The sequence below is a fragment of the Ostrinia furnacalis genome, unplaced genomic scaffold (genome assembly GCF_004193835.3).
Source record: "Ostrinia furnacalis isolate ACB-3 unplaced genomic scaffold, ASM419383v2 OfSCF4827, whole genome shotgun sequence".
NCBI lineage: Eukaryota > Metazoa > Arthropoda > Insecta > Lepidoptera > Crambidae > Ostrinia > Ostrinia furnacalis.
In genome coordinates this window covers 312227-456405 of record NW_021135066.1, presented here as the reverse complement: position 1 = coordinate 456405, position 144179 = coordinate 312227, and the positions used below count along the sequence as shown (strand labels likewise).

General features: G+C 35.5%; 1 protein-coding gene and 2 long non-coding RNA genes across 4 annotated transcripts; 2 read left to right on the top strand and 1 right to left on the bottom strand.

Moving 5' to 3' along the window:
* The first annotated feature begins 28781 nt into the window (after positions 1-28781).
* LOC114360054 (uncharacterized) lies at positions 28782-91663 on the top strand. The gene is made up of 3 exons (XR_003656477.1): positions 28782-29069; positions 65928-65947; positions 91634-91663. It is a non-coding gene; the product is annotated as an uncharacterized LOC114360054 (long non-coding RNA).
* A 1174-nt stretch (positions 91664-92837) lies between these two features.
* LOC114360063 (uncharacterized) lies at positions 92838-94016 on the top strand. 2 transcript variants are annotated; one of them, XR_003656480.1, is made up of 3 exons: positions 92838-93016; positions 93105-93134; positions 93520-94016. XR_003656480.1 is itself a non-coding variant. In XM_028314616.1 (2 exons), the coding sequence occupies exons 1-2, from the start codon at positions 92981-92983 to the stop codon at positions 94012-94014; spliced, it is 531 nt and encodes a 176-aa protein (XP_028170417.1). In that variant the 5' UTR covers positions 92838-92980; the 3' UTR covers positions 94015-94016. The 2 variants fall into 2 exon arrangements, 1 of the variants encoding a protein (XP_028170417.1); XM_028314616.1 differs by lacking the exon at positions 93105-93134.
* A 28869-nt stretch (positions 94017-122885) lies between these two features.
* On the bottom strand, positions 122886-124576 carry LOC114360062 (uncharacterized). The gene is made up of 2 exons (XR_003656479.1): positions 124373-124576; positions 122886-124086 (listed from the first exon to the last, which is right to left on the bottom strand). It is a non-coding gene; the product is annotated as an uncharacterized LOC114360062 (long non-coding RNA).
* Between the last annotated feature and the right edge of the window lie 19603 nt (positions 124577-144179).

Genomic DNA, 144179 nt, shown 5'->3' with positions numbered 1-144179 from the left:
AAAATTACGGGTCCCCACGCACGGCAAGAACACGTGGCCAGACTTGATTAAGGGTCAAGACTGGAAACCCTTACAAGACCACTACTATGGCCCCTACCACGCCGGGTCCAACCACAGACCCTGCCTCTTGTCCCCTCGGGGAGGACACCCCGTCTGGTAGTTTTAGAGAGGACTACTACCTCGTGACTCCAACCTCAGTGGCCGGAGCCCCCGGCCCCGACTGGGGTTACNAGACCACTGCTATGGCCCCGACCACGCCGGGTCCAACCTCAGACCCTGCCTCTTATCCCCTCGGGGAGGACACCCCATCTGGTAGTTTTAGAGAGGACTACTACCTCGTGACTCCAGCCTCAGTGGCCGGAGCCCCCGGCCCCGACTGGGATTACGGGTTGCCCGACTGGCCCGCCGAGTTGACGAAATCCAGCCGCGCGGTGTGTTTTTTAGAGAGGTTGTCTCCTCACAGCCCTGGCAGAACAAGCCCCCCAGCCCGCAATTGCGGGTTATGGTCTGCTTGTGACCGCATCTCAGTGCCACTCTGCTTATCAGAGAAGTCACCGAGAGCGGACCGTCCGCCCGACAGGCCCGCCGAGTTGACGCAACCTGCCGCGCCGGTGAGGAGTCAGCCATCCGCGTGATATAACACGCGGACGTTGCCCAGGATGCACCACGGGGAGGTCCCTCACCATCGCACCCCGGGTTGCGCCATCCTACTTTAACTTTGACAAACGTCAAACTCCATACAAAAACACCGGTTATAGATGACCCACGCTGAACTGTCCCACCAAACTGAATGACAGGGGGGGCGCTACCATCGTTCAACTACGGTGGTGGTTGTGGTGGTGGTTGGTTACCAACATGGCAAAAATCGGAACCAGCGATCCGGTATTGACGGTGGCGCCCCACTGCAGTGGGGCGCCACCGTCAATCACTGTCAATGTCATGCATAGGACAGTTCAGTATTTTGGAACTATATCGTCATGGTTATGATGAAAGTTAGGTAGTGCAACTCAGTTTTACTCTACTGACTCATTTAGGTATTAGATAGCTATGTTTTATCTTATTTATTCATTAATTACAGTCTATTGGTATTTATCTATTGACAGCAAGCTGTAAATCTGACATGCTAATTTGCAGATCAGGCCAGCGTTATAATGACGCATGTCATGTACTATTCGTGTTATGTCGGCAAATGTTTGCCACCTGTTCAAACACTTGTTAGCCACCTACAGCGTCCAATTACCGACCAATCAAAAACTATTGGCTGATCGGTGGATAGTCGTGGTTACAGTGGCTTGGTGGAATTTGGGCCCCCTTTTGGTAATGTGAACGCATGAAGTTATGGTGAAAGAACGTTTAGACACATTAAGGCTACGTTGCATCATCTTATTTTAACTACTATAACAAACGTCAAAAGTCTGTCAAACTCCATACAAAATACACCGGTTATCGTTATAGTTACGGTTAAAGTTAGATGGTGCAACTCAGCCTAACACTTCAGTGACAAAGATGTTGTCAAACGCGAGTGAAGCCTCTGGAAAATGCTACTTTATTCGTTTGAATACCGAGTAGTATTTTTTTTATACTAAGCTCAATCAAACATCAGATCAGAAGATGGTATCAGAATACAAGGCGAAAAAAGAAACTCGTTCTGTATTATTCTGTTAAATTGCAAACCATAATTGCACCCGCAAGTAATGATGCTTCATATTTGTTCAATTAAACAAACAAATAAAAACTCTCGAAACTCTACAACAGTTCTTCGAATAAACTCGTAATCATCTCTCGATCGTCTCGATGTTTCCGAGAACATCGCAATAATACCTTGTATTACACATTCGGGCAATAAAACTATACCCGATGATAGGGATACGGGGAGTCGTAAAAACTATGGAGAGAGGTAATACAAACACTAAAAGGCTTTGAGTGTATCATTTCCGATCTTTTTTCCATCGGGTCACGCGAGGAGCTACCAGCGAAATAAATTGGATAGCGAATTCGGAGTAATCTTTTTTCTTTTTGTGTTGCGGGCAATCGACGGGAAAGTATGCGCGGTGTGTACCTTTCATAAAAAAATTGGCGAAGCGTAAAGCGGGTTTTGCAACGCGGCCGCGCTCGTGGGAGCCGGGAATTGTTTTAAATTCTATTTCGTTTGAAATCAAGTTATTGTGTGGTTCGAGACGCACAGAATTGAGTTGTTTTGAATCGAATCTGTGGTAAATAAGATTGAGGTTTCGCTTCAAATAAAAGGTTAACTGTAACATTAAAGACCCCCCTTACTAATACAAATTACACGATCGTTTAATAGTGTTTTAATTGTTTTGATTGTCATTTTAAAACAGTGTTCAACAAGCGGTTCGTTCAAATGGTTTACACCATTTATTAGTTTAACTGCAACTTTAAAACGATTATTTGCATTGAATTATTTCCATATATCTTGTTAAACTTGCGTATTAATAGTAGGAGCAGACGACACATATCAAATAAGTTAACAAACATATTATGTTAGTTGTATGTAGGTACCCAAGTAATACGAAAAATAGAAAAAATAATACAGTCTGATGTGCTTCCGTTGTACATATTATTATTTTATGAAGTACTCGTATTATCAAAGATTATTCGCAAAACTAACAGACTTTTGAGATATTCGCTACAATAAGCTTTTCGTAAGCAATCGAAGTCACCTTGACTGATTTATAACAATCAAGAACGAACTAAATAAACAGGCGTACCATAAATTTATTACTACATAACCTTTCTTTATCTCAATGTTCTATATTACGATCATCATTAAGCCCCACGACCTCGTTATCGTGACCCTTCAATTCAAAACTACACTCGAACTACAAACACAGAATTATATGTCATAGGTCGGTGTTAATTAATGTGCCGAGATCGGATCCGTGTTTGTAGGTCAGAGGAACGTCAACAAAGGGGGATGCGCCATGGGGTGCCGAGAACCCCCCTGGGGGAACCCCGGCTATATTTATGGGATTTGATTTTGGATGAATTGGGGGAAATACGCTTCTGTATTAAAACAGGCTGCGAAGATAATGTATGGGAATTGGATGAAGAAAATGCCTAGTTTAGGTACTATTTTTGCATTCTATTCGGTAGTGAGATTTTCGATAGTTTCTTGAATCTATATTCGTGTAAAATTACAGTTCATTGAAGGCTAAAACTAAACAATGGACAATAATAATACGTTTATTTTACTATCATAAACTTACATAACAGAATGCAAACACAAATGCATACAATTGATGCCTTAAGTTTGTGTGAGACTGATGCTTGAGGTATGTAAAATAAACAAAGAGTTGCGGATAAGTTGTCGTCTTTTACAGACACCCGAATGATGGCCGAATCAGCATAACATCAGTAAGGTGATTAATGATGTTTAGATGGCTTCGGCCTTAAATCGAGAGCATGCGGTAGTCTCTCGTGATTTCTCTCTATGATCCCGTAATGTTAAACTATGGTTTCATAATTTCTCTCAGCGTTCCCTTAATCTCAAACTATNCCGTTCCCATGGGCGGGCCAGCTGCTCCCTCTTGGAAATCTATTTAATCTTAGCCTAGAAGCTGGGTAAGACTCCCCCGCCCCTCTCCTCTCCCCAGGTCATAAGCTGGGCATGACTTCCCCCTCGGCCAGAAGTCGGGTATGATTTACCGACCGATAATTCAAAATTACCGATTTGGATAATTCAAAAAGATATATCTTTCTTATGTCTTAAAGATTAACGTAGATACTAGTTTTATTGAATTTTCTACAACAGTACTGATCCTCANCGCACCCCATGACAAGACAACCCTAGCGCGACGGCCGAGCGTGCGAGCGAGAGAGGTATGCAAAGCGAGGTACATACATGAATTTACCTTCTGTTATATTTTGTGGTATTACTGTAGGTAAATGAACGTGCTCAATTTTTTTCAACAAAACTTTTAATTAATTAGAGACCGGAACGAGAAGGAACCTGCTTTTATAGTTGTATTTTTGATCTTTTTTTACCTTCGATTTGTATGAAAATTTTACAATCTGTAGCCAATTGCAGATGATTTAAATTTCGTAACTAAGCTGTACAACTTGATGAGTTTGTTGACCATCCCTTGATTTTAACTACTAGATAGATCTTGCGTCTTATGACGTCAACTACTGAACATTTGCTACCCAGAAATGGTTTTAAAAACATCAAATAGTCCGTTTAAAGGTCCTGTCTCTTTTATCAGGTCGTCAGTCTACCTAGCGTTGCAACTACCGCGCAACGCTGCGCTTTTGTCAAATGGTCTCCATTCAGAACTTATACACTCGAGCGCCGTATTTCTATTCGAAGAATCCTGATTGGTCACGTTCGGTAAAGACTCAAACAGTTCCTTGATTTAGGTGTAGGATACATTAGTTGTCGGGTCGAGCGAGTGGCGCCCTCTCTTATTTCCCTGCGCTAAGAATGACTTTACTTTACGCCAGGAATGAAACTGCCCAGTGGTAAGGATGGTGATGCATTGAGAGCAAGTATTTCGTTAATTTTAAATAACTAATTAAGTTAAGATAATTTCGTGCTTCATACATCAATAAACAGTAACAGTAAATTAATTACATTTTATTAAAATTATTTTAGCAAGTTATGTATNAAAGAAAAATGCAATTTTAAATTTAAAGTTTCCCGCGCGCAAACGTCATTGAGCCGGACCGTGACAGATGATCTATGGTAAAATAAGTAGCTACGTAATTCTATGATGTAGGTAGGTATAACCTCAAAGCGTCTCATATTTGTGAAAAAAACAGTTAATGATATTAAATATAAAATACATACCAAACCATTGTTAATGATACAAGGATAATCTAATTATGATTTAGGAACCGACATTGTGATTAATAACATTAGGTAAATGTCGTTTCTTTCTTGCGGGTATGTAAGAAGTAAAGTTTTGTTACTAAAGATTTTTATTTTGTGTAAATTTATTATAAAGTAAACAACAAATAAAATTCTTTTTTGCAGAGAAACTCAATTTGTGTTTGATTGACTGTGTGTCGTCCAAATCACAGAAATATTGGAATAATTAANCAATATCAGTAACAATGATATTTTTGAAAGGGTTGTGGTTTTACGTTATAACCCTCCTCAATCTTAAAACTTGTTATGGATTCTTTCACTTCGAAGGCGATCATCATCTGCGAGATGATTCACCGCCAAAACCTGATGTAATACCTATTTATGAAGCTACGATGACGCAGCCATTGGACCACTTCGATCCTGCGGAAAATAGAACATGGGAGATGTATTACCACTATTTCAATTATACACATTTTAAACCTGGTGGGCCTCTTGTATTGTACATAGGAGGCAATCACCCCTATTACATTAATCAGATCGACAATTTTGTAATCAAGAATTTTGCAAAAGAAGTTAACGCTACCGTGATGATACCAGAACATAGATTCTACGGTAAAAGTGTTCCTAACGGCGATATGAGTGTAGAGAACTTGGCTTACTTAAGTTCGACGCAAGCTCTTGCCGATTTGAAAAACTTCATAGAATATATAAAGCGTGAAGATCTTTATAAAAATAGCAAAGTCATTGTCATNGGTACTTAGGTTATGCGAGGCATGAAGGGTTTACTGCTCCAGCATCCTTCCTTAACTCTATAATTATTGATAGAGATAATTGTGAAATAAATGTTTTTATTTGAAGAACTACTACCCCCTTATTTAAAAAAAGTTATACCTAGGATGAACTAACATTGGATTAAAATAACATTTCCATACCAAATGACAATTTAAATCAGAGTTCAACTAGGGTGTAACTTTTATTAATAAAGGGGTTGGAGTTTTATTATTTCTTAAGGGTTTTATTATGGGTTGCTAAAGCGAATAAACCCACAAGACCCAATAAGTCCACCCACAAGATGGACCGACGACCTTATAAAGGTAGCGGGAAGGCGCTGTATGCAGGCCGCTACCAACCGGCCATTGTGGAAATCATTGGGGGAAGCCTCTGTTCAACTGGACATCTTATGGCTAAAATGATCATGATGATGATGATGAAAGCGAATAAAGGATTAATAGCTTGGGTAGTTCATCATAGGTATAATCCTTTCCTTTTCAAGGCTTCTTTTAGTTATGTTAATAGATTGTAGTCATAGGACATACTCGTATACATGGATGATTGTGTTATACTTTCATTATAATACTTAGTGGAATTACTGCTTTCAAAACGTGAATTAGAACTGGCCCCATAGCAGACATTTTCCTACATCTAAAGGCCTTTTGACATATATATTGGTTATGGCTATTGGAGCGTCATCCATACATTTGTGCCCATCATCCTTTATCGTCTATCAAAAATACGACTCTATCTCTAATTTTAATTTCAGACATAATTATTTTATCAAGACTAATGAAACTTAAATTATTTTTCTCCGAGTTCAGGTTAAAATGATAATTTATTCAATTACTTTGTTTTGGTTCAGTAGATGTTATTCGAAATTCTATGTTTTTGAAAAGCGTAATAACTTCTAGTTTAAAATAACTGTGAACAAATTGTATGAAAGTTAGTTTTAATTAATTTGCTTGTGTTGTAATGTAGGTTATACAGGGTGTTTGGGATAACACTAGCGATAATTTAAGACGATGTTATGATGTAAATTTTCACTTAATTTTTTATGTGACTCTACATAAAAACTGTTTGTATTTCTTATGTGCCCGTCTTACAGATAAATAAAAAATTGCATTTGTAAGCCAATAATGTGTCATTAAAAAAACACAAAAATGAAAAATAATCACTTGGTTCGGCGGCCTCCACTCCAGAACCTTGCTGCCTTATCGGATGTCAGTTCTGCGTACAATGTGCCCTGCCCATTGACACTTCAGCTTGCTAATCCGTCGGGCTGTGACAACGACTTTAGTTTGTTTATGGCTCTTCTCATTTCTGATTCGATACATTTCTTAATATTATTATGTTCTTATTAAAAAAAAACCTTTGCAAAAACCTGAATAGTAATATTGTATGAATTGCTAATCAGTTCAAGTAGGCTTACTGTTTCAGCCATCATATTAATATTTAGCTATCAGATGGATATAGATAAACCGTGAAAATAATCTGCAAGATAAGATAAACTACTGTTGGATAGTTACGAACTATACGTATTCAATAAGAGTAGGTAGGTACATTTTTGGCAAAGATTCGAATGAAATATATTGAATCAATCGACACGATAAATAAGTTACATTTACACTATAATAATAATATCATAAAGAGAAAAGGTTGTTTGTTTGTATTGAATAGGTTCCGAAACTACTTACTTCACTGATTCGAAAAATTCTTTGATCTTTAGAATCCTACATTAATTTTGATGAACATCTGCGGTACAAAGTTTTCTTATAAAAAAATGTTACTAGTTTTAATATGATTCATACTACCATTGCTTCAAGGCAATAACTTTCTCCGACTATAAGGTGGTTTAAAAACATTTAAAAGCATTATTGTATTTAAACATTACTTAAACCTTAATGCTGATTTTCAAATTCATAATTTATAAGGTATACATTTCCAGGGGTTGGAAGTTTCCTTTTAAGCTTAGATAAGTAGTCTTTCGACTTGCTAAACTTATTCGAAGAATTACTACAAATTCAACGTCTATAAAAACATCCAGACAGGTAGGTATGTAGGCATGAACAAAAACTCAACGGCAAATATTTTCGAATCGCATAATTCCGTTGAAAACGCAAAGGGCCGTCCACGATTGTGTTTCAAGTGCGCCCTCACAATGTAGCCGGACGAGTGGTATCAGGAAATACTCGGCCCCCTTATTGCGGCCCTGACGTGGGTTGTCGCGTGGTTCACTGGACGCCCTGTTGGTTTTTCACCCTGTCTATCAATCTTACTAGGGTATGTACAGAAATAAATGAAATAGGAATAAATGTAGTAGGAAACTAGAAAGTGTGAGGACTTATATCCACGGATATATACCATTTTTGCAGGATTCCGTTTAGTAAGTAGTTCGTTCGTTTCAGCCAAATGACGTCCACTGCTGGATAAAGGCCTCCCCCAAGGATTTCCACAACGACCGATCTTGCGCCGCCCGCATCCAGGCACCTCCCGTGATCCTTACCAGAATAAATCGTCGGTCCACCTAGTGGGGGGCCTGCCCACACTACGTCTTCCGGCTACGGTTCACTATGACGTTCCCACGAACAATTTCAAACACAATTTTCATGAAATTACGAGAAATTATTTTTCAGGAACAAGTAAGTTAACGTTGGATTGACGTAAAGGCACACTTTTGTGGAAAATTGTGGAAAACCTTGGGGGAGGCCTTTAGCCAGCAGTGGACGTCAATTGGCTAAAACGATCGAACGAAAGGCACAGCTGTGTACCTAGCATTACAATATTAGCTCTACGAATAAAGTTAAATGTTGTCGTTACTACAGCGGCGAAAAGAAATAAAATAAATAATGCGACGTAACTAAATTTACATGGAAGACAAGGTTTATGAATGGACGAAGTAAGAGTCCTCGTTTAAAGGCCAAGTTGAATAGACCCTTTAGTCAATAAGTACTACCGCGAGAAAAATCCTCATCTCTATTCAAGTAATACATTCTTGTTGCAAAATAGTAGGTATTACAAACTACATATGATCTCACAGTGTTAACTTCTGTGCCTCGTTCGTTTCAGCCAAATGACGTCCACTGCTGGACAAAGGCCTCCTCCAAGGTTTTCCACAATGCACGGTCCTGCGCTGCCCGCATACAGGCTCTTCCCGCGACCTTTACGAGATCGTCGGTCCACCTAGTAGGAGGCCTGCCCACGCTACGTCTTCCAGCCCGTGGTCGCCACTCGAGAACTTTCTACGAGCTATGTGCCCCGCCCACTGCCACTTGGTAGCAATTCTGCGAGCTATGTCGGTCACTTTGGTTCTCCTGCGGATCTCCTCATTTCTGATTCGATCACGCAGGGAAACTCCAAGCATGGCCCGCTCCATCGCCCTTTGGGTGACCTTGAGCCTTCTTATGAGGCCCATAGTTAGCGACCACGTTTCAGATCCATATATCAACACTGGCAACACACACTGCTCGAAGACTTTTGTCTTGAGACACTGCGGTATTTCGGACGTGAGTATATTGCGTAGCTTCCCGAACGCTGCCCAGCCGAGTTGGATTCGACGATTGCCTACTTCTGGGCCTACTTACCTTCAAATGTCGTCGTCGTCGAACAACGTCTCATGTTTACATCCGCCAACATCTGTTAACTACTCTAAAGTCGCTCCTATAAATAAAAATATTTTTATTTTTCAAGAATTAAACATAGATGGATGTGATTATTCTAACGCAGTACAGAGACGTGTTTGCAAGATAACATTTTGCAGATACGTCGTTGTTCGACGACGACGACGACGACGACGCAATGTAAGACGTAAAAACGTGCCATACAAACATCATAATACATGAAATCCGTATTTAATCTAAACGCGATTTCCCATCCGGTTTCGACTGTAATCACAGAGGGTGTATTATATCGCAAATTGAAAAGGGTAGCGGCCCGAGATACGTGGGACAGAACAGAGAGAACAGCCAGCATAATTCAACTCGTAGGTACACAATAACAGGGTTAGCACAACGAGCCCTGTCATTGTGTACCTACCAGGTATGGCAGGTCAAACAAAAATAATTAATAAAATTGTTTTTGATCCCAAACGAATATTTTTTCTGTCCCTCTTTCTTTAAATACGGGCAATTCCATATTGCATTTCACTTAATGCCGTATACGGAAAGAAAGCTGGAAACTTATAAGCGCTTACCAGCGCTTGACAGCGCTGGTTGCGCAGGAAAATATATTAACGCGCGCCGATAAGCACTGAACAGTGCGACAAGTTTCAACGCGCGCTGGTCAGCGCTGGACGCTGCCATTTAAAATGCCATTCAACTTGCTTCCTTTGTGAACGAACGGACCAGCGTCAAACATCTGTCTGGTTCTGCTAAATAATGGTAACTAGCCAGGTGGATGATACTTCACTTGTTAAACTAAAAAGTGCAGGTTGTTCTTCTTGTGCTATGGTTGCGGTGAAGTGCACTCTCCCGGAAGGGACAGTGATCTAATGTACGTGTATAATATGTCAGTTAACGTGTTTTATTAAATATCCTGCTTTTTAACAGCAGCTTTTTCACTGATTGGTGTGTCTTTACTCTGTTTTATGGTTCGTTCGTTTCAGCCAAATGACGTCCACTGCTGGGCAAAGGCCTCCCCCAAGGTTTTCTACAATGGACGGTTCTGCGCTGCCCGCATCCAGGCTCTTCTCGCGACCTTTACCAGATCGTTGGTCCACCTAGTAGGAGGCCTGCCCACGCTACGTCTTCCAGCCCGTGGTCGCCACTCGAGAACTTTCCTGCCCCAACGGCCATCGTCTCTACGAGCTATGTGCCTCGCCCACTGCCACTTGATTTTTGCAATTCTGCGTGCTATGTCGGTCACTTTGGTTCTCCTGCGGATCTCCTCATTTCTGATTTGATCACGCAGGGAAACTCCGAGAATAGCCCGCTCCATCGCCCTTTGGGTGACCTTGAGTCTTCTTATGATGATTATATGAGATCTGAAACGTGGTTTATGGTAAGTTGAACTTATTGGTAGGAATCGCTTTCATTTTATGCAGGCCGCCGGGCGATGTGAAAATCATTGGGGGAGGCCAATGAGATGAGTGGACGTCCTGTGGCTGAAATGATGATGATGAACGATTACTTTTATTATTTCGAGGTCGGGCGTAGTCTTTCAAATATAAGACCATTTTTATAGAGGTCTGTGAATGTCATATTTAATCAGCTGTGTCATTTACTAATGTGCCTTTTAACTAACCTTTGATAAAAAGTATATAAAATACCTACTTAGAAGTAGAACGAATAAATAATAGATTGACATTTTTGAAGACAGTAATATTTGAGGCTAACTATTTGTTATCAAAATCTCTATTGAACACATCAATTCACATATCAATTCATATTTTATTTTGGTAAAATTGGTTATTTATTTATTTATTTATTTGAATTTCGCAGTAAAGAGCCGCAAGTTAATATTTTCGTTTATAAATCGCTGAAAATATAACCAACTAAATTCACATTCGTATTTAAGTTACATGAAACTTTACTAAAGTTTCGTTTCTATTTGATTTATTATTCATATATTCCATGAAACGTTGATTTTGAGGTTTTGAGTAAGCTCATAATAAAAACTAACGAAAAAATACATTGTGTTTTATAAGATTCTCTTCGATCTCTTCTAAATATACTTGCATTCAACAGAGATTCAATATATTGTTTTAAACTTTCATTGTCACTATCATAATAATTATTACTGACGGGATTGCAACAGTGCCGAAATATCAGAAACTCAAAATTAAGGTACATGGTAGCAATCCCGTCAGAGATTCAATAGTCTAGCCATCGACGGGAATATAACTAGCGACTCTCTAATCACTAGTCCGATGCCGACACGTTGGTCTATTCTCGCCTCACATTCCGTGATTGGCTTCACTAGCGTCCAGCACTGACCGTTCTCAATGACGTACCATGTGTAGCTAGTAACGACCGGCCATTTGCATATACGGGAACGTGCAGGAAAAGTGAGTACATGTCGTGAAGACTGTATAAAGGCCGGTATCTCCACTTGTTGGTGAATAGATTCGTCAGCTTATTAGAAATTTATCTCTCAGATAAATACATAAGCTTTTGGTAATTATACAGGGTGTCACAAAATTAGCACGTCACACTGACACAGGAGGTAGCGGGTCTAAGACGCATCTAACGAGCCTAATATTTTATGTCTATGTGACCTTATTTACCATCAATTCAAATAAGTAGGTTATGTCATGCTCAGTAGGTATTCATTTCAGTTTTATTGGCATCGTTTAGTAAATAGTTTTCCAGCTTTCCACTTCATCCATCAATATTTTCTTTCACAACCCGCATCCGCAAATAATTTCTAAAGAGTCGAGTAATAAAATAAAAAGACTCAAATATACAAAAAAAGCTAATAACACATTCAAAAAGCTTCATTGAGATAATGTTAAACCGTCTGTAGTTTTTATTATATTTCAGGCACTCATAAATATTATTAGTGAAGCTTCAGAAGTAGAGAAAATATTTTTCTTAATGTTTTGATGGAAAGATTTCTATTGGTTTTGGGATTGGAATAATTCAAACGAACGGAATCATTACTTTATTTATTAACCGACTTCAACAAAAAGAGTAGTAAGTACTTACTCGGAAGTTAAATATGAAATTAACATTTAAATATGGGAAACTGGTAATTTTTCTTATTCCTTATCATTCCATTCCACCAGCTCGCACTAAGCGTTTCGATAACTCTTTTATAATGCGAACAGCTAGAGACGAAATCGCTGCCTGCTGCTGACTTTCCCGAACACTATTATCCGGGTCTTTTAAAGGCGAGAGTGAATAGGCACTTACAGGGAAGATATGTGCGATTGCAGTCAAATACTCGTACCTTCCTTGTTCTGCATAAAAAAATCCAAGTTGCTAAACATAGCCCCCCCCCCCCCCATGCTTTCCATGTTGCCCGGTTGGTAGCGGCCTGCGTCCAGCGCCTTCCTGCCACCTTTAAAATGTCGTCGGTCCACCTTGAGGGTGGACATCACACGTCAACGCTGCCCCATCGGCTGTCATTGTTCATTTTTAGACACGAATTTGATGTACAGTCAACGAGCAGCTTTTGTTTGTGTGCACGCGAACTAAATATTGGTCGTATGCTATATGCAAACGAAGTGATTGTTTTCGGTGTATGAAACCGGGTTCATACAATCAAATGGGAATTTGTTTTGCAGATTTTATTTTAAGAGGGCTTGACTTTGGGATGAATGGGTAAAAATAATTGAAAAAAGTAAGGGCTATTGGGGTAGCCCTTGTGATGCTATACCTCTGGGCTTCGGCTACACAATTTTTTGGGACACCCTGTATAATATTACTTAAGCCCATCCTTAAGACTTGAGAGAATTTATTCATAAATTCTGGAAAACTACCAATAATTCTGCTGCTTAGCTAATCAAACCTACTGGTTCAATTATAAAAACTATTTCCAAATAAAGCTTCCCAATTACAAATTCTCACAATTCTAATATCATTTCGAACAACAACCACATTTGCAGCACAAACTTCAAAAATGCTACCTCAAATGCGTGTAAACTTTCCCATATGTGGAACAAACGACAGCACATAAGGCTTTACATTTTTGTTGTAATGTCGACCCTATTGAAAGTACATAAAGTGCTTTATATTAATCTTGACATGCCGTTATTAGCCGTCCTGTTCGGGGCGTAATTTGTGTAGCTCAAAATGTTCAGCTGGGCTGGAATTACGGACCTGGACTATTTACAAAACCACTCTCACTCGCTTGCAAATTAATACTTTACACGTAGTTTTGTGAGAACAGTCAGTTTTGTGTGTCTATCACCGCAAAATTGTGAAATCCGTCAGTTTATAATATAACGCGTGAGATTGTAAACTAAGGCTGGGTTGCACCATCTTACTTTAACTTTGACAAACGTCAAAATCTGTCAAACTCTATGTAAAAACATTGGCTATCGTTAAAGTTACAGTCAAAGTTAGATGGTGCAACTCAGCCTAAGAGTGGGAGGTTAGGTTAGATTGTAACCTATATCTGCGTCAGATTATAATCTCACGCAATTCACAATTATACGGCTCTATTTAAAAAGGTTGAAAAAAAAAAACGAGTCATTCAAGTTAGTTGTACCTAATACCACATAATAATTATGTACTACGTACAGAAGTTTTACTTCGCCAAGGTATTTAAAAAAAATATATGCTCAATGTCATTAATAAAATGGTGTAATTTAGCCTGTCTCAAGAGTCAAGCACCATTTTGTTGACAAACGTCAGTGATCGGCACTGCGCCGAAGCTATAGGGCTGACTTCGGTAAAATGATGTGACGTGAGGTGCCAAACTGCGGAAAATGGCGGAGGAAATACCATGATTTAGCATGAATTATCATGAATAATAATAACTACTTATTTACCTCTCAGTGTCTTAAGGTAACTTAAAAAAGTACATTTTGTGTTTTTATTATTATTTAGGCAGTTAAATACTGCACAGTATTTAGTACACCATTTTCTTTATTTTCTTCTTCTATTTACAAGAATACGCGTGTGTGAGTCAATGTTCGCTCGTATGTGAGGCCTTGTCGAATAGTATCCTGTAGGTGGGCCATCGTGCGTGTTTTGTTTTCGATGTAAACTCGCGGAGATGAACAGGCCTGCTAATACGAGTATTATGATTACCGCAATTTATCAACAAAGCGTAGTCATGAAATTATGATTTTGAAAACAAATCTTTTACAAATTGAAGTATTTCAACTGGAATCATAAGTTTGAAATTATTTGCTAGCCTCACATTCAAGTGGTCTCTATACTTTTTTTTGTAAAATGTTGCGAGAATGCTAATCCAAGAAAATGAGAAATTGAAGTTGTGCTGTCGCTTCTCTTTGCTCTACATTTAAGCCGACAATGGCCTGACTAGTACCGAAATAATTCAACCTAAATTACTATAGTTATTCTGTTAAATTCTTTTACTGCATTGTTAATATATAGAGTGGAAACGATAAGTGATCTCACTCGATTATTTCTAAACTATACAAGATATCAATAAACTAGTTATTTATCCTGAAAGTGCTTCTTGAGCTCTATCAAACGGTATTAATAATGGGTTACAGAATAAACTGGATCTATCCGAAACTTCAATGTTTCCAGCTTCCATACATTTGGTAAAGTCACATTATTTTAAAAACTACATATGATATCGTAAAACTGATTACAGATTCTAAAAGTGCTTCACAAGCTCTATCCAATGGTATCAATAATAGGTTACAGAATAAACTGGATCTAACCAAAAATTCAATGTTTCCTTCTTCCATACATTTAGTACTACCACAGTCATGACACTCATCTCTTGACCATATTATAGCAAGTAAAGCCTAAAACCAATGTTTTTCATTAATAATTTAAAATAAGAATACAATTTACGAGTTTATTTTAAGTATTTATTATTAAATTAAAAAAATTACACTTCTAATATTGTGTGTCTGGCATACATTTAGTATGGAAGCTGGAAACATTGAATTTTCAGATAGATCCAGTTTATTCTGTAACTTATTATTGGTACCGTTTGAAAGAGCTCATTAAGCACTTTCAGGATCAGTAACCAGTTTTTTAATATCTTGTATAGTTAATAAATAATCGAGTGAGATCACTTAACGTTTCCACCCTGTAGATACAGAATTTATATTTCTAAATCCAGATCGTCAGTCCACCTAGTGGAGGAGATGTACGGCCCACGGTCGCCTTAAGGACTTTTCTGCCCCAGCGGCCATCAGCTCTACCGAGCTATATGCCCCGCCCACTGCCACTTGATTTTAGCAATTCTGTGGGCTATGTCGTTAGGTAGACAGATGACCTAACAAAAGTTGCAAGATGACGCTGGATACAGGCCGCTTCCAACCGACCAACCTGGAAATCATTGGGATAGACTTGTGTTCAACAATATTCCTACCTCTCGTTCCCACCGCTGCAACTCCTGTGTAGCCAGGATCTACAGCTTGACTGCCATTAAAAACCTAACCAGCGAAGGTCAAGTTTGACAATAGTCATCCTGTGGCTAAAATGATGATGATAATGCTGCTTAGCAATAAAATAGGTACAATAAAATACAATAATCAAACTATTTTACGTTGCATTCAATCTAACTACACTAAAACAGAACGTTCTAAGATGGATAGAGTTTTAATTAAAATTTATCACACGAACGTTAGTCGTCTCCTGAAATACAGGTTACAGTGGATCTCTAATTTAACACCTAGATCTTTCATTAATTCGACTTACTTTGTCTTACACATAGATTGGTAATGAAACAAAAGTTCTACGTAATAATGTAACAAAATATTCTGGCTATTTAATTAATAATAGTAATAATAGTAATTTGACATCAATTTTCAAATATTTTTTTATACGTCTAGGTAGGTGTGTCAAGATAAATTTCTGAACATGACAACAGCCTGAGCTTCTTTGCCAACCAGTTGCGATGGCTTTTTTTTTCATTGTCATAATTTCAGCCATAGGACGTCCACATTACCTTAATTCACATAAAGTAAGCCAGTATTCATACCTACTGATAATAACAGAACATCATGCAAATAATAATTTTTTTTTTTCATCTAAGAATCTAAGATATTCTATACCAATAGCAAAACGATTTTGGATTTTCGCCAAACTAATGCTAGGTACAATTTGGATTGAAAGGCAGCTAAATTAAGTGATCATTAAATAGAGAACTGCAGTGGAAATGCAAGCTCGTTTGAAGGTGCAGAGCCTGCATTTCATAGGCAATAAAAAATACGGCAATTTGATTTATATTGTAGAGTAATAATAGAGTATTTATTTCCAAAACCAAATAAGTGGTAACTAAATAGGTAGGTACATTGTTTTTTTTTAAACCTACCTAATGCCTGCATTAAAAATACCCAGGGACAAAAAGTGCATCTCGAAAACGTCAGTAAAAATATCAAGATAGCATATTAGGTAGGTAAAATTATTAATTACCCTATTTTAGATCAATATTATTGTCAGTGTTAGAATAGGTACTCATAGCTCTCTTTCATACGCACCAGTACAATTCCAACTTTACACCAGATAAAATGTTGATTATGGATAATTTTTTAAACTCAATAGCCAAAACTATCTTATATCACTCTTGAGAACAAACCAGCTATTCTAATTTATTTGCCTTATGTCTAAAGCTTTTCGTTTTTCAAAGTACCTACTGCAGGTTCCATTATTTTTAACAAATTGTAAGTAGGTACCTACCCTACATTCTTCTTCTGTAAAAGTATCCCATTCGGTGCAATCACAGTAAAGTTTACAGTTTCGTAAGCTCAGCAACTCTACGAGTCTAGGATGAACTTTAGATTTAGAACTTTTTTGTGGAACTTGGCACTTTTGTTCTGAACTGAATCTGGTGTGAGATTTTTCAATTCTATTTCATTGGAGATGGAATTGGTTGGACTTTTTTAAAACTAAGCTTTTTTTAAAAGGTTTTATTGAGATTCATATTTTATTATGAGTAGGTATACAAGGTGGGAACGATAAGTGATCTTACTCGATTATTTCCAAATTATACAAGATATCGAAAAACTGGTTACTGATCCTGAAAGTGCTTCACGACATCTATCAAACGGTATCAATAACAGGTTACAGTGCTCGTGAATAGGGTTGCCAGGTGTCCGGCTTTAGCCGGACATGTTTGACTTTTTACGGACGTGTCCGACCAAATATGCTGCCTGCTGCTGTCTTTCCTGAACACTACAATCCGGACCTTTTCAAGGCGAGAGTGAATAGGCACTTACAGGGCAGATATGTACCATCCTAGACTGCATCTCACTTAACACCAGGTGCGATTTCGGTCAAATAATTTCCGTGGCTTGCATAAAAAAATGTTCTCGTCCGGCATGTCCAGCTTTTGTTAGATTTTTTATGTGGTGGTGTTTTCACCCTGTATATTATGTAAGAATTTTGGTGGCTGACCAATATTAAACAGTTCCTACCTCTGTGTTTTAACCCAGAAGACTTAGGTTCGATTCTCAGTGGAGGTAAAGTTTCTGTTCGTATTAGTTGGACTCTTTTATTACATCCGCCTGGCTAGCTCTACATTATAAGCTATAGAATAAAGAAAAATGTAATATCAACAGTTTTAATTATAATAGGGCAAAGAAAATATTTTCCTTCGTAAATTACTCATTACACTCAAGTTATTACTTTATTGGAAACGATCCATTGTCTATTAGGTAACTATACTCGTATAAAAACTAAATTAGTTATTTAATGAATTTCCTAAATTAATCAATTAATAATTAGTGAAAATAATTAATGAAATGAAACCTCACAGTTGGGATTAGGTCCTGCAGTAAAACATGTTACAGGTTAACCTTAGACAAGATTATATTAAGCACTTCACTAGCGAAGTAGGTAAAAGCTAGCGCGCACTTCTGACTTGTCGCCGTGGCTTTAGATGTATGGAGGCGCGCGCACATAGCGACGTGACAGTCACAGAAACTTTTTTTATATTTTCCATACATCTATAAAGGAGGTGAGAAAAAAGTTACGGCGACAAGTCACCCGTGCGCGCGAGCCCTTACTACATACAAAAAACACTGGAGCGAAGCGATTTCAGAATCACAACTGTCACGCTTCTAACTTTGCCTAGAGGGCATACTTTTTTGCACAAAGTCGTCGTTTTAGCCAAATGACGTCCACTGCTGGACAAAGGCTTCCCCCAAGGTTTTCCACAATGAACGGTTTTGCGCTGCCCGTATCCAGGCTCTTCCGGCGACCTTTACCAGATCGTCGGTCCACCAAGTAGGAGGCCTGACCACGCTACGTAATATTGAAAAAAAAAAAATGTGTTGTTACGCCATGTATTTTTAAAACACAAAGTTCATTGAGACATGTTACCATGTACTATGAAGATCAAAGTGGGCCATAATAAAGTGGCCAGACTTTGTTTAGGCTCGTCGTGAATAACGGCAGTTGGTGAAATGTTTGGACAGTTTTCGGTCTCTACTTTATGATATTGTTCCTAGGCCAAGACTTTATGATGGGCACATTTTTAGCAGTTTGCATAGGTTGGCGGGTTTTGATTTTTCTTTATAGAAAACTAGCTTTTTCCCGCGGCTTCACCCACGTGAAATTTGTGTCACAAATCGGCACAAATTATAGCCTATATGTTATTCTGGATTATAAACAATAATTCTGCAAAGTGTCATCAAAATCCGTTCAGTAGTTTTTGCGTGAAGAGTAACAAACATACAGACATCCAAACTTTCGCATTTATAATATTAGTAGGATTAGTAGGATAGGAAGTAGTACAGTAGTAGGTAAGTAGTCAGTCCCTGAGGTATAGAAGTGACACGGGAGGGTGTTTTTGTGACGTCACATGTCAGTGTCAGCTAGGTATAGTAAGATAATTTGACTCCATAACTACTCCTACAGATTCTTCGAATTAAGTTCGTTGCGGATCCAATGACAGCCTAACTTTCCCCCGGGACAAACTTGACCTTCACTTATTGGCGGTCAAGTGGTAGATCCTGGCTACACAGGAGTTACAACGAGAAGTGGGAATAGTCCAGAGGGCCTAGTGTGAGTTTGACACACTGGTGACATTAAATGCATATAACGGATTGTACAGTGCCCCTAGCGGAAACGTTCAAGAACTAAAATTTTCATACATTTTTTTAACGCGTCCACAGATATTGAGATAGTTTAAAGAAATTATTATTTTACACTTACAGGTACATTTCTTCGTATTAACAACATAGTAGTACATACAAACAATAGGAACCAATACAGAATGCAAATTACGTTTCATACCCACGAGACTGATCGTCTGTCATCGTCAAGGTCTGATGAAATTGCTGCTGTGTCAATTATCTGTCGTGAGTCTGTACTTCTACCTACAGACGAGAGCACATGAGCTATATTTTTGTTACAAAATGAACTCTATTACAACTATATTAGAGGCTACAGTGTTAAGCTTGACGTGCTGTGTCTGAGCTTGTATTAAACTGAGGCATTGCTCACTAAAATGTTGATAAGTATCAACACCTCCAATTTCGTTGTGGGTCTAATGACAGTTGAACTTTCCCCCGGGACAAACTTGGCCTTCACTGATTAGGGTTTTACTGGCAGTCAAGCGGGACTATTAGTAAGTAGCTATGCCAGCAACTACGTACGTGTTAGTTTTTTCGTCTGTTTTTGAAACATTTTCAACAAACGAGATTAGCGCGTTCAACCTAACAATTTTTCTATCTTGGGATAACCGAACAGTGAAGGGGTCGGACTGGCCGACTCGAGACCCGAGGAACGCGGGTTCGAATCCGCCCGCTCGACTGTTGTGATGAGCCCACTCGTAACACAAGCTTATTTAACTTATCACGAGGGGCTAACGGGACTATTAGTAATTTGAGCAATACAAATTGCTAAAAATATTTTTACAAAAATCTCTTAAGCTTTATAAATAAGTAAAAGTATAGTGGCATACACAGATTTGTCCAAATAATGGAAAACAATTTGCAGTAAACTCAATACTCGCTTACAACATTAAACTTCCATCGATTCAGTATGACCTTTTCTATAACATGGGTAACTAAAACCCCATTTATTACTGGACAAACAAACTTGGAAGACTTCCCAACTTGGCATGTGTGACAGAACATTGCTAAGTTCTTGTTTTGGCAGTAACTCCTAATGAAACGGAAAGTTAGTAGCAGTTTTGATAGTTCCACGTCAAAACTAAGGCAAGGTTAGCCAATTTTCCATTTTAGGAAAATAAGGCCTGTTTTCACCATCAATCCCTTATTATTAAGTGACCCCTATGGTAACACATAACAGGAATTTTGTTTTCAAAGGCGTCACTTAAAAATTAGGGATTGATGGTGAAAACGGTCATAAGTGACCTAATGTAAGGATGGGTTTACACCAAAGACGTGTAATATTAACATTGATTTTCCACCAGATATATAAAAATAATGATCTGTAAAAGGCACAATAATGAAATTAAATCAAACTAAACATTACATGACCGACATATCCCGCAGAATTGCCAAAATCATGTGGCAGTGGGCGGGGCACATAGCTCGTAGAGCTGATAGCCGCTGGGGCAAAAATGTTCTCAAGTAGCGACCACGGGCCAGTGTGGGCAGGCCTACCACTAGGTGGATCGACGATCTGGTGACGTTGAAGGTCGTAATCGAAATCCTTGGGGAGGAGGCCTTTGTCCAGCTGTGATCGTCATTTGGCCTGGCTGAAACGAAGAAACACTATGGCTATATGAGGCTGGTATCATTATTTTGCAATAAAACTATACTGTACATGCTTACGAGATAGTTACCTCTATTTTATCTGTGTGAGGGATAACCGAATTACACTTTTATCTAACTGAAAGTTAGAAGAAATTGACCTCCTCCTGATCCTCCGTGGTTGAGGATTCCGGGTGAAGCTCGCTTCCACCTTCGGCCTGATCGTCACTTACCATCAGGTGAGATACTTACAGGCCAAGAGCTTCCTCGTTGTGGATAAAAAAAGGACCATTCTATCCACTTACTATCAGCCACTACGTCACAGTACATCTTTAGTGGATGCGTTGCCTAAGACTGGATACATTTTCTCGTTAGATTTTCTGAGGAAACGTGTTCTTGACCTCGAATCGAGGATTTGTCGATGTTTGATGTTACTCGTAGTACAATAACTAAGGCAATTTTATAACCAAAGTAAATATAAGTATGTGTGATGTTACCAAGTTACAAGGCAAAGATTAAGCTTATTTTAGACTAGGTTTTGCCCGCGGCTTCACCCGCGTGAAATTTCGTTTGTCACAGATCGTCATCAATTATAGCCTATACTTATGTTAATCTGGGTTATAAACAATAATATGTACTGTAAAGTTTCAACAAAATCCGTTCTGTAGTTTTTGCGTGAAAGGTAACAAACATCCAGACATCCAGACATCCAAACTTACGCATCTATAATATTAGTAGGATAGGATGTGCTACTAAGTTACAAAGCAAAGATTAAGCTTATTTAAGATATTCATTAGGGCATCTTAGGTAAGTAGTTCTAACAAATGAAGTAGTCCGTTCAGTTCTACCAATTAGTTTTATTAGGACTAAACGGACGGAAATGTTCGTTTAGTCCTACTAAGGCTGGGTTGCACCATCTTACTTTAACTTTGACTGTCAACAATCTGTAAAACTCTATACAAAAATACTGGTTATCGTTATAGTTAAGGTCAAAGTTAAATGGTGAAAAAACTCAGCCTAACAGTTTTCTTGTAAAATATTTTTAAACTGTTAGAATATACTGAAACTCAGCTTCAATAAATTCAACAGAATTGTTCAATAAATTAGCTAGGCTTTTTATCCAAAAAGAAATAAAAAAGTAAGTAAACAAAAAAAAAGTGTTCCGATACTAAATAAATACAATTTTCCCATTAAATTGTTAGTTCAAAACGTTTCAAATGTTTTTTGTTTCGCTATAAAATGTAGCAACAGTTATATACATGTAAACTGCTATCTCGTATTTAACTTTATAATGTAACAAACAAGGTTTTTGTTGTTTTTATTTCTCACACAGGTTATGAAAAAAAAATTCATTCATTCATTCGTAAAAACAGAAGAAAATCAAGTTGGAAAAGAGCTCGTTCATAAAAAAAACAAACGAACATCGAATCCGAATCCCTTCTATTCTCATTTTAAAACCCCTCAATATGTAAAATCAACGTCAATGTTACAAAACACCATGCGATATGGATATTAAGCTACGGCAGGGATGGCGAACCTTTATGTATTTATTTGACTTTTGTAAATAAATGTAGACCGACGAAATCATAAAGGTGTGACATCATCGCTGGATGCAGGCCGCTACCAACCGGTCAACATGGAAATCATTGGGGGAGGCCTATAATATCGAGCCTTTACCGCCAAATTATCGTAAGCGACACTTTTGTCAAAAAACCGTTTTTTATCGATTCTAGTATTTTAAACCGTAACGGACCCATCCCTGTTGGTGTTTCCCGCAAAAAAAAAACCGTTACAAAGTTACAGCAAGTGCTAAAATTATCGTGAATACACATTTTTTCTAAAACTTAACGTAAGCGACACATGCATTTTATCGCAAGCGACCGCACTTGTTATCGCAAGCGACATTAGCGCTTCAAGTTCTGATGCAATTAGAGATTGCAATCGAATATTCGAATTTTTAATTTCAAATTAGTATTCGAATAGTAAATTAACATGTATTCGAATATTCAAATATTACAAAAATAAACAGAAAAGATAGAAAAAAGACGACTTAGTGTTTGCAAATGCAGTCGGAAGCATCAAATACATATCACCAACTAAAAAAACTAGTCATTGATGTTACCGACTGCATTTGTGAACACTAAGTTGTCTTGTTTCTACCTTTTCTGTTCATTTTTACGTAGTTGTGTTTCTTTCGCTACTTTGATACACATAGTATAAAAGAGGCGATAGAGCGAAACCAAGGTTCCAAATAACTTGAAAGAGACAACTCTATTGATCAAAGTCAGCTGACGATGCTGAAGACGGAGGACGGTAATGTCAACAAAAGCCGAGGTTCTGGGTGAGATCGAAAAGATCTATGGACAGCTATATACCTCCCAACCTATTAATAGCTCAGCAACAGACGCAAGAGATAGGTTAACGCGACACTATACCAAAGACATCCCGTATATCATCCCGTATATATCCCGTATATCAGACATCACGAGATTAGGAAGGCTCTCAAACAGCTAAAGAACAACAAGGCACCAGGTGATGACGGCATAACCTCGGAGCTTTTGAACGCAGGTGGAACACCGAAACTCGTTCAGAGACTCTTTAACTCCGTCTTACTTCAGGGAACAACGCCAGAGGCATGGGATAGAAGCGTGGTGGTGCTCTTCTTGGACTATGAGAAGGCCTTTGATTCGATCGAGACTTAAGCAGTGCTGCAGTCTCTCAGACTATTGGTATATCGAAGTGCTGAAATGCCTGTACAGAAACGCTACCATGTCGGTCCGAGTACAGGAGCAAAGCACAAGGGAGATTCCTCTGCGGCGAGGCGTGAGGTAGGGAGATGTTATATCTCCGAAACCATTGACCTCTGAATTGGAAGACGCTTTCAAGCTCCTTGAATGGAAAGGATTCGGCATAAATACCTATTAATGGCAAATACATCACTCAGCTGCGGTTTGCTGACGATATTGTGGTCATGGCAGAATTGCTTGAAGACCTTGGCACAATGCTCGAACACTTTAATCGAGTCTCCCAACAGGTAGACCTTTGGATGATAATGGACAAAACGAAGCTTGTCCAACGTCCATGTTTCGGTTAGAACTCGATTCTCGAGACTGTTGACTGTTGACAAGTATGTTTACCTCTGACAAACGATTCGGCTAGGAAGATCAAATTTTGAGAAAAAGGTAAAGCGCTGGATACAGGCCGGTGCCAACCGGTCATTGTGAAAGTCATTGGGGGAGGCCTATGTTCAGCAGTGGAAGTCCTATGGCTGAAATTATGATGATGATGAGAATTTTTTAACTGTTTTAAGAACTTTATTGTTAAATAGTTAAAACATAGTTCTTAAAGCAATAAAACCAGCAATAAAAACATTGATATTTTAAGTGCTTTTTATTTTTTGAAAGTATTCGAATAATATTCGAATATCACTGAAAAATTTTTCGAATATTCGAAATAGAAAACAATTGAATATTTGCAATCTCTAGATGCAATAAGTGGTTGAATAAGTGGTGTTAATTGATTTGTACAAGAAGAAATTTCTCATGAATAAATATTTTTTGATTATTATGTGGATATTTCATTTAAAAACCTTTTAAAATGCCTATTTATTTAACAATTATAATTTCTTGGACATAGTAATTTTGATAGGTAATGTTATCGTAAACGCCCGAATATCTATAGACTGTGACAGCAAAAATATTGTATGCGCCATAAATGGCATAAATACTCATTATTTTTGTTTTATTTTCAGTCATATATTTAAATCTCTAAAAATCATTAACGTATGTCATTTTTCTTGTTATTAGCACACTTCTGATTAAAAATATTTAAAAAAAACCTTCTCCTGTAAAATTTGGTTTTTGTCGGTTGCGCTAAAATGGCGGTAAAGGCTCGATATGTTCAGCAATGGACGTCCTATGGCTGAAATGATGATGATGATGATGAGTCGTACCATCAAATATCACCTAATGCCATCAATGAGAGGAAATATTTCAAGTGGCGCCACTGGCGATTGACAGCAGTATGACCTTACTCTAAAGTGGCACTAACTGATGAAGGCAAATACGATAGCCCTTATTCAAAATAAATAACTTAGGCTGAGTTACACCAACTTACTTTAACCGTGTCTATAACAATGACCGGTGTTTTTTGTATGTACTCGCATTTTGTCAGATTTTTGAAGTTTGTTATAGTTTAGGGACCTAGGTTGCACTTAACTATTTTATATTATACTAGCGGCCGCCCGCGACTTCGTACATGTGAATCCTTTCTTATCGGATGCCTACGTCATAACATCTACCTGCATGCCAAATTTCAGCCCCATCCGTCCAGTGGTTTGGGCTGTGCGTTGATAGATCACTATGTAGTCAGTCAGTCAGTCAGTCAGTCAGTCAGTCAGTCAGTCAGTCTGTCAGTCAGTCAGTCAGTCAGTCAGTCAGTCAGTCACCTTTGAGTTATATTATATTTAGAAGATGAATTTTGCGATTAATGGTGTGCCCTAAATATTGTAACGTGTGCCATTGGTTCGCCATCCCTGATCTGCAGCTATTATCACGTGGAAATCAACATTTTATTACCGACGCTAGATTGATGGAGTATGGAACATGAAAAATGGATTGTGGGGACTTTATTAAAAAACGCATTAAAACATGCTTAAGTAAACATTAAGGTTAGATGGTTTGAATAATGACATTATTTCGAGGAAGTTTTTTTTCAAAAGTTTTATTCAGGGTGAAGGTTATAACCCTATCTAAATATGAATGTCTAGTTTATACCCATGACTTTACTCGCATGTATTAGGTTACAGTTTTGGTTTTATAATCCGTAAGCTATTGACTAATACCTCATAAGGTAGCGGGAAGGCGCTGGATGCAGGCCGCCACCAACCGGCCATTTTGTAATCATTGGGGGAGGCCTACGTTCAGCAGTGGACGTGGCTATGGCTGAAAATGATGATGATGATGATGAAGCTATTGACTGTAACAATATAGTATTATGTTTCGTTAGTTAGATAGAAGTAAGATAGCTAGTTCCTCTGTGGTTGACGATTCCAGGAAGCTCGTTTCATCCTTCGGCCTGATCATCACTTTCTATCAGGTGAGATTAAAGCCTAGAGCTTAAAAAAGTCGTATTCTATGACCTTTCTTCAGGAACGCTTATATCCAACGGTGGACTGCCAGTGACTTAAAATGATGATGATGATGATGATGAAACCATTCATATTTAAATCAAAGATGATATAAGTATAGTGCTGGCAGGTGAAATGTTGACAAAATATATTATTGCTTCGATAGACTTGTGGCGAATTTAAAATATTTACTTTGGTAATTACAATGATAGACCGTTTAATTCAAAGTCATTGAAGTAACTGTTCAAGATTGCTGTTCGATGATATTCGCTCGCGAACCGAACATTGTTCTTTCGTTCACAGAACGTTCACTGCTAGTTCGTCGCCCGCGGATTTTGTCCGTACGTAACGTATAGATATGCTAACCTGCTGAAAACTAGATATTTTCAGTCGTCAAAAACAATATGCATATTCAACGAGCATTGTTGTGTTCCCAAAATAAAAAACGAACTATGAAATTCGAGAACTGAAGCGTTCTTTCACTGAAAGAATCCAGATTACAAAACTAGGTCAGTTGTGAATTTTAGAAGTACTTACTTTAGCTACGAAAATATTCGCAGACGAACTGTTTTTGCTCAATATTATTACTATTTTTTTTACTTAATTTGCATATTATTATTTAAAAGAGAACAGTCTCGTCTTTTAATATTAATGCAAACTTGATTTTATAACTTAAAAAGTTATGTATTTTTCAGGAATTCTTGGAAGCTTGCCAAAATTCTGAAAAAACAGGGAAATTGTTCGTATAGTGAGATAATTTAATTTTAAACGACTTGTGTCAGAAAATTATCTTAAGTTTTGTTTTAATAAGAATTTAGATCTAATTACAACTTTAATAAATTCCTTGAATCTTCATTAGAATTTATTACTATCGTAGAATTTCCATAATTTTAAAATAATTATACCTACCTTTTATGTTAATTTATACAGATAATCGCGTACGCAGAATGCAAAAGAAAATCAAAGCTTATTAAAAATCTCTATAATTAAGATTTTTCTTCAGTTTCCAACATGCTCAACTAGTATGCTATTTTTATTACGTATAGAATCTTACTAATATAATATTATAAATGCGAAAGTTTGCATGGATGTCTGGATGTTAACATGTTTGTTACTCTTTCACACAAAAACTACTGAACGGATTTTGATGAAACTTTACAGTATTATTGTTTATAACCCAGAATAACATAGGCTATAATTTATGACGATCAGTGACAAACTAAATTTCACGCGGGTGAATCCGCGTATAATACAGAATGAGGTAATGCGCCCCAAAATCACAGTAAGCACCTACAGATTTAGAACAGAGTAACAGAAACGAGCAGATGGATCACCTGATGGTAAGTGATTACCGTCGCCCATAGACACCCGCAGACCCAGGGGCGTTACAGGTGCGTTGCCGGCCTTTAAGGTGAAGATACGCTCTCCTCTTGAAAGCTTGCAGGTCGTATCCGTCCGGAAACACCGCAGACGACAGTCCATTCCACAGTTTGGTTGTACGGGGCAGGAAGTTTCTAGAGAAACGTACTGTTGTGGACTGCCAACCATCTAAGTGATGGGGGTGGAAGTACTGTCGGGTAGATCGGTGGCGAAAAGTGGCGGCAGGAATAACTTAAAACAAACACAGGCAAAGCCGCGTCCAAAGACAAGCGTCTAATAAATTAAGCACGGCGACCTCTTCATCCACTCCTGCAGAGATCCTAATGAAGATTGATACAATCGATTAGACTCGTTTTCCCTTGGTAATGTTCCAAAACGAACAGACACTTCACCTCTACCTCTACTTTTGTTAATTTATTAAGTTCTGGCGGAAAAACCCGATTTTCTCTATTTCTTATTTAAACGTCAAAATAATTTCAAAGAAACTCATATTTTGACCGCATACACACTTCAAAACAGCAAAACACTGTAAGAACTAACATTAATATTTACTTATTTAGATTTCCATTGGAACAGTCGCCAACACATGCGTCTATACTTGTCGTTATTAAATATATTTTTTTGTAAAATTAACCGTATTACAAGTGCTTGAGATTCCAGTGTTTACCTTGACGTTCTGTCGTCCGTACGACCCGATGTTAGTGAGGACAAACAGTAAACAACATTCAGAATTCCCAAAGTTGTCATGTTTTTAATTTTAAACATAAAACTACGTCATGAATACCGAAATTTTTGAAAAAAAAAAACTTAATGAAATGCTTTTGTAGATCATTGTACATAGTTGATATTTTACACCAATAAAATCAATCGAAAATCTTTTTATGAGATGTCAAACCACAATTTTTCCAAAGGTTTTTTTTCTGCAATAAAGATCGGTGACGTATCTTGTGTGAGTTTTTTCAGCAATAGAGACTTATGACGTCACCAGTCTATTGTAAACATGATCATAAAAAAACTTGTTTTTAAAGATTTTTTTTTCAGGATTGACAATATTTTATTAATTTGGTAAAAACGTTAAATGTGTTTAAATAGTCCTTAATTCTATTATTACTGCGAATCGCTCATAACATTATTTAACACAAAGTTACAAAATTTTTAGCGTTCTCGAATACCCAAACTATAGCTGCATAGAACTAAAAAAAAACAACAATATTCAGGCGATCGTACACAAAGATTTTCTTTTTTCCAATGTCCACGTCCAAATCGAGAGCCGCATTTATCGATTGTCAAATCCGAACCCGCTAGATATAATTAATCGGTATAATCTGATAACTGGCCGAAAATATCAAAATTCGAATTTCGAATACAGGTGCGACGTCCGCGGCGAGTTACGAACTAGAGTAGCGCCAGTAGTGTCGCGGGCATGACGTTGGAAGGACGTCGCGCGTTCCCCGCTTACATATTACGCGCACCGAAAAAAATCGAAAGATAAAATTGAAAAGATTCGCAGTGCCGTGAAGTGAAGTACCAAAACTGTACTTGTTACCTTATCGCAGTGCGTCAATTTTTTTTACTGATAAAGTGGTGTGGCAAAGATTTAATTGATTATAAGTGAATTTATAGAAACAAATTAAGTGTTTTAAGTTTGATGGTTTTTCTATTTCATCTTTGGACCCTTCCATCTTTAGTTTTTCACCTGCAATGTAAGTACCTATTTAACTATTATTTTTATTTTTATCTAATTGCGATGTTAAAAAAGTTTATAACTGCGCGACAGTGTAAGAGCCTTGAATTAAAAGATAATTTATGTTTACATACATATTTGAATATAAGTATTTGTCTAAGGACAATGTTGACTGCCGGAAGCATATTTAAAATCGATTAGAAGGGTATGTTATCACGCATTTTGTAAAATAAAATAAAATAAATTCATCATTAACCCATTTATGAAAATTACGTTCTTCAATAAAGGACTCGTTTTTTTTTCACTTTAAATTTAAACTTATTTAAATTTTTACGAAGGAAAATAAGAACCACAATTTAATTGAAAAACTTAACAGGAAAAGATCATGTCGCATCTTTCAGGAAAATTGCCGATTTCTTTCATAAAAGTTTTCCAACGCGGAAAAAGACATTTCAGTGTAAAAACTTCCACGTAAAAATTATTAAAAAAATTCCTACTATTTACTATACAATATCATTAATCATTCTTGCTTAAATACTTCGATTATCACACAAGCTGCCTATTGCTTTCAAAGTCTTTCATGCGATTTCTGCTTTCATTTATTTCGAAGCGAACACCTTTAATGAAAAAGGAAAATCCTCTTTTTCACAAAGGGCGCTGTATAAAGAAAATTTGAGACAAAAAACTGCTCAGTTTTATCTTTTTTACCGTAATTATGCTACTTAATTTACTTCATGATACCATGATACTGCATTTTTGACTATGAAAGATAAATAATGAATAAAAATTTGAAATATTATTAGTTTACTGTGTCACAAAAATAATAATCTTACAATTTAATTAATATCTTGTTGTCCAAATACGTTACTTTTTTTAAAAAAGATGTACACCATTTTCTTTTCAATAAATTCCTTGATGCCGCTGACATCGATTTTTCATCCTCATCTTCCAAAATTTTCCGGATACACTCTACATTACATTTTTAATCAATATTTTAAAAGTAGGTATATGATTTTATTAAAAATTATCTTAGTTAACTATAGAACATTGCAGGTGTTCCAACGATATAATTACGAGTAACGACGGGCACATCAAGCCTTTTTATTTACATAATTATTTAAGACGTACAATACACACTTTTTTGATAGAAACAAGTCAGACATGACACATTAAGTCTGACACTGGTCATGACCTCAGTAGTTATACCACTTGATTTAAGAAGCTATTCTAACGTGCACCAAACAATTTTTTGCGTGATTTTGCTCATCCTTTCTTAAACTAAGTACGTAATGACGCAAATGGTATGAAAACCTAAACAAATAGCACAGTTTGTATTTGACGTTAGTCGGTATACGTGTATTTACTGAGATTTATGTATTTGTTGTGTACATAGTTTTATTTACCATAGCATTATTCCCATTGTTGAAAAAGTTGGGAAGTGTCGGTTGACTATTCGACCCCAATCGTGTCAACAAAAGAAATAAAGATCTTCACTTTTTATTTTACATTCTACAAAAAACAATTGACAGTGTTTATTTAAAAAGAAAATGTCTTTAGGGTACTTCAACTCGCATTTTAGTTGACTTTACATTGCGATGTTCAATAGTTGCTGAGGTTTTTCCAGTTTATCTTCCGAAATAATTTATCAGTAACATTTTAGATTTCAATTTAATTCTCTTTACAGACTTTTGTTTTTAAATTAATGGTCATTCTTATTTTAAGCCCTATAAATGGATAATTCGGGTAATAAGGGTTCCGTTTTTTCCTTTGGAGGTACGGAACCCTAAAAAGAAAGAAAACTGGCTGTCTTGTATTCAAATCATTAATTTAATCTACATGACGTATCAACAAATAAAATTATAAGCAAAGTAAAACAACTGTGCCAACATTAATCAATTTAATTAACTAAGTACAAGCGAAGAACGAATTTGTTCAGGGGGTCAGATAGTAGCTGCTGATAACAAGTATCTTTCAGATAAATTATAATTTTACGAGTTCACGTTCCAAGGTTTATCAAAGTCAGAGAGTTACATCTTGATACTGGAAATACTGTTTTTTTTTTTCTATTAAGTTTTATACGAAGTCGGTGAACGTAGATTCAAAACATTGTTTTAGTATGTAAAACTAGAAAAACTGTTAATTCATTCGTTGTAATTCTAATGAAATAGTGATTTTTCCAGAAAAATTCGCTATCAATTTTTTTAATTTATTGTTACTATGCAAGTTTTCTATTAAAATTCAACTTTTATCGTAATTTTGTTTCGAAAATAATTGGAATTTGAAAATTTCAAAGTAAATGGTAAAAAATACATGCTAATTAGTCTTGACGTCAATAAAAGTTACTTAATTGAGTTTATATGCTAATACGAGGTCGTAAAAAAGTGACGTCATTACTTTTTTCCATACAAAATCTAAGGTGAATCTTCTTGACAGCTCATAAAAGTGTGTCAATTTAAAAACGGTGACCAAATTGTGACATCACTAGCAGCAAACGAAGTAATCATTGTATCAGTCAACAGAAAGTCACGTAAAAATATAACACATTTAGGTATAATCAAATTAGCACTTAAGCTAGAGACTGACGTTTCCCTAGTAGCTGAAAGCATATCCGACTATACATTTTCCTTGAAAAATAGCTCCTATTACAGTCCCATAGGATGCTACAGTGCAAAGCTTGATGTACCGTCGTTCGTATGTGTCAACAAATAATTGTGATAGATGTGTTTCATGACGAGAAAGATTTACGCTCTTATTCATAAAACGTGTAAAAGTAAAAAGTGGAAAAACCTTTTTGCGTCTCTATGAGTGCACTTGGGCTGATTTGCCATCTTACTTTTACCGTAACTTTATCAATAATCGGTGCTTAATGTGTGGTGTTTGACAGGCTTTTAACGTTTGATAAAGTTAAAATAAGATGGGCGACTAAGGCTAAGTGCCTTAGTTTTGCCATATTTAAACGTTAACCCCTTATACTAAGCAAAATATCAAAATCAAAAATCAAAATCAAAAATATTTATTCAGTTTAGACCACAAGTGGCACATATGCTTGTGTTACCACAATAGTCCAGCGGCGGGGTTCAAACCAGCGATCCTCGGATCTCGATTGAGTCAGTCCGACACCTGTGCCGTTCAGCTATTGTCGCTTATACATTAACAGCGGGTTTTGAGACACATTTACACCTACCCCCTTTTTAATAAAAAGTTACACTTAGGATGAACACAGGACTAAAATGACATTTCCATACTAAATGACAACTCAAGCTAGAGTTAAACCAGGGTGTAACTTTCATTAATAAGGGAGTTACAGTAATTTTGCGTCTTTAGTCATTGCGCACCACGAGTGATGTGCGGTGCGAATTGACCAAGAGCTATTGATTGAATAGGACTTTTCGCACCGTACTAACGAGCTGTGATATATTCCACTTTGAGCACCCGCCTAAGACAAGACGTTATTAAATAAAAGATATTGATGAAAATCACTTCTGGACGGATGGTTTAAGGAATCATTAGTACCATAAGAGTCGATTTGGACTAGGACGATTCACACCGTGTAATACGAATCACACGTGGTCAGAAATGACTAAAGACATGGGTCTTATACTTACAACTAATATACATTTACGATTCGAACTATTCGTAGTGCAAAAATGACTAGACTAGAAGTGCGGGTCTTCTATCGCACGAGCTACTTACAACTATGTTCATTTGAAACCTACCTCAATAACAAACAAGTCAAAAATAATATAAGTACTTACCACATTATACGAGTAGGCACGTGTAGAGTTCCGGTTTTTTTCAAAACAACACATGACTGTGATCGTTATAAATTATTTTTGTTTTTCAACAGAGTATGTTATAAAGCCAGAGTCAGCTCCTGTGGAAAGTGTGTTTCATGATCATCATCATTTCAGTTAAAAAACATCCACTACTAAACAAAGCCCCCCATTGACGATTATCGAATTCAAACGAAGAAACATCAAACAGAGAACGGACAGCAGCGCTCTCTGAAAAACATGAATCTTTTAAACTGCGATCTCCAACCCGCCTGCCAAGCGTGGGGATTATGGCAGAAGCCTCCACTATAGTGAAGGAGGCTCATAGTCCAGCGGTGGACTGTAAAGGGCTGTTGATGATGATGATGATGATGAATTCAAACTATCATTTTAAATTACTTTTAATAACTGTTTGCGTTCAAACATTTAAAAAACTTTCAGAAAAAACATATTATATCTTGTCATCGTTTAATGTGAGCCTAAATATCAATGGTTGATTCTGCCTAAATCCCTTTTATTCAACGATTTGACTTCTGACGTCATTCATTTATTCCATTCCATTTACCCAACTCACAATAAATTTTCTGACGTTAAAATCTCTATTAAAATAAACATCCTCACGTTTCATGCTAATTTATGGTAATTCAGTAAAAACAAACGAAAAACGTGATTTAGTTACAAAAAACTGTCTATGGAATTTTATTTAGGTACTCAATATGTTTAACAAATGCTCAAGTAATCTGCTGTTAACGGCTTTTAAGAGAAATATTTGTGAGTTAAATAACTGTGTAAATTAGTGACGTCATAATTATACTTAATAACAAAAAAATGCTCTTTAATTTATAATTACACGTCATGTTATTTAACTTTAATAATATTAGTAGATGGGACTGCTTTCAGCATTAAAACCAAATGAGAGTGGCACCAGAAACACTGAATCTTCTACCCATTTCAGCACACAACGAAACTTGATATGTTTCTGACATGGTGACATGGTAAATTCCCTCCTATTATACATAGCTATAGAATTTCTAATTGCTCGCACTCGCTCTCAAATCTCGGCCCTACACTGCGAAATTATAGGGAGGCTTAAGCCAAGACGTGCATTTGAGGAAATTATAAGGGGCAGGCTCTGTTAGGGCTCGTACACATTAACACGATGTGACGTCACATCGTGTTAGCCATAGGACGTCCACTACTTAACAGGACTCCCTCAATGATTTCCCCATCCAGGGGTAAAACGGGATCCACGCGTACGAAGTCGCGGGCGGCCGCTAGTTTATTAATAAGGAGAGTAATTTTATAAAGTCGATGGCGTGTGGCGATGGCTCACTGGTCATGTTATCCCATGATACGTCGCATCATGATACGATGCCGCGTCGCGCGTCGTAGCACGATACGATGAAGTATCGTGTTAATGTGTACGAGTCCTTAGTATGAAGTGCAGATTTTCGTTGCAAAACCGCACCTATTCCCACCACATAAGATTAAATTTTATGTCTTAGTACGTACAGTATACAGCCATAGTATTCCTACAGCATATATTTTTGTTAAAATACAACCTAATTACAACTACATAAGATCTAATATCAAGCTTGATGTGCTCTTTGTACATGCTGAAGTGATCGTTATAAAACACAATGGGAAACTTGACGAGTTCAAGTGATTTCACCTTTACTTTCTGTCCGTTGTCCCGTTGTCCTTTCTATAGATCATAATTCCATTGTGAGAATGCATTATGATTTTCAGTAAAATTTCCACTGATAAAGGCCTACCTTTTTATGAATTTAAAGCATGTACTGAAATACCGCGATGGAAATTTTCTTAAAAGATTGATTTCTTAAAAGGCACGAGAGATCTTTCCTTTATGTTTTTATTTAAAGTCCAAATCGTTTTATAACTGCCCAGCTCACATCAATATAAAATACTATTTAGATAGGTACTGTAATCCTTTAAAAAAGCTAGGCTGACAGTATTCAATGACTTTCTTTTCACCACCTTTGTACCGAAGCAGTTCTATTGTACTAAAAAATGTAAAACTGCTTCAAGAAGTCTGTGACTTGCAGAAACGGTGATGGATTATATTTTATTATTTTTAGTATGTTTTTACATATTGATAACTAGCGGCCGCCTGCGACTTCGTACGCGTTGATGCCGCTTTACCCCCTTATGGGTGGAGTTTTGTAAAATCCGTTCTTAGCGGATGTCTGCATCCTATAGTAACCTATCTGTCAAACAAGTTTGTAGGTAAAGTATGGATTCTGAGATCTCGTGATTAACCAGTGAGCGTTATTTTGCGTTTTATACTCTTAGATGTAAGGTACTCATACGAGTAAGTACCTTGGATTAATTTTAGGATAGTTAATGATTGTGGAGGCCTATGTTCAGCAGTGGACTGAATGAAAATGTCCTATGGCTGAAATCATGATGATGATGAATGAATGATATTCATCATCATCATCATAATTTCGATCATAGGACGTCCACCGCTGAACATAGGCCTCCCCCAATGATTTCCACAATGGCCGGTTGGTAGCGGCCTGCATGTAGCGCTTTCCTGCTACCTTTACGAAGTCTAAGGTGGACGACGTAACTACCACAAAATTCCTTTAGTCCGCAATAAGAGGGCTACGCTGGGCTGCCCTATCATGTGCCCTCACATGGCTACAGTAGCCAATCTTGTTAGTAAACGTGCGCGCATCTTATGAATGATATTATTAGTGTGAAAATCATGATTGTAAAAGTCACAAATTCCAAGCTTAGTCGCTATAAAACTACGTATGACCCTAGCCGATCATTGTAGCGATAACGGAAGACTCAATTGGTCTGTTAAGATGCGCTGAATTGGTCGGCAGCTACTAACTGCGTGGGAGTTGCGCGTTTTCATCAATACTATGTCGCCTGACAGACATCGTCAAGGTAAAGACTGGAATCTTAAGTCATTGTAATAAGAACTATGTTGCAACAAAAAATAATTGTCTTATATGCTGTAATATTTTTTCCGACTACGGCGAAGCAAATATGAAATATTAAAGGGACTTCACTATGTAAATAATTGTACGCCCGTATTCACAAACATTACTATGAGGTCTCACAGTGCGCGTGGACGCACAGGGTGACACAAGAACAATCAAAAAGCTCTATTCAACGCTGTGCGTTCGATTTGCTGCTTCACTTCAGCAAGCATCGTTTGTGAATACGGGCGTGAGTCCACAGGGTGGAATTTTGTAATGCCACCTGGAGGGAAAGTGCTCTTAATACTGCAGATAGAAAACTTTACTCAAAGAAAACATTCCTTTCTTTTTGAAAAGAAATAGAACTGCATTCAAAGAAAGAGGAAGTAGGGCCTACACTATTAATCCGATTTTAATGAATAAGGTATCGATTGATTTAATGTTATCGCCCGGGTAACATATTAATGGCAACATTTTATTAAGGCGAATGCAAACTTAAACCTACCGCGTCTCTCTCTCATACTTTTTAGTGGTTTGTCCGTAGTTGGGTTACAGGACTCAAACCACTGAATGTAGGATTGCGCTAAAAGGCAGAAGTTATTAAATACTAGCGACTTCATAGGTACGCGTGGATCCCATTTTACCCCCGTAGGGGTTACATTTTGCAAAATCCCGTCTTAGTGAGCACCTACTTTAGCAAATGAAGTTTCTCTTATCTTATCTTATCTTACGTTCTAAAAGGAACCCCCATGCAAAATTTGAAACTCCTGGCATTTGTAGTTTCTGAGATTTCGTAATGAGTGAGTAAGTGAGTCAGTGACCTTTCGCTTTTATAGATATAGATGACGTAGACATCCCAAAAGAAAGGATTTTCCTAAAATACATCCCCTATGAGATGAAACGAGGGTCCAAAATACGCGAGGAAAGACACGGGCAAAAACAAATACCTTCATTTGGCCTAAATTACGACCGGTGTAATTCTTAAATGAAAAGTTCTGTCTACGAAACCAATTTGGAAACTTCAAACGGCAAATAACATTTGGTCGCAAGTTAAATGAGAAAATATATTGGAATTTGGCTATTTATTGAAAACGTCAAACGGTGAAATTAATGAGATAGAAAATACTGGGGTCACAACCCCGATGTCAGAATTTATGAGCAAAGTATATGTTTAATTTAAGTATAAGACGACTGACGTGGCTCAATACGATAGATATAATATGTTTTCTGAAGCACATATTCTACAGAATCAGAAGAATAATTTGCGTGAACGTTATTATAGCACATTTGGATTATAAAGTTTAGTAACTCAAAGGATTATTAGGATACTTACGTTATCAATGGGTTTTTGAAACAATTTTGTGCAAATTCATATCTAAGCCATAATAAAGTGTTTCTCATGATACGGGACTATTCCCACCTCTCGTTCCCACCGCTGCAACTCCTGTGTAGCCAGGATCAACAACTTGACCGCCAATAAAAACCCAACCAATGAATGTCAAGTTTGCCCCGGAGGAAAGTTACACTGTCGTATATCATTTATTGATATGTTTCTCTTAATGTGATTTCTATCAAATATCTAACCAGACAGATATTATGCAATATCCTTAACCCAAACACAAATGCTTATGTGGGTTTTTGTGGCGGTCAAGCTGTAGATCCTGGCTACACAGGAGTTGCAGTGGTGGGAACGAGAGGTGGGAATAGTCCCGTAAAAAAATACGTATGTTTATTCATACAGACTTCCTCAGAGTATTGCTGAAACTAGCTCTGCCCGGAATGCACAAGACTCATAACTAATAATAGCCTTAAGTTAAGCCAAGGATTACATTCGTGTTACGTGGTATTGTGTCTACAGTGTACATTGTACATATTTTGGGGGCAAACAGTGATTAACTACCGTAGACTACAGACTTTTTTAGCCAATGGTTTGGTCAGTTTCTAATTTGTACGAGGAATCAGCCTGTTACCAAATTAGTGTAATGTGCGTACCTACTTTCATAATCCCACCAAAAACATAAATGTAAAAAAGAAGAGCCAAGTTCAATATTTATGCTTGGCTGTGGGCTTCGACGCAAAAAGAATGGAGATCTAAATGAGTGCCAAGTTCTATGCAAAATCCAAATATGTATTTATAGGAACAAAATAACATTATGAACAAGTATTAAACTCTATTTCTTTGCTTTATTTTTGTTTGTACTGTGCTCGGGAATCGAACCTTTAGCACAGAAGTAGTCCGTTACAAACCACTATACCTAATAGCCGACATATAGCTTTGTTCATACTGATTAACAGCTCGATTAAACCATAGTTATAATAATGAGTATTATTACTTGAAGAATAACAGGAAGTATAAAAACGCAAGTCTATTAAAATTTAAAATTCTTATCTTTCAATCCGTGAATCTTTACTCATGGATTTTCCCATTTGCATCATTATCAAAAGTATCATTATATTTACCAAAAGATAGCACCTCAAGTAAGTAGGTATGCAACTCGAAACAGTATTTAGTATTTTACAAAAGATTTGTTTTCTGATAAAATTGTCTCGATATAATAATATCAGTCATGATGAAGCAGATACTGATGTTTTGATAAGCAAAAACCGAGTAAGTGCACGTTTGATTCGCGTACAGATTCTGTACATTTTCAATATACTCGTAGATGCAATCTTGGAGATACATTAAAATTTGTCCTTATGCTAAACGTATGAATCTAAATATCAATTGGAGAAATTTGTTGATATAAAATTATGTTAGGCTGACTGAAAATTTAATAAATAAATTAACAGTAAATAATAAAAGGTGATATTATAAGAAAATTACGTTTTCTTAAAACTTATACGGAATCCTAAAAACTGACATTGACAAAGAACTTACGAAATGGAGGTCAAATAACAACTCCCTATGCACACATAAAAACTACCCTGTACATTACGAGTATGTAAGTCTACGAAAACAGAGCCACGGGCATAAAAACTCATGAAACTCATTTTATTTTTGCAAGTAGATTTTCAAAAAGCACTTTTACACTACTACCACTACTTCGGTACAATAAATGGGCCAGTGCTGAGAAGAAGCAGCGCAAGAAACTCAGTCACTATAATGGTAGTAAATAAACATAAATCTCATCTGCAATCTAAAATTTATCATTTATTTGTTTTTAATTACAATACAGCATAGTGATACAAACAGATATGACTCACAGTGTGTTATGCGCTTATTATTATGTAAAGAGATATCTCATAATATTGTTTTTGAAATAACATTTATTTTTGTTGAATCTATACTAATATTATAAAGAGGAAAACTTTGTTTGTTTGTTTGGTTGTAATGAATAGGCTCAAAAACTACTGGACCGTTTTTAAAAATTCTTTCACCATTCGAAAACTACATTATCCACGAGTAACATAGGCTAAATTTTTTTTTGGAAAAAATAGGGTTCAGGGGTCCACGCGCGCGAAGCCGCGGGCGGAAAGCTAGTACTGAATAATTGGCTGTAATGGACAGTTTGGCAAACACTTTGGAAAGGTAATTTAGATGTTGTTTGGTTTATGTGTTCTGAGGGTAATACAAACAATGTATGCCTGTAGAACCAGTAGAACCTTATATCTTATGCCATTATTAGGAAATAATATTTGTAAATAATTCCTTTTTGTTATTTTATAAATTACTAGCTAATACCTACGGCTTCAGCTGTGTGAATTTGGGTCTGTCTGTCACATACGAACTGTATCAAATACCGGGATGAAAACTATCCTATGTTTTTCCTTGGTTTTCAAACTATCTCTATACTAAATTTCATTAAAATCGGGTCACTTGCTAAAGCATAAACGGTAGACAAATCAAGATTTATGTGGATTTTGAGCCCGGCGTTTCTAAAATATCGCAAAGTCTAATACCCGATGAGCTTTTAAGGCGATTACATGGCCGAACGACCTTGAGCATTAGAGCGAGACAACGCGCCTCACGCCGCGCGCCCGCGCTTCTGCCCGATACCAAAGTGCGCTCAGAATACAGATGCGAAGCGCTGCCAATTCTAACATAACTGCCTACGGGAATGTTAACTCGATTTTAATTTACGCAGATCGAAAAAAATTGCGATGAATGATTATATTTCAATTAGACATCATTATACTTTAATTAGTACCATAACTATGAAAAATAAACAGTTATTTCCTACTGTAAAGTTTGCAAAAAGGGACATACCTAAGCAGTTTGAAAGTTAGGCTGACGATATTCGTGTGTCTAAGTGAGCTTCTAAACAGTTTTTAAGTGTGTGTACGAGTACCTACCTAAATGTAAATGTCTGTCTGTGCAGGTATTCAAAATATTGGTCAAATATCGGTCAACATTGAATAAAATATTTTTGATCATCGAATACAATTTAAGACTTTACTTTCTCCGTTATTATTTTTTGGTAAAATCGAGAGAAAAATAAGATTTTAGATTTTTGCGTTCCATTTCAACTAAAATAAATAAACACGGATTGAGAGACATTTTTATATGAGTTACATGTCAAGTACGAATACGAATACTGTGTGTCGAGGTAACGCCACTACAATGTAACNAATTTAAATAATCCATTGTAGGTATTTTTTGTTGTCTTGTGATTTCCTATACCTAAGTGCGTTGTTTTATTATTATTACCTACTAATACATAATAAAAAAATACCTATGTATATCTCGAAGTATATAATAAATCTAGAATAAATAGATAATCAGACAAATAAATCTAGAAAAATAGATAATCAGCATCTTGTATACCTATGTATTTAAATTATCTTAAACATTTTATAATACCTATACATATTTAAAATGACGCAGTAAGTACTTAGATCACTTTCATTCAGCCGCCGAACTACTATGAGTACCGAGTGTACCATCTGCGCTATAAATTCTTTATAGAAAAACAAAGAAGCGGAGCGTGCCGATGTGCGACACAGCCTCCCCGTGCGAACGCTAGTGAAAGACTGAGCTCCCGCATTCGCGCGGCCCGCGTGTGGAAATTACAGGGTATTTTGAATGTATGACACGTAATACATTATTTTTGAAAAAAAATGAACAACAATTTTTTAGATAATTAAATTTTCTATCATTTGGTGAAAGAATCATTAAAATCGCTTCAGCCGTTTAGGAGGAGTAGGAAATTTCTTTGGTGAAATTAGAAGAAAGTTAAGAATTTTTTCTGTCAAAACTAATAGTTGTAACAAAAAAAACGAACAACAATTTTTTAGTTTAAGATATTATACATCTCACACATATTTTTTTTTCTTGTTTGGATCATCCATTTAGGAGGAGTAGGGATTCAAAGAGAGGTCTATTTTGCAGTTTTGCCTCACCTATCGCCTTAAAGCTCTTCAATTGCTAAAGCGTAAAATAATTACTCTAACTAGATCTAGGTCGATTATAAATAGAATGGCTACTAAGCTTTAATAACTTTGCCCAAGATAGTAAGTTTGTTTGTTAGAGCTTATTTCAGAATAGAAATAATTTCACAGTTAAAGCTGTTCTTAATTAAATAAATAGGTTTAGTAACTGATAACAGGCTATGGTTATTATTATTTTATTAATACAATATAGTTTAATAAAATATGGATAAAAGTTACGCGGTTTTGCAAACAAAATAAAGAATCTGAATTGACTTTATTTTAAGACTCTTAATACAAAGTTTCATCTTACTAATAAATAAAGAATTTCCCCAATGACTTTTGACTGAATTCCTTTAAAGTAAGGCTTAATATTAAAGTTAATATTATATACCTAAAGTAATCTTTTTGTGATATAATAGATAATTTGTATCAAGTACAAATTACTTTCATGAATGAAATGTACTACCAGTCACAACTCAACAAAGTCTTCAGGAAAAACAGTCTTAACTCAATCTACATTCAAATCTTACATTAACACAGTCTTTACATAAGACTTGTTTATGTCATCAATCAAATATCAATTGGATCTAGATTTAAACCACGCCTTGATAAAATAACAAACCATTCATCAAACATTGATTTACCACAAAAGCAAAGAGCAGAACGAAAGAATAACAATCGGCCATTTTGGAATTTACTTATTCGGATTCTTTTATATTCGAAGGACACTCCGAAAAATAGGAACGACTATTGACGATGTCAAATCAAAAGAAGTATTTATATGGAGGGATGTTGAATGAATTCTTTATGTATTATTATTTAGCACTAGCTGACCCGGCGAACTTCGTACCGCCTTAGCGTAGAGATTTTCTTAATATTTTTTTCCGTAAGAACCATCCTTGGACTTCCACAAACATTTAAAAAAAAGAATTATCGAAATCGGTTCAGCCGTTCACACGTGATGCCGTGACAACGCGAAACGGGTTTCATTTTTATATATATAGATAATCTGTTTTTTTTTTCGTTCTTTACTTAGGGCTTTTCACTATTGAATTTACTAGATGATAAGCGTCGAAAGTCGAATCACAGATCACAGAAACTAAAGGGAGGTGCCAAGGGGGCGTGGCCAGTGTCGCTGCAATATGCCCAAAAACAGTGTACCTACCATGAGTTTACGTTAGGTGTGCTCGCTCGCGAGTACGTCAAAAATCTCTATGAAGATTTTGTTTCTTGAAAGTAGCCGCTAGGGGCGCTGCACAATATGTCATACAATTAATGTCATTTTTTTACGCAGTCGCTAGCGAGCACACCTAACGTAAACTCATGGTAGGTACACAGAACACAATTTTCTCGTGAATGCAATGATGACCGCAGCGACGTAATTATGTAAACAGTTTACATTGCTTGCGTAATACTAAAGATTATTCGAACGTTGAGTACTGATACCGCAGTGGATAATGAGCACATTATTTTGATTACTTTGTGTGTGTGAATTTGTAATGCGACACTGAGTTTCGAACTCAGCGCATTAGTTGGCATCTTTCTATATCTCTAGGTATATGAGTCGAACGGTGAAGGTGTCGGACTTGCCGACTCACTCGATATCCGAGAAAAACTGGTTCGACTGGTGAACCCACTCGTAATACAAGCATTTATAAGCTTAGTACGAGGAGTTAACGGGACTATTAGTAATTTGTATCTATTCATTTCAATCAACGATGGAGCTTAAGTTTTACTAAAGATGTGACTCTATACTGACAAATGATACATTTTATTTATCTCAAAATGGGACGTCCACCCACAAGGTGGACCGACGACCTGATAAAGGTAGCAGGAAGGCGCTGGATGCCGGCCACTACCAACCGTACGATGTGGAAGTCATTGGGGGAGGTCTATGTTCAGCAGATGGACGTCCTATGGCTGAAATGATGATGATGATCTCAAAATAAAAGATAACTTCAAGAGTTTTCATGCCATAAAAGGAAGTAACACAAACTATAAAAAGCAATAAAGCAATAACTGCCAAGTTTTGCTGCCCAACTTAAATCCACATGAGTGGCTGTGGGAGAAACGCCAGTGCTTACCGTAATTAGATAGTTAGGACTGCCTTTTCATACTTATTCTTTTCTATTAGAAAAAAAGTAGTAAATACTTTCTTTTTGCTATTATAAGTTCAGGGGGAATCTTGTAAGCTGAATTAGACCCACTTCCTACGGTTACGTTTTCACCCGCGTGAATCTCTTCTATCGCAGAAAGAACACAGAGTGAATTTGCAATCAGTACCTCTAGCATGGACAACTTTCGTCTTCGAATCGTTTGCGTACTCGATAAAATTCGATACTCAATCTTCGAATTAAACGATAACGAGACAATTTTGATTCTCAAAATAAGTTTCGTGCAACCACATCTCATACTAAGTTCACTTTACGACACGTTCACAAAGGCGGTGTTGTAGTTTTCTTACTAAATCTTTTGATGGCGATTCGAGTTCGCAAACGATTTGAACTCGAAAGTTTTTCGTGCTAGCCGTACTGTATCCAAATTTTTTTAATAAGCTCTACAGAACAATTAAAAATTCCACTTTATCGTAATTATTTCTAAAAACTATCTTTTATTTGGTTCTGGCCTTGGATTTCAGTATATTTCTATACGAAATTTAGTCCAATATAAATCGGTTCTGTACCGCATTTTTTTACCGCTGTATCGCATTTTAATATTAGTAGTACGGATCTATAAGTTTACACAAACCAAAATCTCACTTATTAACAAACTAATTCATAGTGTTAGCTAATGTGTCATCTACATATTTTACAGACTACAGCTACTATTAGTAATAGGCACTACTTTATTACAAAAATGATGTGTAGATACTAAAAAAACTACTTATTTGTCTTGTTAAAAAAATAATTACGCATTTAAAAGGTTTCATTTAAATTACAATTGTAATTAAAAGTATTTTTCCATAACAGGTAGTTAATTGATACTTTATTTTATTTTATTTTATTTTTCTTTATTCAGAAAACCACAGCTCTTTATAATAATAATACAAACAGGTATTTTTGTTCTTACAGCCAATAATGGATTCTATATATTATTGTACACTTACAATAAGTACGGATGTAGCACCTTTAGTAGTGCTTGTGATAGATGCTATTTTCCAACAAAACTTATAGTCTGATACTTATATTGATTGCACATAGAATTAGTTGGTTTATAACGATGGTTCATTGTTCTGAAAGCATAAATAATAATTTAGATTGCCCAAGGACTTCCTTTGATAAGCCTTATCAGAAAGATAATGACAATACTTCAAATGCCACTTTTGAATGATTAAAACTAAATTCCTTGATTATAGCAACAGTAAGAAGTCTGTTGAATATAAACAAGGCTTGTGACACTCAAAAATAATAATAAATAATAGTTATTTCATTTCTCAATGTCCATTGTATTCTAGGACGTTTAATTTAAATAATGAATAAATATTTGGAAATTTTATACGCCATTTTGTCAAGGCCTTGGCCAATAATAAAATATTTATGAACGTTCAAGTTCATTACATTAATATAATACATTTTATTGTCTACGAGTACTCACCTACTTATACATAGTAATATACAGGTAGTATTACTTTTTACATTGAAAACACGGCCAATAAATGATGAAAAAATACTATTTCAGTCACGGGCTCTCCTAAACGATAGAGAGATAATTTTTTAAGATAAGAATGGACTAAGATTGGCTGAAAAATCTATAATAACTGCTTATGTGTGTGCATAGTCGTGACATCACTTTTAACACGGTAAAACCACACGCAGTCACATACTTTACTGGTATCTATTTATGGGCACGTATCAAGAAAGCATTTTTTTACAAATTCTCCCGTTAGCCCCTCGTACTAAGCTAAATATGCTTGTATCACGAGTGAGCTCACCACAATAGTCGTGTGGCGGCGGGGACCGAACCCACGTTCCCCTGATCACTAGTCGGCCAGTCCGACCCCTTCACCGTTCGGGTATCGTGGCTTCTTTTTAAGATAAGTTATTGATATTAATGTAAAAAAAACGATAAAGTTATAAATTATTTGCCTATAGTGTGATCCATTTACATAGAATACTTATGTTCTTAAATCATACTCGTCTAGCTGATAAAACAGTCTGTTAAAGCATAACTCATCAGCCAAGTACTTAGATTGATAAGTCAACCGAAGATAAATATATAAAGTGGTAAATTACCGTCCATAATGGCTACCTATACTCTTCAAGTACAGCAATCTTTACCTTGACATCGACCTTATTCTCAATGACATAAGAGCGACTTTTGTAGTGCTACGGTTACAATTGAGAGGTTGCCTGTACATCAGTGCAATCATCATTGTCATGTAAATTACCTTAAGGAACATTAGTCTACGCACGTCGGGAGTTACTGACTGTGGTATATTTACTTTGATGTCCTCTTTCATCACTTAAGAAAACACGAAACTACAAACTACCTACATCTAAATATGACTCAAAGGTGACTGACTGACTGACTGACTGACATAGTGATCTATCAACGTACAGTCCAAACCACTGGACGCTAGTTAATTTAATAATGCTGGGTTGCACTATCTTTAATTTTAACAAACGTCAAAAGTCTGTCAAACGTCACACAGAAAACACAGAAAACACAGTCCTGACAAGGGTATATATGGGGTATATAAGGGTATATATTATAGTTTCGTTATGTCCGTCTGCCTGACTGTCTGTCCGAGGTTTTGCTTGTTTTTCTTTGTTATAGTTACAGTTAAAGTAAGGTGATGCAATTCAGCCTAATGATTTTATGTAGAACTAGATTCTAGTTTTAGATAGTCTAGTTCTAGCTAGATTACGGTAGAATAGAGTCCATCGTAAGTAATTCTACATATTCGTAGATGTTTTATTTAAAACTTCATCAAAAATATTGGTCAGTACCTATTACAGTCTCAGCAAAAAGATTTTTTTAAAAGAAAATTAATTTTAATTGCAATGCCGATGCAATAACACACATTTTCAAGAACAAATTACAACAATTATATTGTCATTTTAATGCAAATGCCTTGAAGGAAGATTACTAGAATGTCCTATAGAAATGCAAAATTTTCTCGTGACTTTACAAATGGTGTGATTCCTTACGCGCGTAGTTATGAGAAACAATTTACGACCCATTAACTAATAACCTTCTTCTCATAAAGAACAACGTTCGTGTATTGTTTGTTCGTTTCAGCCAAAAGACGACTACGGCTGGATAAACGCCCGTATTCACAAACATTACTATGAGGTCTCACAGTGCGAGTGGACGCACAGGGTGACACGAACCAATCATAGAGCTCCATTGCGTTTTGCTGCTTAAGTGATGATTCACTGCTGCTTACGTGATGTCCGATTTGCTGATGCAAATCGAACACACAGCGTTGAATAGAGCTCTGTGATTGGTTCGTGTGTTACCCTGTGCGTCCACGCGCACTGTGAGACCTCATAGTAGTGTTTGGAAATACAAGCGTAAGACCATTATGTATGTAATGCCATTTGTTTACAAAAACACAATTATCATCATCAAGTAATTTAGTCTACTATAAAAACGTCACGTCACTCTTATTTACCAGAAGCAAATGAAAAAACTAAAGCCATATATTTTACTTAAATTAATAACAAAACTACAAACATACCGATTACGTACAATTAATATTTCACTCCACAAACGGCCGGCTATTAACTATGCTTATTAAAACGTAGTAGCCATTCATTGCTCACCTGCTGAAGTGGGTATTATTATGAAAACGATGATTTATGACCTGGACTGTTCTAGGTAATGCTTTATCTTGATTGTTCATAGTATTACAACAGGGTTTTAGTGATATGAAAAAGTTGTAATAGAAACGTAAAAAAATATTACATTGTCATCCGACTAACACATGCATGCAAAATTCCAACTCAATGAAAAACCTGGTCTGGGAACTGTGTCAATTATAAGTTGCAAGATTTGACGACAGACAGAAAGTAAATAAAAGCTTGTAATATAGGTACTTTATCCTGTTTTGTTGGTTAGGTAGGTACTATTATCGCCTGAACTCCGTTGTTTGAAGTAGGGAAACAGGTACTTAGTGAAAAATGTCAAAACAATTTGTTAATGTTGTTGACAAAACAATATAATATTTTACAATTGACATCACATCTACATATACATATAAGTTAGAAGTAAATAGTAACTAAAACAACATGATAATATGAGAGTTCAGTGTTAAATATTTTGAGTAAGATCAAATTACCGCTATAAATTACCCTGAAACATAACTCTAGATAATATAATACGAGTACCCTTCGTTCATCAAATAAAACATTTGACCCCAGCAAGATTCGAAGCCGCAACCGCAGTTTTAAGACGACCAAAACACCACCCAGATAAAAACTTTCGGTAACTTTATAAATTAATCGAAAATTCAATTTGGATGGATTATTATCCCCAAGTTTGGATCCTTCGGTCTCCGATAAGGATCAAATTAAAAAGAAACAATTAAACTTTCCCCAAACTCATCACGAATGCAAACAATGCATTTCAAAACATAACATAATTAAAACTTATTTAAATAACATACTTTATACTAACACGTAGTCGTGGAAATAAGGTGTATTCGATATACAGGGTAAACGAGAATTACAATAATTAATTATTTACAAAATCAAGCCGCCACGCCATCGTAAAGTTAGCAGGAAGGCGCTGGACGCAGGCCGCTACCAACCGGTCAACATGGAAGCATTGGGGGAGGCCTATGTTCAGCAGTGGACGTCCTATGGCTGAGTAAGATGATGATGATGATGATGATGAAAATCAAGCCGTGGAAATACATAAGGACGTGAAAAATCAAATCATTATTTTTCTTGGCTTTTGCGGTTTGCGTTTAGCCACAATAGTCCAGTCATTACGTACATTCAAAAAAGAAAATGAATTTGCGCTTCTAATTTTTTAATATGTTGTAGGGGATACCTAGAAAAGCTTAACTTGAGATTGTCGACCAAGCTTTCCTAGGAGCTTTCGCCGCCATCTTGGAAAACGCTTAAAATTTGTTTTTCGGCAATAACTCGGCTATCCGATGAGATTCGAAAATTTTTGTAGGACACTTTTTGTAGCTTTCTTTGTGCTCTACAATAACGCCCGAACCATTTTTAGCGTATCATGCATCGTTATCGAGATATCGATCGATAAAGTCAAAAATTTTGGACACAAATTATTTCGGAATAATTAAATAATTAACGTCAGATACGTACAACATAACTTCGAAGGAAAGGTTGCAATCATATTCGACGGTTATCCGACTGATATGACACTCGCTGGAACGAAAACTTCGGAAAGAGTACGACGTTCGAGAAAAAACCAATCGCCGGAGTTCACATTCGATGAGACAACTACTCCAAAAGTTAGCCAGGAGAAGTTTCTCACAAGGGATCAAAACAAGAACCAACTAATACAAATGCTTTGCCGTTACTTAAAAAAAAGTAATTAAAAAGTAATTAAAAGTAATTAAATTTTACTTTTTACTTTTTAATTAATTATTTAATTATTTCGGAATTTTTCATATTTATTAAGACCCAAAGAAAAAAAAAGAAAAAAACAAAAATTGTGTCCAAAATTTTTGACTTTATCGATCGATATCTCGATAACGATGCATGATACGCTAAAAATGGTTCGGGCGTTATTGTAGAGCACAAAGAAAGCTACAAAAAGTGTCCTACAAAAATTTTCGAATCTCATCGGATAGCCGAGTTATTGCCGAAAAACAAATTTTAAGCGTTTTCCAAGATGGCGGCGAAAGCTCCTAGGAAAGCTTGGTCGACAATCTCAAGTTAAGCTTTTCTAGGTATCCCCTACAACATATTAAAAAATTAGAAGCGCAAATTCATTTTCTTTTATTTGCCTTTTTTTCGGACGAAATGACTGGACTACAACGGAAGGTTGAAAGAAAGCTAGAGAAAAAACAAAAGAACAAAATATTTTTGTCGAAAAAAAAGAACGCAGTTTCTCAGTGGCCAGTGTCTCGCGGCCAAGGAAGCGGCTGTGTGCGGCCACGACATAGTTTAATGAGACTCATCGTCATCATTTCAGCCATAGGACGTCCACTTCTGAACATAGTCCTCCCCCAATGATTTCTATGTTGACCGGTTGGTAGCGGCCTGCGTCCAGCGCCTTCCTGCTACCTTTATGATGTCGTCGGTCCACCTTGTGAGTGGAACGTGACACGCTGCCTTTTACGTTTCGTCCTCCCACTATAGACCTCATAAAGAAGCTCTGGAAAAAAACCTCCATTTTCCTCTGATAAATTAGAGAAGGTTGTACCTGAAGTGAATACTAATCAAATCAATATCAAATCAAATCAAATTGTAAGTTGTCTCTTAATATAAGCTTCATTAGAGACTTGATGGCACCATCAAAGAATATTTATTATTATAAAAATCCAGTTTTTCACGCATACAAAAAATCTCGATTGGCAATATATTTTGTTAATGTGCATTCTTTTTTTATCTAGCACTAAATCAGTCTAGACGCATTACAGTCTAGCTAGACTGAAGAGATCTATTCATAGATACGTCTGATGGATGTCTGCCTGGCACTCTCTTTGGGAGTTCAATACTTTTAGAACTTTATTATAACTATAGTTCTTGCAACTCACGAAGGCGAGTGAGCTTTACTTGTGTGTGTAAGTGTACCTGCACATAACTGTCAATGAAAACTTTTGAAAAACGAACAGTAGCGAGCCACCACACATGTAAAGCTCACTCGCCTTCGTGAATTGCAATAACTATATAAGTACACTCGCTAGCGTTCGTTCGTTCCTTCGTCGTTCGTTTCAGTCAAATGACGTCCACTGCTGGACAAAGGCCTCCCCCAAGGATTTCCATAAAGACCGGTCCTGCGCTGCCCGCATCCAGGTTCTTTACCAAATCGGTCATTCAGTTCTTAAGATCGCTCGGAACAAAACATAACGGGGTGATTGCATACTTTTGATCGTAAGTATAGAACAGTCAACAGCACATGAAACTAAACCCTGTCTTAGCTGTAATAGAGGCGAATTTACAACAAAAGTGTAGTCTTTTGTGCTGTCGTTTACGGAAAATGTTGCTAACATGACGGTTAACAACTTCTGTGCAACAACTTCCAAGTTTTTTAAAGTTTCCGCAACAGTTTTTAGTTAGTTACGTAGTTTGATGGTTCAACAATATTCAAGTAAATAAACCGATACGCTATTTAAAATAGCCCAGTTTTAATCATATCGAATGTTTTAGCTACTTTTTGTTGTAGAAATGCCAAAATATAGTTATACTGGCAAAGAATGCCACACAGCATGAAGTGCGCCTTTTGAACCTCGATATTAGTGTGCAATAAAGATATAAATAAATGAATATTTATTGATATAGAGATATAAAAACTCTAAACCAAATAAAAATATAAACATAATTTATTACTCAAAAATAAAAGTGTGTCCGTGAGGCAAAAAGGCGAGGATGCTGGCTTAGAGTTAAGTTTGTGTTAGTTTAAAAAAAAACAGTTTTTTGTAACTAAAAACTTTGAAAACTGATGTCGGTGACCGAAAATCACATAAAGTAACATTGAGTATGTCTGATAGAGACATCTTAAATTAGATTTTGTATCGTCTAGTAATGCTAGTGCAGTTTTGCATCTCAATAATGTTGTTTAAACAAGTTTTTTTTAAATCAACGACAAAATTCTCCACTTCGTTCATTTTGTTGCTGTTTATTATATGAAACTTAATAAAGAAAAAGTTATATTTTTACATTTATTATCTCGACTTTTAGGTTACGTACTCAAAAAGGTACTTACAGTATTATGTTAATTTAGAACCGGATTTTAGTACTTAAAAATCTTTTATGGATATAGGTACCTACTATAGGAATTGGAGTGTTACTACGAAAAAGTTGAATAGGCATTTGAAATAAAAAGTTTTCCTCGAATTAACGTAGGTAAAGTTTTAATAGTGATTTCAATGGGTTTTCTTGCCAATACAAGTAGCCAGAAATCATTCACCCAACTTTATATCAAGATCAGAAATCGGCAACAGACTTGACTAGATAAGATAAAAAAGATTGTATGTTCTTACGCAATCTTTTCACAGATTTGATGATGACTCGATGTTTTCGAGTCGCTGATCAACACTTATGTTTTTGTTTTATGTTAGACTAGCTGTGCCCGCGACTTTGTACGCGTGAAAATAGTTTGAATAATATTTCCCGTTTTTGCAAAATGTTTCTTTACACTCCGCCTCTATTGGATGTAGGTTGATGTTAGATTTGAATTATATGGCCTTTATTTTATAGTTGGATGTTGCCTTTATGAATTAATAAGTGATTTAGGATAATCCCTATGCTTGGCAATTGCCAGCGTTACATAATACTAATCCAGATGCAATATTCACGTTAATTTCACCTTCCTGCTACCTTTATGAGGTCGTCGATCCACCTTATCCACCGAATAGAATCCCTCTAGTCTACACTCTACACTCGTACGTAAGAACGTTACATTATACAGGGTGGAATTTTGTAATGCCACCTGGAGGGAAAGTACTCTTAATACTGTAGATAGAAAATTTTGCTCAAAGAAAACATTCCTTTATTTTTCAAAAGAACTAGAACTGCATTCAAAGATTCCAAAAATTTGGTTGCCACACCCGGGAATCGAACCAACTATTTGTAAAAAAATACACCCTGTATTTTTATTGCATCGATCGTTAGGGTTAAGTATAAGGGTGAAATCTCTCTAACAAACTTGATAAATCAAATGAAAGGAAAACCATGAAATCTTTAATTATTTTAATTATTTACAGAAAATTGTATGGTATGGTAGTGAATTTTCGAAAAAAAAATCGGAAATCTTTGAATGCCGTTCTTTTTCTTTTCAAAAATAAAGGAATGTTTTCTTTGAGTAAATTTTTCTATCTACCGTATTAAGAGTAGGTACTTTCCCTCCAGGTGGCATTACAAAATTCCACCCTGTATAGAATGCTCTAGTCTAAATTATTCACCTTCACGTTACATTACACGTTACATATCTATTCCCGTTACACACGTCTACACGCAGCTTTCGATGTAACTCCGTTATTCTTTTTTTATTATGTTGTTCGGTTTTCATGGGTTATGTAAAAATCCTCATGAAATTCATTGAGGCGCCTAAGCCACCGTAATACGTTTTGTTGAAACTTTTTCAATAAGATCGCTTCGGGTGAATATCAATAAAGTCGCAAATGATAACACTGACATAGTGTTTTAGAAAATGATATGAGTAGGATATTTTTTGTTACTTTTGTCCTTGATTTTGTACGGCGAGAAATGATTTTGATTTAGGATTGTATTATGATGGGGTAATTTTTTTTCTATAAAATAATGTAGGACTAGACACATTGAATAGACAGGGTGATGGTAGGGGATAGATCTTTAACGCCGGTATTCATAAACGATGCTTGCTTAAGTGAAGCAGCAAATCGAACGCACAGCGTTGAATAGAACTCTGTGATTGGTTTGTGTGTCACCCTATGCGTCCACGCGCACTGTGAGACCTCAAAGTAATGTTTGTGAATACGGGCGTAAGATTCGTTCTTTCAGCCAAATGACGTCCACTGCTGGACAAAGGCTTCCCCCAAGGTCTTTAAATTTAAAGTTATTTAAGATTAGTGTAACAAAACAGAGTTTAAAACTCGAAAATCTCAGTAATAAGTGAGGAATGTGGGCTTAATCCTCATTTTTTTCTTCATTTTCTTTATCCTCTAGTAAATTCGAATTCTGCTGTGATACTAAGGCTGTGTTGCACCACCTAACTTTAACGGTAACTTTAACGATAACCGGTGCTTTTTGTACGGAGTTTGACAGATTTTTGACGTTTGTTATAGTTAAATGAAGATGGTGCAACCCAGCCTAAATGACCTTAGGAAGATGATTAATGTGACCAAAAAGGGTTCATTCATGACTCAAATTATTAAAATCGATTGGAAATTCACTCGATTATGTTTTGCCTCAATATGTTTTATTATACACCGTGATAAACACCAGGAGCGCATTATAATGACTTATTGCTTTATTGCAAACAAAGCATCGCGTTTGGTAAATAACAGGTGCCTCTAAAGTAAACTATGCACTTATAATATTCCTTTGTGTGTGACCTATCGTTAAGTCTATATTTTCCAGTTGCAATATACATATCTATACTTCTATACTAATATCTATACTATCTATACTAATATTATAAATGCGAAAGTAACTCTGTCTGTCTGTCTTGTTTTCACGCCTAAACCACTGAACCTGTTTTGATGAAATTGGGCATAGAGATAGTTTGAGTCCCGGGAAAGGACAAAGGATAGTCTGTTTTTATTCCGGTTTTTGAAACAGGGACGCTCGCGATAAAGTTTTTCTGTGACAGACAAAATTCCACGCGGGCGAAGCCGCGGGCGGAAAGCTACTTAAAATATAATGTGTGTATCTGGGGGCACGGCAGTGCCCCCACCAAGTCGAGCAAAAAAGCGGCACGGCCGTACCATCCTTTTCTCGAAGCAATTCAGGCCATTTTCGACTGCCTGTAACTTCGTTGTGGATAAAACTAGAAGGCTGAATTTTCATTAGCTATGCAGGCATTGTAAAGACACGGTATATTTAAAATTTCATTCAATTTGAACCAGTAGTTTAAGAATTATAACGGGTCAAAGTTACTTAATTTTGTCACTCACTGACTCACTGACTCACCGATCATCAAAACTCTAAGGCACTTCTAGCAGACCTAGAAGCTTCAAATTTGGAATATAAGTAGTGTTTGGTGTATGAATCAAGGAAAAACTAAAATATTTGGGGGCACGGTAGTGCAACCGCCAAGTCGAGTAAAATTTTTCAATTTCGGTCCAGTTTTCTAGATACATAACTGCTGTCTACAAAATACAAAAAGAAATGAGATCCCATCAAAAACAATACTTGTCAAAAAAACCAAGTCTCGCAACTCAGTTGTTCTACGGTAAAAAGTTGTGAGATCCATGTAATACCAAGTCCAGGCCAGGAAATCTTTAACGTTTTACATAAATATATTGACTTGGCCATCGCATGAAAACACGTGTAAATTAAATTATTTAGTGCGATGGCCAAGTCAATAATTTATGTAAAACGTTAAAGATTTCCTGGCCTGGACTTGGTATTACATGGATCTCACAACTTTTTACCGTAGAACAACTGAGTTGGGAGACTTGGTTTTTTTGACAAGTATTGTTTTTGATGGGATAGTATAGTTTTATTGAGGCCTGATTACAATCAGTTGTACAAAGTTGTTCAAAATGAGGAATTACAAATTGTGTTTTTTTTTTTCAATAGAACCAAAAAAGTCTCAAAGCAGTGATTATTGAAATCTAAATTCATACTCAAGTATCATTTCATACGGGCTTTACCTTTCATGTACCAACTGATAAAAAATTATGAAAGAAATAGGTATTACCCGCATTTTTATCATAGTAACAAGTCATAGAGATTTAGTTGAAGTTTTATTTATTATCATAATGATTTTATCTTTAGGTAGGCATACTTTATCTTCAACCTAAGATAAGTACCGCGATTAAATTATCCAAAACAAAATGAAATATGCCTACGCAGAGCGTTAAATCACATAGCATGGTTGGTTATGCTTTGTGAATACGGATGTTATATTATTATGGTTAACATCCGTATTCACAAACATTACTATGAGTTCTCACAGTGTCCCAAAAACCTATTCATAAATAAACAATACTTGAGTGGCGGAGTGACACTCACCCGTATTCACAAACGATACTTGCTTAAGTGAAGCAGCAAATCGAACGCACAGCGTTAAATATAGCTATGTCATTGGTTCGTGTGTGGCCCTGTGCGTCCACGCGCACTGTCAGACCTTATAGTAATGTTTGTGAATACGGGCGACAGAGCTCTATTCGACGCTTTGCGTTCGACTTCGCATAGCATTGCTGCTTCACCTAAACAAGCATCGTATGTGAATACGGGTGTAAGTCTTGACAAAAAATCTTCGAATTTGCCCCAAATTCGTAAATGAAGACTTTTATTCATCCTCCTACATTTGGTAAGTGAAAGAATGCCCATAATAATCTGGCATTGTTGCCAATAATCAAAAATCAATCAAAATCAAAAATATTTATTCAGTTTAGACCACAAGTGGCACTTATGAACGTCAATAGAAAATTAAAAAAAAAAGTAAAGGTAGCCCTTATGGGGCACTTTACATGTCTCCTTATCTTTTGGGCCCTACCAGTAATAGAAATACAATAGAAAGTTACTTCAGCATTGCCCGAAAGTTAATATAAGCCGCGTGGAGGAAAATAAAAAGGAATGTAGGTAAGATACCGCAATTTAGGCAAAAAATATAAGTCTGAACCCGAATGACCTTTGCGTGCCATTTTTCGAATCGACATCCTGTGTTAATTTGTTTTGGTTACTAATTTGACTGGCAAATTCTTGATTCTTGACCTACAAATACTTTACTTGAGATTAATTACTTGAGATCATACATTTTTTTTTAAAGAAAAATTGTTTAAACCCTAAAATGTAATGAATGATAAAAAAAAAATATTAAACTAATCCTTTATCAATTTAAAATTGTTCATCCGAATAAGCATTCCAAAAGGGTGCGTCATACGATGTCGCAATAATTAAATTTTATTTAAAAAAGTACAAAAAAATAATTAACTTTATCACTTGATTCAGTTGAGTAAGAAAGTGTAAAAGAAAGCCTCGCTAGTCTGATCTTCGAGTTCATTTAGCAATTACTTTAATTAATGGGCACTTTTTATTTCAAGTTCTACGTCATTAATTAAAATCAATTCGTTAAGATGCTAAAGAAATAATTGAGATAATTAAATTTCTTGTTTATTTTATTATTTTCTTAATATTTAGAGACGTTCACTGATTTGGTGTTAGATAAATAGCCATTTTGTAGATAAACTGTTCCTTTGTTTAAAAAAAACAAGACGTAAAACTACTTGGTGTTAGAATTTTTAAAAGAAAAATCTATTAAAATAAATTATTGCGAATTATTTTTAAAATGTCACCTTTACAGTTCTGCTTAGCAAAAACATTTGTGTAAACTTATGACGTCAGAGATTCTTTCAAAGACAAAATGGTTGATGCTTGTAACTACTTAATTGTTTTTCATTTGTTATTTGTTGAAAGGAAGTAATTTTTTACTGCTATTTGTATAAAGGAAATATACTTTTTACGGTCACTGTAATTACGTAGTGTTGCTAAAAAATAAGAAAATTGCGGCTATTGTATCGATGAAAAGAATCGAGAATGTCGACTGTCGATGAAACACTTGGTTACAGAAAACTCTTCAATTATCTGCTGCGTCACGCGTTATCAATGGTGTCTTTATTGCGTAAATGATAAGCACGTGTTGCAGTTTGGCCTAATTTTTAAGGAGTTTTTGGTGTATTATACAAGGAACCTTGGGATTAGACTTTATGAAATAAAACTCTATATTATTTATAATGCCAAAGATGATCATTTAAAATACAGATGAGACAAATTATGGTTTCGATTCTTCCATAGATTTTGTAGAGTTTAAGAAACTCACTTAATGTTTATTTCAAAGCAACTAAAAATCGAATTTCGCTTACAATTAAATACTTATAGGGGGTATCAGGGAATTCAGTATTTTAGAGAATTTTTTTGCTTAATGGTGTCATCTACCTAATGAACAAGAAATTAGGTACTCCCTTTATCTCTCTCTCAGTATTTTTTTGACAAGTCACTGTAAGCGTAATTTAGAACTAGAATAGTTTTAATTTACATAAAATAATTATTTTGCAATACTTAAATGCGAAATGATTGCTTTATGTAAATTACAACTCATTGTCAAAGGTCGATTTAATACGTCTATCGATAAAAACTATAGTAAACATCCATCACTAGCGTGCATAATGACACAAACTACAATATCTCAATAAATGATAATGATTGGGGCGTGGCATGAATGTTAATAATGATAAGGTCTTGTATTAATTTGTTTGATATTTTTTTGTTTTAATAAAACTACTTAAATAATCAGTCTGATTACAATGTCTCGGTAAACGGACTTATTCAAGGTTAAATTTTTATGTTCCATGTTCATAGGCATGCTTTTATTTAAACAGAGACTGGAACATAGAGAATTATTGTGAATTGCAAACGATGCAAATGACATTAAAATGCATGACAGATTGTACAGCGCCCCTAGCGGTTACTTTCAAGAACTAAAATCTTCATAGATTTTTTGACGCACTCGCTAGCGAGAAAATCTTAAACAAAGTGAGTAAACTCATGGTAAGCACACTGATAGTTTTTCACAGTGCGAGACACACGGTTCGCCTTGGTATAATTTTACTTGAAAATGTTTTGGTAGGATTAACATTTTCTATAAATCTGAAAAGAAAAAAATTCTGATGACAACACATCAGACAATTTTTTTGTTGCAAATTCGCTCTTAATACAATTACATAAGATTCCACAGTGTTAACGTTGTCATCGTACTTTAACCCCAAAATTATGAATCGACAGTGGTAAACAAGGACGATTTTATGGGCGTCGCAATAAAATACAACGATAAAAAAAATATTCCTTTCTTATCAATACTATAAAAGGATGGATTAGTATTATCAGAAAAATCAATGATATTTGTTTATGTTCTTTATAATAATAAGAAGAAAATTTACGTGAGGCGTAGTTAATATCAAAGTTATATGAACATTATTTTTAATATTTCACGAGGGTTTCGATCATCCCACGCCCGCACCAATAAAATCTCCATTATTGCAAAAACTAATAATGTTGAGTACTCATATCGCTCGATTGAGAAATATTTGATTCCCAAACAAACTTTCATATATTATTGAAAACTTTTACTTTCAATACAATCTATTTTTTCAATTCAACAGAATTGGTTCAATCGTTTAGGCGTAAAAGATAGACAGTTGTATTATTATTAGATAACTATCTGCTCTTTACAACATCAGTTGACATTAGAATAATATTTTTGGCATTTTTCATTTATGTCGGTGTAGTGGTTCGAACGGACTATATTCCGGAGGTTGCGGGTTCGATTCCCGCACAGTACAAACATTTGTGTGCATGAACATATTTGTTTGTAATGGACTGGGTGTTTTCTATGTATAATATGTATGTATTTAAAAAAAAGTATTTAAGTATGTTTATATCGGTTGTATAGTACCCATAGAACAAGCTTTGCTTAGTTTGGGACTAGAAGCGCAGTGTAAAATGTCCCAGGATATTTATTATTATTATTTATTTATTATTATTTTTGGCTTTTGTATTTTTTTTTAATAAAAAAAAATTGTCAAATGACGTCTTCCATCTTCTTAGTCATTACCTACATCGTGATAGAGTGGTCGTAGTCATTCGAGTTGTGATTTATCGTGCCTTACCATCTCGCCATCTTGAAGAACTCATAACCTCTGATCGTTAAAAGTAAACCCTAAGTTTGTTTTACGACTTAAATCTCTTAGAGACATCAGTCGCCATTACCAAAAGTGTTCTAGAAACCTGGAACCAGCTCGTAGTAAATTTTAATAACAAGTACTAAAACATTCTGGTGACCTCTGGCGGAGTGTGCTAGTGATGGGATGTCTAGCCTTTTCGGTATTTTTATGTGAATTGTACTCTATATTTTAGGACTAATTTAGGTCTTTTTTGATATGCCATTTTGTGTATACTCTCAATATTACATTGAACTTTATGTGTGGAATGGAACGTAACGTCTTCAGAATTATTTTTCACCGATAGAATTTTTATTGTATTTAAGTCTTATTACTTATTATTGCACAAGGATTCATCGGTTATTAGATAATATTACGCTCAGAATTAAATAAAATGTTATATTATTATTTTTATATCAGTTTCTTTATTTTGCTCTTTGCCGCACTCATACACTTAATTCATTCGCACGGACGACCACAAATCAAAGTATACATTGAGGCATTTTTATTAAGTAGATTTAATAAGCATTTTTTAAATTAAAATGTAGACTGTTGTGGACTGCGCCTGTTCCTATTTGTGAAACGAACCCAAATTTTTGGGTTCGGACTAAAAATACCCTCGTCCCAACCCTAGGTTATGCTCGCCGTAAATTTTTATTAGAGTCAATTTACTATGAGCAGTGGAGGGTTGGTTCGCGCGCACAACTCCTTATTAGTTGGGGCTAGTTTTGGCCTAAATTGATATGTTTACGATCATTTTTCCACGAAAATAACATCAAGGGGTTCATGCAAACTTTATGGTTAGATTTTACAATGGGTTATTAGGATTTTCATTGCATTTATGAATGCCGGTTTACTCCCTTAGGGGTGTAGTTTCGTAAAATCCTTTCTTAGCGGATGTCTACGTCATAACATCTACCTGCATGCCAAATTTCAGCTAGATCCGTCCAGTGGTTTGGGCTGTGCGTTGATAGATCACTATGTCAGTCAGTCAGTCACCTTTGAGTTTAATATAATATTATATACCTAGATAGATGTGCGATTGTGGTCAAATACCTGCCTTGTTATGCATAAAAAAATGATATTTCAACATTTCCTATAACCTGCTCTAAGATTGTAAATTTTACGGTATCCTAATGGAACATAAGACTAAATTGACTAAATTGTTCAATTATCTCATCTCAATCAATGCTGGACTAATCATTGCAATATATAAGCCAATGAGCCATCGTTGTTTCTTAAAAACTTAAAACTACTTACAAACTATTTATTCTGTCAAGATTACAAAGGAACTAGACAACATCATAGAAAAAACTTAATTGAATTAAAATAAAATCATGGGAAGCAGCCATTAATTATTTGAATGGCCGTCTCTATATTTTGGCTTAAATGGATTAAGTACTGACGTTTATAAGGTAATCGTTCTCTCTCGACCAGGTGGTTCCTGATTTCCATATTAAACATGCATTATTCATGGTTTGTAGGCAAATTGAATTCTTACAAAACAGTTTTTGAGGTGTTAGGACCGCGTTCACACACAAGAAACTGACGAACCTTTGACGTCATTTTTTCATCACAATTTTAGTCACACAATAAAATTGACAAAGTAATCAATTGTTGATTTCAAACCTAGACGAATTCGAATCAGGGGGCCGCCAAGTCGAGCACGAAGCAAACACTGCCGTACCATCCTTTCCTGGATCCATTTCGCCGCATTTTTAGGCCCCTATTTGAGAACCTCTAGATAAGACCAGAACGCAGAAATTTTCGTCACCCAGTAAGCTAATTAAATTAATTTAAAGTTACTTGTTGATTATTTTTATTTATTAATAAGTAACTTTAAATTCAGGGTAAGCATTAGTGTCCTTTATACCCCTCGACTGCGTGATGCGGATTTTTTTTAATGCATAACAAGACAGGTATTTGACCGTGATTGAACCTGGTGTTAAGTGAGATGCAGTCTAGGATGGTACATAATAACTGCCCTGTAAATGCCTATTCACTCTCGCCTTGAAAAGTCCGGATTAACCCATTATAGACTGAGTTTTCTTAAAGTGTCAGATTTTTGTTTTTTTGAAATATGTTCATAATTATGGTCTACATAATGCTATACAAGCATTAAAAAATTGATCGGACCTGTAATCTAGAAAAAAAATGCTGGTACCATATGGTACCGCTAGCCTCTTACCGTGTCAGTCGGTAAAACATAACTTTATCATGGACTTTATAAAAATAGGGTAAATTATATATTTTATTATTATTATTATATGTATTAATATACAAGCAAATAACAGAAGTGATATTAAATGTAAAAAAAACTGTATATTGGGTAAGGAATATTCATTTTTATCTTTGAATATTCAAAAATTTGGAATGGAGCTTGGCATTGCACGCTGCACTTAGCCCCACGTAACATTTCCTATACTCTAATATTGTTCGAGAGTTGCAATTATCTCGAGTTCGTTCTATAAATATCTGCTTCGTTTGGGGACCTTCATCGTCCTCCAAAACTGCCAATGTTTCGTGTAAGTTACATCTAAAATAAATAAAAACCCATGGTTTTGTAAAGTATAGGAAACTATTTTACTTTATCTTCCTGTATACCTTATATACCATTGAATATATCACATACTTCCTAATAAATACAGTAAAAACTAAAAATCATAAAATAATTAAAAAGACACGGTAAGCGGCTAGCGGTACCGTACGGTACCAGTAATTTTGACATACAATATTTCCCATTATTATTACCTATCGACGTAATTTTACACCATTTCATAATAAGAGCACTTATGGAGAATATAAGATTGTAACAAAATTAGTATTTCACTATCACACAAAAAAAATATGATCACTTACTTAAATGGTGCGTCAATTTTTAAGAGAAAATTTTGATGCGCTCACTTCGATCATCAATTACACACAACTGAAAAGAACAACTGTCAATTTTTATTCCTAGAAGCATAGACCACATCTATTGGCTACGACTTGCATCAATCAGAGCATTGCATCTTTTCACGTGTTAATGTATAGAGCCAAATTAAAGCACACAGAAAAGTGGTACCATATGGGACCGCTAGTCTATAATGGGTTAAAGTGTAGTGTTTAAAATAAGTTATGTCATTGTCTTGAAATTGTTAGGTATTGTATCTTATACCGATTTTATTAGGTACTAAATTCTCACAAACAAAACAAACGTGTGGCTTCAACATTAGACCTTATAACAACCTTATTTGGTTACCAAATGACCTTTGCTTGATTTGTTACAAATAATGGGCTCGAATCCGGTTTTTCCACTTTTTCTTAATTAATCATCAACATACTATTAAATTATCTCTTTCCTTCCTTATTTGTACAAAATAGACAAGGCCATGCGTATTGTTATAATGAATGATTAGCATTGTGTTTTTGGACATTTTAACAGGAACTTCTGTGTATTATAGTTACTATAAATACATGTACCACCCACCTTAAGGGCCAATATTATTGCAAAAGGTAAGTAGTGTATCGACATCACTTCTTGTATTGCTTATTTTAAAGGATAACGATGTTTTACCAACTCTTTCAGATGTCGATGTTTATTAAAAATCATGGATACCATATGGATGGTTATCATACAAAAAATTACGAACTATATTTTTAATTCTTCTGTGGCAATACAGGGTGATTTTTGTATCAGTATCCAAATTTATAGGAGAGTCTCAGAATTAAAGAAAACAAAAATTTTTTTTCATATTTAATTATTTTTATTCGCTGCGCGCGGTTTCAAAATTGACTCACGTGGATAATTTGCTTCGTTCATAGAAAAATACATACACACACAGTTAACTGTAAGGCTTAATAGACATTATGGTGAGCGTGAATAAGCAATAACCTTTAAAACTTAAGATATGGGCACCCGCGAATTATACTTTCAATATTTTTTTTTGCGAAAAATACCACGATTAAAAATAATTAAGATTAACTTGTATTGTTAAATTGTTCTAAAGAGCTTATTAAAAAAAATTGGATACTGATAACAAAGTCACCCTGTATATTTCTATTAAAACGGTTTTTCAGTTTTGTCCTTGAACCGGTATTAGCCACAGTTTAGAGGTTAACATGTAAATAACAAATAGGTAGGTACTAATTTAGTAGCAAATAATTATGTAAGTACTGTTTTTTTCCATCAGACTGTCCGTTGTCTCCGGATGTTTTTGTTAAGTGAAATGGAAAATTTCGCCACATTTTGCCGGATATTATGATTTATTCATGTTCAATAATTTATATCGACAGTGTTGATAAGAAAACAAAACTACTCATTCATGTCTTTTGAGATAAAAATGTAAGTATGTCTAGTACAATTTTTTGGTTGTGTCGTGACCAAAACTAAAAGAAAAGAATATTTTAAATCGACTTTACCGACAATTGAAAATAGGTAATATTCTCCTCATCATTTCAGCGACAGGACATAAGCCTCCAATGATTTCCATATATCGCCCGGTTGGTAGCGGCCTGCATCCATGCATGCGGATTAACAAGCTAAAGTAGGTTATATTACGCTCTATAATGCCCTGAGCCAATATAAAATTATTCAAAACATTTTTTTTTATATTGTAAGCCGAAAACAAGATAATTTTTTTGCATCACACCGCACGTGCATTGATATACATGTTTTATTTGTAATTAATTCATTAACCTAAAGATAGCTCTTGATCCCTCAATTCAAGCTATCAGTAGAGGTCACAATCTATCAAATTATTATAAATGTACAATGGTAATTTATTACTGTATCTTGTTTCTAAGAGGATTGTAAACACCATTTAGTTTGAATTTTTATCAGTGCTGACCTTAAGTTTTGTTTCGTTGACACTTTTATATTATTTGGATAGGTTATAAATATTTTTTAATTACTTTACATTAGAAGAGAGACATGCCAAGAGCTTCCTCGTTGTGGATAAAAGAATAGATACTACTTTGAAAAAAAGAATTATAATACAGCATGTGCTGTCAACTACTTGATTAGACGATCCCTAATTGAGGCGCAAATAGTGAGGCTGCACCATCTTACTTTAATTTTGACAAACGTAAAAAATCTGTCAAACTCCATACACAAAACACCGGTTACTCGTATCATCATAGTTACGGTCGAAGTTAGCTGGTGCAATTTTACTGAAAACAAACAATTGAAGTATTTGTTTTCAGTAAAAAGGACATCACAGGCTTAAATCAATCAAAGATTAATTTTTGGTCGTGAAAAATGCATAAGCCAAATATAGTTATTGCAACCGAAATAAGAATCTTTTTCAGGTCTAATCTATCTTTATTTCAAAACTCATTGCTTGCTTTCCCATTCATAAAATTGGTTTGGACTCTAAACTTAACGGACAGACGAATCGGAAATTGTAGCTAATGGCCACATCCCATCCAATATTCAACATCAAAATAGACATGAGAACTGACCCACATGCATCGGTACACCCCACAGTAAAATTAAAACAGCCTACTTATTCATTGATTCAATTAACGCAAATGTCTGTTAAGATATTTTTTGCTGCCTTTTAATTTTAATCTACTTTGTTTTTACCAATAGAATTCAAAAAAGTTTTAATGATCTCAGACATTAGAGAAATAAACCTTCTCTAAAAAGAGTTTGTTGGAGCTTAGGTTATAGTTTGTAGATTCTTGAAAATAGGGGCCTTTTCAATAAGAAGCCATTCTTCGGTGAACATTGGGGTTTTACTTCGGTTTAAACAATATTATAGGTACATTACAAAAATTAAAGCCTTTCTTGTTGGCGGTAAAAAAATGGAAGCGACGCTTTCGTTGGCGGTCGTCGCATAGACCAAAAATTCTCTCGGCTCCATAGACCTCTTTCTATGGAGCATGCTTGATTATAATAGGGGGCGCTAGCGTCGCCGGTGGTGGCGCTGATGTAGCAGCGCGAACAGAGTTGATTATTGTCATTTATGCTCAGATGAAATGCTGTTGCTATAGAAGAGAGAATTTTAAATTTTCTTCTGGTTCGTCATAATTGTCGGCCTTCTCGACGTTATTGACAAAGTGACAATGACACGGACCGTGTGCAGAGTTCATTTCATAGAAATATAGTTGTACTTGTAACTGCTACAAATGTAATGGCTGATCTTATTTGTACACAATGTTGCCGTAACTAATCGATGCCGAAGATTTGACCTCGAATAATCATCGATGCAATTTTAATGCACAATCGATTCCCAGTCGATTTTATTTATAAACCGAGTGAAAAATTACAGGCGTAAGACATGTTGACAGGTTGATCGTTTCATGTTCATTTTGAAATTATTTTTGGCTGTAACTTTCATGAAAATGTAAAATGAATCATGAAAATATAAAATGAAAGACAAAATGCTATTAAAACTTTCAAATGGGTGTACATTTCTCCTCACTAATAAAATTTACATGCGCGTTGAGCACTAGTTTAAAGCGACATTTAGTTAGTATGAAAACTCATTTTAAACTAGTGTTCAACATGCAGTTAACTTTTATTAGCCACTTTAGCGACCACGGGCAGAAACACTTGCATAGATTCAGGATCAAGCCTGTGATTGGTTGATATTGTAAAAATTTAGAACAAATTTGGAACAAAACATGGTACAACACCGCGGTCCGAAGCACTCGTGGGCGAAACGCCTGAAGACTTTTGTCAAATTAAAAACATTTGACGAAATGGGTCCTTGAATTTCACCCCCGCGATATTAAGTACGTTAGACGAGAGGTAAAGCTTTAAGGTCTTATGTAGTTACATTAGGGGTGATTTTGCAACAAAAATGAATGGTTTGATATGTTGTCTGTATTCGTAAATGTCCATCTGGTAAATGCGTCGGTGTAAAATTTTATGAAATGTAATTCCAAGGCAGCTTCCCGACCCGTGGCCATTTTAAATAATATGTTTGCGAAACCGCTATGAGATACAGTCGTTTACACAACACTAGGGAAGCGTTCTACAAAAATACAAAGAAAGAAGGAAAATAACAGAGAAAAAAAAAGTAAGTTGTAAACAGTTGATTTTTAGGTAAATAACAAGGAAAGAAAACAAAACAATACTGCAAAATAAAACCACGGTTGCAATTTTATTTTGTTTTTATTTATTACTAGTCTAAAAAGTTATTTCGAACTAAACTGCGTTTAACCTCTTTGTCACTTTGTTTCATCATCATTTCAGCGATACGACGTCCATTGCTGGAATCTAGTCCTTATTTACGATTTTCAGATAAACAAAATATTGATGAAACCTTTTTCTATCTTTTCAGATTGCTGTACTGGAGAAAATGTAAGTACTTACCTCTAAAATACTTGCTAAGGGTAAAAACTCATTAAGAATTAACAACCTTCTATATCCACATTAAATCCATGGATTTAACAGAAACGCGAAAGCTATTTCATAACCTCTTGAACCTTTCAGACGCGAATAAATAAGCAGCCGAAGGGTTAAAAGGATTTTGGGCTTAGACAAAATTTTAAATATCTCAAATTCCAGACTGTGGCTTTGTATCGAGCCCTTCGGATTTGGAGTTTCGATCTTGGAAGTTGCGTTGTATAAATTACGGTGAGCGCTAAATTGGCAGCCTCCCACACCTTTACGATCAAGCTATAGCTGATGGATATCCAGTAGTCTCACTTAGGACAACTTAGAGATTTTGTATAGGAATTAGGAACGTAATGTTGTCGTCGAACGTTAAACTCCGTCATTTATCGATGAGGTGATAGAATTGGTTGTGTGTAAAAGATAAGACACACAAAATGACATAATCTCCATCTCATGCATCAATAAATTGTTATGCCCTTCAGAAGTTGAAAACGTATTGAACAGAACTAAAAAAAGTATTTTATTAACATGTAATAAAATTGTACATTTAAACGTCATGGAGGTCTTAAATCATTGACTAAATAGAAATTCATGATCTTCAAGTCTTGTACTTTTTATAAAAGGGAAAACTAAAAAAATAATATTGTTACACATTAAAAATATAGCAATGTCAACTATCGTATCAAATGACCACATAATGACATGATGTGACTTGTTGCATCGATGTGGATACAGCAATTATTTGTGACCACAGAGGTTAATCTCTGCAATTAAAATAACCAGCAACATTGAATGCAACAATAAAACAGATGTGGGAAACCACAAAGCCATTTCTACATAGCCTACAATTTTGTGACATAAATTAAAAGAATAAGAATAAAATGGAAATTTCAGACGACAAAATGGATATCAGTGTTGACATCGGATGATCGGACTGCCAATCCCCGTATTCAAAGTACGGGGTACTGTTATACATACCATACCGACAAAGTTACAGACGTGACAGTTGTTATTACGGAAACGCTTTGTTTCGGCGCTTTTTTTTTAGGTTCATTAGTTACTTTGCTCCGTAAATTTAGAAATTAAAACTCACGAATATTACTTGTCTAAACACTCTGGAAACAACACAAATTACGAAGTAAATATTATTATGTCCAGGAATAATGTCTAGAGCCAACAAAACAAAATTACAGAAGTTTTAGTCTGAGTTGCACCACCTAATTTTAACCGAAACTATAACGATAACCGGTGTTTTATGTATGAAATTTGACAGAATTTTGATGTTAGCTAAAGTACGATGGTGCAACGCAGCCTTACTGCTTTTACCTCTACTATGGTATTATCTGACACAGCATAAGAAAAACAGTTTGTGAAATGGCCCAAAACTGATCCATGATTTATTAATAGGGCATAAAATCGAAACGAAGGTCGAAATAGGTAACAAACAGGCCAAATAAAGGCATTGTCGATTTGAAATTTGTCCTTCATGCCGAGAAAACTAAACAATGCGGTAAGCATTGTACATCGAGAGTGGTTTAGAACTTTAACGGAAACTTAATAGTTGATAAAATATGTAGTTTCGGCGATCATTACACAAGTGTTTCAAGTATTTAACAGTAGCTCTAAACTGTAACTGCTCATAGTTGAAAGATAGAGCCTGCCTGACAAACAAAATTAAATATTACTCAATTTCAAACAAAATTAAATATTAGTCAAATAATCATGCTTGATGTGATCTTTTCCACTTCGGAAAACAATAGGGATGTTTCCTGGGTCAAAAAGCAAGAGTTTTAATTAGTCCGTCAGTTAACTTATCAAAAAATACTCTACACGTATTTTTCACTTTTTCAAACTAATGAAAATTTAAAGAGATAAAGCGCGCCAAAGTTCATAAGAAGAGGCCCGTGACGTCAACGCGTGCATAAAAGTGCCGCACGTTGTGACGTCGTGCGGAACTTCAACGCACCATAACTATGTAATTATTTGTTAGATTGAAAAATAAAAATATAGGTATGCGTCCAATATTTTTTGATATTAAACATTACGGACTAAAAAAGTTTTTTTAGGAAACTAGCCTATTACAGTGACTTCCTGCAGACACGTTATTCTTAGGCCCGATTCGATCAAACTTTTATCCGAGAATAACTCCTGGTATAACTGGCACATTGATAATGTCAGTCATAGGAAATATGTCAAAACTGACGATTTAGACGATTATCACACTGCACCGCGCTCCGACGCGTTGTCAGTGTTGTGCCGCGCGTGTTTTCTATACAAACTGAGGTACTTGCACACAATGATTAAATCTGTCGTCCCGCGTACCGCGGCGGAGCGCGGCGCAGTGTGATAATCGCCTTATTCTGAGATTAATGTTTACTCTTGTTTGGTCGAATCCACTCTTAGTCGGTCAATAGTTTGGTCGACGTCTAATTTGTGTGAGAAAACGGTGTTATGCGCATACTTACATACAAAATGTGCTATGAAAAGGTCTATGCTCGATGTTTTTTTAGAGTAGGCGCACACCGTTGATTTTTCGTCGGCCGATAGTTTAGTCGGGCAGTTGATCAGTATGGGCATGTATGGGAGTGCGCACAGCCGATTCGATTTGGCTGATTCTTCATACAATTTAAAATCGGGCACTACTATCGGCCAACTAAAAATCAACGGTGTGCGCCTACTCTTACGAAATCGAATTAGAATGTTCTCCAAACTACCTATCTATCAACAAAATGAGGACTCTAGTCTGCGGGCTATCTAAAAGAAATCCAAAGCATTTCTTTCCAAAAAAGAAGATTTTATTTTGTTTGAAGAGATTCCTTGAGCTGTTTGTTCTTCAGATACTATGATACGGTGAAACTTTAAAGCGGGTGGTAAAAGCTCTACATTTTGAAGCTTCCTCGCGTTTAGTGTGAAATCGAAACGCTTGTAATGCTTGCGTTTCGCGTGTGCAACTATTTGTATTGCTTGTTTTAGAATTCTTACGGACGTTATTAAACGTTTACTTGGTTATAACCTAGGTTATTATTGTGGCCACAGCAACACACACAACATTTTGAGCTTTCTGCTTTTAGTATAAAGTTCAAAATGATTAAACGCGTGCTGTGTAAAGCTGAGTTTGCGTTATAATAAAAAATCTGAGAATGTTGTTTTTAAGAATCCTTAGCAATGAGAAGCGAGATCTATTAAAATAATTTCAATACTCTATATTTTGTAATTAAATCAAAAGTAGGTATTTTGATTTACTTATTACGATCTATTATTCGTGTTACTAAGCGAGTAAAACACTATCAGAATGTAATCAATAAAGATAAGATTTTCCAGTGACTTTTCATATTTATTATTTTATAAATATGTACAGGAGACTTGTAAAAGCAATAGTGATTAATCTGTCAAATAAGTTAATTGGCCATTAAGGACTTTATCAGGAACCGACGGAAGAAGCCCTATCAGATTATGACTATAAGGTATAGATTATTATTTAACCTAAAAACTTGAACCCTTCAAATGGAAATCTCTTGCAGTGACTGAGACGTGAAGTCCTTCCTTCAAGTTTTAATGGCCTTCCAACTCATTGTTCACTCACTCTTTGCCAGACACTCGAAAGACAACCTTATTATTATCAACATAAGACAGCTTGAATATACATAATATCCAGCTGCTTATGGCTATACGCAACGCAATTTTCAACTTTATCGTCCTACAATTATGACTGTGGTTATACCAAGTTGCTTTAATAAAACAAAGATCGAAGGAGTTTCTTCTTAACCCTAAAATAATGTTGTCACAACATTAAGGCTGATTTGCACTACCTAACTTTGACCGTAACTATAACGATAACCGGTGTATTTTGTACGGAGTTTGACAGATTTTTGACGTTTGTCAAAGTTAAAGTAAGATGGTGCAACTGAGCCTAAGATTTTTAAGATTTCGAAAGATAAACAGCGTAGGTATCATAAAAAGATTGTGATTTGTGGGAAAAACCCCCAGATTGTATTTTCTTATCGATAAATTATGAAGGTTATTAAAATTTGAACGTTCATCGTCGTCATTTCAGCCACTGATTGCCAGATTGACCGGTTGTTAGCCTGCATCCAGCACCTACCTGCTACCTTTATAAGTTCGTCTGTCCACCTTGTGAGTGGACGTCTCATGCTACGCTTTCCGGTACGTGGCCTCCACTCCTGAAAATTGCTGCCCCATCTGTCGTCGGTTCTGGGTACTATGTGCCCTCCCCGTTGCAACTTTAGCTTGCTAATCCATCGGGCTATATCAGCGACTTTACATTATGCGTTATAAATGAGTAATTAACTTACTTCCTATTAGTATTTTATTTTGTAAAATCACTACTTTTCTTCAATAGCAAAGCCCTTTCAATATTTTCAATAATTAAAACAATAAACGCAATAATTTGAAAACGTATTGGCTCATATCCTAATTTCCATGAAGTAATGTTATCATATCTTTTGACAATACGCCGCTACCGTTGCTCATAATTGATACCGATAAAATAACTGATAACGTTGGCGACATATTAATTAATGTCAAAATTACTACCTTATCAGTCCTACGAGTCGAGTGTTGAATCGATATAAATGGAAGATTCGGGAGTTATATGTGTCAGATTCTTTTTAAATAGACAATTGCGCATCTGTGATATCGGTTTTCATTTGTTTTCATGGACCATTAATGAAGGTTAGGTACCTTCTGTCACTAAGCGTACTGGCTCTGGATAATTATGTCATTCACCTATAAAATTACATACCTAATGGCTATAGGTGGTTAACTCAGTCAGTGCACGGAAGGTGACGAGACAGAGCATACAAATTTGAAGTCTCGCTGACGTTTCATCATCATCATCATCATCATGTCAGCCATAGGACGTCCACTGCTGAACATATGCTCCCCTAATGCTTTCCACGTTGAGCGATTGGTAGCGGCCTGCATCCAGCGCTTCCCTGCTACCTTTACGATGTCGTCGGTCCACCTTGTAGGTGGACGTCCCACGCTGCGCCTTCCGGTACGCGGCCTCCATTCCAGAACCTTGCTGGCCTACAGTTCTGCGCACTATGTGCCCTGCCCAATGCCACTTCAGCTTGCTAATCCGTCGGGCTATGTCAGCGACTTTAGTTCGTTCGCTGTCGTTTAACATCAACAAAAACACCACCCCGTGCTGCTCCCATACCTCAGGCACTAACTGAGTTATGCGCTAGACCTACCACCACTAATGTTGAAATTATGAAATACCTACCTACGAGTATTCTAAACGAAGATTTTGTGAGCTTTGTGTCCAATTGGAGTTTCTCTAAAATTAAACAATTGCGCATCTGTGATAGCGACTGTCATTTGTTTTTAAGAATCGTTAAAGGCGCTCATTCACTTGGAGCATTAACGTGTAATGATTCAAGACTCAATGTTGAACATACGAGTAATGTTTACACATAAAGCTCACAATCGCATCTTACATTGTTACGTTTCACGAGTGCTTCAGGTGAATGGTTGCCTTAACACTCAAATGACGCAGTGAAACGTCGGAGAATGTTTGACGCCTGTTTCACAAACATTACTATGAGGTCTGACAGTACACGTGGAAGCACAGGGTGACACACGAACCAATCACAGAGCTCTATTCAACGCTGTGCGTTCAATTTGCTGCTTCACTTAAGCAAGCATCGTTTGTGAATACGGGCGTGAGAGTTGATGCTCTAGTGATAGGTGTTCACGAGAATAATCTTTGGGGCTTTATTTTCATATCCTTGAAGCATCCTCATAGGATGTAACACTGCATAGCCCTTTGCTATTGTCAGTTCGTGCAAATAGCAATTTTGTCCCATTTCTCTGTATTTTATTTATCTAAGGAAAGCGGGGAAATATATGACGCACACTCCCATAGAATGAAGCGTATTTTATATCTAACTTAACTTAGAACCATAGAACTCGAGTGTAATGGTCTCAACTTACCTTTACAGGACAGGAGTACCTACATTGGGTGACTTTTATGGGACGTCTAATGGCCAATCAGATTACTCAGCTCATGTTTCAAGGGTCGTCGTACCAGCTATACTCGGAGAACATGTTTTGACATCCCTACAAACATTACTATGAGGTCTCACAATTACTTGAGTGGCGAAGTGACAAGCACATACCAATCACAGAGCTCTATTCAACGCTGTTCATTACTTCGCATAGCGTTGCTGCTTCACTTGCAAGCATCGTTTGTGAGTATCAGCCTACTTAATATCTGCCGTCCAGTGAAGTTTTTTAGAGTAAATTGGCCAGCGTAAGTGGTAAAGCTATTATTTTCATTATAAATACAAATCCACCCAATATCCTCATACGTACGCTCTGACATTCTAGGAATCTAGACTAACAATACACGCCTTCATACAGAATCTAAGGCTGGGTTGCACCATCTTACTTTAACTTTGACAAACGTCAAAAATCTGTCAAACTCCATACAAAATACACCGATTATCGTCATAGTTACGGTCAAAGTTAGGTGGTGCCTAAATCTCTAAAAGCGAAAGGCTCGAAATCTCAGAAACTACAGGTGCTAGGAGTCTCAAATTTTGCATGGGGGTTCCTTTTAGAACGTAGGTGCTCACTCAGACGGGATTTTGCAAAATTCAAACTCTAAGGGGGTAAAACTGGATCCACGCGTACGAAGTCGCGGGCGGCCGCTAGTTCTCTTATAAGCTTCTGTTAGCATGCATAACAACATCACCCCACGACACGCATGATTAGTGTGGATCCAGCTTTAATGGCTACAGCTTTGATTAACACCTTGACCTTAGCGTAGCCACGACACGACACTATTAATTTTCTATTGTGTTTGCGAACAGTTTGAAATTAAGCGAAAACTCACAATATGAATCACTGTTCGGTGTAAACTAACACTGTGGTATCTTATGTAGCTGTATTACGGGCGATTTTGCAATAAAAATGTTTAGTTTGATGTGCTCTTGTCTGCTGTACAACGGAATAAGGCATAATATCTGCATGCAGTGTGGCGTATCGTTTTTACTGCCCTGTCAAAACAAAAAAGCGGTCAAGTTCCAGTTGTATTTAACTGAATAGGGTTCCGTACGCTTCTAGAACTATATTTTAGGTACACCGGTACTTTCGTTAGGTTTATTTTAAAACTTACACGACGTGTGCCGTTTTGGTCTGTAGAAAAAGTATGTCTATTTTAGATTATGACTCGATTGATCATACATAAGCCCACCATCACCATACATAGACAGCTTAAAGCAGCTAAAATCGACAGCTTCAAACTGCAACTGATTAGCAATCTACAGCATTCTACGTAAACACATAATATAGGATGTTAGGTAAAGGAGTTTATATATTTTTTTATTTTCATGCAATATAAATTTATAAAATCAGATTTGTATGAAAATTAAAATGATGATATCCATTTTCTGACTTCACCATACCATTTATATGCACAATATGTTAACATGGGCTAGTGTTTACCTAACACCCTGTATACGGAACCGCTCGAGCAGATGTATCACTGGCCAACTGCTCGAGCTGTCCGTGTAGGTATGGCCTTATAAGGAGTCAATTTTTCCAAAGCTTATACAGAACTCCAAAAATACCATACAATTTACTTTTAGTTGTTTACCTAATAATAATAACGAATATAAGGAGAAACTTTTCCTCGTGGAAAATTTTGGCCGTAAATTGCCCAGTTTTAGCGTTGTTTATTATTTATGTAAATATTATAACTATTACCGATACGAAAAAAATACGCATTGCTTTGTGGTTTGCTGGCTGAACTATGAAGCCAGATGGTTTCGGGTTCATATCTTGATGCTAATACTTTAGATATAATTTCTAGAAGCATAATTGCAACGCCAAAATGACGCACAATGATTGCGTCACGAGTTTGGATCAATTTATGGAGCCTGTTAAGAACATGTCTCATTATTTTTTTCCCTACCAAAGCGAATCGAGACAACATTTAGCAAATGCTGAAAAGAACTATTAAAATAGAGATACACCCGAAACCTAGCTGTGACTGTCTAGTACCTACTAATGTAACATAGTGCATAGTGAAACGATTCTGATAGGTACGTCAAGTGGCAAAAATCTGAACTAACAATCCAGTAGTTAGTAGCGCCCACCTATCAATGTCTTCAATGTTGTTCAACTGTGTAAATAATGTCGAGTCTTCCAGTGACTTGGCTCACTTTTAGCTAGATCCATGGGCCAAGTCGCTGATTTTAATTTTTAAATAGATTTTCTGTCAGTGACTGGGCCCACCTTCAATGTTTTATTAAGAAATTAAACACCAGATCAACAAAAATCTACTCTAGAATTTTAGAGGTGGGCCCAGTCACTGAAAGAAAAACTATTTAAAAATTCAAAACTTGGCCCGTGGACCAAGCTAAAAGTGGACCAAGTTGTTGGGAGACTCAAAATATTGCGTTGAGATCCGTTGCGTCTCTATTTTAGGTAAAATTGAACACGAAAGTTAAAATCAGAGAAGAACTAGTTCAGCCCGATCCTTCAACCTCGATCATCAATTTTTAACTCAATCTGAAGTAGATTCGGAAACTTTGCTTGTATTTTATTCAACAAGTGGGCATTTCTTGTCCTATATTCGGCAAAACCTGTACTGAATATTGGATGGGCCCCTTAACTTAGGACGGACTTCAGACCTTGGTTGAATTTATAATGAGACCTTTCAACGAAATGGGACAGCGCGGTCGTATGGTGCGAGGTATAATCTTCGGAGGTTTACGTAATTGGATGCTGTCCAGTAGCTCTACTATGAGTTTACATTAAAAGTAATCGCTAGCTAGTGCTTCTTAAAATGTATAATGATTTTATTTTAATTCTTGAAAGTAACCACTAGGGACGCTGTACAATCTGTCTTAATACTTTCAAACTCAAGAGTAAGACAAAGTTGCACCACCTAATTTAAACCGTAACTATGACGATAACCGATTTTGTATTGAGCTTGACAGATTTTTGACGTTTGTCAAAGTTAAAGTAAGATGGTGCAGCAACCCAGCCTAAGCATAATAATTTGTATAGAAATTAGGACTTCATGGTTGTTGTTACATTTGATTCAAGATACGGTAAGGTAGGTACAGGTAGATTTGCTAGTACTTCTAGATAATCTAAGTTATTTGCAATTATGGTTCAAAACAAATCAAGGAAAGTAGTGAAATTCATAGAATAATTTGAGGACCTGTAAAAAAATTTTTAAGTCATCAACAACTGCATAAATTCGTTTTGTTATAACAGCAGCAACCCAAGCTGAAAACAATTTGTTTGTTCGGTTTATCTATAAATTAATCTATAGCGAATGTATCCTAGGAGTAATTACAATTGACGTCATCGTGTACGTGGAATCAGTAATGTTGTGTTTTGTCATTTGTCATTGTCACAGAAAATGTTGGCATGATCAATTTTTGGACTGGTAACTGTAAATTGATTTTTTCACAACTGTTTGACTGTGGTGCATTTCAATGTGACCATTTCAGTGACCTCATTGTAGTATCAACTCTTTACAAGACACGTTAATCCAGTTTTGAATCCAAAATTCGAAAGGATTGGTATATTGCGGGACACTGCAAAAGGGATGTTCGTGTGAACTTTATTAAAACACGTATACTACTGAGCGCATTGGGGGGCCTATGTTCAGCAGTGGACGTCCTATGGCAGAGATGATGATGATGATGATAATGATGATGATGAAATACTACTAAAGGGGATCCTGCAAAAAACAGTTTCTGCAAAAAAGCCCTTTCACATTGTTACTGCTCGGTGTATTTCGGTAACCTCAACGTAGTCTGAACTCTTCAATAACTGGAACTGTTTAGGAAAACGCAACCAAAAACAACTTGACAGTTCTTGGAAGATGACCATCAGGTCTAGTCCTTATTACAGAGAAATAAGGTCATTTATCTGAAGTGTGTGTGAACAGAGTTTTTTCCTTATATACAGATGACAACACAAGCTAAACACTGTAGGATCTTACGCAATTGTAATAGGTTCGGTTTTACCATGAAAATGTATAATCTAATGTGCTGATGACCATGCAATTGTCTAAAGTATGCCATGACAGGAACTTCGGAATAAGCGCGGTGTGACGAACACACAATTCACATTACCAAGATTATAAATGATCGCAAAATGAGTTAACGTTTTTAATCCGTGCACAGCATTATCTCGTTCACACATTGGATGTGTCCAACCTTGGATCCAAATTGGAGTATGAGCCAAGTATTGGAGCCAAGTGTGGCCACATGTTGGCTCCAACACCTCTCTCATTAACACTTCTAAGGCGTCTTATGAATGAATTAAAATTCACCCAAAACAAATTTAGTTTATCAAGTTTTAATTGAGTTTTGAGAGTTGTTTTGTTACACGAGCCCTAAAGTATGGCATTATATTAATGTTTGGACATTTTAGCCTTTGGCAGACCACTCCTGGACGTATATGACGTAATGGAGGAATGCCATAAAGTACAATATCCTTCTTTTTGCATCCAGCTCCTACTAGCTATCTCCTTGAGCTCGTCAGTCTAATGAGCAGGTGGGCGAACTATGCTGCTATGCCCAGACGTGGTCTCCATTCGAGAACCGAAGTAATCTACCTTTTGCCAATAGCCTGTGGCATCATCATTTCAGCCATAGGACGTCCACTGCTGAACATAGGTCTCCCCCAATATTTACCATGTTGATCGATTGGTAGCGGCCTGCGTCCAGCGCCTTCCTGCTACCTTTAGGATGTCGTCGGTCCACCTTGCGGGTGGACGCCCAACGCTGCGTATTCCGGTACGCGGCCTCCATTCCAGAATCTTGCTGTCCCATCGGCCGTCAGTTCTGCGTACTATGTCCCCTGCCCATTGCCAATCCGTCGGGCTATTAAATAAAATTTCTTTAAAACGACGCAAAAATTATGTGCATGCTCCATAAATGAGCTTTGACGTACCTTAGCAAAATTCTGAAAACCTAACTGCCAAGCTTTGCAAGCGGATCATTTGTCACCAAACAATTATAAAAGTATAAACAAAACTTTAGTCGTTATAACTTTGAACCCTTTTCTTTGAGACTGAAGTGCGAAAGTTGAAGAAGACACGGTAGGCTTGATGCATACTAAGGGTGCATATAAATTAGTAAGAAAGACAAAAAGAAACGTTTAATAACATGGACACAAAGACAAAAAGATTCATAAAAACATAACAGTAACACATAAAAACATAATAAAATAAAAAAGCGTGTAGGTACTTTTAGCAATATTTAACAATGATCATTGCAATGGTACCCAGTGTATTTGGACTCTGCATATCCGTGATCTACGGTGCGTTAGAAATTAATGGGCCGGTGGTATTGCTGCCACGTCATCCTCAGAATAATTGACAACCAACGTAGAAGAATATTCTTGGACCAGAGCGTTCTTTTGAAACGTGCTCTGTCATGATCATTTCAGCCACAGGATATCCACTGCTGAACATAGTCCTCCCCTAATGATTACCAGATTGGCTGGTTAGTAGCGGCCTACATCTCGCGCCTTCCTGCACCCTTTAAGAAGTCAGCTGTCCACCTAGTGAGTAGACGTTTTACACTGTGTTTGCCAATTTCTATGTCCAACTGTGAATTTCGAGAAGATGAAAGAGAATCCATTCATAGCAGTCACATTGGGCAGCTAATGAAGAAATTATGTTGCATCATTCAGTAAAAAGCATTATGAGTCTACTGCCTCACTTTTATTGCCAAAACCTTACGACAAAAGCAAACAATATTTCTTTCGCTCATAACTTCAATGTTTGACTTATAGTTTTGGGGTCGTTTTTCCTTTCATAACCTAAAAGAACTAACTGCCTTTACCTAAATGTCAACCAATGACAATGTTGTTCAGCTTCATTATTGCCCAACTTTCTTTGTAAAAACTAGCTTAGTTATGTTTAAAGTTTTGCTCAATTATCATCATCATCATTTCAGCCATAGGACGTCCACTGCTGAACATAGGCTCAATGCATCATCATAGTTTTTAAACTCTCTTACGCATAAAAACTAAAACAATTTACTGCGACATAAAATGTTTACTACTTAAATCATTACTATTTGAACTAACATACTTAAAATATAACAATCTATTATCACATGAAAATAACATAAACGTATTAATAAAACATAATCCAAGTAGTTATGCGCTACTTTTATAGCTGAAATAAACATGATATCCATAATGGAATAAAGCGTAGAATGACCGCATGTATTTTCTTATCCACAACGAGGAGGGGCAGAAAGGTTCTGGAATGGAGGCCGCGTACCGGAAAACGCAGCGTAGGACGTCCACCTACAAGGTGGACCGACGACATCGTAAAGGTAGCAGGGAAGCGCTGGACGCAGGCCGCTACCAATCGATCAACATGGAAAGCATTGGGGGAGGCCTATGTTCAGCAGTGGACGTCCTGTGGCTGAAATGATGATCCACAACGAGGAAGCTCTTGGCCTGTATCCTGTATCTCACCTGATGGTAGGTGACGATCAGGTCGAAGGTGGAAGCGAGCTTCACCCGGAATCCTCAACCACGGAGGAACTGGTTAGCTTACCTCTAACTGCCGGAACACAATAATGCTGTTAAAATTGTTGTTTGTTGTTAAATTTGTCGCAAATCAGTTGAAAAATACGACAGACGTTCTTGTTACTCTTGTACTAAGAGCTGAGGCTGAGCTGTCACTAAGAAGACTTGAAAAAATCGTGTTTAAAGCTCATTAAAGAAAGTGATTTTTCCTATTCACTTATTTTTCTCTATCGTTTGTTCGTTTCAGCCAAATGTCGTCCACTACTGTAGTCGTACATAGGCCTCCCCCAACGATTTCCAAAACGACCGGTCCTGCGCCGCCCACATCCTGGCACCTCCCGCGATCTTCCCAGGTCGTCGGTCCATCTAGTGGGGGGCCTGCCCACACTACATCTTCCGGCCCGTGGCCGTATTTTTCAATTTTTCAAAATATTTTCTTCTGTAAAGTATTTTTTCTTTTTTTTTATCCACAACGAGAAAGCTCTTGGCCTGTATCTCACCTGATGGTAAGTGACGATCAGGCCGAAGGTGGAAGCGAACTTCACCCGGAATCCTCAACCACAGAAGAACTGGCTCTAACTGCCGGAACACAACAATGCTGTTAACAATGGCAAATAGACAAAGTAAGGCGTGAACTTACTATCTCAATTTCTATTGGAAAATGATAACCCTAACGATGGGTTTTGCTAACAATTTTAACGATGCGATAAAATGTTACTGGTGTTACTCTTTGACATACGTAAAGAAGCTGTTACGATGTGGGTCACGTTTTATAATTCCGAGTTAGTTTTCGAGGGTAATTATAACTCTGTTGTGTACGTTCTCTGGGTATTAAAATAAAAGCAGCTTTGCCCGGTTTAATTTAGGTGTGTCACAGAAATAAATACTTAAAGCGCTTGGCTCTAAAAGGGTTAAAAATCGAGAGAAACACTATCCTATGTTTATCTCTGGGTACTATACTTACTAACTATGTATACTATTAAACTATGAATGTCCTAAATGTGTCTTGCTGTTGGTGTAGTTAGGGTGATTGCTATAGTAATTAGCCTATACATTGTTATTGGTATATTGGATTGTTAATAAGTAAGAGAAAAAAATATTTACTACATTGGACTGCGTATTGCTCAGAAAAAATATTTATCTCTTTTCCTCTCTTAATAACTTCCATTAGGCTTGTTTCTTTTTATTTTAGGCAAGTTGGTCAAAACCTATGTATTGGCTTATTACTATAGCGATCACCCTACCTTTATTAATAAATAAATAAATAAATAACTTTCATTTAAAGTATAAATAGTAAGTACGAGATAACGAATGTTTAATCACAATTAGATACTAGTGTATTATATTATGTAGGCACAGATAGATATTAGCAGTAACTGTACAGAAAGTTGGAGATCAGGCTTAAATTAAATAGTAAAGATCTTAACTTCCAGAAATGGACTGCCGATGGCAGAGAAATCACGTAATAAAAAGATGATATAAAACTTATTTCAAAAATTATCTTCATCAGCTGATTCTACATCAAATCTGTTTATAATCAAAGGTCAATCTACTCGTACAACAACGATAAACGATTTCGTAATAACCAGCAAAGCCGGAAGATTCACTCGGTAGCTAGTCTTTGACCTTTGACCTTGACTTGGGCAAACGTCAGTATTATTTACCACAATAAAGCATGGTGTACAGTAGGATATGAACTGTCACTTGAATAATAGTATTTCTTATTCTATGGGTGTTCTGCTGTATATTATCCTACGTGTGTGTGATTTTTAATATGATTGACACGACGCCTAAAACTCGATTCAAATATAACAACCAGAGATTAAACATTGTCCATGGTTTTTATTTTGAAATTCAACAAATCCCATCAATTTCTTCTAGATTTTTCATCAACTGGAACGATGGTTTTTTGTAGCCTTGCCTGTTTAACCTTCTAAATGTTGGTATTTTACTCCATTACATAATTATAATATAAAGAAACCAAAAGCTAAAATGCTTATAATATTAAACATGTGCTAAAAACGGCTCTGTTCTTTAGAATACACACTTTTGCTACCTGCATTCTTCGCCCCCAGAATTTGAACCCACAACTATAGTTAACCATAGTTAGTTCTTAGTATGTATTTATTTATTATATATTTTATTTTATATATTATTTATGTATGTGTATATGTAGCATATTTGTTTTGCTTTGTCGCTTTGTTTTATTTTTTATTTTTTTTTTTGTTATACCGCCAAACTAATTTTTCTGCATAACCCAAAGGTAAACTGGATGAGAATGCCTTATGGCATTAAGTTCGCCTAATGTTAATATTTTTGGCATTGAAGTATAAATACATAAATAAATAAATAAACCCACGGCTAGCCTATACCACCAGGCCATCAAGCCTACTGCATTAATCTCTGTTTTTGTCAATACTGACGCATCATTTGTCTTGCGTGTGGAAATTAAGGTTGACGTTGTAATGATGGGTATCTGATATTGTGCGACTAACAAAAATTGTTATGACAATGCTGTCATTCAGTATAGTTAAATATTATAATGTTGGCATGAAAGTCCATTATAAAAATTGTATTATTATGTAGAGTCATGTCATCGGGTCTGTTTATTCAACCAAAGGACATCCACTGCTAGATAAAGAATATCCTCAAGAATTTCCACAACTATCGGTTCTGTGTTTCCCGCGATTTTCACCAGATCGTCGGTTCACCAATTAGGAGGATTCTTTGCTTCCCTCGACCTTCACCAGATCGTCGGTTCGTTCGGGCGTTCGATCGGTACACCGTCTTCCGGTCCGTGGTCGATATTCAAAAATGTATCTGTTTCAAGACCTAATTTGTTTGTTTATAAAAATACTAGCGGCCGCCCACGACTTCGTACGCGTGGATCCCGTTTTACCCCCTTAGGGGTGGACTTTCGTAAAATCTTTTCTTAGCGTATGCCTACGTCATAACATCTACCTGCATTCCAAATTTCAGCCCGATCCGTCCAGTGGTTTGGGCTGTGCGTTGATAGATCACTATGTCAGTCAGTCAATCAGTTAGTTAGCAGTTACAGCTGCCTTTGAGTTATATACATTTAGATTATTTACTTGATAGGTACTATTTATCTGCGTAATTGCTCTAGAGTGCACCTGCTTTTATAAATAAACTTTCAATTCATTGGCAACTGAATGATCTCATATAAACCAACCAAAACTTTATGTTATCTTTCAATCTGGTTAATGTATTCCCATAGATCTAAGCACTAGTATTCTATCGTGGTTCTGTTTGCGATATTAATTACAGAATGATCCCTAAGGAAGAACAATATTCCTGGAATAAAATAGGTAGTTATAAAGTTGGCGCACTTGGGAATAGAGCAAGCTTGCTTGGTGAAGATTTCTTTTAACTAGATAACTTATAGAGATTACACAATAACCCCCTTACTAATAAAATGGTACACACCTGTTAAAGAACTTAAACTTTTTGTTATGAGCCCTTATCACTTTTACCCTTTCCGTATACCACAATTACCTACGGGTAACAATGTAATTATGATGATTTTAATAACAGAATTAAAGTCTTGAAGACTGAAATGAAAACGCTATTATCATTATACGAATACATTACAGATGCATTATTCTGTCACTCATGAAACATAAACGCTTCAACAGAACAAGAACTACAGCGCGCTGTACAAATAAAACTAAATTAGAGACAAAGTTGATTAGTGACTAAACAATTTGGCAGCCAAATGGTTAACTGAGGAAGTAATTTGGCAACTAATAGACAGTGAAGATGTAGAAACTTATGGTAGAGTCAGTGCTGATTTGAGTTCTCAACATTAACGTGAATAATAAAATTGATCGACAGAATGTTGTGAATTTTGTTAATAAGTTTATTGACTCAAGAGATTTGGCTGCGATTTTAAGAATGGATAAACAAATTAAAATAGGTTTGTGAATTTGTTATGACTTTGGTTCATGATAAGACCACGATAAAGACCATGCAGTGCTATGTGATAGAAAAGTTTATATTACCTACGTAACTACAGATAGTATTTTCTTCACGATAGAAGAGGTATTTTCCTGAAAAAGAAACTGTTTTGAAAATAAAATGTTCCTTATTGAATTCTTTTTCTTTTTTTTCTACACGGAAAATAAACTCTTATAGCTTCGTTTTCCAAACGAGTCTACCGTGTGTTGATCCATTAGTACACTGAAGATTACCGGCAATAAAAACAATATAACGAGTAGTTACTAATTAAGAGAATCGGTATTTTACGGTCGCGTACATTAAAATGTATTTGTTTGAGTATCGACAGTGTTAATGTACTTTGGTATTTATAAATGCCCAAACATAAAAGTCATTAAGTCTGAAGATAATTTAATTCAGTCTTTTGTCATGGCTCGTCTCTCTATTGTTCGAAAGTATATAATTGAGAGTTAAATGAATGAATGAATCGTGGATTAAACTTTTTTAATTTATACTTTGCTAAAGATTTAAATTTTGAATTTGGTCTGTCTTCCAGCTAGCCAAATGGACGACTGCACATCAAGTCGTGTTCGTTTCATCCACGAAGACGCGCCCCACCAATTTTTGGTCGAGGGAAGCGCGGGGTGCGGGGAGTGTGTCCCGAGCAATCCGAGCGTCATTATTGTCGTGTGCGTGTGCACTCATGGATAATTTAGCGTGTACCGATAACACTCAAACATTAGCGGAAGAATGGTGGGGCGCGTCTTCGTGGATGAAGCGATCTATAAATTCTGCGGTAACTAACATTATTGTGTACATATATAGGATCTGAAATTCCGTCGCTACAACATTGTCTTTTTGCTTTAGTTCCAATTCTAAGTATTTTTTGCCTATAATGAATTTGAAGAACAAAATAAACATTGTCACTTCTTCTAATCTAGGTTTAACAGACTGTCTGGAGATAGTCGATGGATCAACTAAAAGCTGACTAACGCACGTATTTATAAACGATGCCGGCTTAAGTGAAGCAGCAAATCGACCGCACAGCGTTTAATAATAAATTTGAGCTCTGTGATTGGTTCATGTGTGTTCCTGTGCGTCCACGCGCACTGTGAGACCTCATAGTAATGTTTGTGAACACGGGCGTAAGAATGTAATTAAAGTACTTTCAGTAGCCATTTTTCTGTAGCAATATTTTCAGCAGCAATAATAATATAGTAGGTATTTTCAGCAGCCATTGTGCGTAGCTCAAACTTAGTTTCTATGTATTTCGAGCACAGTACAGAAAGAGGCTTTTGATTGGTAGAATTTATATCAATCACGGGACAAAATCTATGACTGAGTTTAAATCAAATTCCGAGCGTTGTTTTGTAATACATACGTATTTTAATGTGTTGTGTAGACTTTTTAAATTATCAACAAAATAACAAAATGCCAACACAAATAGAATAAATTAACCCATAAACGGTGTGTATTAAAATAACCTTTGTATATTATTACAACCTACGTCAATGCGTTAGAAAATCGCACCTACACAGTAGCACGTCGCGGCTCACGATCTCTATTGTTTGCGATAATATGCCATAGACTAGAGGAGAACGGCCAGCAGTCCTTGTTAAAAATATAGTTTCTGGAAAAAGAAAAGATATTACGTCAGTAATTGTGTTGATAGTTCGGTAATGTAAGGCAAAAAGTATTCAACGGGTGTTGGCGCTGAATACTTGTGATGCCGTATCTTTACACTTATCTTTCTAAAACTGGTTGCAGTTGTAATGCGTTACGTCGTCATTTCAGTAATAGGACGTCCACTGCTAAGAACATAAACCTCCCCGAACGATTTCCGGTTGGTAGCGGCCTGCATTCAGCGCCTTCCTTCCTATATGAGGTCATCCGTCCATCGACAAACGCAGCGTAGGACGATGTACTTTTGATGAGTCTTCCAGCGATTTGGCCCACTTTTAGCTTGGTCCACGGGCCAATCGCTGGATTGAATTTTTAAATATTTTTTCTTCCGGCAAATGAACCATTGTTAACAAATTAAACACCAAATCAACAAAAACGTACTCTAGAATCTTAGAGTGCACTGTTGCCGAAAGAAAAAATATTTAAAAATTCAATCCAGTGATTTGGCCCGTGGACCACGGGGCACGTCGCTAGAAAACTCCTTTTGATCGCAACAAACTATAATAATATGCGTTTGCCGATCTATTTCTGCTATAATCGATTCCTTCCTCCAACAACTCGCACCGCTCACCGACAGTTGCATGTTTACACAATCGTTTCCGAATCGACGTTCGTGACGTATTTGATTTATATTCTGGTCGGTGTGATTTTGTAACAGTGAAGTGTTACTTTTAAACTGTGGTTTATGGTTGGAATATTTATAGAAGCGCTTCGCGAAGCGTTGTTTTAGGTACAGTTTGTTGGGTACTTTTCTGATGGGAATGGAAAAATATTATAAGTAATACACTGCTGATAGATTTAGTGGTTTGCTGACCGGACTGAAGCCACAAATATTGTGTGTACTATACAGGGTGTTAAAAAACCGTTATAGCTGAAGGGTTTTTAATAAACGTCTTTTTTAAGAGAGATTTCTTACAATAATAGCATCTTATTATGATTTTGAGTAAATTAATGCATGGGCATGTTATTACTTTGTCAATATCTAACTTGTTTTACTTATGACCTTGGCCAGCAAGGTCAATTGAATGCCAATCAAAAATTTTAAAACTCAGAGTTTAAGTGGATTTAAATATCTTAACGCAGTCTCATTGCAAAGCAATTTAGTTGTTTACAAAGTTGCAGACTTCAAAACAAAATTAGAACCTTAAACCTAACTTTAACTCGCATTTAAAATTACAGAAGCTCTATACATCGTGGGAACTTGACTCATTAAGGGTAGAATTTAAATTATTAACTGGAGTTTTTTGTTTGAGTGAGACTTACAATGGACCCTCTTGTTTAACTTGCCGACTCGATTTGAGTTTCAATTGTTGAAACGCGTTCTTAATGACATAGACTTGAATGAATTGATACTTGTGAGGTAGACAGCACATCAGGCTGTACTTTTATGTTTCAAAATAGACCGTATTACAATGAGATAAGACGCCACTGAGTTAAGCTTGATATGACGCCCGTACATACTTATAAATCTATCTTTGATGAGCGATTGATTTATTTAAGTGAACTTCACATAGAAATGGATTGCGAAGGGTATTTTTAGTTTACTCATTTTTTACATAAGGCTGATTTACACGTACTCGTATCAAGTAGTTAACTAAATGTTAACTTAATTTTAAGTGATTAATGGCATGTAAACACAGAATTTAGTAGCAAGTTAAAATTCAGTTAGCTACTAATACGTGTAAATCAGCCTTTATACTCGTATGTCATAGAAATCTTACTGAATAATGTTCTAAATGAACGAACGAATTCATGAAAAAAAAAACAACTGAAAACCGTCAATGTGTTTGTCACAGTAATAATTATAAATAACAACATTATACTGTTTTTGTTCGTCAACCAGCGTGAAATCGTTGAATGAGTAATTAGCAGAGTGATTTGCATTTTGTTAGGATATAATAAAGTAGGTAGAGATATAGTACTATGTATGTCGATGTCAAAAGATATTGTGTTTGTTGCTCAGCGATCTGTGAACAGCGTATAAATAGCAACTGATAAGCTACTCTAGCTATGGGATAGTTATTATACTTTTGATGAAAAGTAATCTGAAAAATAAGTGATTTTTAGAACCCGATTACCCGTTGAAATGAATCGTCATTAAAATCAATTCCTCAAACTCTATTCCTTTCACGATAACTAAACAATTTGTAGAATACCGTACGATGTACGACTTACACATAAATAAATGTACGATGACGTAAATAACGTAGAGTACTCAATTACTCATTAATCGGTTCTAAATAAAAAAATTCTTTTAATAAAAGGCAACCTGACAGATCAATCACAAAAGCTGTGTGTAGGTATAGCTAATTGAAAGGATAACGCTGAAACTCATGAATAATAACTACTTAATTTATGACGTAAGCAACCCCTAAGATAAGGTTAAATTCACCCCTTAAGCAGATGAAATGGAGGCAAAAAGTTGAACGCGAGCGAAGCTTCGGGCAAAAACTAGACTTTCTATAAATTTGAGTAAAGGGATTTTGAAATGTGACTATCCAAAATATCTCACCAAATCGATCCATACTTCACCAAACTACTTCATCTGTAAAACGACGGTCATTATGACGTCACCCACCCCGTTAGGTCTGGAAGTAATATCCAGGTCGAATCCATCATGCGGGTGTGATGTCACATAAGTATGATTGATCGCTCACCATGACTTGCAGCGGGGAAGGTAGACCTGCGGTTAAGTACGAGCGGAGTTTTGTGGAGTAATTATACTGTGGTTAGGGTTAAATTAAATATTTAAACTGTACGTGTAAACACAGTTTCAAATTCCTGCCTGCTGGTGTATAGGTTACACGTTGCTTAATTCAAATTATCTTTTTTTAAGGAAATGTAAAGATAAAATTTTCTAAGCGATAGAAAAATTAATCAGTCAAAAGATCTCAGAAAGGTCTGATGATTGGATGGAATAAAAGGGTAAAATTGTGGTACTTGATGCTCTTAGGAGGCTTACGTCCAGTTACTTATATAGGCTGTCCTTGAGTCATAAAAATGTCAATGATTTTTAACACATCTTTAAAAAACTGCCAATATAATAATATGATCTATTTAAAAAATCTTTTATTGAAAACAAAAAAGATCAGGATTATAGAAATCTATTTAAAGTTAAATTAGTTACATTCTTACTTACCTACTTATTCTGTGCCATTTTCCTGCCTGCATAAGCACACATAAGGACACACCCACGCCTTACGTTCAACATCTAAGACTTATATACTTACCCATAAAATAAATAATAGTGTTAATTTTATGCTTTTTTGCAAAACCTTCTGATGATAAGAAGTCAAGGTTATCGTAATGATAGATCGAATGATGATGTACTTTTTTGTATAAAGTATACCTAAGGACTAAGAAATAGAAACAACTTAGAACGCCAGACGAAGGCAAAAGGCAAAATTAATGAATACCTAATTGATTTAAGTGTTACCCTAAAAAATTAAGAAAGTCTAATTGTACAAATAATTTGGATGCCAGTTCCAGATATAGCTACAATTAGAGACTTGATTCTTAATCTAGAATGTTCTTTATTTTGATAATACTTTGGCTAAGATTGCTTTTTTGCTAATTGGAGTAGAATAAAAAGGTCTATTCCACTTTGATCACCTGGCTTTGATGACCCAGGTGATCAAAGTCCACTTCCAGCGACAATTTAGTGTCCTTTGATCACCCACGGATATGATGCCCTGGGTGATCAAAGTGGACTCCAATTAAATCATTATTTTAGTGTCCTTTGATCACCTACATACAAATCACACCTCCTCTGAATAGACACGTCATGTCCAATTGTTGTAAGTACAAACATTTTCTTAATATAGTCAATTTTTTTCACAGCACGAAATATTTTAAAGCGTTACTTACCTGAACAATGTTTGTCCGTACATTAAGTATAAGTGGAGGTGTGATTTGTATGTAGGTGATCAAAGAACACTAAAATAATAATTTAACTGGGGTCCACTTTGATCACCCAGGGCATCGTATCCGTGGGTGATCAAAGGACACTAAATTGTCGCTGAAAGTGGACTTTGATCACCTGGGTCATCAAAGCCAGGTGATCAAAGTGGAATAGACCAATAAAAAGTATTAGCAATTTCTTGTGATTTAACATTTTCGAACAATTTTCTATAAGTTCTTTTTAAATCAAGCATCATTTCAGTAATTATTATTATATACATTTAATGCAAATGTTTCGCAAAATTTTCCACTATGATCATTTAAACTTTAAGGGCATAATGTCAAATGTCAGATGCTTATGGTGCCTCACCAGGGTTATTAACTTCTCTTGTGACAGCCCACTCGTAAATGACATAAATCTTAATAAAAATATTTATTTAAATAATTAACACAATATTTACAAAATATTTGACATAACCTTTTCGCTAATGATGTTTTGACATTCACAAGTGAGAAACATTCAAACCTACCGAACCTAGTATTCCTTATTTAGAAAGCATCACGGTAAAAGGGTAATAATCAAACTTAAGTGTTACCAACTGAGTTGTATTGTTTTTGTTTTGTTTGAGCCCTTTCCTAACAAGATCAGAAGACCGAAACAAATTCGGTTTTGGAGCAAAAACTTCTTGACAGATTAGTTTTGAACAAAGTTCTCCTGATTCGTTTATAAATTTTCTATGTATCAACTTGAAATGTAGGTCGTCCATCGTGTTATGTGAATTTGATCGTTAATTCTAGGGTTTTATGGTTAAAATTCAAAATTAAATGAATGTTGTTAAAAATTCCATTGGTACTTATTGTTAGGTAGATATAAACTTACCATTGGATTGATCCTAACAATCTAGCATGATGAGAGCAGCGTAGTATCGGTGGTTGTAGAAATTTTTCAGGAAGGCCATTATCCAGCAGTGGTTATCTTTTGGTATAAAAGAAATAGAAAGAAGACACAAATTAAGTACCTACATAGTTAACTACTAGTATTATCCGTAGGCTCGGAAACGTGGCCTCTCACTATAGGCCTTATACAGAAGCTCAAAGTTGCACAGCGTGCCATGGAGAGGGCTATGCTTGGTGTTGCTTTGCGAGATCGAATCAGAAATGAGGAAATCCGTAAACGAACTAAAGTCGCTGACATAGCCCGACGGATTAGCAAGCTGAAGTGGCAATGGGCAGGACACATAGTACGCAGAACTGACGGCCGATGGGGCAGTAAGGTTCTGGAATGGAGGCCGCGTACCGGAAGGCGCCGCGTGAGACGTTCACCTGCAAGGTGGACCGACGACATCGTAAAGGTAGCAGGGAAATGCTGGACGCAGGCCGCTACCAATCGATCAACGTGGAAAGCATTAGGGGAGGCCTATGTTCAGCAGTGGACGTCCTATGGCTGACATGATGATGATGATGATGATTATCCGTAGTGGAGCTTCCCAGTGCAGCATAAGAAACATACCCAAGACTGCTATAAAGAAAGAAAGGAAAAGAAAAAAAAGGACATTTTCAAAGGATATTGGATATTTTCAAAGGATATTGTCGTGCCCTGAGTGCCCGAGCAACAGCATGTAGAAGGATTTAATGAATGCTGCTGACAACGCCACTCTTGTAGCGGAGTTTCGGGCTGACACTGTGTAGGTTTGTTGTCGACACATCAAGAAGAAGAAGAAGGGAAAAATTATTATTTTTCTTAATAAGATGTGGGCGACTGTGCGTGTTGCAACTTGCAATGCTACGGCAACCTCAACAGTTCCTCTTGCTCATTACAATCAAAAGCTTTATCTTTCTCACAAAGAAAGGTATTAAAATTAAGATACTGATAATCTCCTCTAAATAATAATTATCATTAATTCCAAATCCCTGATCCGTTTCAATATATTCAGTCCGGTTCAATTTATCTATCTCCCTCTTACACTATGGGGGTAAGAAGGCTAGAGAATAGAATATTATAAAGTAATAATTCATCTGTTCAAATTTTCCTTAATCATAAAGTCCCCTTCACAAACGATCGCAATATATTTTGATGTGTTTTGCCCTTTGATGGTTTTAATTAAGCCGCCATGAATACGCTATGGGGCATTAATAAGAATAATTAACATAAAGTAGGTTATTAAAGAAAACGACGCCATTAAATTTGCAGGTGTTCATCTGAGAATCGTATAAACGCTTCTAAATTCAAATTTGAAATTCGACTTGTGATTTGACGTTTATGATCTGTTGATTTCATTAATTGTCATTTCAATTGTTTTGGTGGATTCAAATCAAGAACTTATCAATTCAATATTCGAAAATAGGACAAAGGAATACCTAAAGGGCCACAGTAGACGTGCTACTTTTAGCGTCTGGGACCGGCGTATCCTAAAATAGTTAGGTATTCCTAGAATTCCTATTACATTCTAAACTGTGAGTTATTCGAAATCGAATTCTCGATAACATATTTTAGCGAAAGGCCTAATTCCACCAAATGGAATGGAGTCAGGCTGACGGGAGCGTCGAATGCGCGATCCGTGTCTGGGTAGAATAATCTGAGTCAACCCCCTGGTTATTACTTAATTTTCTTCTCCAAGTACCGTCACGCACTAAACTAATAATGGGGATGTTGCCTGGGTCAAAAAGCAAGAGTTTTAATTAGTCCGTCAGTTAACTTATCAAAAAATACTCTACACGTATTTTTCACTTTTTCAAACTAATGAAAATTTAAAGAGATAAAGCGCCCCAAAGTTCATAAGAAGAGGCCCGTGACGTCAACGCTTGCTTAAAAATGCCGCACGTTGTGACGTCGTGCGCAACTTCAACGCACCATAACTATGTAATTATTTGTTAGATTGACAAATAAAAATATATGTGTCCAATATTTTTTGATATTAAACATTACGGACTAAAAAAATTTTTTTAGGCAACTAGCCTATTGGTCTTAATTCTGTGAGATCGTCGGCGAAAAACTTTATCCCACCAAAAACTTTCTGTAAAAAACTAGCCAAGCCTCGATGGAGCTGCTTGTTTACCTCTAAAAAGTAATGAAATCTAGACACAGTCGTGCCAAGTCTATGGTTCCTTACTGCGATTTCTTTATTATTATTATAGTACCGTCACGCACTATTGGTCTTTATTCTGTGAGATCGTCGGCGAAAATGTTTATACTGGAAACGGTGACAATAATATGCTGCGCATGACCGTATTGCAATGATATAAAGCCCAACCATGAAGTTAGAGTTAAAAAAAACTCCTTTTGTTAAAGCGATTAATCGGTTGATAAGTCAAATAGGTACCTAAATTAGCTACGAAATCGTCCAATCGAATTAAATTTATCCAACCGAATGAAAACCCATAATAGTCGTCGGGTTTTGTTAAAAACTCAATTAAAATCGTTTGTCTGATTATCTTATTGTCTGAATTTGCAAACCATTAATCTATCAATGTTTTACAAAGAGGTAATTTGATGTTTTGCGATTTTGAAGTCTTGTTAATTGTTTTTATTATTGAAGTTATATTTACTTGTTTTTTATTTGTTTACAGGTAGACGACTGGTCTTCTCATCGTAAAAAAGTGAGTATACTTTTCTTACTTTTATAGGTTTATTCATAAAAATATCTTAAATACATTTTGTCTTTTAACTGCAGAGTGCAGATGCTGTCGATTTTAACATTTATGATTTAAAACTGATATGAAATCAATAAATGTTACTTATTCATAAGTTCTTAATAACTACCTACTTAGGTACATACATTTAATTTACAATGTAAAATCTGCGATTGTCCTTGATTTTTATATTCAACTAATCACTTATAAACGTTTGAATTTCAATCGGAGCATTGTCTTCAAAAAAATAAATGACGGTGTTAGAATTCGAAAACCGCACTCTTTTGTATCGTTATCGTAGCTTCGAAAGAAATTTCGAAGCTACGATATTCGAGATTCGAAAATAGAATTCTTTTGTCTTCTCCATGTCCAACCATTTCTTATCAATCGATCGTCATTTTTCTTCAGGGACATTCTTCAAAACTAGCGTCGACTATTGCCCTTTGCACTCCGCCCTACAAATCCCGAAGTTTAGATCAACGTAAAAATTGTAGCATCTTAAAGTAGTTGAAATAGGTACCATTTCACAACAATAATGTCGCCTGAAGTGCCGTCGACTTTACTACAGGTGGGAAAAAATACACCCCCCTTATTGGGAGGTCACGTGCCGATTCAGTGGGAGGTGCACGCTTCGGTATTTATTGCCAGTAAATTTTTCAATCCAGAGTATTACGGTACTCCTCACTATCTAGTGAGACTTTATGTGATATCTTGTACCTACTTAAATAAAATTCATGGTGAATCCACTTGTAACACAAGCATAATTTAGCATACTAAGAGGTCATAACGAAACTTTCACACAAACATTATTATGAGGTCTCACAGTGCTCGTGGACGCACAATGTCACACACGAACCAATCACAGAGCTCTATTCTACACTGGGCGTCCGATTTGCTGCTTCACTTAAGCAAGTATCGTTTGTGAATACGGGCGTACAAACGCCAAAGTACAAACTCTTAACTACAATAAATTACCTACTAATGTCTTTGAAAAAAAAAACTTCTAAAACTTAGAAATTGTTCTTGTCATATTATTGTAAATGTACTAATGTACCTATTGGTAAGACATAAACTACGTCTAATCACCAGATGTTCCCCAGTCGATAATGTACCACATTACTCGTTCAGTCGTATCCTCAACACTTACTTTGACACAATGTCATAATTTATCTATGGGTGTCATGCCTATAATTTGGTTTTGAAACGTATTATTTACATGCCATAATGGTAGAAAAAAATATTTTTAGTGGCTGGCAACTCTAACTTTGACATTAGTGAGCCAAAATGGCGACTAGAAGATTTGCTCTGCGGACTGCTCAGGTAAATATTATTATTTTACTATGTTTCGTATGTAATTATCAAATAATTTCGTTTATTCCTATTTATTTATAATTATGTTATTTTCAAGCAACGACTAATTCGGAAATAAACACTACAGGTCTGTAAACATGAACGTTAAGTATACTCAACAAAATATTATGCTTGACAATTTAATGTGGTTGGTTAATGTTGAGCATAGTCAACAATTTCGCATGGTGTGGGTTTATGGAAATAATATGTTTTTGAAACGTTTTTGCAAAATAAATAGGCATGGCTGTTTTTTTATTACATAGTTACGCACGACACTTTTTTAAGTTATTAATTAACAACTCCACGTTTGCATTTTGATATTAACCCTTCATTCATAAGTGCCACTTGTGGTGTAAACTGAATAAATATTTTTGATTTTGATTTTTTTTTGATTTGGCTGTTACTATTTTATGTCGGTGTGGATTTTTTTACCTTTATGCATGTTTGGCTGAATAGTAATGTATTTTTTTCAGAATTCAAGATCAAGACGAATTTTAGCGCTGATTCCCGAAGAAAACGCTCCTTCTGATGTTAGTGGGGAATCAAACTCCGATAATGAAGACGAATTGGCTAATGTTCAATTTGGGGACCCAGAGTCTTCAGAACCACCTTCACTTGACTCTTCCTTGGAACAGCTTAATATTCTGAATTCTGATTCTGATGCTGATCAACACCGAAGCTGTACCCCGTCTCCTTCAATTCTGGCTAATAATGGTAATGTAGACGACATCAATCGACATCAATCAATAAGTTCATGCCCTCCTTTGACACCGATGTCAAACATACCTTCAATAACAACTTCATATATACTCGACCATATGTCAGACTCCCCCCTGCAATCTCCACTTGTCGCTTCATTGTGGCGTGGATTTAGCGGACATGCTAATTGCCCTGTACCGAACAGAAATAAAGAGCAGGCGCTGGTACTTGTCCATATTTTCCCAGTTACTCGATATCTGTGTAAATAATGCCTGGTGGTTACCGCCGTGATCAAAGCCGAAAAGGTAATAAAAAANATGCCCTCCTTTGACACCGATGTCAAACATACCTTCAATAACAACTTCATATATACTCGACCATATGTCAGACTCCCCCCTGCAATCTCCACTTGTCGCTTCATTGTGGCGTGGATTTAGCGGACATGCTAATTGCCCTGTACCGAACAGAAATAAAGCAGAGCAGGCGCTGGTACTTGTCCATATTTTCCCAGTTACTCGATATCTGTGTAAATAATGCCTGGTTGTGTTACCGCCGTGATCAAAGCCGAAAAGGTAATAAAAAATACTAACCTCTAAAGCACTTCAGACTTGAAATTTACAAGGCATTGCTGTATAAAGGAAAGAATGTAGAAGTATCCAGTGTTCCAGACTTAAAGGAAGAAGAAAAGATTAAATATCCTAAACGCACCAGGCCCATAGATGACGTAAGATTTGATTCTATAGATCATTTTCCTGAACATGGACAGGAATATGGTCAAATCAAATCAAATCNAACATGTCAAACTTACCGCTGGAGCCTACTCATCACAACATTGAGACTGATGACACTTGGTTAGATCTGTACCTCTAGTAGGAAAAACTTTCGAGTTCGTTTCGTTGCGTATTCAAAGTGTCATCGAAAAATTTTGTATGAAAAATTAAACAGCGCCCCCTATATTATAGCCGCCCTAGGGGGCGCTGTTTAATTTTTCATACAAAATTTTTCGATGACACTTTGAATACGCAACGAAACGAACTCGAAAGTTTTTCCTACTAGAGGTACTGATCCTCGTTTCTTCTCCTGAGCTCGCATCCAGGCATGGGCAATTGCTCGCGCCGGGTTTTTCACGGCACGCTCTCATTTTTCTCTGCTACAAGCTCCGACCGCCCAAATATAAACCCGAGACCGTTTTCCTTCGAAGCCTTGGCAGGATCGATCAAGCGCAGCTCCAACTCGACTTATCGTCACNCTTAAAAAAAAAGGTAGAGGAGCATTCAGTCAAACTGTATGCAATAAAACAAAGCTTTCGCTGGTGAAGTGGAATGACAATAAATGTGTAACTCTAGCTTCAAGTTATACTGATGCCTATCCAACAACTAAAGTAAAAAGATATTGTAAAGTCAAGAAGACAAGGATTGATGTAGACTACCCTAAAATTGTAAAACATTACAATGCACACATGGGTGGCGTGGATTTAGCGGACATGCTAATTGCCCTGTACCGCACAGAGATAAAGAGCAGGCGCTGGTACTTGTCTATATTTTCCCAGTTATTGGACATCTGTGTAAATAATGCCTGGTTGTGTTACCGCCGTGATCAAAGCCGAAAAGGTAATAAAAAATACAAACCTCTAAAGCACTTCAGACTTGAAATTTACAAGGCATTGCTGTATAAAGGAAAGAATGTAGAAGTATCCAGTGTTCCAGACTTAAAGGAAGAAGAAAAGATTAAGAATCCTAAACGCACCAGGCCCATAGATGACGTAAGATTTGATTCTATAGATCATTTCCCTGAACATGGACAGGAATATGGTCGATGTGCTTTTTGCAAAAAGGGGTTTACAACTGTTTACTGCCTGAAATGTAATGTCCGGCTGTGTTTTGTCAAAGGAAGAAATTGACATTTCAATTACCACCATAATAGGGTTTAAGTGATGTAAACTTTTTCATATTTTAATAATAAATTGTGATAAATTCTATATAACTTGTATTATTTTCCTTTATTGAGGTGTAATATTTGTTAAGCATACTTAACGTTCAAATGTTGCCTTCTTTTTATGAACATTGTTTTTTGTTGAGTATACTTAACGTACTGTTTTCAGGAATTCCTTCAATGAAATTTTTTTTAAATATTTTTTACATTTTATTTTATCACCTAGGAACACTATATTTTCGCGATTACTTCATATTAATACTTTTAAAGTCTTGCCAAATGAAGGGTTAAAGGAAAGGTTTTTACCCCAAAAATGTGTCTATACAAGGATCCAGAGTCACTTCTTCAAAAAATAGGTAGTTACGCTATAGCCATTTTTTATGACTATGAAACTGTTAAGTTGGGATTAATCGCTATCCATCTGTTAAAGAGTTTTATAACCATAAAAATTGGTCTAATTGATCCCAGAGGTGAGCCCAAAGTGAGGTCTATTTTCAAGTCACATTTATGGTATATGTTAATAATTTATTTAGAAATAAAATGTATTTTTTTAAGGATATTTATTGGGCTTTCAAATAACACCAATGTTTTTGGGGTACCATGATTGTGTCAGAAGAAAATCTTTAAAGTTCGCGTCGCGGAAGGTGCGGTTTATTTGATGTTGAGTGTATTTTTTAACGCGCGCACTAGTGAGATCGTTTGATGAAAACTTACCTTTTTTGCCCCTCACTACGATTGGCAGTTGCATGGAAATTGAAACGTTCGCTTGATTGATGACAGCTCTACATGACTGGATTTCTGCTATGGCCAACGAAGCCACGTGAAATTCACTATGACGTCACAGTCAGATAAGAGCAGCTAACCTAACTATTCTTCTTCCTAGGTCTATTATATTGGACGTGCTGGAAATAGTTTCACTGGGATGAAATTTGATAAAACAATTTTTAACAAACAACATTATTTAAACAAAGTCTCTGATACTAAGTAGCTAGAATTGATCCTAGCGATTATAAAAAGAAACTATGCCATAGGGGTGACCTTTTATTATTAAAAGTTGCACCATAGTGGAACCCCGTTTTTAAGTGACACTTCCAAGTGTCACTTTAAAACGGAGTTTAACTAGGGTGTAACTACTTATTAATAAGGGGGGTAGTGTCGTTTATACGGGGTCTGGTATAGGCTAACTTGCGACGCAATGCATGTCGTGTACTGGATCTTCTATTTTTTTAAGCATTGAAACTCATAAAAGTAATTTATTTCTGCTTGGTAATGCTAATGGGCTTTTAAAAAGCCTTTTAACGTCCAAGTATCAATTTATCTACCATTGCTTCGGGACCATAAATAAAACTGTGAAAGTAATATTTTTCATTCATAAAAAGATAAATGTGCTAGCTGTACTTTTTGGCCCGTTCCCCGTAAATGTGTTCGATATTACATCCTCGGGGAGCGGACTTTTGCGGCGTTTGTTCTTTTAATACAAATAGCAGGCTTCGGCGGTTTCCCCTTTATCGCCGTAAACCGAAGGTAATGGACAACTTATCCTGTGGTGCTTGGGATAAGTTTTTCTCACGCATTTCCGAATTCGGCTATCTGGGTTATTTTTTCAGGTTGTATGTAGAATTTTAGTTTTCACACTTAAATCACTTGAAACCCTGGGAAAATACTCTGGCATATTTTTACACAAACCTACTTTTTGAAACGACAACTTGCGCTCGTTAATCTATCTGTGATAGACCAATTTACATGCAGGCGAAACCGCTGGGTTATTTTCATATTATTTTTCTTTGTAAAGTCAAAGTTAAAAAAGACGAAAGATCCGGTTTGATTTAAGTACTTATATTTATGTAAGTTTTAATTTAGTACTTAAGTAAGTGTTAGGGGCAGCGCAGGACCGGTTGTTATGGAAATCCTTGGGGGAGGCCTTTGTTCAGCAGTGGACGTCATTTGGCTGAAATGAACGAACTTATGGACTATTTCACTAATTGTTTTTCTGTCTCCAACTTTCCGTCAAAGAAAACAAAAATCTATTAGTTAAACTAACAGTGAAAAGTACGAGCGAACTTTGCAGTGCTAATTAATTGCTTTACTGACTTCACTCAAGATGAAAACTAACTTTTGCTCGGTTTATTTCAAAACAGCAAGATGTAATTAGTCTCGTTTTGACTGTCAACTACATTTACTCCCTTGAATAGTAAAGTTTGGTATTACAATTTAATACTATATCCAGACCCTAACTTAGGTTTCATATTTAATGCCAATATACAAATGATAAATCTGAAATTGTATCAAAAAACCCAAGTAACTATAAAAATATTTCTATCGTATTTTACAATCGACAAAAACACCAGCAGTTCAATCGTAAAAAAATAGAGAGAGAGAATGTTTGTTAAATTTAAAAATTTAACTCGATAATTTGGAATGCGCCGGTCGCATTTAACGGATTGCAACTGTTATATCGAGTTCGCAGATCCTGGCTTTTGTCTCTGGACTTTTTTATTTGGCTTTAAAATCTGTAGTAAAGGAATCCAGGCGTTTAAATGATCAGATAGCGTTTCGCCGCAGCGACTTAGTTAAATAAACAAAAGATTTTTTGTAAAGAAATACCATAAACAAATTGAAAAATTCTTAAATCATTTACAGTAAGAATAATTTTGACAATTTTGTTTGATTGGCAGACATGTGATGTTATACGCTTGTTTATGAATTTATACCTACCACGTATTACTAGAAAAAACATTGTCATGTCTGTTTGATTTATTGAGATTCTTGTATTATAGTTTATGGCACTTATTGGTTTTTTTCTACCCTATAAATCATCATCAGACTTTCAGCTAATACAGATAATAAACCCATTATTACGGCTAAATTGTTCAAGAAAAAAATGAAAGAAAATTTTCGCGCACCAATTTGGTGCACGAATAAGTTGCGTGTATTTAAATGTGTTGGAGAGACAAATAAGTACGTCAACTGACTCAATCTGATGTTGTCACGTGATAACCATTGACAAGCGTTGAAGAATGAGCAGTAAAAATGGTTTAGAAGCTGTTAAACTAATTGAAAGCGAGCTCATAAGTTTGAACTTTTTCACGTTCTAAATTCAGAACAAAATTTTCCAAGACGCTGTTATTTACGAATATAATATACGAATTGAAATGTTATGAATCCAAATTAGTTATTTTTCCTCTGGGTAGGTTAGGTAATTCATTTCCATTCCTGTAATAGGTATTTGCGTAAATAATCATTTTAAGATAGGTAAGTTTGCATAACGTTAATGAAAACTCGAGTAGGCCTTCATGGTCCGAAATGGTTTTATTCGTACTTCTGTTCGCGGAAAAAGGACTAATGATAATATCTTTTGGGAATAACGTCAATCGAATCGGGAAATTACTCCTGACTGGTCCAATCCGGGAAGATATGTCCGAATAATACCACCAGTTGCTGTTATAAAAGTATAAGACTTTTTTTACTTCGTCCATCCGCTTTTATGGGGGGTGGTAAAATTTTCCCCGCTCGTAACTTAGGCCTTTGTTTTTAACCAAAGCCGGGCGAAGATTATACTGAAAAGTTTTACAATCTTGAAATGAAACGACGACTTTGGTCCGGATTTTATGGCGTTTATGGGATCGAATCCCGCAAGGGGCATAAGTTTCTCTGGTGAGATCGAGTAAGTTCGTGTCGAGTACTTACTTAAGGTTTTCTATGAACAATCTTACTAAAGTTGTATCTTAATTCAAACCTGTTGCAAAAAAAGATAATATGAGTTTGCGTCTACATAATAAATAAAAACTTAGGACTTTTTTTTGTAAGTTTATTATCTGTGACGTGGCAGATGGGCTTTGGCTCATGTTTGTAAACTTAAAGATGGCAGATCTTAATTCGCGCCTAAAATAGTGTTGGGACGATATTGAAAAATAATTATTACTAATTGACAAAAGTATTAGTTAGATACGCAGTTAAGTATCCAATATATGAAATTACACTGATGATTCACATTATGTAACTATTTAAATTAGGGAGACGTCTTTGAAATGCGTGTTGATTATGTACTTAAAACATCAACAAAAGTATGTAGATAGATTAATGTAATTGTTATTTAATTAAAACGAAACTGGTAGCAATGAAGTCCGCAAAATACTTGACACAGAGCGGTGCGGCCTCATGAATATTTACCGACCTGCCACTTCGTACTGGGTTACATAATATTTACATTTCAAAATACACAAAAACAGTATAAAGTTTATTTGTAAAAATGTGAGAAAGTGGACTGAATGTCTCAATGGTTGTTATCTTGTGCACCAGATTTCGTGTTGACTTAAAAATAGTGTTCTTACAGTTCCTAAAGTTAACCAAGCTTAATTGAACAATTTTGCAATAGGTATGTTTTCATATTTTATTGCTTTAACTTTAGTCAAAATTAATTGGTAATTATGTAGTAGGCAGGTTAATTAACGCACTGGATTTACAAGTAGGTAGGTATGTAGTAACAATGACAATATTTGTTTCAATCACAAGTCTCAACATACATAAAGTAGTGAAGAAAATAGTTTTTTAAAAATCATACATTTATTTTCGTGATTGTAGTGGTTGATTTTTATTTGTCTTTCATTTTATTTATATAGCAACTAAAAGACAAAGTCGCACAAAATTCAGGCACGAAATGTATGAAATGTAACTAATGTGATAATTATGATTGTTTATGTCATTACACAACGTAAATGTAGGAAGTTGGGACATTACGCTTTCACAGTGTTTTTGTGTGGACATTTTATTGCTGTTTAGTGTGTTAATTGGTTGGCACAGTTTTTGGGCAATGCTATACGTTTTGTCTCTTTTCTTACTTCATTTTGTTTCAGTGGGTCTAACTCATGGATGCACAAACCTAATAAAAATAGCGAAATTATAACAATCTGAAATTATAACAACCTTTATTGAGTTGTTTTTATTTTCCGCGGCCCGCTTTTAGGTCATAATCTGGTCTAACAAAATCCCTAAAAAGTTAGTCTAGTTACTAAGTAACTAAACTAACTTTCTGTAATAAATATAGGTTTAAATCGTATTTTTTATTTGTATATACGAGCAATGACCCATCTGATAGCAATTAATGAAGATATATGACCTCATAAGGCAATAATGGTCAGCCGTTAGCAAAACAAATGACTATTAACTAAACAACTCCCCATTTCGGGGTAAAATCTACCCATGCCCTTGTAGATGCGATTCATGACAATGTTTATGATGAGAAGGTAATTTTGGAATTCAAATTGGATGTTTTGATGACAAGACAATTATTATAATAAGGCTGAGTTGCACCACCTAACCTCAACGGTACTATATGATAACCGGTGCTTTTTGTATGGAGTTTGACAGAGTTTTGACGTTTGCCAAAGTTAAAGTATGATGTTGCAACCCAGCCTAAGTAGTTTATGCATCGCCTGGCTGACTTACAGCGCAACTCGCACCCGTATCACGTTGTGGTGTAAAAAATAGAAGGCGTTCAGTTCAATAAATACCTATGTACATGGAAATAAGATCAATATAAACACGTCACATTAGCTTCCCTAGACAAGGCCCCAATCCCGAAATCGCCCAGATCCGCCTCTTCTATGTATGTTGTTAATTCGCTCTGTGAAGCGATTTCGAAATCGAAACTGTTACGATGTACCTATACTGTAGCTATTTAAGGTGGCAGTTTCTTGATGGTTCGAAGCGAAGTTGCATGTTTTCGAGTTCTAATAACGTGTAACTCAAAATTAGCAACTTTTCAAGGGAGAAAATACTGCATAACTTTCCCCTAATTGTATGGTAAAGTTAGGCTGTTACTTTTAATCAATTTGTGAGTTTGATTGTGTTCGTTTCTTGCTTCTGAGTTGCCAAAAATTCAAAGAACTTCTGATTAATATGACATTAATATATGAAACTAGCGGCCGCCCGCGACTTCGTACGCGTGGACCCCGTTTTACCCTTAGGGGTGAAGTTTCGAGTTTTTTAGGGTTTACCCGGAAATTATTCAAACTTTTCTCGCTGTAAAAACCATCCTTGGACTTCAACAAACATTTAAAAAAAAGAATTGGTAAAATTGGTCCAGGCGTTGTTGAGTTATGCGCTTACCAACACATTTTGCGATTCATTTTTATATTATAGAAGATAGATAGGTCAAATAGGTAGTTTTAACAATAGTAAGTACTTATGTATAACAATGTTATTTTAATCTCGCCACAATCAGCTTCAAAGAGAGAAAATCGTTTTAAAAACCAACGTTCATGAGTAGGAGAATTTCTTGGTAAACAGTAATGTTCCTGAATTTAACCGACTGAGTATTTTTATTACTTTCTTGATGATGAAGCAAGTGCATTAGCATTTTAAATAATATTTAAGCTTTGTAGTAAGTGGTAGATACTTTAGCATTTTAAATAAATGATTTAAGCTTTTTGTGGTAATCTATCTATCATTCTTTAACTGCCTTTAGAGGGTTCGCCTTTGAACATAGGCCTCCTCTTCAACCCTCCACCGACTTCTGTCGCTGGCCACTTGCATCCTGTTCACTCCAGCCTGCTGCCGGATGTCGTCTACCGTTTAGGCGGTATTCCCCTACCGCGGGTGTTGTTGCGGGATCTCCACTCCAGTCTTTCTGGCCCAGCGATCTTGGTTCATCCGTGCAATGTGCCCTACCCATCTGAATTTACGGTTCTTAATCCCTTCGCTCGCTGACCCCCGTCTTTTCCTGGTAATAATAAGGTCAAATTTGACTATATCGTTTGTTGTTTATGGTCTAGTAGAGTAGCGACGCACGCGCGTGTAACAATCCACGCAACAATCAAATCAGTGACTGTTCAACGTGGTTCAACGTTTTGTTACAGTTAAAAGGGGACTGGGTTAATGGGTTTTTTAATTCCACTTAATGAGTTATTATGAATAGGTCGTAATTTGTTCTAATTTTAACCTGGCCTATTTGTTTTGGTTGCGGTGGCAACTGGTATGAGTGCCGAAACAAAGTTTGATTTGAATTTGAAACAACATTAGAACTTAATAGGTAGACGATAATATTTTAAAAATGAAAGAAAAATCCATTCTACCTACATGGTTTTGTACGGGTCTGTTATTTTGTAGCTAAATCCTGAAAACATTTGTCTCTAAAAGATTTTATCGTGGAGCACGAAAAACAACACCTAAAGCGGGCAATGACAAAATGTTTTTCTTATTATGTTTTCAATATTCTTTTTGGTTTGTTTAATGACAATAAACAAGACACAATACTTAGTTGATCGTTGGGCGTGAACTATAATTTATATGGACTGTTAATAAACTGATTAATGAACTTGATTAAACGTTCATTCAAGCGTAACAAGTGACATTTTATATAAATAGTATCGAGTGAAAAGTCTCGCACGATTCTAGTTTTTCATGCGTATATGCATGTCTACTTGCATTTAAGAGTTGCATAGATATTAATCGATTAAAAATCGAGAATATTCACTATGTTGTGGACATGTGTTTTAGCATGTTATTATACCTGTACCGCACGAATGAGCATCTCATCTTGGCATTACAGCGAAAGTATAATTTTATGTCAAATCAAGTGATATATGCGATCAGTTTATATTAAAATTCGACGTAGGCGCATTTGAAAGCTGTTTAATGATTTATGGTCATTGGTAAAGTCACTGTAAGGAATATTTAATATTTTTGCTCATGCTATTTTCCTATATTATTAGATTATTATTATGAACGCATTCTAATAAAATAATTAAATAGGTACTTTTTTGTAAATTGCTTCTTATTCGCAGCAGGTAATTATGAGATATAATAATGTAGAGCTAAACTGTTATAAAAGTAATTTATTTTACCCTATTCTGATAAGTTTGCATTTTCATATTACTTTGCGACATAAATTACGAGTAATTAGTCTACGTTTTGTTCACGATGAGGCCTTTTACTTTTTTTTTGGTAGCTACTTTATATTATTTTATATAACAGATAATATGAAAATAATAAATTCAATTAATATCTAATTAATTATTTATCGCATCTCACCCATCACAATATTGGCTTGAACGCCTGCCGCGAGCGCCATCGCGTGACTGTGTGATTCGTTGCGTGCGAAACACCAACAGGTGTGTTCAGTGTAGACGTATTTTGGAATAAGGTCGGTTTGTAACAAGCGTATTAAGAGGTAGACAGGGATATAATATAAATGGCTTTGTGATGTAAATTATTTGTTGGGTACACAAAAACAAAGACGGAAGAAATACAGTAAGACAAAAAGTCAGCTTATTTAGCTGAAACGAAAAAGGCTGAGAAATAGGAAGGCTAACAAAATAGACGGATACCATAAACGTATGGAAATGTGGCTCAATATCTGTTTTGTCCACTTTGACGAGTTTTAATAATGGCCCATTTATATTGCGATACTCTACCTTAGAAACAATCCTGCTAACCTAATCCAACTTTAGCATAACATAATAATGTAGAAACAATTTTATTGTATTTTAATAGAAAAAAATATTTGCATGAATGAAAACGTTAGGCTAATGTTGGTATGCCTCAAAATTGGCTTATGGACTGGCACTTCATATTATATGGTTCTTAAGTTAATTAGGTACGAATTCCAAAATAAAAAAGCTACTCGTAACCCACGTTTTATTCACATACTAAACGTTATCACAACAATCGTGACTTAACGTTTAGTTCATAAAAATATCACGCGATCGAAATGTTTTTATAAGGATAAGGGCGCATTGACCTCATAAATTAGGTACGTAATTATAACGTTATTTGGATTGTAGAGTTTTACCGTAAAATTTATTTTTAACGTAGTTTACCGTAAACTTTATTTTTAACGTACAGTTTAACGTGAACTTTCTGTTGTGATAGAATCTTTGGGTTCCTTCGACTTAAGTTATTTTAAAAGAAAAAATATGTTAGGTACTATAAGTTATACATTTTATTATTATTACTTACAGTATACGCAAAGTTCGTAAAAAGTTTCTAATTGCTTCTTAGATGAATGTTTTGCTTGAACTTTCGGGAAAGACGAACTTTTCAGACCCTAATATGAACAAGTTTGATTAGTTATCGTTGAAAAGGCTGCCTTGGGCCATATTGCCGTTTTTTTCGTACAACAAATAACCAAACATTAACTGGGTGTCGTCCATCAAATAAATGTTCGGGTCAGTCCTTCCAGGGGTTATATCGAATAATATGGACCCCGCTAAGCGATCGTGTTCCGAAGTAGGGATGTTATGGAAATGCGTTTCGGTTATGAATACGGTTACGGATATTGGAATAATATTATACCGGTTTCGGTTACGGATATTTTTTTATTTCGGATATCCGAAAGTTTCGGTTACGGTTACGGATATCTGTGCTAAGTATAGAATGCAATAGTGTAGATTCCAATAGTTGTCCAAGACAGTTCATGCTTTAAGAATAAAATGGGTACAGAAGATATTTCTTTGGCATCTGTCACCTTCTTTTGGTCACACAAAAAAGCTTTTATCTTATGGGAAAAAACTCATGTAGGTACTTCAAAGTGCAATCATTAAATCAGCGTCCGAAACTATCCGAAACCTTTGAATCGGTTATGGTTTCGGTTACGGATATTTTTTATTTCGGATATCCGAAAATTTCGGTTACGGTTACGGATATCCATAACATCCCTGTTCCGAAGTATCTATTTACAAGGATGCCGTAAATCAGGATATGAATAATATTCCCGGTCAGGTAGGACCTTATATAGATAAGGTTACATCAACCGAATGCCCTTTAGCGGACGTGCTTCCCTAACCAACCGGAAAAAGGTAGTTTTATTATTAAATGATAAAAAAATCAAATATAAAGGAGATACACAGTAAAGATAGGTATTATATTTTATTACATCTACCCACAAGGTAGACCGACGACCTCATAAAGGTAGCAGGAAGGCGTTGGATGCAGGCCGCTACCAACCGGAAATCATTAGGGGAGGCCTGTAACTGAGATAATGATGATGATAATTACATTTTATTTAAAAAACATGCAGTAATTACTGTAAAACATTTTTGCACAAAAGCTCTTGTAAGTAGTTGTAGGACGTAGAAATCCAATTTGTAAGTTATTTTACATAGAATTTACAATCATGAGAATTTATTTCCTCCTTTCATGGTTTTGAATAGAAATGGGACGTCTGTAAGAATAAATAATGCATAAAATCTGTTGCATTCAGCATGCCAGTGCATGTGCATAGCGCCCGATAAGTCTGAAAACCGGAAAAACCACAGTGTCGGAAATACCGATAAGATTATGCAATTTACTTTAAGGTACGGACATGCTTTTTAAAAATTGATAATGTTGTAGGTTATTTGTACTACTTTTATAGTTTTGTGTTTTCTAAACCCATATTTTGTTCATATTCTATAAATTACAAAAGGGTTTATTTTAAAACAAAATTACACCATTCAATATGGGTCAAATGGCGCGAGCTACTATGTTTATGATTGACATTATGGCTGTACTAGATCTATTTTTCTTCTCCAGAATTTCACTAGTACTGGATTGGCAACCTCTACCAATTAAATTCCGAAATTCCGGACACAATCCGATATGATTGTGTTGTGTGAAAGGTTAAGCTTTCATTTGCGATGGATTATTTCTAAAATATGGACTTTACTAGTTCTTATTTTTCCTCTTTTCAAGCAAGTAAAAGTCATTCGATTGACACTCAATACAAACAAGCTACTTCTATGTCGCTCATTTTATTCAATACAGTTTGTTGGTAAACAAGTCTATATTTAAAACGAAATACCCCAAAAATTCCAGGTAAGCCCAATATAAATCAAGTTTTATTTGTTTACCTACTCTTTGAATTCGAATAACCCGATATAAAAGCTTTTTGAATGCCATTCAATTTTATGAAACCGGAACTTTTAAAACTCTATTATTCCAAAATAAACGGCTTCATAGACCAGTTTTTCCTGTGACATTTTTTTGTCTCTTCAAACATGTCGATTTATTGTTGTAATTGGATAATTTTATACTTATTATGATATGATTAAAGACGAGTAAATAATAATTATAAAACAACAGTCCAAATATTGAACACTAGATTTTCTCTTACTGTCAATAAATTCTCTATTTAATATAATTCAGCGGGTTAGCTCTTCTCTTTGAGGTATGTCATTACAAATTAATGGTTCCTAAAGCCAAATACATAGATTGATCCCGGTATGTAGCATAATTAATTATGCCTAATAATGCATAACATCATTTGGCGAATCTATTACTATTTGTGTACACTTTGGCTGATCAAAGTAAGAATATCTTTTTGATTGTGTTCCTGGGAATATAATGGCCATAATTTCAGAACTTTTTGACAAACATTTATACAGTTATTATATTTAATTTTCTTGTTTCTTCTTTTGTAAAAGTAATCTTTTTGTGAACCATTGTGAACAGTCAACCGGCAGGTCATGCGCAGCTATTAGTCGCACGCAATAGGTTTAAATTCATGTCACTTGACTGGATAGTATAGTTTATTTTTTTTAATTTTTTTAATATTTGATATTATTTATTGTTATTATATATATTAGTACACAACCATGTCAGATAATGATGAATCATTCGTCTCTGCTAGTGACCACTCCTCTTCTTTTTACTCTCTGCACTCTTCTAACTCCTCGTCTTCTCTTCACAATTCTCTTCTCCTAGAACTTCAAAACTGCGATAACCTTCTCAATATCTGCCATATAAACGCACAAAGCATACCCCAACATTATTCCGAACTTCTTAACACTTTCTCTTCGGAATTCGGATATAATNACTCACTCCCAGGTTTTGTCCTGATTCGGAACGATAGACTCGGTAAAAGAGGCGGCGGTGTCGCCATCTACCTTCGGGGCGATATTCCCTATAAAATCATTCACACTACTCCCGGTGATTACTCTAACTCCATCGAATATATGTTTCTCGAGGTGCTCGTAAAGGGCGCTAAGGCTGTACTGGGAGTCGTATATTGCCCGCCTTCTGTCCACTACTTCCCCAAACTGGAGTCCGTGTTAGAATCAATTTGTTCCGAGTATGCGCATGTTATAGTCATGGGTGATTTTAACACTGATTTGCTCAAGCCAACTCCACAGACTGGTAAGCTTCTGTCCATCCTTGAATCTGTCAACATGTCTAACTTACCGCTGGAGCCTACTCATCACAACATTGAGACTGATGACACTTGGTTAGATCTGATCCTCGTTTCTTCTCCTGAGCTCGCATCCAGGCATGGGCAATTGCTCGCGCCGGGTTTTTCACGGCACGATCTCATTTTTCTCTGCTACAAGCTCCGACCGCCCAAATATAAACCCGAGACCGTTTTCCTTCGAAGCCTTGGCAGGATCGATCAAGCGCAGCTCCAACTCGACTTATCGTCACTTGATTATAGTCCTATTGCTCGTGCTGATGATATTGACAGTAAAGTCAGTATTCTTAATGGCCTAATACTGCAGCTGTTCGACGAGCATGCCCCGCTGCGATCCGTTCGCGTTAAACGCCCACCGGCCCCGTGGATAACTAGCGCAGTGCGTGCGGCAATGGCGAAACGTGATCGGGCATTCCGCAGCTTTAAGGATAATCGATCTAGTGATAGGTGGAGCGCGTACAAACGTGCCAGGAACCGTTGCAACAACTTAACTAGAGCAGCGAAACGCCGTTATTTCCATGATAACGTGCTCTCCTCTTCTAGTTCTGATGTCTGGAAATTTTTAAAATCACTTGGTCTTGGCAAGGCATCTTGTATTACAATTTTTATGATGACTATCCTACCTTAATTAGGTAATACGTTATTTATAGCATGTTTTCATTTTCTTAAGTCATCTTTTAAAATTATCTTTTTCCCTGACAAATACCTAGTTTCTTCAAATATGAGAAATAATAAAAAGCAACATTACNTACAGTTAAAATATTTATATTTTTAAGTTGGGTAAGTGTTTGATAGTCTTTCACGCAAAAACTACTGGGTGGATTTTGATGAATCTTCCCTATGTTACTAGCTTATACATCAGTGTAGTACGTAGGCAATAATTACATAGCTAGGCTTAGGATTAAAGATTACGCGGGTGAAGCCGCGGGAATAAATTTGTACATACATAGCTACTCAATGTATTGTTAAAGTAACAACGTATCGCATGCCTTCACAACAAAGAAAAATACCAATTTATTTTATTATATCTACTTTGTCGTTTCTAAGCAAAAGTTATTTACAGACGCCAAGGTCAAAATACGATACAAAGCGATGTTGTATAAACACGAAATCGGTTTCGGCTTTATTCAGTATTTTCGTTGTTATTCGGTAACATAATTCGGGCTATTGAATCAATGTTAATTTCGCGAAAATCGTTCGCCAACAAAACGTTTTGGATGTTGGAAATAGTTAATTAATTCGCATTGGAAATTCTGTTGTTGGTAAGAGCCGTCGACTTACTCAATTTAAGCAACCCAAACTAAATTCTTACTTCAATTCTAGTCGTATTGTGAACGCTGAATGCTTGTGTACTACGAATGTATATTTTATTTAGTTTTACTTTATACGTTACTCTTACGACTTGAAATTAGTGTATTAGTCATTTTCTTGTTACATTTGCTTTCAAAATGTATGCTTTTTTTCCGTCGTGTGTAAAAACTGAGAGTATACTTATTGACCTGAAGACCATATGTCATGAACTAGTTCAGTTCAACAATATGGCGGGCGATATTCAATAATAAGAGAAAAAGACTGAAAGAATTAATAAAATGTAACAGGCTGCAAAAGTGCTGCAATGTCATTGAGTGGGTGTGAAACGAGCTTAATCAGCTCTGAAATCCACACGTCCATTAGCTCTAAGTACCTACTTTGCCCAGACTTCCCACTTTTATCATTTAATGGCAATTAGACGCAGTGAGAGGTTTGTCGTGTTTTAATGAAGGGTTTTGATATGGGCAAAGATATGATTTAAATTCCAGAGTTTATTTTAAAAACGGCCAGCCTCATGTCATTCAACTAAAATCGATATTTCATACTTACCCACTTTACATGTCGTGCTTATTCGTACTCAGTTTTAAGTTATACTGATTACAGCACGAATCGTTTTGGAAATCACTTAATCTAATGGGTTTTTGTCTGAGTTTATTATTAGTTTTCCCCGTAACTACATTTTTTTAGTCTAAAGTATTTCAAAGATTCAAAGATTCAAAGATTATTTATTCACCGAGATAATGTGGTACAATAAAATATGTGGTCTTAAATTAAAAAGAGGTGCAGCTTATCTCACCAGCGTAGCTGGCATGTGAATTTGTGCATAAAAAATCATTATTATAAATTACAATTATAATTATTATATAGCTATGTCAATAATTCAATTAGTTATTCAATAATATTAATTATAATAATCTTACTTCAATAAATTAAATTAGATGTCAAATTGTTTATTGTAATTAATTTAAATAATATGATACTTACTGCTCATATTGTATTAGGTATTTATTATTTTATCATGAATTTCTTCGACATATTCATTCTCCAGATCAATTCAGATCAGTAGAAATTCATAACCAATTGATAATCCAGAGCACAACCATACTAATAGCCAATTTCCCTGTCTCCAGAGCAATCGACACCTGACTGGCGACAGGTAACAGGGTAACTGTTCGATGCCGACGCCGCCCATTGGTATTCATGGGCGGCTTTCCGCCCAGGCGCGCAAAGCTCTGTCAATTTATTTTTTCCGCCAGAGGGAGCAGATTGGCGATATTTACAAGTCTTCCATGAGCCTATCCCGGATAGATTCTGCGAAATCCGAGCTTATGCGGATGTAACGTTTTCTGCGCTTTTCTGTTAGGATACTTATGTATGTTACACGATGTTAGTTGGTGTGTCTTTCTTTATTTGTTTGCCAACCACAGTAACCTTAACCAAATATCATTTAGCGATCGTTGAATTAAATTTTCGGCTAAAATAGAGTAATAAATATACATTTTAAACTAACTATTAAGGTACAACAGTAGGTAAGTGTTTGGTTAAGGTATAACAGTCGAAAATTTAGTGCCGGGTTGAAAACAATGACACTGGCTCTAATTTACTTATCGAAAATCTTCGTTTTTTTTTCCATAAAATTTAATTTATTCGTGTATCTTGCGTGTAAAAAGAGTCATAACAATAAGTAATTTTATTTATTCGTTTATAAACCTGCTTAAATAAACACCCAATGTTTCCTTTGCCAGAAATGGCAAGCGTAGTGCAAACGCTAGACAATAAATTGTATAACCGTTTGGCTAGAACCTTCAGACTCGTTACTCTACACGTTTTCGCACGTGTCGACAATTTTGGGACATGTAGACACGAGCTTTCTGCTTTTGAATGTTCGTTAAAGTCACTTGAGTTGTGTCCTTGTGTCACATAGCTAAAGCTCCAATTTAGTATTTTAAAGACGTTTGAGTGTGACCTTTTGTGACGACCTCATAAAGGTAGCAGGAAGGCGCTGAATGCAGGCCGCCATCAACCGACCGTTGTGGAAATCATTGAGGGAGGCCTATGTTCAGCAGTGGACGTCCTATAGCTGAAATAGTAAATAAAGTTTATTTCGGTAACTTTTACACATTTTTCATTACAAGTAGGTATTTGGGGCTTCCCATTAAGCAATCAGTTTTGCTTGTGTTAGGAAATGATGATCATGATGAATGTGACCGCCCTGGAAGTACCTAATTACAAAATTGTAACACTCCTTTGTTCTTCGAAATGCCCCTTAAAATGAACAAATATCACGGATTAAATTGGGTTTGTGTAAACAAGCAAAACATTTTAGTGTATTGGCGTATTATGACATGGCATCAAACTGTCCAGTGTTAAGGTTTTTAGTAGTTAGCTGTTGGAAGTAACGCTGTTAACTTCTTTTACACAAAATCCTTGGGCTACGCAATATCTTGACAGTTCACCAAACCATCTCCCTGGACTACCATATTATTACGTTTAAATCCATTTAACCCACGCATACCATCGTAAATATTCATAAAAATAACTGAAAAGTTTGTAACTGAATTTAAATTCGCATATTCACAAAAATAATGATATGCCAAAGAGATAAAATTAAAAGAGAACCGTAGTTGGTTGACTGCTATCCAATTTCATTGTGACATAAACCTCATCATTTTAAAAGCCTCTACAAAAACTCAGAGCAACAATGCAGCGCTTTTTGCGCCTGTTTCCACTGGGTTTTTTTATTTGTAAATACGCTTACAATATTTATTTATTCCACTAATATATTTTTTTAACATCGATCGTTTTAATAGTCGATTAATAGAAACTTCGCAAAGGGCATTAAATGTTAACATAATAAATGTTAAATCACATCTTTAATAATGTACAAAGTCCATAGGTAAATATCTTATAATGATCGAGTCGCACCAATCATTCATGTAGTTTTTAAAAACAGTCTAAGCTAATTTTGTAAGAACGTACTTAAAGTATATGGTAGCAATAATAACAGGCAACCGCTTATCTAATGTAATTAAGTTTAATGTAACTTCACTACTCCCTTTAATTTTCGAGTTCCGTTTCCGGAACATTAAAATTCCCGGGACATTTTAATGTAAAATGGAAACGTGCCTCAAGTTGTTTGTGGTGCAGATGTTAACTTCGCACCGGCTACGAAAGTTCGGACGCAATTAGTGAATGAACAAAACGTACTTTCGTTAATTAGTGGTGTTTTATTGACGAATTCAATGTTGTTTGCTACTACTGGAGGTCAACGATCTGTCTAACTAATAACACCTCGTAAGTAAAAATTTGGTCGTACGAAGTTTAATAATTTCAAGCAATCAACGTGTTACATACTAACGTATTTTACACTTACGCGGTGTAGTTAGTTGAGCCAAAATCAAGCGACGAGTTAAGAGTCCCAGAAAGTTATCTATTTCTTACTAAAGGCAGATAGAAAAAAAAAACAATGTTACTAAGGCAGACTAGCTTTTAGGTGAAAAGAGAACATAATACAAAAGGTAAACATGTAAGAACAGCATCGCAGCAACCCAATAAAACCGTGTTAACTTGAAAACCATTAATAATGCGAATCATTTCGAAGAAGATAAACTTATCAAATTAATGGCGGGTGTCCCAACTTCTCCGATTTAATTTGGGCTCGATGAATTCGAGTAATTTGTTGTCAATTCCAGGTGGAAAATAAAAAAGGAAAATTCCCTTCAGGGATTCATTTTGGTAATATTCATAGCAGACAAGCTTTGAATACCTTAAGAAAATCAAGTTAAATGAGGAGTTGATTTGTGTATAAAAAATAATACTTGTAAAAATATTTTGTAGATTTAATTGTTTTACTGTGTGAATGATGTCATTTAGTTCTATACGCATTTGATGACGTGTATGTAAGTGTGAGTAAATAAATGATTTTATTGTGTCTGCATTAATGACGCAATATAAATTCATTTACTTTCATAAACTAAACATGGATTCTTTGACTATTTTACTTGACGTATATAGGTATGACATCTTTAGACATTTTTAAACTTATACAACACCTGCTATTAGTTCTATACCTACTACATCTACAATAAAACATGATACCTCCACAAAATATGATCTAAATCGCTTACAAGATTCCATTCTGCACTTGACACATCAAAGCTCTACGCAAGCTTTCACCACAAACACTTGCGGAACAAAAGCACGAATCCAAATCCGAACCAGAGACAAATTATTCAAGTTCCAACTAAACCAGCCACTTATCCATTTTGCTATTCCGCGTTCAAACTTGCCCCGAAAGCCTGAAAGCTTGAAAGCTTCGTCCTCCACACTCGGTTGGAAATCGCATTGTATGCACTTTGAAAAGCCACGACACATGCTCTCTATTTATTATATTTATAATAATGATTATAAGTTTTCTGTCATTATTATTATAAGACGTAACTTTGATTGTAAGAATTACGGAATTTTTTCCTTTCTTGTTTTTTATAAACAAACGTTTTAATCATTATGTAATTTAATTCAGTTAATATACAAAATAATAGCATAATAATGTATCTCTTTCTTGTCTGGTAAGTACCCATTGTACAAGATTTGTCTATTTTGGGACTAGATGGCGAAGAATATGATAAGAATATTTATTTATTTCATTTTATGCATCCTTTAAATATGGCTAATAATCTGATTCTGGCTGAGTAGTTGGAACGATTCAAGTACCTAGTTTTTTCATTCAATTATTCCACTTCACTTCACTTATAAAGAAAATTGCGCAGTTCTTCTAGGATCCAAAAAAGTTTTGACATACACTGGTAGTTTTCGTAAGCCGCCACGCCATTACGATAATGTATCACGATTATTTCTCGTGCACGTCTAGTTGACTGCGTAATACGTCTCCCGGGAATATTCCAAGATTATCACTGGGCAATATTTTCACAAGTTTGGGGGGAGATTGCGGCCGCTTAAATTTATGAGTATAGTAGTAACAACTTGGAAGAAACACTTGGACGTAGGTCTTGATCTAGATAAACAGGAGAGAAAATCCTCATGTAGGTTTTTAAAATATGCATTGAATTTAGACACCTACTTTAGATACGCAGAGAACTTTTTTATTGGCCCTTTGACTAATAAATATGATATTTTTAAAATAAAAATCTTAGAAAAATTTACAATAGAATATAATAAGACTTGATTGCCACAGTAAGAACATTTATAAACAAAAACCAAAAACAACACAGCAAGAGAATCTCAACTTTGAAATTAATTTTTGGACTCAACTGACCCAGCACATAATAGCCCTTCGTCCTTCTTAAAATGACTAAAATATATTCTACGAGTTTTGCATTCACCAGCTACGAGCTTTGCTACAAGCGCGCGGCCTACGAGATCTCGTAGAGCTTTCGTAGACGCTCGTAGTCCGTAGCATCGTTACTATGTAGTTTAATGTTCAAAGGTCTTTTGAGATATTCGAGTAGAATATTTTATTAATAAGTATTTGTAAGTGCTTACATACTTTTGGCTTGTTTACTAGTTTCTACTACTGCAGATACTAACGCTGCGAACACTGTATTATCAATCAAATCCAATATTTTATCTATGTACTAGCGGCCGCCCGCGACTTCGTACGCGTGGATCTCGTTTTACCCCCCCTTCATCTATCTTACGCGGTTCAGATTTTTTCATACAATTTTTTTCCCGCTAACTCCCGTTCCCGTGGGAATTTTGCAATATCCTGTTGTAACTAAGCTTTAAGTTTACTAAGGTACCTGCATGCCAAATTTCAAGCGTCTATCTTACGCGGTTTAGATTTTTTCAAACAAATGTTTTTTCCCACTAACTCCCGTTCCCGTGGGAATTTTGCAATATCCTGTTGTAACTAAGCTTTAAGTTTACTAAGGTACCTGCATGTCAAATTTCAAGAGTCTATCTTCCGCGGTTTAGTNAAACCAAATGCCATACATGTATTTTGAAGATTCAAATGAAATCTACATTTTAAAAATATGTATGGCTTCAAAAAACTTCAAAGCAAGTTTATCTAGACTGTGTTTAATTCGCACTATTTGATGTGTGTAATTTTTTTCCCCCTTTTTCATATTAGGATTACTGATATATCATAAGCTAAAAAGACTATTGAAAATTAAGATTCTAAGTTGATTTGTTTTATTTAGGAATATTTTTCATGATAACTTTGTGAATCATGATTTCATGAGATTTTTGCCAAAAAATGCTACATGTTTTCTAAATATTGAAATAATACGTGCTTATTAACAAATAATTTACATAAAAATAGTTTTATTGTATTTAAATATAACCACTATTAATAATTATTAAACATAAAACCCTAAAAAGATTATATATTTTTAAATATAAGCACACATATGTACGGGCCGCTCAGGCCCCCACGTCAGTGTTTACGTGAAATTAAATCCACCTCAGTAGCTAAAGGTTAATAAAATCCAATATTTTATCTATGTATAACTCTTGCAACTATGATTCATTTCAGTTTTACTGTTAAGATTAAAAATAAAGGCTAATAATGTTATTTTATTTTTGCATTGAGTACAAACACAGGCGGCAAACAAGGTTAGAATGAAAAATTAAACGACCACATGCTCCATTAAGTAAATTGTTTCTAGTTGAAAGCATTGCCGAGCAAAATAATGTATAGTAAAGGCTTGGCATCCTGCTAGTACCTAACTACTAACTAGAGCATTGGTTCCCAAATTTATTTGAGACGCGCCCCCTTTCGACCATACAAAAAATTCCGCGCCCCTATCCTCCAGTCAAGATTATTTATTGGTCATATGGAGCAGTCTGGAATGCATTCTCTCAGCGGTCGCAGTTTTTTTTACTTGAGTATACCTACAGATGACCCGCGCCCCCCTTTAAAGGTCTTTGCGCCCCCCACTTTGGGAACCAATGAACTAGAGTAAACTATGTTGCACATTAAGTATATGGCACTACCAAAAATTTATCTCCTAGCAAAATTCTCAGTGCTAATAAATAATTTCATGAATTAATTTCAATTTAAATGCAAATTACCCCCGCTTTACTTAATTCCAGGAAGAGTGCTTTGTTGTTTTCGTGTTAGGTTACTAATGTTGGTGCATGTATTTTGGAAAGTTGTCCAATTAAACTATTGTTTATAAGAACTATTATGACACCGATATTTGTGACTTACCCACTTTTGGCTACAATTATCCGTAGGAGGCACTTAGTAAATTCTAGTGAATTAGAATGTGACTATCTGTGGTTTAGCAAATGTTGGTGTACGAATGACGCGCTTGTACGAGTAAGGCCCGACTCGACCAAACTTTTATCCGAGAATAACTCCTGGTATAACTGGCACATTGAAACTGCCGATTTATTCTGAGATTAATATATAATCTTGTTTGGTCGAATCCACCCTAAAACGTTTTCTGCGTAGATGAAAGTTGGAGCAAATGTTCAGAAATCACTGGTTGCAAATTAATGATGTTTTTCTGTTTAAAACAATGAGTAATGTCTTCTGTAAGTAGTTGTGATAGATGCTATTTTTCAATAAAATTCTTTGGCTGATGTACTGTTCACTCTACATTTATTACACGACGAATAGGAGCATTTCAATAATGATTTTAAAGTCTTTTTTCGTTCATTTTGACCAAATAAGTCCACGTTTATGGAACGATTGCTTTTCTTCAGTAAATTATTTTTATGTGCGATAAAGAAGAAGATGGAATCGGCATATCTCGAAATATCTTCGAAATTGCCGAATGGCACCAAATATTCGATAACAATCAAGTACGCTTTGATCTTACATCTCGGAGCAAAACCGGGTCTGCTTTGTAGCTCGACCGAGGAATTGTGCCAAAAGATGCAAAGTTGGAATTGGAGATATCCCATTGATGTTATTTCACAAAAATATTACGATTTATCTCAAAGTTGGGGCGATTGAAAGAAGTATTGTGCGGTTGCGGCATTCTCTCTATTTCTTTGTGTAAATCCTGCCTATACAGTGTGCTTACCATGAGTTACATTAGGTGTACTCGCTAGCGACTGCGTAAAAAAATTACATGGAATGTATGACAAATGGTACGAACTAAAATCTTTATAATTTTATTTGACGCACTCGCTAGCGATGACGTTTATGAAACTCACGGTAAAGCTTCAGGAATTTCACTTGTCGAAAAGACAGGCGGGATCTTCTCATAATCGCCATAATGGTCTGAAAGCCATCATACGTACCATCTTAATATGTATACCTACTTGAATTTCCCATTCCAAAAACTTAGCTTAATTTGTGTCATCGTAATAATTATGGAACGTTAGTTATTTGAATTACAAATATTGCGTGCGAAAAGAGACTTCGAGGAAGTCGGACCGAGTGTGATTTCCGCGTATACCTCGATGATATCATTATCATTATGGCTTTAACGGAAATACGGAATCTCGTAACTGTAGGAAATTGTTTGAGTAATATAATCCATGAGTAATGTTCGTATTCGTGACCATGAAAGTTTAAAACAATATATTCTTTATGTAGTTGAAAACAATTTATTTATTTATTTAAAATAATAGCAATGAAATAGTGTTGTCTAAACTTAGAGCTAGAATAAGCTTTATAAGCAGTCACTAAATCGAATTTGTTCTTCCAATGCGCGACACTTCTATTCAGTTAAAGTTGGCTGAATTGTTTAGAAATTCAGTTGGATTTGCTCGTGTTAACCTCTCCTGAGGTTGTACAAACTATTCAATGGATTGAAATAAAAAGAACTTTAAAAGACATTTTACATTGTTCTTTAGTAAATAGTTTTAAAGTGATCTGAATTCCAACACCATTTAAAGTATTAAACACATTTACAAAAATATTAAAAAACTGAAAAACTAAAATTTAATAATTAAATGACGCTATGTGAAGTTGTACAAACGTGGTCGATTTAGATCCTTTATGACTTTAGAAAATTCAGCGTATGCTGAAATCTTAAAAAAAAATAAATGCCAGTGATATTCTAGTCAAATACTGCCACATCCAACATTTCAATGCTAGAACATAATGTAGGAAGCCAAATATTTGTCGTCCGATTTATTCGCCGTTCAATGCCGCTGGCTTCCCGCTGACAATTTTGCTTGAAATATGATGGCGAAACGCATCGCCCGACGCCATGCCAGGATCTGCATTGCGTATCCATGGGTAGGATGAGGAAAACAGCTAGCACATCTTCGAAGACAATGTGGTTTTTATTTATTTAATGTTGACCATTTTTACGAGATTTTTTAAGAGAAAAAAGGGATAAAATTAGGGAGAGGTTTCACTCACATTTCTCATAATACATACATGTACTATTGCCAACAGTGTTAACTGCCCATTGAAAGTCATGTCATCTCGTTCTATCACAAAGAATCGCCATTTGATTAGAGCGAGAGCAAAAACGGAAATGGATAGTTAACAGTGTAGGCGTGTGTACCTATATTTTGCCTTACTAACGTTTTGAGACAAACATTTAGCAAGTGCTGACGCGCCGCAACAAACTTCGTAACTACCATTTGTGTTTCGTTATACTGTAATAAATAAAAAGTAACAGGAGCTGCATAAATAGGTATTATGCACCTAACAGGAGCTTTTACCAAAATTGAATTACAAATCTTTATACTTAGTAAATTCAAAAGCTTGTAGAGAAGTCGTTTGCATAGTTACATTAAAACCAAAAAGTGACCTACTTTGGCTACTTTTCATCTAAGTTTACTTAAATTTTTCGTATGCGTGGTTTATTTTAACCTGTTTGGAAGTCTCGTTAACTAAGTATTAAAACCCGAAGATTCCTTTTTTATTTTATGTCACCCTAAAAAGTACAAACCGTCCATTTATTTGGCTATTTACTGAAACATCACAGTTTACTTAAGAAATTAATTAAGTAATTAGTAAAAGTAAGTAACTTTAAAAGAAAACTGGATTTGCATAATTCAGTTCCTAAGTGAAGAAAATGAGAATAATAAAATGGCCACGTTTTATAACACTTAGAAGTTAATACGAGCTAATTAATTTCGGTGCGTACTTAATTTTGACTTATTTTAGGTTTAAAAGCTTTGGTAGGTCCCGAAGCTTCAGCAGCTTTAATAGCATGGTGCATACGTACTCCCACTCGAAACTCAAAATATTCAATAATAAGTCACCCTTTCTCGAGTAACTTGGTCTTAAACCTTTGTTTGTCACCTGTCATCCGCTTTCCAATGGAGGGAAGTCGAACCTTAATTTCGAACTCCTCCTATGTTCTTCTGATTAATTTCGTTGCGGGTCCAATGACAGTTTAACTTTCCCCCGGGACAAACTTGACCTTCATTGGTTGGGTTTTTGTGGCGGTCAAGCTGTGGATCCTGGCTACACAGGAGTTGCAGTGGTGGGAACGAGAGGTGGGAATAGTCCCGAAGTAACTTGGTCTAGTTGTTATTTTCGATTCATCTGATTTGATTTACAAAAAAAGTTTCACGGGGTAGAGGCTAAAATATCATAGTTGATATAGATATAAGAATACGAATACGAAAGCTAAGTTAGGCAACAAAAATAGTAGTTTTTTTCTAGGGTATAACGTAAGAAATATAGCTGCCTTTTTGCCGAAACAACAATAGTTCGTCAATAATGTCCCAGGATAAAACGGCGTGTCTTACTCCATATTCAATGTGTAACCTAAACGAATAAGTTGTTTTGACTCGAGCGCCTTATTCGAATCTCCATAATCGATTCAGCGGGTAATCGAGACTCGTGTGTTATCAGGAATAGGTAAATCGATGTCAAAGTTTTCCTGTTGTCGTACGACATTGTAATAAAAAGATGTGCTGCTGAAATATGTGTCATTGACACGGAAAGTTACTCAAAATGTGGCGCCGCAATGCATTTTATAATGGTGATTACGCCAAGTGTGTGTGTTTTTTTTTTCATTTATTTAAGGCAACAAACAGTCATGTATAGTAACAAGTTTTACATAAATATTGAGTTTTTACAATAGACCAAACAGTGCCTGCAATTGTAGATTATTGTTAAAAATAGTTCGATGTGTGTTCATGTTAAGATATTAAAGATTAAGACAAGTTTTTATTACGATTTTAAAACTATAGTTTTTAGAGTTTTACAGTACTTATTATTATTCTGTGGTTTTACTAAATATTTTTTATTTTCATTAAAAGCACATTGCCATTTACGAGTAATCACATTTTATAACGAAGTTATGTTATTCTGAGATGATGCTTGAACTTTCTTCTGAATGAAGTCCCAAATAAATGAGCGGTTTTTATTGATGGCTGAATGGAAAACTATTTGTAGCTAGGTAGTTTCTTAAATAAATTACCAATTTCTTCTAACACGCAGTACCTATTTAACACCTAACTGTACCAAACCAGAAGAGATCTGCAGACGCAATGCGGGCGGGTGATTTATGTACCCGCCCAGCCAGACCCTTGCGGGGCTATTTGTTCCCACTCTTAATCCAATATGCCCGATAGTGGCCCTTTGTGGAGTGAAAATAAGGGTCAAAACCAGAGGTGCCCAAACTTTTTAGTGTTGTAGACCACTTGTCAAGTTTTTCAGGGTTCGGTTTCAGACCTTTAGATATCCCTCAACTCAACCCCATCTTTGTGAATTACTATCTGTATGATTCTGTTTTTTAAAGTTCATCATCGAATCCCGCCGTGTCGCTTGACTATTTTTGTGAACTCACTCGTAATACAAGCATAAGCTTACCACGAGGGGTCAACGGGGTTAAATTGCTAATATTCTTTAAAAAAAAAACATGGTGGAAGCAAACATCTAGATCATTTTATTTTGATTGATTTATGATTTCGCTATTTCCATTGATTCCCAAATTTTAATACTCAAAGTATTAAAAAGTTGGGGGCATAAAGTCTTTGGGTATCACTGGTCTAAACTTACCTTAAACAGTGTTGTTTTACTTAGTGTGAGTTAACCAACTAGGTGTGGGTATGAACTTATGGTGTTAACTACTTTGGGCTACTGAACTACTGAACTTCGTGAATCTACCTACAAGATAGGATAGTAAGGCTGGGTTGCACCATCTTACTTTGACTTTAACAAACGTCAAAAATCTGTCAAACTCCATACAAAAAGCACCGGTTATCGTTATAGTTACTGTCAAAGTTAGGTGGTGCAACTCAGCCTAAGAGTCTGACTGCTGTTCTAAGTTTAGTTTTATTTATACGTAATAGGCAGCTAAACAATTCCCGATTTATTACAAACTTATTCAGGACCTTGATCGATAATTCTGATTGAAATTAAACCGTCTTCAAACACGTTTAAATGTGCCAACGATCCTTGGAACTTTGCCGACGGCATATCAAAAATCTTATTTAAATAGTTGAACTTGTAAGGTAAAAAAACTTGTAAGAATTTAAGAAGCCACAAAAATGTATTGTCTAGGCGGACTACTGTTTGTTTATTTATTATGTTTATTTGTAAAACTATTACATTTTTGGTTTATTAGTGTTTTAAATCCTGTTTGTCTAGACACTATTGTTCTCTAAGACAAAAATTAATGTTTAAATTCAGTAATGTTTTTGTAGTATTATACCAAAAGTGTATCACATAACAGCATCAACTCATACATTACCCTAATTAAAACTTAAACCTCATTACTATGCATTGATTGAATCATTGGTTGTTTGTATTCGGTTACCTACAAAATTATCATAAACCAGAAGTTTAAAAACATGTTGATTTATCGGCCATTTCCACTTTTTCTATTTACACAATTCCCCTTTTATGTAAACTTTCGGAAACATAGTTTTACAAAGTTATTCTACGGTAGTTTTCGTTGTAATATGATTCTAATGTTGATTTATTGACTTCGTTCTAGTTATACATGTATTTGTGTGTTAGTTTTGANGGTACCTGCATGCCAAATTTCAAGCGTCTATCTTACGCGGTTTAGATTTTTTCAAACAAATGTTTTTTCCCACTAACTCCCGTTCCCGTGGGAATTTTGCAATATCCTGTTGTAACTAAGCTTTAAGTTTACTAAGGTACCTGCATGTCAAATTTCAAGAGTCTATCTTCCGCGGTTTAGTTTTTTTCATACAAATGTTTTTTCCCACTAACTCCCGTTCCCGGGGGAATTTTGCAATATCCTGTTGTAACTAAGCTTTAAGTTTACTAAGGTACCTGCATGCCAAATTTCAAGCGTCTAACTTAAGCGGTTTAGATTTTTCATACAAATGTTTTTTCCCGCTAACTCCCGTTCCCGTGGGAATTTTGCAATATCCTGTTGTAACTAAGCTTTAAGTTTACTAAGGTACCTGCATGCCAAATTTCAAGCGTCTAACTTAAGCGGTTTAGATTTTTCATACAAAAGGATTTTCCCGGTAATTCCCGTTCCCGTGGGAATTCCTAATAATCCTATAACCTGCCCAGGAGTATGAAGAATAATTGTACCAAGTTTCGTTAAAATCCGTCGAGTAGTTTTTGTTTCTATAAGGAACATACAGACAGACAAAAATTTTACTGATTGCATTTTTGGCATCAGTATCGATCACTAATCACCCCCTGCAGGGCTAAGATGCGCGCCGTGATAAACTGCTATCGCGGCGTTATATCGATTTTGACGTCACTATATCGTTTTATCTACCGGCGCTAACATGGCACCCCGAAAATTATCATGTCATCTGTCAAAATGTGATAGTGATAGATTTGTTTTTTTTTTTGTGATAAACCTGGCAAGCCCTAACATGAAGCGCTAACTATATCATATTTTGACATCACGATAGGATAGGATGTGGTGTTTTTATCGTCCTCGATCCTTGCCCACGATAGCAAGACGATAGGAGATTAACTTTTTTGCAAGCTACTTTAACTCTATTTATTTATCATTTATAATGGTAAATGACATTTTACGACTAATTTGAGGCTAGTAAAATTCAAAGAAAGGAATCTAGCACCTTTGTGATACTTTTACTTCTAGGTGGAGATTGAGTTCTAGTTCAAGAGTTTATCAGTGTGAGGCGAATCTTGCGACAGTTTATAATCGCTAGCTGCAAAATCTTAGTGCTCCCACAGTCCCACCCACATATTAATTATTACATTACCTACCTTGTAAAATAACCATTACTTACCTACTTAGGTAGGCAGTCAACAGTACATCAGACAATACATATTAAGTTGCAAATGTCGTGAGATACCCCACAGTGTTTAGCTTGATTTAAGTACCTACTGTCATCTGTACATAATCTTGTAAAATTATTGAAAATGGGGCGGAATGTGGTGACCGAGCTTCTTGTGTCTACATCAAACAGTGGCAAGGTCATTGTCAGAAATTAGCATTGGGTGGGATGTGTAATCAAACTTGCTATAATAACAATGAGAATAAATGAATTTTACTAATTTTATAACTTGATGGTGATACCATACATACATTCCACATTACTATCAATCTAATTCCTCCATGTGGTCTTTTTTAAGGGCTTTAATGTGACAGGATGATAATCTTGTACAATTTATTCCATTATAATAAATTCATCATCATCTCAGCCATAGGACGTCCACTGCTGAACTTAGGCCTCCCCCAATGCTTTCCATGTTGCCCGATGGGGCAGCAAGGTTCTGGGGTGGAGGCCGGGTACCGGAATACGCAGCGTGGGACGTCCACCCACAAGGTGGACCGACGACATCATAATGGTAGCAGAAAGGCGCTGGACGCAGGCAATAAATTCATTATTGCAGTGTAATTTCAAAATAATTCAACCATTATTTACAAAATCTTTATTTGGAAAACTTTTGTTTTACAATAGCTATTTATAATTTCAAATACAAACAGAATTCCATGAATTGGTTAGCCTAGCCAGTACCCTTGAAGTTTTTCTTGCTGATTGTTATTGTAAATTTTCATGATAGTGAGCAAGACTTGATTATGTCTGCTTTAGAATGAAATAATCACTCATAATCCCACACTTCTTCATCCACTGTCTGAAAAAAGAAAGAATATTATTTAAACACAATTATAAATATTACAATTACATAAACAGTTCATAAATAGAAACATTTACTTAATCCTATTTGTATTTTAAGTTTACATACAAAATATTGATCACAGTATTATTACACGGTGAAAGAACTATGTGAAATAAATATAGGAAAGAAGGTGAAAGCTTATTTGTAGGAATAAAGATATTTTTCCTTTTCTCCGGTGCTGTTACTTATGAAAATCAAGATCTGCGGAGTATAGCTAATATTTTAGACTTTAGGTACTTACTTTGCTACTTATGAGTGTAACTTTATTTCTCAAATCTCAATAAACTTTCTGACTGCTTCATGTAAGTTGAATAATTACTGTAAACCTCGCATTATGGGGTAGGTAGTGGAGTTCGGTTATTCTGTTAATTTTGAAGACTTCATTCTTTAATACTGTCGGTATGATTAGGAATTCTTCATTGTTTTTTATTAACTTGGTTATCTCTTCGTTTGATATTTTCGTACTTTAGAAATATTAAAAATAAGACTGGAAACATAAAAATACAATTTTAAAAACACAAACAAATACAATGAAGCAGTCATGTAATGTCAACAAAATTGACATAACTTTTTTTTAATGACGTTCTCACTGCTTTAAGATATGTGTTTTTAGCCGAATTAGTAGCAGAAATGAACGAGATTGAACGAATGAGCTAAAATATTTCAAGGTTGGCCAACATAATAACGCAATTTTTTCTTAATATGGCAACAATTCGGTTATCACGCGATAGCGGTCGATAGACTTTTCTATCGATGGTTCCATGTTAGGGAAAATGATAAAATTATCTACGTGATCGAAAATTGTCTTATCATATCATGTCATTGTCGATGCGCGCATCTTAGGCCTACTGATAGTTATGTTGAAAATATATTTCATGTACAGAATTGACCTCTCTACAGATTTATTATAAGTATAGATAACTCTTGTAACTATGATTCATTTTAGTTTTACTGTTAAGATTAAAAATAAAGGCTAATAATGTTATTTTATTTTTGCATTGAGTATAAACACAGGCGGCAAACAAGGTTAGAATGAAAAATTAAACGACCACAGGCTCCATTAAGTAAATTGTTTCTAGTTGAAAGCATTGCCGAGCAAAATAGTGTGGAGTAATGGCTTGGCATCCTGCTAGTACCTAACTACTAACTAGAGCATTGGTTCCCAAACTTATTTGAGACACGCCCCCTTTCGACCATACAAAAAATTCCTCCTCCTCCAGTCAAGATTATTTATTGGTCGTAATCGCTCTCAGCGGTCGCAGGTTTTTTTTATACTTGAGTACATAGATGGCTGCGCCCCCCTTTAAAGGTCTTTGCGCCTCCCCTAGGGGGCGCACCCCCCACTTTAGAAACCAATGAATTTAAGCGATGTTGCACATTAAGTATATGGCACTACCAAAAATTTATCTCCTAGTAAAATTCTCAGTGCTAATAATTTCATGAATTAATTTCAATTTAAATGCAAATCACCCCCGCTTTACTAAATTCCAGGAAGAGTGCTTTGTTGTTTTCGTGTTAGGTTACTAATGTTGGTGCATGTATTTTGGAAAGTTGCCCAATTAAACTAATGTTTATAAGAACTATTATGACACCGATATTTCTGACTTACCTACTTTTGGCTACAATTATCCGAGGGACTTAGTAAATTCTAGTGAATTAGAATGTGACTATCTGTGTTTTAGCAAATGTTGGTGTACGAATGACGCGTTTGTACGAGTAAAACGTTTTCTTCGTAGATGAAAGTTGGAGCAAATGTTGAGAAATCAATGTTTGCAAATTAATGTTTTTCTATTTTAAACAATGAGTAATATCCTTTGTAAGTAGTTGTGATAGATGCTATATTTCAATAAAATTGTTTGGCTGTTGTACTGTTCACTCTACATTTATTACTCGACGAGAAGGAGCATTTCAATCATGATTCTAATGACTTTTTCGTTCGTATTGATTCGACCTTTGATGAAGATAAAGATGAAGTCCACATTAAAACGATAAAAGTTTCATAATTTTTTTTTATGTGCGATAAAGAAGAAGACAGAATCGGGATATCTCGAAATATCTTCGAAATTGCCGAATGGCACCAAATATTCGATAACAATCAAGTACGCTTTGATCTTACATCTCGGAGCAAAACCGGGTCTGCTTTGTAGCTCGACCGAGGAATTGTGCCAAAAGATGCAAAGTTGGAATTGGAGATATCCCATTGATGTTATTTCACAAAAATATTACGATTTATCTCAAAGTTGGGGCGATTGAAAGAAGTATTGTGCGGTTGCGGCATTCTCTCTATTTCTTTGTGTAAATCCTGCCTATACAGTGTGCTTACCATGAGTTACATTAGGTGTACTCGCTAGCGACTGAGTAAAAAAATTACATGGAATGTATGACAAATGGTACGAACTAAAATCTTTATAATTTTATTTGACGCACTCGCTAGCGATGACGTTTATGAAACTCACGGTAAAGCTTCAGGAATTTCACTTGTCGAAAAGACAGGCGGGATCTTCTCATAATCGCCATAATGGTCTGAAAGCCATCATACGTACCATCTTAATATGTATACCTACTTGAATTTCCCATTCCAAAAACTTAGCTTAATTTGTGTCATCGTAATAATTATGAAACGTTAGTTATTTGAATTACAAATATTGCGTGCGAAAAGAGACTTCGAGGAAGTCGGACCGAGTGTGATTTCCGCGTATACCTCGATGATATCATTATCATTATGGCTTTAACGGAAATACGGAATCTCGTAACTGTAGGAAATTGTTTGAGTAATATAATCCATGAGTAATGTTCGTATTCGTGACCATGAAAGTTTAAAACAATATATTCTTTATGTAGCTGAAAATAATTTATTTATTCATTTAAAATAATAGCAATGAAATAGTGTTGTCTAAACTTAGAGCTAGAATAAGCTTTACAAGCAGCCACTAAATCGAATTTGTTCTTCCAATGCGCGACACTTCTATTCAGTTAAAGTTGGCTGAATTGTTTAGAAATTCAGTTGGATTTGCTCGTGTTAACCTCTCCTGTGGTCTCCTCCTAACACACTGTATTCAATTGATTGAAATAAAAAGAACTGTAAAAGACATTTTACATTGTTCTGTTAATAGTTTAAAAGTGATCTGAATTCCGACACTATTTAAAGACTACAGTACTACAGTAGAGTTAGTGACAGTGGATATCACAGTTACCCATACAGATTTACAAGAACAAAGAGAAATGTGTCCAAACATTTCGATACCCAATATAAATAACATTGTAACTTTAGTTACACGTTTGTACAATATGACATTATGAACTAGACTTGTCTGTTGAAAGTTGTACAAACCTGTAACTTAAGTTCATTTTGGGTCTCGATTTAGATCCGTTATGACTTCAAAAAATGACACAGCGTATGTCTGTATACTAAAATCTTAAAAAAAAACAAATTCTACTGATCCGCATCCAACATTCCAATGCTAGACCATTATGTAGGAAGCCAAATATTTGTCGTCCGATTTATTCCGCGTTCAATGCCGCTGGCTTTCCGCTGACAATTTTGCTTGAAATATGATGGCGAAACGCATCGCCCGACGCCATGCCAGGATCTGCATTGCGTATCCATGGGTAGGATGAGGAAAACAGCTAGCACATCTTCGAAGACAATGTGGTTTTTATTTATTTAATGTTGACCATTTTTACGAGATTTTTTAAGAGAAAAAAGGGATAAAATTAGGGAGAGGTTTCACTCACATTTCTCATAATACATACATGTACTATTGCCAACAGTGTTAACTCCCCATTGAAAGTCATGTCATCTCGTTCTATCGCAAAGAATCGCCATTTGATTAGAGCGAGAGCAAAAACGGAAATGGATAGTTAACAGTGTGGGCGTGTGTACCTATATTTTGCCTTAGGGTTCGGACAAACCAACGCGATCACACCGCGATCAGCCGGCGTGCAGCGATGGCGACCAGACCTAAATGCATTGATCGCCATCGCTGCACGCCGGTTGATCGCGTTGGTTTGGCCGAACCTTTACTAACGTTTTGAGACAAACATTTAGCAAGTGCTGACGCGCCGCAACAAACTTCGTAACTACCATTTGCGTTTCGTTATACTGTAATAAATAAAAAGTAACAGGAGCTGCATAAATAGGTATTATGCACCTAACAGGAGCTTTTACCAAAATTGAATTACAAATCTTTATACTTAGTAAATTAAAAAAGTCGCAGAGAAGTCGTTTGCATTGCATTTAAAATTGTTTTACATTTCAAACCAAAAACTGACCTACTTTGGCATTATCGAAGTTTACTTTAATTTTTCGCATGCGTGGTTTATTTTAACTTGTTTGGAAGTCTCGTTAACTAAGTATAAAACCCGGATATTCCTTTGTTATTTTATGTGACCCTAAAAAGTACAAACAGTCCATTTATTTGGCTACTGAAACCTCACAGTTTACTTTTGAAATTAATTAAGTAATTAGTAAAAGTAAGTAACTTTTAAATGAAAAGAAAACTGGATTTGCATTACCTAAGTGAAGGGAATTAGAATAATGAAATGGCCACGTTTTATAATACTTAGGAGTTAATATGAGCTAATTAATTTCAGTGCGTACCTACTTACTTACTTTTGACTTATTTTATTTTAGGTTAAAAAGCTTTGGTAGGTCCCGAAGCTTCAGCAGCTTTAATAGCGTGGTGCATATCTATACATATTAATTACTCCCACTCGAAACTCAAAATATTCAATAATAAGTCACCCTTTCATAAGTACTTGGTCTAGTTGTTATTTTCGATTTGTCTGATTTGATTTACAAAATAATTTTCACGGGGTAGAGGCTAAAATATCATAATTGATATAGATATTATGTCAACGTGAAATTGTGAATTCTGTCACTTTATAACTAACAGTGGTTTAGGTTAGGTTAGATTGTAATTTAACTATGTCGGATTATAATCTGACGGAATTCACAATTTTACGGCGACAGATATAAGAATACGAATACGAAAGATAATATCTTATCTTTTGTATTCGTATTCTTATATTACTATCACTCTTACTATCTTCGATATTATATTACTATCTTCATGATCATACTTCTTATATTACTATCACTACTATTTTTTGTTGCCTATCGGCAACAAAAAATTGTAGTGTTTTTCTAGTGTTATAACTTATGAAATATAGCTGCCTTTTTGCCGAAACAACAATAGTTCGTCAATAATGTCCCAGGATGAAACGGCGTGTCTTACTCCATATTCAATGTGTAACCTAAACGAATAAGTTGTTTTGACTCGAGCGCCTTATTCGAATCTCCATAATCGATTCAGCGAGTAATCGAGAGTCGTGTGTTATCAGGAGGAGGTAAATCGATGTCAAAGTTTTCCTGTTGTAGTACGACATTGTAACAAAAAGATGTGCCTGCTGAAATACGAGTATGTGTCATTGACACGAAAAGTTACTCAAAATGTGGCGCCTTAATGCATTTTGTAATGATGATTACGCCATGTGTGTTTTGATAAGATATTAAAGATTTAGGCTGGGTTGCACCATCTTACTTTAACTTTATCAAACGTCAAAAATCTGACAAACTCCATACAAAAAGTACCGGTTATCGTTATAGTTACCGTTAATGTAAGATGGTGCAACCCACCCTAAGACAAGTTTTTTTTAAGATTCCAAAGCTATGGTTTTTAGAATTTTACTAAATATTTTTTTATTTTCATTAAAAGTACATTGCCATAAAATATATGGCATATACGAATAATCACATTTTATAACGAAGTTATGTTATCCTGAGATGATGCTAGAACTCTCTTGTCTCTTCTCAATGAAGTCCCATATAAATGAGCGGTTTTGATTGACGGCTGAATGGAAAACTATTTGTAGCTAGGTAGTTTCTTGAATAAATTACCAATTTCTTCTAACACGCAGTATTTAACACCTAACTGTCCCAAACCAGAAGAGATCTGCAGACGCAATGCGGGCGGGTGATTATGTACCCGCCCAGCCAGACCCTTGCGGGGCTATTTGTTCCCACTCTTAATCCAATATACCCGATAGTGGCCCTTTGTGGAGTGAAAATAAGGGTCAAAACCAGAGGTACCCAAACTTTTGAGTGTATGGGACCATTTGTCAAGTTTTTCAGTGTTCGGTTTCAGACCTTTAGAAAGGGAAATTAGGGCATAAATTTAACTCAACTCAACCCCACCTTTGTGAACTATTCTGATTTATTGTCTTTTTTTTAAAGTGCATCATCGAACCCCGCCTCTGCTCGACTATTGTGGTAAACCCACTCGTAACACAAGCATATTATTATTTAGCTTACCACGAGGGGTTAAGGGGATTATTTAATTTGTATTTACAAATTGCTAATATAAGATTTTAAACTTTCGCGCTCCATTTCATTAATAAACGTCACGTTTAGACCCGTGTCTTACTATTTTAGTTAAATTGCTAATATTCTTATTAAAAAAACATAGAAAGCAAACATGTAGATCATTCTATTGCCATTGACTCCCAAATTTTAATACTCAAAGTTTTTGAAAGTAGGGACTTAAAGACTTTGGGTATCACTGGTCTAAACCTACCTTAAACAGTGTTGTTTTACTTAGTGTGAGTTAACCAACTAGGTGTGGGTATGAACTTATGGTGTTAACTACTTTGGGCTACTGAACTACTGAACTTCGAGAATCTACCTACAAGATGGGATAGTAAGGCTGGGTTGCACCATCTTACTTTGACTTTAACAAACGTCAAACTCCATACAAAAAGCACCGGTTATCGTTATAGTTACTGTCAAAGTTAGGTGGTGCAACTCAGCCTAAGAGTCTGACTGCTGTTCTAAGTTTAGTTTTATTTATGCATTTACCTACTTATTATGGTGTTAAACGATTCCCAATTTATTACAAACTTATTCAGGACCTTGATCGATAATTCTGATTGAAATTAATCCGTCTTCAAACACGGTTATATGTCCCAACGATTCTTGGAACTTTGCTGACGGCATATCAAGAATCTTATACAGGGTGGAATTTTGTAATGCCACCTGGAGAGAAAGTACTCTTAATACTGTAGATAGAAAGTTTTACTGAAAGAAAACATTCCTTTATTTTTGAAAAGAAAGAGAACTGCATTCAAAGATTTTCGATTTTTGTTCGAAAATTCACTACCATGCCATAAAATTTTCTGTAAATTAAAATAATTTAAGATTTCATGGTTTTCCTTTCATTTGATTTATCAAGTTTGCTAGAGAGATTTCATCCTTATACTTAACCCTAACGATCGATGTAATAAAAATACAGGGTGTAATTTTTTACAGATTTTAGTTGGTTCGATTCCCAGGTGATGCAAGCAAATTTTTGGAAATCTTTGAATGCAGTTATATTTCTTTTAAAAAATAAAAGAATGTTTTCATTGAGAAAAAATGTCTATCTATAATATTAAGAGTAGGTACTTTCCCTTCAGGTGGCATTACAAAATTCCACCCTGTATAGTTGAACTTGTAACTAACTATTAAGCCACAAAAATGTATTGTCTGACGTGCGGACTACTGTTTATTTATTTATTTATTATGTTTATTTTTATAACTATTACATTTTTGGTTTAATAGTGTCTGAAATCCTTTAGAGGTTTGTCCAAACACTATTGTTCTCTAAGACAAAAATTAATGTTTAGATTCAGTAATGTTTTTGTAGTATTATACCAAAAGTATCACATAACAGCATCTACTCATACATTACCCTAATTAAAACTTAAACCTCATTACTATGCATTGATTGAATCATTGGTTGTTTGTATTCGGTTACCTACAAAATTAACATAAACCAGAAGTTAAACACATGTTGATTAATCGGCTATTTCCACTTTTTCTATTTGCCCAATTCCCCTTATTATGTAAACTTTCGGAAACAAAGTTTTACAAAGTTATTCTACGGTAGTTTTCGTTGTAATATGATTCTAATGTTGATTTATTGACTTCGTTCTAGTTATTCATGTATTTGTGTGTTATTTTTGTACCAAAAAGTTATATACAGGGTGTTAGGTAAATGGGTATATGAGCCGACACTAGCCCATGTTAACATGGTCATATAAATGGTATGGTGAAGTCAGAAATTTGATATCATCATTTTAATTTTTTTAATTTTCATCCAAAATAATTTTTATAAAATCTGATTTGTATGAAAATTAAAATAATTAAACTGAAGATATGAATTTTCTGACTTCACCATACCATTTATATGACCATGTTAATATAGACTAGTGTCGGCTCATATACCTACCCATTTACCTAACACCCTGTATAAGCTATTTTGCCAACACTGTTTTTCTCGCAAAATTGCTTAAAAGAACAGATTTTTTTTCGTTGTGCCGACAATATTGATATGATAAAGTTATATTTAAGTAGAATTAGATGTTACGAGTACGCTGTATTTTCAATACGGCAAATAACCATAATGAAGAAATGTTTAATATCGCATCTAAAACCATTTTAACTTAACATAAAATATATGTAATTCTTATGAAAATTACCAACGGCCGTATTTACAAACGATGCTTGCTTAAGTGAAGCAGCAAATCGAACGAACAGCGTTGAAAGAGCTCTGTGATTGGTTCGTGTGTCACCCTGTGCGTCCACGCGCACTGTGAGATCTCATAGTAATGTTTGTGAATACGGGCGTTAGTATAAATGTATTTGTCTTTCCGACTCTACCACATTTTATTACCGTTGAATTTATGCATAATTGCAACATAATTCAAGCCTACGCTTTCCTCTTTAGAAACTTATAATGAGCTCTAATTGTAATTTTACATACACACAGAATTATAATTTTATGTACTATGTTCTTCGTAACTGAAACGGCGACCATTCTTAGAAGATCTGTGATACTTTAGATGTGTCTTGTAAAGTCAGTTCAGTTTAAACTGGTCAAGCTAAAAGACACGTAACATCATAAGCAGTGTAAAAAACTTATCATTATTTAGGGCCCTAATGAGAATTTAGGTGAAAGTACATACATTCGAAGTGTAAGAGTATATTTGAATTGTTCAAAAGTTAAGATATATTCAGTACTACATTAATACTTGTATAACCTTCTATCTTGTGGATTGTACTAACAGGTGAGGTTAAAGGAAATAAAATATAATTTAAAACTAATAAAAAATAACATTTTAAAACGTTGCAGTTCGCAAACGATCTTTTCCATTGAGTGAAATGGAAACTGCGATTCGGTTCGGGTTTTAGAACGCGAAAATAAAAACAATAGAAAGAGACAAAAAATAAATAAACAACACTATCAGCAACTTTGAATTCAAAATCTCTATAAAATATAAAATGTCACAGCGAAGACAACATCAGTTTACTTACTTAAATAGTCTATTGTCTTTGTCCCAGGATATGAATCCTGAATACAAGGCAATAAGTATTACTGACACGGACAAATTGGTATCCATTGTTGGACAATTTCGGAATATTCGGCGCCGACAGCGAATGATGTTTAGGGATTCTGATGGATGGCGGGACCTTTGACTTGGTTAGTGAAATGAGATTTCTAACTGCTTAAAATATGGAGACACTGTACTTAATAATAGGTATTTTTACAAAGAGAGAAAGTTTTTTTTTTATGTGACAGGAGGCAAACGAGCAAACGGATCATTCAGTGACACAAAAAAAAAGCATCAACACAACTAAAACTAAATAAAATATAACGCGCGTGTCACCTAATTAATATGTAATGTTAGTGAAAATGATTATGTATTTAATCCTACACTAATAAACACCCGATAATAAACAAGATAATACAAAGACTCCTGTTTCTTATCACTCCACGCCTCTATTATATCATGCGGTCTACAGTAAATTCTATTTGTAATCCATTCTCAATTAACTTATAACCAATGTAGGTATACCTACGGAATAAACTACAGATTTATCAAATTATATCTCAATCTTCGTTCGGCTTATTGACAATAGCTGATATCTGATATTAACATCACAGCTGACGGTTATTCAGCGCTGACTGACAGCGGCGCTGTTGGCTTTGTTCTGGCTCACATTTCAATCAAAGTTGCTGAGACAAGAATGACGTGTACGTTACCAACAATGTTAGCTAATTTAGGTCTGGGATATTAACGTTAACGAGAGAAATTCGGGATAGAAAGTAATAAAATAACATAAGCAGCGAGTAACAGATTACCTACCTAATTTCGTTCGTTTCAGCCGAAATATGTCCACTGCTGGACAAATACCCCCTACCTAATACCCTACGGCCTACCCCTAGCTTTCAAAACGTAGCTCTCTTCTCTACAGAGTGGCTATTAGAGTAAAGTTCTGTATTCCAATTCAAGTGATCGAATGATAAGTTGATTTCAAATCAAATAAAAACCCAATGTAACAGTTGCAAATAAACCAAAATGGGCAAGCTTTTATTAAACAAGTTAGAAGCGTCTTTGAGAAAATGCGTTATTTCAAGGAATTCCTTGTTCCGTTGTAACAATCCGTTCCAGTTTAATCTAAGTTAAGTGGCCTGTGCAAACGTACGAGTAACATGTTAATGTATTGTTAAATACATATTATTATCTAAAAGCTTTTAAAACACAATAAATTAAAGAAGCACCTTATTTTACACACGCAACCTCACGATCATAGAGGGCAGAGGGTTGAGGGTAAAGGTGAACGTCCGTGACCCATAGAGACCGCTGAAAAGGCTGCGACTTGGCAACAAGATATTTTGCTTACAAACGAATTCATGACGTCATGTTGTTTTGTCTCTGTTGTGTACATTGAAGGCTACTTTCAAGGATTATTTCTTTTATTCGCAAAACCTAAAAATAACTTAAATACGGTGCTGATTTAAGAGTTGCTGTCTCTTTTAATAATAGCAATAATAGTGAAATGACTTTTGGTAGAGAGTGACAAAGTTAAAACTTTAACTAAAACGATGGGTTTAGGTAGTGTTTTCTAGCCGTTGTTTTCTTTTAAAAGGGGTGTTTTTCAGGGCCATACATTTATAATTAAGTACTTTAGATTATGTTCTGATAAATGGAATAAACCTGAATGTTGTCGTCATTTCGAAATTTTACGACAAAAGGAAGTAGTCTAATAAAATGTTGCGTTATAAGAGTACAATGTTTGTTTGTAATTTACTGTGGCTCATGTAATTACGTATTTGTTTTAAAATGTGAATAATAACAAGAAATTATGTATTTGTTTCAGGTACGGTATTATCATGAATGAAGGNTGCCAACATTGTTTTTCTCGCAAAATTGCTTAAAAGAACAGATTTTTCTTTCTTTGTGCCGACAATATTGATATGATAAAGTTATATTTAAGTAGAATTAGATGTTACGAGTACGCTGTATTTTCAAAACAGCAAATAACCATAATGAAGAAATGTTTAATATCGCATCTAAAACCATTTTAACATAAAATATAATTAATTCTTATGAAAATTTCAAACACCCGTATTCACAGACGATGCTTGCTTAAGTGAAGCAGCAAATCGAACGCACAGCTGAAAAAGCTCTTTGATTGGTTCGTGTGTCATCCTGTGCGTCCACGCACACTGTGAGACCTCATAGTAATGTTTGTGAATACGGGCGTTAGTATATGTATTTGTGTTTCCGACTCTACCACATTTTATTACCATCGAATTTATGCATAATTACAACATAATTCAAGCCTACGCTTTCCTCTTTAGAAACTTATAATGAGCTCTAATTGTAATTTTACATACACACAGAATTATTATTTTATGTATATTCTTCGTAACTGAAACGGCTACCATTCTTAGAAGATCTGTGATACTTTAGATGTGTCTTGTAAAGTCAGTTCAGTTTAAACTGGAATTCCTAAAAGACACGTAACATCATAAGCAATGTAAAGAACCTATCATTATTTAAGGCCCTAATGAGAATTAGGTGAAAGTACATACATTCGAAGTGTAAGAATACAGGGTGGAATTTTGTAATGTCACCTGGAGGGAAAATACTCTTAATACTGTATGTAGAAAAAAATACTGAAATAAAACATTCCTTTATTTTTTAAAAGAAAGAGAACTGCATTCAAAGATTTTCGAAAATTTTTCGAAAATTCACTACCATACCATACAATTTTCTGTACATAATTGTATGGTAATTAAAATAATTTAAGGTTTCATGGTTTTTCTTTCATTTATTTATCAAGTTTGTTAGAGAGATTTCATCCTTATACTTAACCCTAACGATCGATGTAATAAAAATACAGGGTGTAATTTTTGACAGATTTTAGTTGGTTCGATTCCCTGGTGTGGCAAACAAATTTTTGGAAATCTTTGAAAGCAGTTCTATTTCTTTTCAAAAATAAAGGAATGTTTTCTTTGAGGAAAATTTTCTATCTACAATATTATGAGTACTTTCCCTCCAGGTGGCATTACAAAATTCCACCCTGTATATTTGAATTATTCAAAAGTTAAGATACATTCAGTACTACATTAATACTTGAGTAACCTTCTATCTTGTGAATTGTACTAACAGCTGAGGTTAAATTAAATAAAATAAATAAATAATAAAATATAATTTAAAACTAATAAAAAAAAACTTCGCAGTCCGCAAACGATCGTATCTATTGAATGAAATGGAAACTGCTAATCGGTTCGGGTTTTAGAACGCGAAAATAAAAACAATAGAAAGAGACAAAAAATAAATGAACAACACTATCAGCAACTTTGAATTTAAAATCTCTATAAAATTAAAATGTCACACCGAAGACATAAATTTATATTTGTCTTTGTCCCAGGATATGAATCCTAAATACAAGGCAATAAGTATTACTGACATGGACAAATTGGTATCCATTGTTGGACAATTTCGGAATATTCGGCGCTGACAGCGAATGATGCTTAGGGATTCTGATGGATGGCGGGACCTTTGACTTGGTTAGTGAATGAGATTTCTAACTGCTTAAAATATGGAGACACTGTACTTAATAATACTTAGGTATTTTTAGAAAGAGAGAAAGTTTTTATTCAGTGACACAAAAAAAGCATCAACACAACTAAAACTAAAAACGCGCGTGTACTTAATATGTAACGTTTGTAAAAATATATATGTATTTAATCCTTGACATTAAACATTTCGCCATCTACTTTTGTACTATACTAAACACCCGATAACAAACAATATAATACAAATACGCCTATATTATAGTGCAAAATACCCAGAACAATGCAAAGAGAACATTCAGTACCTACATTATGTTTCTTATCGCTCCACGACTCTATCATTTCATGCGGTCTAAATTAAATTCTATTTGTAATCCGTTTTCAAAATTAACTTATAACCGATGTATACATACCTACCTACGGAATAAACTACAGATTTATCAAAGCGCCTCAATCTTCGTTCCGCTTATTGACAACAGCTGATTTCTGATATTAACATCACAGCTGACGGTTATTCAGCGCTGACTGACAGCGGCGCTGTTGGCTTTGTTCTGGCTCACATTTCAATCAAAGTTGCTGAGACAAGAATGACGTGTACATTACCAACTATGTTAGCTAATTTAGGTCTGGGATATTAACGTTAACGAGAGAAATTCGGGATAAAAAGTAATAAGCAACATAAGCAGCGAGTAACAGATTACCTAATTTTGTTCGTTTCAGCTGAAAGATGTCCACTGCTGGACAAAGGCCTCCCCCTACCCCTAGCTTTCAAAACGTAGCTCTCTTCTCTATAGAGTCACTGTTAGAGTAAAGTTATGTATTCCAATTCAACTGATCGAATGATAAGTTGATTTCAAATCAAATAAAAACCCAATATAACAATTGCAAATAAACCAAAATGGGCAAGCTTTTAAATAAGTGAAAAGCGTTTTTGAGAAAATGAGTTATTTCAAGGAATTCCTTGTTCCGTTGTAACAATCCGTTCCAGTTTAATCTAAGTTAAGTGGCCTGTGCAAAAGTACGAGTAACATGTTAATGTATTGTTAAATACATATTATTATCTAAAAGCTTATAAAACACAATAAATTAAAGAAGCACCTTATTTTATACACGCAACCTCACGATCATAGAGGGCAGAGGGTTGAGTTCAAAAGGTGAACGTCCGTGACCCATAGAGACCGCTGAAAAGGCTGCGACTTGGCAACAAGATATTTTGCTCACAAACGAATTGTGACGTCATGTTGTTTTGTCTCTGTTGTGTACATTGAAGGCTACTTTCAAGGATTAAGCGCTTTTCATGAAACCTAAAAATAACTTAAATACGGTGCTGATTTAAGAATTGCTGTCTCTTTTAATCATAGTGAAATGACTTTTGGTAGAGAATGACAAAGCTAAAACATTAACTAAAACGAAGATTAGATAGTGTTTAAGATTTAGGTAGTGTTTTCTTTTAAAAGGGGTGTTTTTCAGGGCCATACTTACTTTAGACTATGTTCTGATGAATGGAATAAACCTGAATGTTGTATGTTGTCGTCATTTCGAAATTTTACGACAAAAGGAAGTAGTCTAATAAAATGTTGCGTTATAAGAGTACAATGTTTGTTTGTAATTTACTGTGGCTCATGTAATTACGTATTTGTTTTAAAATGTGAATAATAACAAGAAATTATGTATTTGTTTCAGGTACGGTATTATCATGAATGAAGGAGTCTAGTTGGTTGGTAAGCAAATAAATACTAAGTATTACTATTAGTTACAACACAATGAAATTGTTCTAAAATGCGGGATGGTGTGTGAAATCAAAATATTACTTCAATCAAAGGAAGCTTCAGACCACCTATACGGGTGGCCAAAACAGTGAGGTCTAAAAGAAAAATTTAGATTCCTTACATCAAGGTGTACCTAAATCACCCCCATGTATGTAATACGATTGTGCTTAGTTTAGGAGATAGAGTTAATTTTGTGATATTTTAAAATTTTGTGACCTAATAGGCTTTAAACATTTTTATCTTTTTTTTGGGGTGACTTTTCTCAGATTTCTTTTTTTTGACAGATTTGTTATTTATTGCAGATGTTTGAAAAAAATAATCGAAACATTAAAATTATGCTTTTATCAGAATACTATCAAATTTTCAACTTAAAAGTTTAAGTAAAAAAAAGAACTTCCATAGGTCCAAAACCATTTTAAAAACTGCGCCGTTTCCTGAACATTCATAATAATACAAAAAAACATGTACTTAATGGGCCACTATTTCCTGTAATCGGTCCACTAAAGTGGTAAGTCGGAGATTCTGTTACATGTTTTTGACTTTCTTAGAGTGAATTAATATTGGGAATCCTCTAAGTTTACATTACGTAGAACAGATTTAGAGCAGTAACTGGATATGGAAGTTCTTTTTTTTACTTAAACTTTTAAGTTGAAAATTTGATAGTATTCTGATAAAAGCATAATTTTAATGTTTCTAGCAAAACTTTTGTATCTTGAATCAAAGATAGGTAGGTGATTATTTTTTTCAAACATCTGCAATTAATAACGAATCTGTCGAAAAAAAGAAATCCGAAAAAAGTCAACCCAAAAAAAAGATAAAAATGTTTAAAGCCTACTAGGTCTTAAAATTTTAAAATATCACAAAATTAACTCTATCTCCTAAACTAAGCACAATCGTATAATATACATGGGGGTGATTTAGGTACACCTTGATGTAAGGAATCTAAATTTTTCTTTTAGACCTCACTGTTTTGGCCACCCTGTATGTGTTATGTGCCCTGTAATTACCCTTTTTATTTCAATCAAACAACTAAAGATATTGTAGTTGTTGTATATGATATTGCTCTTCAGCGATAAAAGCCTGAGTGTTTTCTTTCTAACTTCTATTCCCTTTATTTGTATTTCTGTGTGTACATGACATAATATCTGATCTTTTAAGTAAATAAGACCGTAGTAAAGCAGCAATTCTGTAGATGCCCATATTTACAGCAGGCTGAGTGTAAGCCTATACATAATTCAGGCAAAATACAGAAGCAGAATAATTCAAGAGTAACTCACGTTGTAACAATTAAACAGACAAAGGGGCGGTGTGTATCTGCAAAAGACAAGCCAATCTAACTGATCGTTTCTAAAAAGGAGCATCAAAGTCAAAGTCAAAGTGAAAGTTAAAATTTCTTTATTGTTTAGTTGGATAGACAATCGTCAAACTAAAAAAAAGAAAAATAATAAGTCTAAATAAATGTTTTGCTCATAAGGAGCCTTTACATGTCTCAAAATCTTTTTACCCTACCAGCGCTTCGATGCCAACATTGGAAAGTGATGAGAAGAAGCGCGGCAACAAACTCAGTCACCACTGTCTGCCGGTTGAAATGTATTCTGGTTAAATGTTTCTAGGATTATTAAATTGGTTTGAATTGTAGAGACGGCGTTTTCTTGAAAGGATAAAATTAAAATAAATATTTTTTTTTGTCCAAAGACACTAGATATTAAATGTAACAATTTCAGAAAGCTGATCAAAATCAATGTAAATGTAAACGAAATCTTGCCAGCTCATGTTTAACGAAAATGTAGAGAAAATGTGCAAGCTCACTTTAACAGAGTTTAGTATCAATTTGGAGTTAAAGGGCTATTAAAATGGATGACAGGTCCGAGATCTCGTGTGATAGCGTGGATAGCAAGCTGAGTGGATTTGCATAATTACAAACCCTCATTCGAACTAGTCATGTATTTATTCTATTTCAGAGAATTTCATAGAGATAGATACTCACAAAGTAAACATAATATCGCTCAGGTCGCTCTAGCCGCGGTACTTGATACTAAATACCTGAGCGAAACCCGCGCGGTATGTACCTCTACCCACAGCGACAGCGAATATCGCTCAGGTTTGAATAGGCCTTAATATACACATTATAGGTCATAGCAGATTTGTCAACTTGAAAACGGATCAACATCGTATCGCCTTTCGTGAGCTGTCATCGCCTTTCGCGCGCTGTCAACCGCGAGGTGAGTCATCCTACGTTACGGTACGGATAACAGTGTGCAGTCCAAGGTACAAAATACAAATACAAAATACAAAAATTGTTTATTCAGAATCAGGTTTGAAAAAACAGGGTTTCGATTGGGGTTTTCTTTTAAGTATAAGTAGATACTTGTGTTAGAAAACCCCGCTCTCCATTTACAATGATTTACATTATGAAATTATACAGCTAGGAAATACCATGCATACCTATCTATTGACTTATTTTACGAGTAGGTAGTAGAGAGGTTGCGGTATAGAGTTTCATACAAATAATACTAACCGTCTCGAGTTGATACGGTTACGATCCCTTTCAGGGTTGATAGGTGTGCTACGTCCTTTAAACGTAATTATAATTAATTGTTTAATTCATGATACTTGTCGAAATTAATACTGTTTTCATGTAATTAGAATCCTGTCCGTAAATCTGTAAAATTAGCGAAATTTAATTAACTTTGACAGGCTATACTGTAAAATACGTTTCACATTTGCAATATTTCCAAATAAAACCTAGTATTAGCTCTGTTTACTCAATTATTATAAACGAAGCAAACTACGAAATAAATAGTGAATGAATTAAATTAAATCAGTACGAGTTTGAATAGTTTCATATTTTATTATCATGCAATCACGTCATTAGTTCAATGCTCGAATATTTTACTTTGGTAAAATATTTTTAGTGCTGGCAATAACACTAATAGTGAGATTTATTTGTTGAACTATAGAACAAATAGTACCTACTTGTTCGTGAAGTTATTTGTACACATTTTAGGTAATCACATACATGTCTGAGATTTTTAAAGAAAAAATCCAATCACCGAATAATAGCCCTCATACGAAACGATTTTAAAATGCTACGTTAATAACATTCAGCGTTAATTATTAATGCATAATGCTAGCAAATACCTACCTACATGTTTCTATAACTATGAATAACGTTTATGTAACTTATCCATACATATTCTTTTTATTGATGTGTATCCTAACCAAAGTTGCGTCAATTGTAAACAAATACAATTCGTTTTTTATTTCCCGCGCAATCCCATATTGCAGGTGCGATGCTCACACAACAAATAAAAATAATTTTACGCCTCGTGCCAACTCGCTCGCTCCTCATCTCCAATGTCTACAATTTAGGGTTACGTATTCAATGAAAAAGAAACCTTTGAATGTATTTTATACTTTGTTGGACTATCCAATACCTTACAGAGAAATTATTCAAATGTCGTAAATTATACAATGGAATAAATCTCTTTCCCGGACTCTGTATTGAATCCCGGGAGTAATAATGGGTTTGCGACTGGAATCTTGAGTGCAGCAAGGGACTTAAGCGCGTCCAAGACGAAGACAGCATCACTACATCTAAAGTACGGCCAACGAGAAGCGATACCAAATGTAAACAAACCTAATGTCATGGGTGAACCCGTCTGACTTTGTCATATTTTGGCGGGAGAACGAGACATTACGACAAACACAAGATGGGACGAGACAGAATATATTGTCAACTGTATCAACCTTTTGTATCGCTGCTAGTTGGCCGTACTTTACGAGAATTTTATTTTTTATAGCATTTATTTTTTATTTTGCAACGAGCAGTTCCCTTTTCAAATACCTAAATGGTTTTTGTTTCATAAAGTTCAACCGCCAATCAGCCATGTTCATTTCAGAGATTGAAAACTTTTTGGATATAATTTTGCTCTTTCACAAGCCATTAAAAATACAAGGATTAATGTTCGAAATTCAAAAAAATGTAAAAAAAACTTCAGGGTGATGTTTTTTTAGCCGACTTCATTAATTGTGGCATCGTGTGGTTTGTACACATGGCCAGTGTCAAGTAATAATTATTTTATGAATTTAAACTAATGATAGATGATTCCTCCTTTCCTTATTTATGGGACGGAACTCTCGAGCTTTCTGACATGTACTCGATCTCGTATCATTTCCATTATTTGAAGGGTTTATAACAATTTCAGCGTGTGAAAATTATGGAAAAGCGAAGGCAATATAAGCTGGCGCGGATCGCTGGCTTCGAAAGTCAAGGGAAAGCCTATTAGAGAAACGTACTTTCAATTTATTTTCCTTTGCGAGGAAATGAGGCAATCAATAGGAAACACTTGGGACTTAAAAAAAGATGAAAGCGATTTAAGGCAACTGATCGGTCGGTAATTCCCAAATTATATTAACGAAAAAGTAAACAGATTAAGGCTGTTTACCCAAAAACAACAACAATAATTTAATCACAGTTTAATAAGGCAAGAATTTACTGAAATTGTTTTTTAACGTAAGCCGGTTATACAAAAGATTTCTGTTATAAAATTTCAGTAGAGGGCAGTTGTTTTTACCAGGGTAGCAAAATATTTTTCGTCAACCATATTTTAGGAAGTTCTTGAAAATATATGTACTGAAGTTGAAATGTGATAGTTTTTCGATCTGAAAACTTTTGGAATATATTAGAATGATAGAGTATTTTCAATGCTGTTTGAATTACTTTCCCAATTTGCATTAAACATCTTCGGATCGTGCTTTCAGATATAATTTATCCTATTAACGTTAATTATGTATTAATGTGAGCTGAGTCTGAATGAGTTAGCTGAGCCTTTTTATCGTCCGTTAGTTGGGTCGGTCGGGCTGTTATTCAGTATGGATTACACCGACTTGGTATCGGCCGATTCTTCATACAAATTATGATCGGGCCCCACTATAGGAAAATCGGTATCAAAGGTCAAAGTTAGTATTTTTTTTATTAACCTATTATTTAAATCGACATTCCACGTAATTCAACTCAAGACCATCGATTCATCCTCAACTCGACTTCATCTTGACGCAGGGGTCGCGTAAATGGATTCGCGTGTCTTCAAGCCTTCCATAAAGTGATTGACAATTTATCATCATATACGGAATTGAGTTTTACGGCCCTGTGGAGTCGTAAAGGCTCTCATCTGATTGTCCGGATTGATGAATTCGTGCCGTCTACAAATCTTAAATGTTATTGCATTATACTTTTTAATGCAGTCATCCGTGTACATATTTTTGATAGCTACAGCTGGCAGCGTCGACTTCAAACTACATACATAGCCTAAGTAGGTATGAACCACCTCACTATGAACCGGTGTTTTTGTATGGAGTTTGACAGACTTTT

Excerpts from the sequence above, each read along its gene's own strand:
- LOC114360063 (XM_028314616.1), top strand. The coding sequence starts at position 92,981 with ATGGCGACTAGAAGATTTGCTCTGCGGACTGCTCAG. Across the intron at positions 93,017-93,519 it reads TTGCTCTGCGGACTGCTCAG|AATTCAAGATCAAGACGAAT; the intron begins GTAAATATTATT and ends TATTTTTTTCAG.